The sequence below is a fragment of the Pelophylax lessonae genome, assembly GCF_965119305.1.
Source record: "Pelophylax lessonae genome assembly, chromosome: 2".
NCBI lineage: Eukaryota > Metazoa > Chordata > Amphibia > Anura > Ranidae > Pelophylax > Pelophylax lessonae.
Genome location: NC_138769.1, coordinates 328,712,137 through 328,856,315, shown reverse-complemented (window position 1 = coordinate 328,856,315; position 144,179 = coordinate 328,712,137). Strand labels below are relative to the sequence as shown.

Sequence of the window (144,179 nt, the reverse complement as noted above, 5' to 3'; positions counted from 1 at the left end):
ACCACATTCCCGCCATCATTCTGCTATAGGGCGGGCGGGATGTGGTTAAACAGAATAAGCTGTCCTGCAGATGTAGCAGCTAAAGGGTTGAGACAAGCCATTTACCACTGATAGGGATGTTTACAATGATAAGCTTTTATTTATATACAGTATGTAAAACCTTTATCCGAAAAGGAACAAAACTGTTGTTGTAACTGCTTAAAAATTGTTAGCTGGAGTTGTGCTTTGATTTATTAGTGGGGTTAATTTACTAAAACTGGAGAGTGCAAAGTCGGTTGCAGCTCTGCATAGAAACCAATCAGTTTCCAGGTTTTTTTTTTTTTTTTTTTTCTTTTCAAGGCTTAAAAGAGAAGTATAGCCATAACTGGTTTAAATGTACTGCTCCTATGGATCATAGGAGTGCAGTTCGTTTTGAATTCCTGTGACCAGTTTTTAGCAGAGAGCAGGCTGAATTCTGCTCTCAGCTGACGTCACAGAAGTCAGTCCAGGCTCCAAGTCATGACGACTATGGAGTTGGGATCCGCCAGATCCTTGGACTGACACCCAGCTCAACCTCTCAGCGAGTCCCTGAGAGGCTGAGTTGGCCACTTCACCCCCTCCACAGCCCAGTGCCCCAGTGAGTGAGGAGGGGGCAGAGCAGAGATCTGCTGACTGACAGTCAGCAGTAGTGATGGACGAACATCGGCTGGGGCGGTTCGCGAACGCCAGCCGCAAATTTTCTCAAAAGTCCGCGAACCGCGAGTTCGCGGCGGGCCCATTGACTTTAATGGGAGGCGAACTTTAAAAACCTTTAGGTCATATTTGCAGCCACAAAAGACGTACTAGCTGTGCACAAATAGTCCCAGCACATGCACAATGTCATAACAGAAGTATTGCAATTGAAAAAGTTGCCCTAATTTTTTTTATCAAGCGATTTCTGTGCGACTGCAGCCGATATCTAACTGTCCCTAAAGCAACCACAGGATACCTGGCCCTCATGTTAAAGAGACTGTAATAGAACCTAAAATGACATTGGAGCATTTTAAATGACTTTTGTGGACATTGACAAAGCTATTTCTGTGCGACTGCAGCCGATATCTAACTGCCCCTACAGCAACCGCAGGATACCTGGCCCTCATGTTAAAGAGACTGTAATAGACCCTAAAACGACGTTGGAGCATTTTAAATGACTTTTGTGGACATTGACAAACCGATTTCTGTGCGACTGCAGCCAATCTCTAACTGCCCCTACAGCAACCACAGGATACCTCTCCCTAAGCTCAAAAGATACTAAACCTATACCGAAATACCAGCCCTGAGAAGGACTTTTGTGGACATTGACAGAGCGATTTGTGACTGCAGCCGATCTCTAACTGCCCCTAAAGCAACCACAGGATACCTGTGCCTAACCTGAAAAGAGACTGTAGAAGGCATATACCGAAATACCAGCCCTGGAAAGGACTTTTGTGGATCTTCACAACGCTATATGTGTCTAGCAAACTCTCCCTGATGAGCACAGCAGACCTCTCCCTACACAGAAAACGTAATGTGAAATGGCCGCCAGGTCAGGTCTATTTATAGTGTAGGGGGACTGTCCATGTGCTGGAATATTTTAATTGGCTGTCCCATTCCACCTGACGGCTGTGTCATGGGTCAAAGTTCTCCCCAATGTAAACAAATATGGCCGCCGCGAATGACGCCATGTGTCCGAAAATTTGGTGGGTATCGAACAAGCAAAGTTCGCCGCGAACCGACCGCCGGGCGAACCGCAAGGCCATCTCTAGTCAGCAGCTCTCTGCTTGGGGAGCTGTGAGAACCGAGCGTTCGGCGGTGTTCAATCACTTGGTTCTCAGTGTAGAGGCGCCGGAGAACCGATGCTGCATCCACCTAGGTACATACAGTATAAATCTAAAAAAACACTAAGTCATATTTTTCTTTTAATTGATCAAGCTGACATTAGCAGCTGATTGGCTACTATGCACATCTGCACCAGATTTTGAACTCTCTAGTTTTAGTAAATCAACCCGTGTGTGTCCATATCTGCTAGTGTATCTAACACTGTCCTCCCACCCAGACTGACAATGCTGCTGTCCAAAGCTGTCTCTATTGCTCCTTAATTCAGAATGGGGACACCCTAATACAGGATGTTCGTTATTGGCCAGATCACCAGGTGAAAACAGGGGGGAAAGCCTAAAAAAAAAAAAAAAAATATATGAATACAGCCACTACATCTAATGGTTGGTAAGCTGCAGTATATTACATTCTTGGTTTTGGGTTTAATAACGCTTAAAAATTTGTATTCATTCCCAGACTGGAGCTGAAGGATTATTTAAAAAAAAATGTGTTTTGTAAATGTTTGCTAAATCTGAAGCCAAATTAGATGTTATTTCATGCAATCAATATGGGATATCTGAGCTCCAGCTAAAATGTTAGTGAAATCTTTCATGAAATTTCTGCCCTCTAGTGCTTCTTAAGAATAAAGCACTTGCAATTTCCTTAGACATAACTATATCATTTAACATGAAAAACAGTGAAGGATTAATGGTGTCAAGAAAAGTCAACAGGGAACTTGAATACAATTTGAATACAAAATTGAGAACAATTTGAAAGTAATAGTTGTCTAGCTTTACACCTTCTTTGTCAGTGATCTGCTTAAAGTACGCAAATCTAAAAAGCCAAAGTCAGAACTCTTCATATGCATACTTATTCCAGGCCATAGCTCCCAACTGTCCCTGATTTTGGGACAAAGTCCCTCTGTCCCTCTTTCTGGTTTGAGCTATATAGGTGTATATAATATGCACTTTTTATCTTTCGAAAAGTGTTTCCAAGTGCTAAACCTTTCATCCAATTTCTAAGTTGCACCCACCCTTTTTCAATTCCGTTAGCCAGTATAAAGGAATACTAGTGGTTAAAAAAAAAAAATAGCACTTGTGGGTTTAGCCAATATTTTTTTATTTTTTAAATTCTCCTTTAAGGAGGGCGTTGCAGGGTGTGTGTCCTATGCCTACATACTTTTTTTTAATGTAATAGATCTCATGCAGCAAAACGCATGAATTTTGCTAGATGAAAACAGATAAGTGTGAAAAGGCCTGTAAACAGGATTGTCAAAATGACATTCAGATAACTAGCACATATGAGATACAAAGGTCAATAATGGTAACTGACAAATTTTTCTCAAGGCAGGTTTACGTTTAAGCTTAGACTTCACATAATAATTATATATTGTCTAATGAGAATGTAGTAGGTAAGAAGAGTTGATTTCAAATTAGAAAAAAAAGGCTAACTTTAACTGTTCTTAAAAATGTCCTTTTCCCATTCTCCTTCTCCTACCTATCCTGAATAACCTGTATAATAAAGATCTGTGCACTTACTAATTTTTAACTTCGCTCCAGTCCAGTCATGTGGTCCTGCAGCTACGGCTCCCCTGTGTCAGTGAGCGGCTGCTGCAGGGAAGAGGGAGTGCCAACAATGGATGCACCATGGGATGCTGTGGGTGATTTCAAGACTCCGGGAACACGGAATCATTGCAGAGTGCTCCCTTACACATTGAAGCTGGAGCTGCTGAATCACATGACCGGACCAGAACAGATTTAAAACTAGGTACGGCTCCATGCACACTTCAAGCTAAAAACGCTGGATAAAAAAAAGCTGATATTTAGCATTGTTTAGCAGTGTGTAAGCAATGATTAGGAGCGTTAGCATTAGGGAGCAGGGCCACCGGTGTCCTTAAAAACAGGCAAATAGTTGGCTGTTAAGGAGCAGGCCAGGAAACCAGCCCTTGCGTCCCTAACAACGAATGACTCATCACTGAATTTACTGAATGTAAACAAAAGCATTGCAGGCAATAAAAAATAGTGTGGGGGGTCCTCCCCAAATTCATATCAGACCCTTAGGTCTGGTGTGGATTTTGAGGTAAACCCTATGCCAAAATGTAAAAAGAAAAAATGGTGTGCCCCCCCCCCCCCCAATCCATACCAGACCATTATCTGAGCATGCAGCCTAGAAGACCAGGCCACGTGCCCTCAACATGGGGGGTGCTGTGGGGTAGGGGATCTCCCTTCCAAAGCACCTTGTCTCCATGTTGATGAGGACAAGGGTCTCTTCCCTGCAACCCTGGCCCGGTGGTTATGGGAGTGTGTGGGGTGACATAAGAATTTGGAAGCCCCCTTTAACGAGGGGGATCCAAGATCCCGCCCCCCATGTGAATGAATAAGTAATGGATGAGCGAGTTTGGGGTGGAGGAACTTGACTGACCTGACCTCAACCTGATAGAACACCTTAGGAATGAATTAGATCAGAGGCTGTGAGAGTCAGGCCTTCTCATCCACAACAGTGCCTGACCTCACAAATGCGCTTCTGGAAGAATGGTCAAACATTCCCATAGACACACTCCTAAACTTTTAGACAGCCTTCCCAGGAGAGTTAAAGCGGTTATAGCTGTAAAGGGTGGGCCAACTCAATATTGGACCCTACGGACTAAGACTAGGATGCCATTAAATTCATGTGCATGTAAAGGCAGATATCCGGATACTTTTTTACAATATGGTGCATATCTCTTGTTCTTTTTATCTAATTTCATTGGTAACTTAAGGAATTTAATAATCATATATTCTAGCCATACCTCTGGGTGAGAAACATGGACATCAGTAAAAGTACTAATATGAAGACTGGTGAGGTCGACTATCTCTCCAGTATCATTATGCCCCGTACACACGTGCAGATTATCTGAAGACTTTTGTCTTCAGATTTACCTTTTCTATGTAGTGCAAGGGCCTGCCGGATTGCATACAAATTGAAAGTGTTTAGGTTTGACCTCATATTATATGGTTTTGGTAAGTCTACAGACAAAAGTCTTCAGATAATCTGTACGTGTGTACGGGGCATAAGTCAGCTACAGCATCCAGCAGCTCTATTGGGTATCTATGGATCACCCCATGTCCCCCCCCCCTTCTTGTCATGCATTAATATAAAACTCTCAACCACCAAACAAAAGCTGGTCATACGTTAAAATAATTTGGTTAGAAAATTCTCATTTTAAGAGCCTTCATTAAATTTTCCTATTTGCTAGTGGGGTCAAACTGATGTTTATTTTATATGGCAGTGACAAGACAACTCGGAACAGGGCAGGTTGGAAAATAACACATTTCTAACAGTGTATGTGGTTTTCATTTGTCAAAGTCCATTCGTTCCAAAAATGGAATGTTAAAAAGAAAAAACATGTTAAAGTACTTTTGAAGTTATTGAATGTACTATTTAAAATTTTCATAAAAACATTTTGCAGGAACATTTAATTCGGACTTCTTCTAGTTTATGGTCAACTCAAGCCCCCCTCATCCCAAAGCATGACAAATAATTAATGTGAATGGCTATGTAAAATAAATAGAGAGATCTGGCAAGTGAATGTGAATGAGCTGTGAACAAGAATAGAGATAAGAGCCATCTGGTCTACCTTTTAATGGAAAAAGTTGCATTTCTTGCGATGTTGGTTAGAAATAAATGACTTGAAAATGCTTCAAGTCTATCAATATACACTGCCCGAAAAAAATTAAAGAAACACTTTTAATGAGAGTATGGCATCAAGTCAATTAAACTCCTGGGATATTGATCTGGTCAGTTAGGTAGCAGAGGGGGTTGTTAATCAGTTTCAGCTGCTTTGCTGTTAATGAAATTTAACAACAGGTGCATGAGATGGGCAACAATGAGACCTCTAAAATAGAAATGTTTTTTACAGGTGGAGGCCAATGGCATTTTTTTCCCTACTCATCCTTTCTGACTGTTTTTCATTAGGCTAAGGTCAGTGTCACTACTGGTAGCATGAGGCGATTCTTGGACCCTATAGAGGTTGCACAGGTAGTCCAAATTCTCCAGGATGGCACATTGATACGTGCCATTGCCTTAAGATTTGCTGTGTCTCCCAGCACAGTCTCAAGAGCATTCCAGGAGACAGGCAGTTAAGGCCCGTACACACGATAAGAAAATCGAAAGGGATATTTCGTCCGACGAATGATCTGCCGATTTTCGGATTGTTAGTATAGTGCTTTTGACAGCCGACTCCGACTTTTTGGCCGAAAACATCCTGATGTGGCTATATATGTTTTGTCTTACATCAACACAACGTCAGATTTTCGTGTAGTCTGTACAGAATTCGTCAGACAAAAATCTAAAATTGGAACACGCATGATCGGAAGCAAATAACGACCCGGAAGAATTTGTGCACGAAAAATAGCCATTGTATCAAGAAAGAACTTTTGTCTCGCGACAGGCAAATTCATCTTTGAGATGCAGTGCACATGCTCCTCTTGGTTAATGTGAGAAGAATGAAGCTGCTGCTGATAATTGTATATTTTTTAATTAAAGAGGCATGTGTTCTGTTATGATGTTAATGATTTGGCTATTATGCATGTTGCATGTTGTTTATTTATAAAGTTAACTCCACACCATTATCAATGGATTATTAATGGAAAATATCTAACTATTTATGTGTCCCTTTAATATTTATTTCATACACGTATAATACATATATTGCTGCCTACTCCAAAGATGCTATATTCTTTAAAAAAAAGATAGGCAAGTATTGTAGGAACCATTTTATTTAGTTTTAAAATAAATTTATACAAAAATAACCATAGAGATCTTCTCATTCAAAAATATATTGGTGTAACCAAAAGTGCATTCAGTGCTCAAATAACCAAAATAAACATAATAATCTGGAACATAAAAAACACATCATAAATTAAATTCATTTATAAATGTGCATAGTGGTAATCTTGAGACCATGCTGGTTGGTGGGGATCAGGTGCATATTGCCACTGACTGCCATGCTGCTGTGGTGGCGCTGGTGGAGGTGGTGGTTGGTAGTCCGAAAGGTGTGTGTGTCCGTGGATTTCGCCTCGGACAACTTTGTTTAGCACCTGTAGTAGGAGGACCTCAGCCATTTGGCATTGCTCCTCTGATATAAGGTGCAATTTATTGGCAGTTAGAAAGCCAAAAGAATCTGCCTCATCTGGCTTTCTTTGGAGGGCCATAGAGGCCTGGCTTAAGAGAGAAGCAGTGGCCTTCTCCAAGTTTTTTGTTTCTTTCCTTCTTTTTTCTGGAGGTTGTGTTGGTATTGGCTGCTCTGACGCTAAGCTTCCACTTGGCTTCTCCACATTGACACTTTCCTGTGTTGGAAATTTGTACATTATTATAATGTTATAGTGTATAAAAAATTTCACGTTTGTTCGAGTATTTTCACAAAATAACAGACTTTACATTAAGGCTAAATTATTTCCTTGATAATATTTGTTTAGCATCATTATATTTTTTGGAGACAACATATTCTTAAATGCTATACCTGTGTCAAGATTGGCTCCTCTACATCTTCCTCCTGGGTTTCAGCACATGGGCCCTCTGCAGAAGTAGAAGGCAGAGTAGAAAGCGATGGTCTGGGTTCAGACTGCTCAGTCAGGAAGCGCAGGCTCTCAAAGTACCCGAGCCTTGGTACATATATATCCTCTGCAGCTGCTTCTGATTTTTCTGAATCTTTGATTTTATTCAGCTACCTTTTGAAAGTGCTGCGCAGATTAGAAATTTTATTTCTGACATAATTTATGTCTGCATTGGGGCAGAAGCTTTTACATAAATCTGCCAGTTTTTGTAAAGCAGCATTCCTTTTTTGTTTATTGGAGTAGTCTTTACTTTTAACTCTCCACAAACATGGCATCTGCCTGTATTCATCAATGAAATGTGGCAAAAAATCTGGTGACATGAACTTGTCAGCCATGATACCTGCAAGACACAACACGAGACAAAACATAGTGAAAGTTCATGTTGCTTTCCCATAAGCTGGGCCCAATATAAGCTGTATAGGCCACAAAACACCCATGCTCTAATATAAAGTTGTACCTTTGTTTGCTGAGAAGTTTCGTGCTTTGCCGATCGATTGTCCTCCTGTCACAGATCTTTCCGATGGCGAATCGTCGAACGATCTTGAGGTCTTTAAACACTGCGCATGAGTCAACTCCGCCTCCAGTGGCGCAATGACGCAGGGGTGTGGACGTGCCGAATATTAAGCTGCATGCGACACACAGACACGTGAGTTGGCGGAAGAATCGTGGAGGAGATGGCAGAATCGGGGAGTTGCAGTCATGGTCGCAGTGGTTGGTCTGAGAAAAAACAAAAGCCACACCTATGAGCAAGGGTGAGAAGGTTGAGATGGTGGCCATACTTGAGAAAAACGGCTATGATGGCAAGCTGGAGAATTATGAAAGGCCCAACTCCAGAAAAGACCGAATTCTAGAGAAGGTAATTTCATCTCTAAAGAATATTTATGGTGTGGATCGATCCAAGGACCAAATCAGGAAAAGATGGTCAGATCTCAAGCATTGGGAACAAGAGCAGCTAGGTCACATCCATCATATCCTAAAAAGAAGTAAGCAATAGTTGTGTCTTAACAATATGTATTGTGTATATTTGGTGTATGTTATTTAGAAATGTATATATACTAATTTATATAAAAACTTTTGTTAATTTTCAAATTTGTCATGTATTTAAACTTCAAAAACATGAAGCAAAATATAAACTATATATGCATATTATTATTTAAAATTCATATTTGTTCCATATTGTATTTTTCACCTTAAAATAGGAAAAAAAGAGAAAAATGAAACGCAAACAAAGACAACAGATGAGGAGAAGGGAATCTACCATGCCTGGTCCATCCACATTCGAGGAAAATAATAATGACATGGTCCCTGATGACATGACACATTCCAAACAAACAGGTAATTGGTCCCTTTGCTCCCTAAATCATTAATGCCCCGACTTTTTAGGAGGGAACCATGTGCATTTCAGAAAATTTTTAGTGAAAAGAGCTGTAAAGCAGTGCACCATGGCATTGCTAACTTGCCCCCTGTCAAATTTATGACGTGCCACTTTTTTATGATGTTTCTGTAGAAAATGATCAACCACATGCCAGAGGGAACACTATTGAGGAAAGCAATGTGCCATGTAGTCCAGAGTGCAGCATGGTGGAGTCAAGTGTTGGACAAATAAGCTTACCACCACAGCAACTTCAAGGTTGGTAGCCAAATAATGCAAAGAAATGGGAGCCAGAAACAGATGTGAGTTTGGGGTGATTTTTTACCTTCTATTGTTGTATTTCAGAGAAAATGGACATTCAAGATGTACCCGAAGTTCACACATTAGAGCCATGGGATCTGTCACCTGCAGCTGCATCAGATCTGGAATTATTTGCTCAAAGATTCCCTGACATGACTCAGAGTGAGGGCCAAAAAGATACCCAAACAGAAGAAAGTCTTAGGGAGCCAAGAAAGTATTATTCTAATGTTGGTTATTGTGTATTGCCATTTTTGTTGATTTGATTTAAAGCTTAAAAGGAACTACCTGTTTGCTACATTAGCAAGGTTTGAAACCATACAATGCTGATGTACATAGTATAAAGTGCATTACCATGGGGGAGGAAGAGGTGTAAGGAGCTGTTTGTGTGAACAGGTCAAATTATTTAGGAGCCACAGACACCAGTGCAAAGAGAACAGAATGTTTGCACTGTGTACTTTCATAGTAGTATAGGTGTCATAAGGGGAAGAAGGGTTAAACACAGCAATGCACAGGGTAGGTACTAAGTATTAATTAGTTTCTGATGAACTTGACAAAACCAAAAATATTTCTGACCTCAGCCACTTGCTTGTCATTACTTTTTTTTTTGTCTTATTAACAGGTCATGTTATTCACAGTTGTACAATTGCCAGGATGACTGTTGCTGTGTTGCAGTGTTGCTCCGAACTTGAAAAAATCAAGGAGGCTACTACTGCTTTACAGTGCAAAATGCGTGACTTTGTGGACCTGCTGACTAAATTCTGTTACTTGAATTGTATTATGTTTTATTTTTACATTTTGGATTAATGTTGTGTTTTCACACTTTTTAAAAAAAATTTCAGGGGTATTGTTTGTCCCCAAATCGTTGAGGTGCAAGAGGTGTCCAAATATTTCCAAAATTTTTCAACAGGGCTCCTCTGCATATGACTATTTTTGTTTAGTCAAAAATAAGAGTTTAAGAACTGTTTGGCGTCAAATTTTGATACATGCCTACTGAACGAAGTTCCCACAAATTCTAAGGAAGCTAGATGTTCTCACCCAAGAGAGTCTGGTGTTAAAGCACTTTATAACAGCCTAACCCTAACCCTGTGAATGTGTTTTAATAAAAAATGTTTTTATACAACAATGTGTGTTATAATATTTCTTTGCCTAAGAACTGTCATCTTCAAAAGTTGCCAAATTTAAGTTGACAAACCTGCTCTTTGTACATGTCGTGCGCTCATGCAAATTGTAGCTTGCCCAGTGGCATCAGGAGGGGGGGGGGGCTAGAGGATATGGATTGGGGGGTGCTTTCGGAGGAGATAGGACTTTCTGGGGAAGGGGATCATCACCTCTCCCAAAGCACCCCCCAATACATATCCGCTTCACACCAGAAAACACACCCCCTTTAGATGCAATGGCCAAGGGTGTACACATGCCTCAGTAGGAATTATTCACCCTGTCACACTTAACAGGTGTAGCATCTGCCAAGTATGCCCCATTCAAGTGAGGAGCAGGCGCTCTGCAACCTTGTGCAGTACAGCAGCCAATGGGGTAAAGGAGGTAGTGAGGAGGCGTTTATCACCTGCCCAGGCCTAAAGCTGTGTAAGGAGCCTCAAAATTTATGATGGCTGCCCTGTTCACATAGTTTTAGGTAATTACAGCAGTTTAGTTTGTGTGTATAATTACCAGCCTGGCTGAATGAGTGTTTCTTCTTGCCCCGTGCCCATCTAACAAGTGATATTCACTAGTACACTGAGTGCACAATGATATCTGTAGACATGGGCATCCGCAGAACTTTTTTCAGGGGGGGCATCATTTTAAGGTCAGACGTGCTCCGCCCCTTTTTGACAATGTCATGAAGGGGAGGGGCTTAGTCATTATCAAATAAAGCGCAGGCATGCAAAGGTTTAAGAAACCTGATGCAAAAGCTTAATAGAAGGATCAATCTGCCATTGTCTGATTAGCAATTTCTAATCTTTTTTTTTGGTTTACACTATTGAATGCACCACATTATTTATACACACATGATCAAGGCACTACAACTGAATTATAAAAAAAGACACATGTAGAATCTGCATTTGGTGTTAACACATGACAAATAAAATATATGATAAATGTATTTATTTTGAAATGTATTAACCTTAAAATATTAAAATAAATAACAGTAAGTACAGTGCCTTGCGAAGTATTCGGCCCCCTAATTTTTTTTGAAGAATCAACAACAAGTGGGACACAATCATAAAGTGCAACTAAATTTATTGGATATTTCAAATTTTGTTAACAAATAAAAAACTGAAAAATTGGGCGTGCAAAATTATTCAGCCCCTTTACTTTCAGTGCAGAAAACTCTTTCCAGAAGTTCAGTGAGAATCTCTGAATGATTCAATGTTGACCTAAATGACTAATGATGATAAATAGAATTCACTTGTGTGTAATCAAGTCTCTGTATAAATGCACCTGCACTGTGATAGTCTCAGAGGTCCGTTTAAAGCGCAGAGAGCATCATGAAGAACAAGGAACACACCAGGCAGGTCCGAGATACTGTTGTGGAGAAGTTTAAAGCTGGATTTGGATACAAAAAGATTTCCCAAGCTTTAAACATCCCAAGGAGCACTGTGCAAGCGATAATATTGAAATGGAAGGAGTATCAGACCACTGTAAATCTACGAAGACCTGGCCGTCCCTCTAAACTTTCAGCTCATACAAGGAGAAGACTGATCAGAGATGCAGCCAAGGGGCCCATGATCACTGCAGAGATCTACAGCTGAGGTGGGAGACTCTGTCCATAGGACAACAATCAGTCGTATACTGCACAAATCTGGCCTTTATGGAAGAGTGGCAAGAAGAAAGCCATTTCTTAAAGATATTCATAAAAAGTGTTGTTTAAAGTTTGCCACAAGCCACCTGGGAGACACACCAAACATGTGGAAGAAGGTGCTCTGGTCAGATGAAACCAAATTCAAACTTTTTGGCAACAATGCAAAACGTTATGTTTGGCGTAAAAGCAACACAGCTCATCACCCTGAACACACCATCCCCACTGTCAAACATGGTGGTGGCAGCATCATGGTTTGGGCCTGCTTTTCTTCAGCAGGGACAGGGAAGATGGTTAAAATTGATGGGAAGATGGATAGAGCCAAATACAGGACCATTCTGGAAGAAAACCTGATGGAGTCTGCAAAAGACCTGAGACTGGGACGGAGATTTGTCTTCCAACAAGACAATGATCCAAAACATAAAGCAAAATCTACAATGGAATGGTTCACAAATAAACATATCCAGGTGTTAGAATGGCCAAGTCAAAGTCCAGACATTCGTTCCACTTCATGATTGTGTCCCACTTGTTGATTCTTCACAAAAAATTACAGTTTTATATCTTTACGTTTTGAAGCCTGAAATGTGGCAAAAGGTTGCAAAGTTCAAGGGGCCCGAATACTTTCGCAAGGCACTGTATATTAAATACTTAAATATTACTTAAATATTTATATAACTGTTCTCATCCAATTTGGAAAAAAAACTAACTGTATGGGGGATGGGCTTGTAAAATGAACATGGCGATCTGTGATCCTATATAGAAGAATCACAGGCGCTCTGTGTTCATTTCAGGGAGAACAACGGTCTGCTGTGTTTACAATGGATGACGTCCTCCTCTCTCAGTGGGGAGCGGTCGTGGGTGGCCGGCGACACTCGGACCAGCCAGTCCCGTTGATCGGCATCCCCACTGTCTAGTGGGGGTGGGTGCGTGCCTCTGGTGTATAAGGGTCCTTTCACATGAGGTGTGCGCCCAGCAGATTCCATTTTGCTCAGCGGGGATCGATCCGCCGATCCCCGCTGAGCAGGAGGCGGATGACAGCTCCATCTCCGCTTTGCAGAGACAGAGCTGTCAGAGTCCTGCTCTCCTCTATGGGAGATTGGATAAAAATGGACCGCCTGTCCGTTTTCATCCGATTCGATCCTATTGGTAAATACAGCTGGTACTACTTGTCGTCCTCCAGGCTGTCTAGATAGATCTACTCATTATAACAGTATATAACAGCAGTAGATGTAGTATTTATGTAGAGAAATTAGAGATCTGTGACTCTATGGGTTCAGCAAACAGGATCCCAGGCGCAGCTGGTACTTGTAGTCCCCCCAGGCTGTATAGATCTATTCACTATAATATTAGATGTCATATGTCTGTTTTACAATTAGAGATTAGTGACTCCATAAGCAAAGCAGACAGGAGGACCCCAGGTGCAGTTGGTACTTGTATTGCACAGGCTGTACAGATCTGCTCAGCCTCATCATGGTATTATATAAGAGCAGTAGATGTCTAATGTCTTATGTGTGCAGTACAAAGGGAGATCTGGGGCTCTATAGGCTGAGCAGACAGGATCCCTGGTGCTTGCAGCTGGTAGCCTGGTACCTGTAGTCCTCCAGGGCTCAGGCCCCAGGCTGTAAAGATCTGCTCAGCTCACTCACTATAATATTATATAATAGGCAGCACTGCAGGCCAGCAATAGATCATGTAGTAGTATGTCACAACATGGATGGATGTCTGTATTTATCATTGATTGTTGCAGGCAGCTGGTACCTGTAGTCCTCCAGGGCCCAGGCTGTAAAGATCTGCTCAGCTCACTCATTAAGCACTATATATATTATATTTAACAGGCAGCAGGCCAGCAATGTACATCTTAGTAATAATGTCACTCTCACATGGATGGATGTCAGCAGTAGTATGACAGTATTTAAATGTAATTGATTGTCAGTGACAAGAAGACTCACTTTCACTTACTCTCTCTCTCTGTCTTCACCGCTCAGGTGGTCACTGGTCACACACGTCGACTTGTGGGTGTCAGACTTTCTGAGACTGTCAGGTCACTCACAGGCACAGCAGGTCACACAGGTCACAGCAGGTGAGGTGACTCTCACTCCGATTCCCGGCCACAGCCTCTCCCGCCTCCTCTCCAGTCACGCACGCTGACGCTGATGCTCCTCTATCCTCCACGGGCCGCAGCTCCGCCCCTTGCTGAGCTGACTGACATCAGCCAGCAGGGAATCCCCGGCCCTCCCCCTGCAGCTGTCGGAAGGGCAGCAGAGGACCGAGGCCAAGGACGGAGAGAGGAGGGAGCCAGAGCCGGCGGGCGGGCAGATCAGCGCTGCGCTCGTGCGCTGCTAAGGCAAAAAGAATTGTGATATGCAGGATTCCAGGGGGGGGGGGGGCACTCGCCCTCCCTTGCCCCCCCTTGCGGACGCCCATGTCTGTAGACTGAGCGAAAGAGGCAAAATTTCTGCAGTACCCAAATACACTATTATGAAAGTATATTGTTATATAACACCCCGCTTCAAATCCACTATAATATGCTTTCTATATTAGAAAGTATATTATAAGTGTATTACACCCCTATATACTGCACACCAAACAATAGTACACCTATACCAGTCCTTAAAAGGACTTTTGTGGACCTATTAGCTAGCGATTTGTGTCACTAACACTCTGTCCCTGCTCCACACAGCAAACCTCTCCCTACACTGACAAAAGGCAGAATGTAAAATGGCAGCCAGATCAGGTCTATTTATAAGGTAGGGGGTATGTCCATGTGCTGACATGTCTGAATTGGCTGTCCTGTACCACCTGATGGATGTGTCATGGGTTAAAGTTCTTCACAATGTAAAAGAATATGGCAGTCGCGAACATCGCCATATGTTCGGCGAATCGCGAACGAGCAAAGTTTACTGCGAACCGACCGCCGGGCGAACCGCAAGGCCATCTCTAGTGTAATGGTCTGGGGCTGCATGAGTGCTGTCGGCACTGGGGAGCTACAGTTCATTGAGGGAGCCATGAATGCCAACATGTACTGTGACATACCAAAGCAGAGCATGATCCCCTCACTTTGGAGACTGGACCGCAGGGCAGTATTCCAACTTGATAACGACCCCAAACACACCTCCAAGACGACCACTGCCTTGTTATAGAAGCTGAGGGTAAAGGTGATGGACTGGCCAAGCATGTCTCCAGACCTAAACCCTATTGACCATCTGTGGGGCATTCTCAAACGGAAGGTAGAGAAGCGCAAGATCCCGGTGATGTCATCATGGAGGAGTGGAAGAGGACTCCAGTGGCAACCTGTGAAGCTCTGGTGAACTCCATGCCCAAGAGGGTTAAGGCAGTGCTAGAAAATAATGGTGGCCACACAAAATTTTGGCACTTTGGGCCCAATTACGACATTTTTAATTAAGGGTGTACTCACTTATGTTGCCAGCGGTTTAGAAATGAATGGCTGTGTGTTGAGTTATTTAAGGAGACAGCAAATTTACACTGTTATACAAGCTGTACACTCACTACTTTACATTGTAGCAAAGTGTAATTTCTTCAGTGTTGTCACATGAAAAGTTATAATAAATTATTTACAAAAATGTGAGGGGTGTACTTACTTTAGTGAGATACTGTATATATATATATATATATATATATATATATATAAGAGAAAAAGTCCACAGGGATTGCTGCACAATTCTTTCTTTATTGGAAAAATATCCAAAGTACATACCAGTACAATATATCATAGTATTTCAATCGTAACGTTTCGGACTCAAAGGTTAACGTCCTTCCTCATACAGAAATACATCTAAATCTCTATAGAAGTACAAAAGCTTATATATGTTCAAGCATCAATTAAGAATCCACGAGCCGTCAATCATTGATTAATTCACACAGTGGTCTCCAATGTATCATTAAGAGGACTGAGACAAAGTTACAAAACACAGATCCTTCCCTATATGCAATTAGTCATATCCAGTGTTATCCTAATGATAAAGGAATAAAAAATATTTGTCAATAAAAAAGACTTTACAAGAAACATATATTTCAATCAATGAAATAACACAATCAATTATATGTTGCGGTGTTGAATATAGCTGTCACTGTTGAAGGTGTAGAACTCATAATTAGACTAAACGGTCCCTTCAAAAAGATGCCATTTACAAAAATAAATATAAGTCAAGTTCAGAATTTAACCCCTTCGGTTGTAAGGTATCCAAAAAATGGATCCACTGGACTTCACGTTTCCTAAGTTGTAGTTCACGATTTCCTCCCCTTCTGTTTCTAGGTATATTATCAATGACCATAAATCTCAATTGGGACACTGAGTGTCCTTTTTCCAAAAAGTGTCTCGCTAATGGTAACTGAACTAATTTGTCTTTTATTGAGTATTTATGTCGGGCAATGCGATCTTTAACTTTTTGAATAGTTTCACCAATATAGTATAAGCCACAAGGGCATTTAATGATGTATATAACATATGAAGACTGACAAGTAAAATGATCCTTGATTTTTATATCATATCCCTTGTGTGGATGTGTAAAGTTTTTTCCTTTTATCATTGAATTGCACTGAATGCAGCTCAGGCATGGATAAGAGCCTGTATTTTTTGGTCCTAAAAATGTTATCATAGGACTGGGATCAACATACTGGTCAGTCTTCACTAACCTATCACGTAAAGTTCTGCCTTTTCTATATGATGGTAGTGGGGGTGTGTGAAATTCCGGAATATTGGGATAATTTTCACCCGCTATCGACCAGTGTCTCTTAACGATTTTTTGTATATCGATAGAGAATGGGTGAAATTGTGACACAAAGGGATCCTCCTTTGAGAACTTTGTGAGTTTGTGAGTGTCACTACCTGTTTCTGTTCTTTGTTAATTATTTCAGAGGGATATCCTCTTTCTGTCAGTTTCTCACCCATTTCCTTTAATCTGATTGCACAAGTTTGTGGGTTAGTTACTATTCTTTTAACTCGTGTAAATTGGCTTCTAGGGATATATTTGAAAACCCCAGTTGGATGAAAACTATTGTAATGCAAAAGTTGATTTTTTACAGTTGGCTTAGTATATAAGTCAATAATAATACATGTGTCTTCAAGGGTTAACATTGTATCTAAGAATGGGATCCTTTCAGAACTATAGGTCATGCTAAACTCGAACCCAGGTATCAAATGATTAATGTAGTCATTGAACAGCGGAAGGGAACCAATGTCGCCACCCCATACTGCAAACACATCATCCACAAATCTGAACCAGCACTTACAGTGCTTCATAAACTGTATATTATTATAAATAAAGGAAGTCTCTACCATATCCATGAATGTGTTAGCGTATGGGGGTGCGACATTAGAACCCATCGCTGCCCCTCTAAGTTGCATATAATGTTGTTCTTTAAACAAAAATACATTTTCTTCCAATACCACCTTCAACAGATCCAGCAAAAACAAAACCTGATCATCATTGTATAAACCCGAATGTTTTAACAAACGGTAACATACCTCAATCCCCAATTCATGTGGAATGATGGTAAATAAACTGCCTACGTCCCATGTCACTAGGAGGGAGTCTGGCACAGCATTAACCCCACGTATCTTAAACAAAAAATCACTAGTATCACGAATATATGATCTAGTCTTCGTAAGTAATTTGTCCAAATATTTTGCCAGGGGTGTTGTGACAGACTCCATCCCAGAGACAATGGGACGTCCAGGTGGATTCAAAAGATCCTTGTGAATCTTCGGTAATACGTATATTACCGGAGTAACTGGATATTCATTGATCAAATAGTTTTGTGTATCATTGTCAATAATATCTGCTTGGACAGCCGATGCTAAAATCTTTTTTCTCTTACGTCCTCCGACAGTCGCCGCCTCTTCATATTCGTCACATATGGGGTATTAGACTTTGCTCCGAAGGAGTAGCTAGGCAACAGAATATGTTAACATTAAAGCTTTTAACATATCCCACCCTCAAGGGGTGGTCCCCTCAGTCAATACCCTCCTACTTCCTGCAACCATATCTCAGTTTCAATGTCTAGCTTGTCAGGAGTGGCTGGCTCTTTCTGTGCTGGGGCTTTGTGCCCCAGACTCTTTCTTCTTTTTTGATTTTTTGTTTGAGTTTTCTCTCTACCTTTACTTAGCTGTTCTTTTTGTCAGCATTAGTTAGTTCTTCGGATGAAGAGGATCATGCAGGCTGGGTCTCGGGCTGATCCCCCTGGTCGCAGGTCGTGGGTCAGTGGCTTCCCAGCCTGCCATCGAGCGTTCAGCCAGGTAACGCTCCTGGCACAGTGAACGACCCATCCCTGTTCGGTGCAGGGATGATTGGTGAGGTGGCTACCTCACTGGACGCTGTGCGGTTTCTTAACCCCCATTTTGTGCGTCTTGTATGCGACTCTCCCTGCCTCATGTGCAGCGGCTTGTTCGCCTGTGCGGGTCCCCCACGCCATTGTGAGGTAAGTGTATCTATGTGGGGACCTGTCTGTCTGGGGGGGTGTCAGTCTGGGACTGTGTAACCTGCCTCTGTTCTCACTGTTTGTCTCCCTATCTCTCGGCTGCATGCTGTGGGCTGCAAGGGGGGGGGGGGGAGCTGTGTGACACTATGTGTGTCAGCTTTGTCAGTGGGAGAAGCTGTGTGCTGTGGGGCATGTTTTGTGGCATGTTTGGGCACTATACAGCGATCGCTGCGGCGATCTACCATGTTTTTTTATATATGGCTATATGTGTGCATTACTGTACTGTGGAGCGGCGGTTTCGGCGCCAAACAGCGCCATTTTGCCTACACTCGCTCCGGCCGCATGTTCTACATGCATGGCGGCCATTTTCTTGTAGCCTCCCATAGGCTTTAATAGAGCACCCTGGTCCCATCACTTCCTCTTCTCCTGGGTACACCGATCGAGGCAGCAGCAGCGGCGTGGGTCTCCTCAGGTTATATCCTTCTTATCCATTGCCTGTGTCAGTTTTATTGTCCCTGTGGGGGTCTCATTGTGCTTGTGTGTGGTGCGGTGGGCTGCGCTCGCCGTGCTTGTTAAAGGGGCAGTTACCCTTTATTATCCGGCATTTGATATTGGGGCAATGGATTCTCAGGAGGGCAAATTTCCTACCGCCTTGGTGGAAAGCCACGGGACCGCTGTTTCCCCCCCAGGGGGGGATTTAGCCACTATTGTGGCTGGCCTTGCTGCTCAGGTGCAGATGCTGGTGGCTGCTCAATCTACTAAGAGACCCAGAGTTTCTCTTTCCTCTGATTCTGAGGGTGAAGGTGATGGGGCTGTTATGGCGGGGGCCTCCTTTTCGGGGTCCCGCTCCTCCCTGGATCTAGTGGGGTCCGAGGTGGAGGCTGAAGTTGAAGGGGTTGATAATTCTCCCCCTGGCTCACCTGAAGAGCTTGCAATCATGGATGAATTGATTGCTTCCATAAAACAAACGCTGCGTTTGCAGGATGAAGTGTGTCCCCCCGCTGCCTTGGCGGCTTATGGGACGCAGAGAAAACGCAGGACGCCGCAGGTTTTTCCCTGCAATGATGATTTTCAGCGCGCTGTTAAGGAACAATGGCGCAATCTACGCAAACCTTTTGCTGTACCAAGTAGGTTCAAGCTGCGTTATCCTTTCTCGCCTTCCACTGATGAAAGGTGGTGTGTGCCACCCCCAGTGGATCACGCAATTGCGGTTTTAAACAAATCCACTGCGATTCCTGCAGAGGATTCCCCTGTGTTCCGTGATGCCACGGATAGGAGGTTGGAGTCTCTTGCCCGTCATACTTATTCGGTTACGGGTTCTATGCTTAAGGCTCTGTTTGCCTCTCTCATGGCGGCCCAGGCTGTCGCAAGTTGGATGCAGATGCTTAGGCGCGTCCTAGTGGCCGATTCGGCCTCGCCGGCGACCCTGGATATGGTGGATCAAATCCACCAGGGTGTCATGTATCTGTGTGATGCGGACTTGGACCTAGTCCCGTTGGCTGCACGTGTGCACAGCGTGGCGGTGTTGTCTCGCCGCCTGGTTTGGTTGAAATGTTGGTCGGTGGACCAATTTTCACGTAAGACCTTAGCCAATCTGCCTTGAGATGGGTCTCGCCTTTTTGGGGAGTCCTTGGATGTGTTGATTAAGGGGATCACCGGAGGTAAGAGCACTCTCTTGCCCCATTTCCCCAAGGCTAAGGGGGCTTCTGGGAAGAAGCATGCTAATTTTCGGCCCCCTCAGGGGTCCTTTCGTGCCTTTCGGTCGCACTACAAGGGCAAACCGTTCAAAGGTCAAGGCTCTCAGAAGAAGCCCTGGTCTGGGAAACAGAAGTCTGGTCAATCCGGATCCGCAGCCCATAACAGTGTGGCCTGAAGGGGCGCCCTCACCCAGTTTTGGGGTGGGGGGACGCTTGCTCGGTTTTCTTCAACCCTGGTTGGCCCGCGTGCGGGACAGATGGGTTCAGGAGATCGTTCGATCTGGTTACAAGATCGAGTTTCTCTCTCGGCCGGAGAGCAGATTTTTTCCCTCAAATCTTCAACTGTCTCCAGAGCGTTTACGGGACCTGCACCTGGCGGTGCGGGACCTGAGGGCTCAGGGAGTGGTGGTTCCGGTGCCTCATCGGGACAGATTTTGGGGGTTTTATTCCAATCTGTTCACCGTGCCCAGGAAGGAGGGCAAGGTTCGTCCAATTCTGGACTTGAAGGCTCTGAACCGCTCTGTGCGGGTTCGCAAGTTCCGCATGGAATCCCTGCGGTCGGTGGTGGCTGCCCTGGTTCCGGGGGAATTCATGGCCTCCATCGATTTGAAGGATGCGTATCTTCACATCCCCATTTTCGAGGGTCACCAGAGGTACCTTCGATTCGCCATTGCGGAGGATCACTACCAGTTCGTGGCGTTGCCTTTTGGTCTCGCCTCGGCTCCGCGGGTCTTCACCAAGGTGCTTGCACCGGTTCTGGCATTATTGAGGGCCCAGGGCATTTCTGTCCTGGGGTATCTGGACGACATTCTGGTTCGGTCTGCGACCAGCCAGGGTCTGGAGAAGGACCTGTCTGTCACGATGCAAACTCTGCAGGAGTTTGGTTGGACGATAAATTTTCCAAAGTCGACACTGAGTCCGTCGGTTCGTCTTCCCTACCTGGGAATGATCCTGGACTCGGTGCAGGCGAAGGTCTTCCTGCCGGAAGACAAACTCAGAACTCTTCAGGAGGAAGTCAGGTCCCTCAGGGACGTTCCGCACTCGTCTCTGCGGACGTGCATGAGATGTCTGGGATTGATGGTCTCGGCCTTCGAGGCGATTCCCTTCGCCCAGTTTCACACGCGGGGTCTCCAAGCGGAGATCCTGTCCATGTGGGACGGGCGACCTCAATCTCTGGATCTTCAAATCTCGTTGAGTCATCGCACCAGAAGAGACCTTCTGTGGTGGCTCCAGTCCCCGATGGTGTCTGGGGGCAAGTCGTTTCGTCCTATCTCGTGGACGGTAATCAGCACGGATGCCAGCCTGTCGGGCTGGGGTGGTGTTCTGGGCGTTCTGTCCGCCCAGGGGACTTGGTCGGAGGGGGAGTCCTCCCTTCCAATCAACATTCTGGAATTGCGTGCGATAAATCTCTGTCTTCATCGCTGGACGGACCGGCTGCAGGGTTGCCCGGTTCGGGTGCAGACGGACAATGCCACGGCGGTGGCCTACATCAACCACCAAGGGGGCACCAGGAGTGCCCGAGCGGCTCGAGAAGTGGCCGACATTCTGTCTTGGGCCGAGACTCATGTCCCGGCGATAACGGCGGTTCACATTCCAGGGGTGGAGAACTGGCAGGCGGACTATCTGAGTCGCCAGACCCTGGATCAGGGGGAATGGTCTCTCCACCCGGCTGTCTTCCAGATGTTGTGCGCGAAGTGGGGTCTTCCAGATGTGGACCTGTTCGCGTCTCGTCTCAACAACAAGGTGAGAAGGTTCGTGGCAAGGACGCGCGACCCTCCGGCAGACGCGTCGGACGCGTTAGTGGCCCCGTGGCATCAGTACAAGCTGATGTACGCGTTTCCACCGATTCAGTTGCTGTCCAGGTTCCTTCGCAGGTTACACTCGGAACGCAGCACGGTGATTCTTGTGGCACCGGACTGGCCTCGCCGGTCCTGGTACGCAGACCTCGTGAATCTGGCGGTCGACGCCCCGTGGCGTCTGCCTCTTCGAGACGATCTCCTGTCTCAAGGGCCGATATACCATATGACGGCCTGGCTGTTGAGACCGAGGTCCTGAAGGAGAAGGGTCTCTCCCCAGAGGTCGTTCATACCTTGATCAACGCGAGGAAGTCTTCCTCGGGGAAGGTTTATTACCGTACTTGGAAGGCCTATTTTGCCTGGTGTGAGTCCAGGGGGTTTTCACCCCGCACGTACTCGGTTTCCCGAGTGCTGTCCTTCCTTCAAACGGGTGTCGATCAGCGTTTGGCGCTGGCTACGATAAAGGGTCAGGTGTCTGCGCTGGCCGTTCTGTTTCAACGTCCCGTGGCTTCCAACTCCTTGGTTGGCACTTTCGTTCAGGGAGTGCGGCATCTGGTTCCTCCTAGGAGGGATCCTCTGCCCCCTTGGGACTTGAATCTCGTTCTATCTGTGTTACAACGTGCTCCTTTTGAACAGATCAGGGAGATCTCGTTGTCTATGTTGTCCAAAAAGGTCGCCTTTTTGGTTGCGATCACTTCGGCTCGCAGAGTGTCGGAGCTGGCGGCTTTGTCCTGCAAGTCTCCGTATCTGGTTGTTCGTTTGGATAAGGTGGTCTTGCGACCTAATCCTTCTTTTCTTCCGAAGCGAGTTTCGGAATTCCATCTTAATGAAGATATTGTCTTGCCTTCGCTGTGCGCGAAGCCTAAACATCCAAAGGAGGTGAGACTACATTCTTTGGATGTTGTTCGGGCGATAAGGGTTTACCTTAAATCGACTGAGTCTTTTCGAAAGACGGACTTGTTTGTTCTTCCAGAGGGTCCTCGGAAGGGCATGGCGGCGTCGGCCTCTACCATCGCCAAATGGATCAGGCAGACCATTGAACAGGCCTATGTTTAACAGGGGAAGGTTCCCCCTGTGCCTGTGAAGGCGCACTCTACTAGATCTCTGAGTACGTCTTGGGCCTGTCGTCATGGGGCTTCTGTAGCCCAGGTGTGTAAGGCGGCGACCTGGTCGACCGTGCACACTTTCACAAAATTCTACAAAGTAGATGTTCAGGCATCGGCGGATGCTTCCTTTGGCCGCAAGGTTCTTAGTGCGGAAATTCCCTAGGGTCCCTTGTTGGGGACCTCTGGCTGTTGGGATAAGTTTTTTATCCCCTGGTTATTTGTCTTTTCCTGGGTTGTTGCTCCTGTTGAGCAATTGTTTTTCCTGTAGCCCAGCTGGTTTCCTTCCTTTGGTAAGGTTCCTTTCTTTGCTGCAGAGACTGCGTTGCCTTTCGGCGCGGATGCGTTTCCCACCCCTCATGTTTGCACTGCTTTGGGACGTCCCCATATGTGACAAATATGAAGAGGCGGCGACTGTCGGAGGACGTAAGAGAAAAAGGAATTTTTGTAAAATCTTACCTGTAAAATTCCTTTCTCTGAGTCCTCCGACAGTCGCCGCCCCCGCCCCTCTTTTGGGGTTTGGTTGTATACTCTACTGCTATTCCACTGAAACTGAGATATGGTTGCAGGAAGTAGGAGGGTATTGACTGAGGGGACCACCCCTTGAGGGTGGGATATGTTAAAAGCTTTAATGTTAACATATTCTGTTGCCTAGCTACTCCTTCGGAGCAAAGTCTAATACCCCACATGTGACGAATATGAAGAGGCGGCGACTGTCGGAGGACTCAGAGAAAGGAATTTTACAGGTAAGATTTTACAAAAATTCAGTTATATTCTAGTTTGTACGCCAAAGACAGGACTAATGTCTAACAATTTGTAGGTTTCCCTATTCGATAATTGTCTCTTTATCTCAGCCTCGTATTTACAAGTATCCATCACAACAATTGCTCCACCCTTGTCAGCCGGCTTGATTGTTATATCTTGCCGGACTGACAAGGATGAGAGTGCATCCATTTCAAGTTTAGACAAATTCTTTGCAATAAACTCTTTTTTGCCACCATCCTTCAAAAATGAACCAATATCCTGATCAACCTTATTAATAAATACTTCCACCGCTGCACACGAAGTGGGTGGAGTCATTTTACTTTTAACATACAGGTTCAAATTTTTGACTGACAGTGGCCCTGGCTGTGCAGTTTTAATATCAGGTTTTATTGAATAATATGCTTTTAAGCGCAATTGTCGATAAAAATGATATAAGTCTTGTCTCAATTTGAACGTGTCCATCTTTTCTTTAGGACAAAAACCTAAACCCTTATTCAAAACATCTAATTCAGGTTTAGACAAAGGGACAGATGAAATATTATATACCACATCATTCTTTATCTCCTGGATCGAGTTCTTGGTCTCATTGGTGCATCGTGAGGTCTTTGATCTCCGATATTGTTTACCCCCCCTCCTCCTGGTTGTTGGCCTGTGGCTGTGGCTAAAAAAGTCGAATTTGATACCTGGGCTGAAGATCCAGTAGAGGCAATGGAGGAAGAGGAGGTAGAATATTGTTGCTTCCGTTGTCCCCTCTTGAACGATTTGTTTCGCTGAAAGTTCATATCTGTCCAATTATAAACTCGATTGTTCATATAATCCTCTCGGTCACGCTCCAATTTGGATCGTTTGCGTATCTCAATTGTTTTCCTGAATGTAGCAGTTTTTCCATCATATCTTTCTTTCACTTTTTGAAAATCCTCTTGTCAGGTGAGATCACTTAGTTGTTTCTCCATCTCATCAATTTGTTGTGCTAAGGATGCAAGTTCTTCTTGCAAAAACTGTACTGTTAGTGTCATGACGTCAAATGAACACTTATTAACGATCTGTGTGAACTTGGTTCTAAAGTCCATGTTCTGAGAAAATAAAGTGGGGACCAGACGAACTCTAAGACCTCTAGGAATGAATTGGAGTTTAATATTCAGCCAGTGTTACCTCATGTAGCTCCATGGACACGGCTCTTTGATGTAACTTCTCCAATTTCCGCTCCAACTGAACAGTTGAGGTCTGTGTTAGAAAGTCTCTCTGGCCCGAAGTAGCAGTAAAGATCCGTGTAGCATCGGCCTCAGTGTAGGAGAAGGATCCGCTTGTAGCCATTAAGGATGATCGAACTTTTGAAAAGTTCGGTTCGGCCAGAACATCCGAACTTCCCGAAAGTTCGGCCCGGATTTCAGAACCCCATTGAAATCAATGGGACCCGAACTTCGGTAATCAAAAAACACCATTTTGAAGCCCCAAAACCCAATAAATGCCCCTAAAAAGTGCCTAGGGTTCTGGGTCATGTCCCATTAACTATTAATCACACAAAAAAAAGTTCTTAAAAATTGTCATTTTTGATAAAAAAGCCAATTATTGAAAAATTAAAAAAAAAAATAAGAGATTTTTTGATTTTTACTTTGGATTTAGTATCTGGGGGGTCTAAAAGGTGTGCATGTGAAGTTTCAGCTCTGTAGCATGTCCAGAACCATGAAAAAAAAAAAGATAATTTTTCAGTAGAACAGGAATGTGGTTCGGGAGCCTCCTTTAACTTTAACACCTATATGATCTTTTTTTCTGGTTCTGGACATGCTACAGAGCTGAAACTTCACAGGTACACCTTTTAGACCCCCCAGACACAAAATCACACAAAAAAAGTTCTTAAAAATTGTCATTTTTGATAAAAAAGCCAATTATTGAAAAATTAAAAAAGAAAAAAAAGCGATTTTTTGATTTTTACTTTGGATTTAGTATCTGGGGGGTCTAAAAGGTGTGCATGTGAAGTTTCAGCTCTGTAGCATGTCCAGAACCATGAAAAAAAAAAAGATAATTTTTCAGTAGAACAGGAATGTGGTTCGGGAGCCTCCTTTAACTTTAACACCTATATGATCTTTTTTTCTGGTTCTGGACATGCTACAGAGCTGAAACTTCACAGGTACACCTTTTAGACCCCCCAGACACAAAATCACACAAAAAAAGTTCTTAAAAATTGTCATTTTTGATAAAAAAAGCCAATTATTGAAAAATAAAAAAATAAATAAAAAAAAAAGAGATTTTTTTGATTTTTACTTTGGATTTAGTATCTGGGGGGTCTAAAAAGTGTACATGTGAAGTTTCAGCTCTGTAGCATGTTCAGAACCCCCCAAAAATTATCATTTTCTTATAATTTTTATTAGAACAGGAATACGGCTTCTCTAAGGCGCTTTTCCTTGCATTTATCGGGCATTTTTGGAGGCAGGCATGACTTTTTTTGAATTTAGTGTTTGGGGGGTCTAAAACGTGTACCCGTGAAGTTTCAGCTCTGTAGCATGTCCAGAACCAGAAAAAAGATCATTTTTCAGTAGAGCAGGGATGGTGGGACCCCTCTTTTACACTTATATGATCTTTGTTTTGGGGTTCTGGACATGCTACAGAGCTGAAACTTCACAGGTACACCTTTTAGACCCCCCAGACACAAAATCACACAACAAAGGTTCTTAAAAATTGTCATTTTTGATAAAAAAGCCAATTATTGAAAAAAAAAAAAATAAATAAAAGAAAAAAAAAAAAAAGAGAATTTTTGATTTTTACTTTGGATTTCAGATCTGGGGGGTCTAAAAAGTGTACATGTGAAGTTTCAGCTCTGTAGCATGTCCAGAACCATAAAAAAAAGATTGTTTGTATTAGAAAACTTTAAGCACAGGAATATGGCTTCTCTGCTGTAACACCTTGCCGGTTTAATAAAAGGCATTTTTTTGGGTTCTTTGCAGTCAGGAAAAACATCTGAACTTTTGTATAGTGGTACTGTGCACAAGTTCTGATGTTTTGCCTGCCTCCAAAACCCCCCAAAAAATGCCAGCAAAAACACACCTGGGCATTTTTTTTTTTTTGACGCTAGCTTTTTTTTGGCATTTTTTGGGGTTCTTTTGAGGCAGGCAAAACATCTGAACTTGTGTATAGTGGTATATATACACACATACATATATTTATATACACACCTAGACATATATAAGTGTGATAGTAGCAGAAATATATTACTGTAAATGATTTCATTAGCGCAAGCATATATTTCTGCTACTATCACACCTATATATGTCTAGGTGTGTATATAAATATATGTATGTGTGTATATATACCACTATACAGAGGTTCAGATGTTTTGCCTGCCTCAAAAGAACCCCAAAAAATGCCCAAAAAAACATTGGCGTCAAAAAAAAAATGCCCAGGTGTGTTTTTGCTGGCATTTTTTGGGGGGTTTTGGAGGCAGGCAAAACATTAGAACTTGTGCACAGTACCACTATACACAAGTTCAGATGTTTCTCCTGACTGCAAAGAACCCAAAAAAATGCCTTCTATTAAACCGGCAAGGTGTTACAGCAGAGAAGCCATATTCCTGTGCTTAAAGTTTTCTAATACAAACAATCTTTTTTTTTATGGTTCTGGACATGCTACAGAGCTGAAACTTCACATGTATAACTTTTTAGACCCCCCCAGATCTGAAATCCAAAGTAAAAATCAAAAAATCTATTTTTTTTTTTTTATTTAATTTTTTTTAATTTTTCAATAATTGGCTTTTTTATCAAAAATGACAATTTTTAAGAACCTTTGTTGTGTGATTTTGTGTCTGGGGGGTCTAAAAGGTGTACCTGTGAAGTTTCAGCTCTGTAGCATGTCCAGAACCCCAAAAAAAAGATCATATAAGTGTAAAAGAGGGGTCCCACCATCCCTGCTCTACTGAAAAATGATCTTTTTTCTGGTTCTGGACATGCTACAGAGCTGAAACTTCACAGGTACACGTTTTAGACCCCCCAGACACTAAATCCAAAAAAAGTCATGCCTGCCTCCAAAAATGCCCGATAAATGCAAGAAAAAGCGCCGTAGAGAAGCTGTATTCCTGTTCTAATAAAAATTATAAGAAAATGCTAATTTTTGGGGGGTTCTGGACATGCTACAGAGCTGAAACTTCACATGTACACTTTTTAGACCCCCCAGATACTAAATCAATCCAAATCCAAAAATCTCTTTTTTTTTTTTTTTTTTTTTTTTAAATTTTCAATAATTGGCTTTTTTATCAAAAATGACAATTTTTAAGAACCTTTGTTGTGTGATTTTGTGTCTGGGGGGTCTAAAAGGTGTACCTGTGAAGTTTCAGCTCTGTAGCATGTCCAGAACCAGAAAAAAAAAGGATTGTTTGTATTAGAAAACTTTGAGCACAGGAATAAGGCTTCGCTGCTGTAACACCTTGCCGGTTTCAAAGCAGGCATTTTTTTGGGTTCTTTGCAGTCAGAAAAACCATCTGAACTTGTGTATAGTGGTACTGTGCACAAGTTCAGATGTTTTGCCTGCCTCCAAAACCCCCCAAAAAATGCCAGCAAAAACCCACCTGGGCATTTTTTTTTTGACGCTAGCGTTTTTTTTGGCATTTTTTGGGGTTCTTTTGAGGCAGGCAAAACATCTGAACATGTGTATAGGGGGTATATATAGGCATATATGTCTGAATATATACCCCTAGACATATATAGGTGTGATAGTAGCAGAAATATATTACTGTAAATGATTTCATTAGCGCAAGCATTTATTTCTGCTACTATATACGTCTAGGGGTATATATTCAGACATATATGTCTATATATACCCCCTATACACATGTTCAGATGTCATGTCTGACATCAAACATGTCCTCAAAAAAGCACTTGCAGTGGCAGCCCCTGCAGCATAAAAAATGCTTGCTGGTGAGAAGCCATAATCCTGTCCCGAAGCAACTCAGAGAAATGATCATTTCTCTATAGCGGTCACCCTGCTATGGAAGGGTTTTGTCACCCTGCCATAGCAGTCACTGCCAGTTAACCCTACACTACACTACGGTCCCCTGACACTTAACACTTTCCCTACAGAAACTAAATTTTTGAAGCTAACTTAAGTGTAAAGGAGCACTCTAACTACACTAGATATCCCTTTCCTCACACTAAAAATAGCTAAATGACACTTTTAAGGTAAAATTAACAGAACTGCTTCCACTCTCTTCCATGTCCAGTATAACAATGCTGGGAATATGGCGGGGGCGATCTTATATACTGGGGGGCGTATTCACTAATGATTGGTCTAGGGACCCCCTAGTCACTCAAATCACATTCCTAGCATTCTCCTGCCCCCTCAATTGGCTTTTGCTAATGGTTCTGGTCCAATCACAGGCTTTTAAAGCCCATTTCCTGAAGCATTGCATTTTGGGCGGTTCTGGTTGCCGAATTCCGAACTTTTTGGGCAAAAAGTTCTAAATTCGGCCGAACCTGGAACACCCAATGTTCGGGCCGAACCGATGGTGGACCCGAACCGTTCGATCATCCCTAGTAGCCATATCTCTTCGTGGATTCAATACACACGACCTCAACAAACCACTGCTGTTGTGCTGCTCACCTACCTTTTGAATATATATATATATATATATATATATATATATATATATATATATATATATATATATATATATATTGTGACGGATCACCCTGTCCCTGGATTGTAAACCCCTTTGTTTCATTCTCCTATGAGTTCGGGACATTGCCTTCTATTTCATTTCATGTTCACTTTATTCATCTACCCAACAAACAACTGAACAGTCAGACTCATAGCAGATGCTAATATCATCAGCTCAACCACCTGTCTTCCACACATCATTGAATATGCTGATTTACCCACCTGTTATCTACAATGGGTTCTGGGTTTACACTTATGATAATGTGTATTGTATTTCATGAGCTCAAGGATGGCCGTCTGCGAGTTAATTGGCTCAGGTGGATTGAATCATTGTCATGTTAGTTGCTGAGTGGAAATAGAATACTGTTTGTATTGGTTATTACGTAGATATGTTAAGTAATTTTCTGTATACAATTCCATCTGCATATGATAATGTAATCAGACTAACCTGACCTGATAGTGTATATATTGTTTGTGAGTGGATTCAATAAAGAATTCCTGCTTACCCTCAACATAGAGTCTCTTCTCATGTTTGTGGGGGATGGCTATACTAGCTCTCTTTCTCTATGTTTGGATCGCTAAATCACTAGCTCTTATAAGAGCGGTTCATGCTTTACTCTAAAGCAGGGGTCCTCAAACTATGGCTGCAGGTAAGTGCACTGGCTGGTCTCTCTGCATTGAAAGGGGTACAGCCCGCTGGTCTCTCTGCATTGAAAGGGGCACGGCCCCTGGTCTCTCTGCATTGAAGGGGGCACGCTGTGGTCTCTCTGCATTGAAGGGGGGCACGGTGCGCTGGTCTCCCTGCATTGAAGGGGGCACGCTGGTCTCTCTGCATTGAAGGGGGCATGCTGGTCTCTCTGCATTGAATGGGGGCATGCTGATCTCTCTGCATTGAAAGGGGGCACACTGGTCTCTCTGCATTGAAAGGGGGCACGCTGGTCACTCTGCATTGAAAGGGGGGCATGCTAGTCTCTTTGCATTGAAGGGGGCACGCTGATCTCTCTGCATTAAAAGGGGGCACGCTGGTCTCTCTGCATTGAAAAGGGGGCACGCTGGTCACTCTGCATTGAAAGGGGTACACGTTGATCACTCTGCATTGAAAGGGGGCACGCTGGTCTCTCTGCATTGAAAGGGGGCACGCTGGCCACTCTGCATTGAAAGGGGGGCACGCTGGTCTCTCTGCATTGAAAGGGGGCACGCTGGTCACTCTGCATTGAAAGGGGGGCACGCTGGTCTCTCTGCATTGAAAGGGGGCACGCTGATCTCTCTGCATTGAAAGGGGGCACGCTGGTCTCTCTGCATTGAAAGGGGGCATGCTGGTCACTCTGCATTGAAAGGGGGCATGCTGGTCACTCTGCATTGAAAGGGGGCACGCTGGTCATTCTTCATTGAAAGGGGGCACGCTGGTCACTCTGCATTGAAGGGGGCCCGCTGTGGTCACTCTGCATTGAAAGGGGGCATGCTGTGGTCACTCTGCATTGAAGGGGGCAAACTGTGGTCACTCTGCATTGAAGGGGGCACGCTGTGGTCACTCTGCATTGAAGGGGGCACGCTGCGGTCACTCTGCATTGAAAGGGGGCAAGTTGCGGTGACTCTGCATTGATGGGGGCACGCTGCGGTCACTCTGCATTGAAAGGGGGCACGCTGCGGTCACTCTGCATTGAAGGGGGCACGCTGCGGTCACTCTGCATTGAAAGGGGGCAAGCTGCGGTGACTCTGCATTGATGGGGGCACGCTGCGGTCACTCTGCATTGAAAGGGGGCACGCTGCGGTCACTCTGCATTAATGGGGGCACGCTGCGGTCACTCTGCATTAATGGGGGCACGCTGTGGTCACTCTGCATTGATGGGGGCACGCTGTGGTCACTCTGCATTGAAGGGGGCACACTATATCTTGATTACTGAAGGCCCCTTTCACACTTTTGTGACCTCAAAGTCACGCAATTTTTTACAGTGTTTTTTGCCGCAAAGCAATGCCTATTAAATTTTTCTGTTTGCGCCCCCCAAAAATTTTGAGCACCAGCCGCCATTATATAAATAAAACAATAAAAAATATGCGCATTGGAATTCGTTCATATTTTTTTTCAAACTATAGTCCGGCACCCAACAGTGTCTGAGGGACCGTGAACTGGCCCCCTGTTTAAAAAGTTTGAGGACCCCTGCTGTACAGCATCCCTCCCACTAGGGGGAAGAGAACATCTCTGGTGGCAAAGTCCCTCTTTCCATCAGGGCGGCTGCTACACTTTATATATATATATATATATAGTATATATTTCAGTTTTGATTTAATTGAAAACAGTTTAGTTCAGTAAGTACCACAGTTATGTTTCTTTTTAGAGGCAGAATACCAAGCTCCTCAATTTTTCATTTTTCCATCCTCTGCTATTACAAGTAATTGCATAAAAATCCCCAAGGTTGAATTATAGCAGTGGGAGTCTCAGAGGTTCCTTACTGCAGTTGTTTGTGTAAATAATATTTCATCCAAACCCTAGCTAACAGTTTTCTTTGTTTACTTGAAGATATTGCTGGAGAGACTAGGGGCTCAGATAATTAAACTAACATATTAAGTTGATTGTGCTATTTTAGGCATTATCATCCATGTCCATGCTAAAAGAAAATGTGTTTTTGGCCTCCTATTAAAAGATATTTCTTAGCCATTAAAATGTTGTATGCATGATCAATCAAATGTATGCCATGCTGAAAAATACACGATAATGCACAGGGTTCTGGCAGTAAAATACTTGATAGGATCTGAAATTGTTCTGTTTGGAAAAACAAATCATTGTGATCATTTTGAGCATTGCTATCATTGCCGGTTTATCAAGGGAATGCTGTACATTTTCAGACTGTCTGCAGAACTGATCTACATACGTGTCTTGTACACCTAATCCTGGGCAAAAGTGTATCTAAACCCTAAAATAAAAATGTAATATATGGTCACTTACCAGATCTCAGATGATGCGGCTTCATTAGCATTAGTTTAATAATGGGATTTTTGACTTACCGTAAAATCCATTTCTCTGATGCTCATTGACGGATACAGCTCCTGATTCTTCTTAACCATCGGGTTATACTGCCCCCTACAGGAGTAGGACACTAGGCAGGAAAAAGCTTGACTACGTCTATGGGCAGTCCCAGGGGGTATACACCCACTCTCAGCTATAGGCAGTCAGTTTTTTTTTTCTGCCTAGGAGTAAAGACCTAGCTCCTGGCTTAGATCACTGATCCTGGCAATTCTTTTTCTTTTTAAATGGAGTTTTTTTCCTATCTTTGGAATTTTGTTCCTGTGAGAATCTACAATCAATTACCGGACTTGGCGGGAGTTTTGTTACAAGCAGTGTCAGAAGAAAGCCAGCTCCACAGAGGGGTGGGTACGGTGTTCGTCAATGAACATCTGAGAAATGGATTTTACAGTAAGTCAAAGATCCAATTTTCTCTTTTGTTCATTGACAGACACAGCTCCTGATTCTTCCTAACCATTGGGATATCCCAAAGTAGTGTTAAAGATAAGGGAGTGGAAAAAAAGCAGAATATTCCCAAAGCTAACCATAGCCGACCAGATAACATGGAGCTCAACCATAAACAACTGGATAAATAAAGTGTGAGAATGGGTGCACTGTTGGGATGGCTACTATCCACACCACAACACAAGTACTCAAGAGCTTGCAAAAAGAAATAAAAAAAGAAAAGGATAGTGTGCTATTCAGATGTGTGATGAAGCTAAAATAATAATATGATAAACCAAGAAGTGTGATAGAAAAAAAACAATATGATAAACCTTCAAAATATATAAATAAATCACAAGCAAGTAAAAATCAAATGCTGAATAAATATAAAGCACAAATATATAAAAAAAAAAAAAATCTTCCCAATTGCAGTGAATTTCTAAACATGCAAAACGATGCCAAAAAGTGCAAAAAAAAAAAACAAATTTAAAAATGAAAGTCCAGAGATAAAAAATATATATAATATTGAAAGGCCAAAAAGGAAAGTTCAAGAAAAAGGTCTGTGAAAAGTTCATCCACTCATCGATAGAGGTGAGAGCACCAGATTATCCTAACAATTAGAGTCAATGCTTGAGACAAACTGTGATAAAATTCCTCTCGGTGGGGAGACTTCGCCTCTCAGCGTATTTTCCCCAGATATACAAATAAAAAATAAAGAGCATATAGTGTAATATTGTCAAGAAAAGTAAATTATCTTTAAGATAAGGGACATAGAAGGTTCATCAATCAGTGCAGTGCATATGAACCAACATGCTGTGACGTGCAATTATGCAAGTGAAGTGATATCAGGTGAAAAAAACAATAACACCTCTGTAAAAAAACAAACAAAAAAAAAAAATATTGGTGAATTATCTTCCACCAAAGTGTGTGGCTAAAATGGGCGCTCACCTTCACTATAAAAAGACAAAGTCTTTAGGTATCCTATGATATCTCCTTGGACTGTCTTCATATAGCAATCAGCTCAATGTATAAAAGAAAGAAGAAAGGTCCAAATTAAAGTATCAATCAAAGACTTTATTTCCTTAAAAACACTTACATCATGGTAAGGGGTAACCTTCTGGTGCATTGTTCCCCTGTCAGGTCAGTAGGTAAATTGCAGTTCAAGTTTCCAATAACAGCCAGTACTCTCACCACGACTACTACTCACAAGATGCAGCCGACGCTTCTGATCTCTACCCTCGCCGGGGGAGACAGCTTGTGGGTGATGACGGACTGCGTGTAGGAATGCTTCACGTCACTAGCTCCTCCTACGCGTTACGTCACAGACACGTGACATCCTCAGGGTTTACTTTTCTTGACAATATTACACTATATGCTCTTTATTTTTTATTTATATATTTAATTTTTACTTGCTTGTTATTTATATAATTTGAAGGTTTATCATATTGTTTTTTTCTATCACACTTCTTGGTTTATCATATTATTATTTTAGCTTCATCACACATCTGAATAGCGCACTACCCTTTGCTTTTACATAAACAACTGGAGCTCATCTGAAAAAAAAAAAAACGGAATGATGATGGAATCCCAGAAGACACTAAGCGCCCTTGTGTAGTGCTCCTTGACAGGGAAAGGAGGAACCTAACCCCTGATGAAATAGGCCTGAACCACCGTCTGTCTAATCCATCTGGAAATGGTCACAGAAGAATGGACAACCCTTTGTGAGGTGCGTCCGTGAGCACAAAGAGAGTCTGACTTCCTAAAAGACTCCATAGTTGCCAGGTGCACCCTAATTGCCCAGACCACATCCTAAACATGCAAGGCAATTTTCTTCAGATGTTTTGCCTTGGACATAAAAGGCAACACAATGTCTTCATTCAAAAGACAGTCAGAGACCACCTTTGGAAGGGATGATGGACAGGGGCGAAGCACCACCTTATCCTTGTGAATCACCAATAAGGTGAACGACAGGATAACGCCGTCAGTTCCGACACCCTGCGCGCAGAGGTGATAACTACCAAAAAAGGCCACCATCGGGGGCAGCGCAAGCAGGGAAACCTCCCGAATATTTTCAAAGAAAGGCTTCTGTAGAGCTGAAAGCAGCACATTAAGATCCCAGGGAGGCAACGGAGCCCACACTGAAGGAACCAAATGACGGACACCCTGAAGAAAGGTACGCACCAAGGAGTGGGAGGCCAAAGGTTGTTGGAAAAAGACCGCCAAAGTCGATACCTGGCCCAATTTCTGTTCAACCCCACATTGAAGGAAGGTTAGGATCCGATCCAGTGAGAAGGAGCGAGGATGAACCCCAAGAGACTCACACCACGCAAAGTACGTCTTCCACGTACGATGGTAGATCTTCCAGGAAAGTGATTTCCTAGCTTTTAACAACGTAGGAATCACCAACTCAGACAAACCTCCATCCTTCAGCAACTGGCGTTCAACAGCTAAGCCGTCAAAGCCAGCAACTGTAAAGCAGTATGGAAGATTGGTCCTAGGGACAGCAGATCCTCGCTGAGAGGAAGTCCCCAAGGAGCATCGGCGACCAGCCGTACCCGATCAAGGTACCAAGACCGGCGAAGTCAGTCTGGGTGGAATCCCATCTACTTTCATCCTGCACAGGAGTCGTGGCAGAAATTTGAGAGGGCTGAAACTAATCAGTCAGCCCACCTTACAATGCCAGCTACTTACTGAGCCGCCAGAACACTACTTGTGCCCCCTTGGTGATTGACATAGACTACGGCTGTGGCATTGTCCAAATGAATTTGTACTGGACACCCCTGAAGACGAATTGTCCAATGAGCCAGACAAAAGCTGATCACTTGGATTTCCAGAACATTAATTGGCAATCTGGACTGAGCACCCCCTGAACACATCTGTGCTGATTACGCCTCCCCACCCGGACAGGCTGGAATCTGTGGTGACAACCGTCCAGTACAGGGAGAAAGGATTTTCCCTGTCAAAGTGCCAGAGAATGAAGCCACCTCTAGAGACCGTGGATCCTTGTCCCATTTCACAAGATTCTCTTTAGCAGAGATCTTGTGTGGAACTGTGCAAACAGACCGCCACGAGGGTGGACACCATCAGGCCTAGCAACCACATGCAAGCTCAGAGGGGTGACCGTCTGCTAAACAATAGAAGCATAACTGCCTCCTGGAATGTCTAGAGTTTTTCCAGAGGAAGAAATATGCTGGCCGAGGCTTAGGCGGAGTCCAGAGTCAGACCCAAATAGTCCAGTTCTAGTGGACAGAACCAAAGCAGACTCCTGAAGGTTCAGAATCCAACTGAACTCCCTCAGAGCAATCTCCAGTTCTCTATCGGAGCAGTCGGAGACTCCGCTCGCAGAAGAAAATCGTCCATGTACTGCAGTATCCCCTGCTGATTCAAACAATGCCAGCACCAGGGCCAACGCTTTTGTGAAGACCCGAGGAGCGGAGGCGAGACCAAAGTTCCACGCCACTAACCGATAATATTCCTCACCCACAGCAAAACGGAGGAAGTGTTGGTGACCGGCACATATTAGAATGTGCAGGTAGGCGTCCTTGATGTAGATAGCAGCGAGAAAAAAATCCCCCTGACCTAAGGACGCCACTAACGTGTGAATGGACTCCACGTGGAACTACTGTACTCACACAAGCAGTTTAGCACCTTGAGGTCCAGAATTGGACGTACCTTGCCTTTCCTTCCTGGGAATTGTAAAGAGGTTTGAGTAAAAACCCCTGAAAACGTTCCGAAATCAGAACCGGAACAATCACCCCTTGAAGGAACAAGTCTTGCACTTCCCCAAAGAGACCCGTAAGTGATCTGGGAACAAGTGCAGATTGGAAGGGAAGAACCTTACCGGAGGATAAGACCTAACTCGATCTTGTAGCCTGACTGAACAACACCTGTCCTATAGCAGGGAGGTCCATGGATCGCGAAACCAGCGAAGGCTTCCCCTCACCCCAGATATGGGTGAGGGCACCCCTTTATACAGGGGCAGCCTTGTTTGCAGGTCTGAAAGAGCCTGCTCATGGCTTGCCAGACCTGATCCTCTTGGAACCTCTGTTGGAGGCCCTTACTTTTGATCCCTTGTCTTGAGACCCTGAGGGATGAAAAAACCTGAGGAGAATGGCCCACGTCTATGATGGGGCTCCTTGTCATTGGTAGGCTGCGGAAGAAGAGTACTCTTCCCCCTGTGAGACCCTTAATGATGTCATCCAAGATAGCTCCAAACAGCCAATCCCCTACAAGGGGGAGATCAGATAAGACATTCTTAGAAGTCTGGTCGGCAGACCAGTATTAAAGCCAGATAATACGCCGAAGGACCACTGCTGATACAGACAGCCTAGATATCAAAAGAGCCGCATCCAAAAGAGGCATCACAGATAAACTGTAGCCCCTGGACCAACTAATCTGCCAGCTCCGCATGACAGGGGGAAGCTGTTTCCTCTCCAGGTCCCGACGTAAAATTTTAGCCCACTCAGACCTTGCTACACCAGGGCAATAGTAAATTTTGAAATATTGGCCTAAGTGCCGAACCAGCCACAGCAAACATATGGCGGTCCAGAGCCTCCGCCCTCCCATCAGCTAGATATTTAAAGGCCAGGGACTCCTCAACCAGAATGAAAGTATCTTTATTGAACCTGGAAAACTGACGAGTCCACTACAGGTGGGAACGTCTACCTTTAATGAAGGTAATCCTCATAAGGACACAGCAAGCAAAAAGCGCTTAGGAACCACTGCGTTTTGGACAATTCCACTGTTTTGTGACAATGTTATCAAAGTAATCGGAAAAGGGAACACCCTTGCTGCTTTGGAGGGCCTGTAAGTGCCAAAAGGGACCGGCACCTCCGATGCAGAATCAGCCGCAACCTCCATTTTTAAAGTGTCACGCACTGACACAAACAGTCCCTCCACCAGCACCTTTTTATGTGCGGCTAGAGGAGCAGAGGAATCATCCTTACTATCTGAGCACTCAGTGTGCGCATACGCAGACCCAGTAGGGTCGCTATATATGAAGCTCACCTGGAGAACATAACAATCAGGAGAGGCCGCCAACTGTGATCCCGCAAAGGGTATACTGACCAAGGGGCCACGAATGGGCCGCCTACTGGACCCCCCAAAAAAGCAAGGGGGTCATCCTCTGAGCCCTCCATACAGTAGTGGGCATAATAGGAAATAGCCCCCTAAAAGGGGGACGCCTGCCATGATGCGGACGCGCAGGCAGGGTACCCTGATGGTCCCGCAGCGCTAAAAGGGGCAAGTGCTTCACACAATAATGGTGGCAAGGCTGTCATTAAAAAATGAAGCGCCCCCACAGCGCCACCCCTTCCAAGGGAGGTGCCAAGCTGATTTAGGTCTAGCTTTAGGTCTAGCAGGCCGCTAGACCTAAAATTTTTGTGGAGGCCCAGCCGCAAGTGTACGGATCCCAGCCCGGCAGATGCCCAAAGGAAGAGTGGGGGCTTCAGCTAAATGCACTGGAGCCGACCCCCCAAGGGAGGCGCCCAACCTGGACGCATTGCCTTGTAGGCCGCAAGCTGTGGCCTAAATTTTTGTGGGCGCCCAGCTGTTTGGATGCGAACCCCAGCGGAGCTGGCCACCCAGGGGTAGCGGAGGGGAGGGCGGATGCCCAATTGGGAGGCAATGGCTTCAGCCACCCTCACAGGGGCCGCCTCATGTGGTTTCCGACTAGTAGGCCACAAAGCTGCGGCCCAAATTTTTGGCCGGATCCGGCCGTGTGAGGCGTGTACCCGCAGATGCTAAACTATCCGTTCCCCCAGCCCAAAAACTGCCACAGGGAGCTCAGAGGACATCCCTGCCCCAGTCACCAACCCCCAGGGTTGCAGGGAACCCTGCTCAACACCCCGTTGCGCACCAGGAAAAACCCGGTCAGCAGCAACTCCAACCAGCTCCCCTTAAGAGCATGTGGCAACAGCCAGCTCCTAACCTCACCCAGGGAGGGGGGGCCCGAAAGACCCATAGTGACCACCAAAATTTTAGAGGGACTGAGGGAAACCCGTGGGTCCCACCGTCCCAGGGAGGTGCCCACGTCCACCCCAAAACCCTCCAGGAGTAGAGGGGGGACAGCTACTTACAATACCAGGTACAGGGTGAGCACCGCTCCAGATAGACCACTGCTTCATCGTAATGTGGGTGCTGTCGGCCACGAGAAACACTGCGATTTAGGCGGAGGCCAGGTCGTATGCATCTTTGCAAGACGTTGGAATCGCAGGCCAGCCCTTGTCCGGTTTGCACGCGCTTGCTGGCTAGACTGGGGGGGCCCTCTGGATCTAGATTATCCAGTCCATCGCCCAAGTCCAGCAATTGATTGTAGATTCTCAAAGGAACAAAATACCAAAGATAGGAAAAAAACTCCATTTAAAAAGAAAAAAAAAAAAAAATCGCCAGGACCAGCGATCCCAGCCAGGAGCTAGGTCCTTACTCCTGACTAGGCAGAAAAAAAAAACTGACTGCCTATAGCAGAGAGTGGGTGTATACCCCCTGAGACTGCCCATAGACGTAGCCAAGCTTTTTCCTGCCTAGTGTCCTACTCCTGTAAGGGGCAGTATAACCCAATGATTAAGAAGGATCAGGAGTTGTGTTCGTCAATGAACGAAAGACAATGGCTTTTTTCTATTATTAATTTCACCTAGTTTCACTGTAACAAACTACACTTCCTGTCCCTGGTTGGCTACGCTTACTCCTCCACTGTATCTATGGTGGAAGCCATGGTTAGCACTCAGGCTGGACTTCAAACATGTCTACCCTAGTTCATCCCTATTATATGGGGGTGGGGGGACATCAAGGGAATAGTCATTTACAAGACAATTTGTACTTTCCATTACGCTAACAGGAAGTGATGAGGATAGTGCATTACTGCCAAGATGAACAGGTATTTCTGTTTTTACCAAAAATGTTCTAAACCTGAAAAATGAAAACGTACACAGCCATCTTTAGGCTGTATTCACACCCTAGCATTGCCTTTCAGTATTTTTTGTGCATTTTCTTGTCAGTTTTTGTACAGCATTTTTAAAGCAGTTTTGAGCTTTGCCATTTTTAATATAATCTTTTCATCATTTGTTACTATATTTTTGAGCTTTTTCAACCGCTTTGAGTTATTAATATTTATTTACTATCTATTATTAATATTATTTTCAGGGTTTTTGTAAGGGCTAGGGGTTAATTTATGTATTCATTTATTATTATTGTTATCCATTTGACCTATTATTATTTATATTATGTATTTATTGTTAGCATTTAATTTAATTATCATTTATTTTATTTATTATTACTTTTTTTATTTAATTACTGCATTTGAGCAAAAAGATGCTCAAAAACGTGCAACAAAATGCACAAATCGTGCATTGAAATGCATTTCTATGGGGGAATGCATCAACATGCCCAAATTGACTTATAAAAGAAGTTCCAAAACTCATTGAGCTTTTGGTGGCCTCAGGCGACTTGGAGTGGAGATGTAAACCATCTCCAAAGAGAAAAATAGATTTTTTTTTTCCCTCCTCCAGCATTTTGGAGCTTTGGGCTACAAAATGCTCAAATGTGAATAAAGCCTTAGGACTGGTAAGCTGCACATTACTTTTTTGTTCTTTAATCTAATATACAAATTCTGACACTTACTAACAGTACACAAAGCTGGTTTTACTTGTTCTACCCTCCTATTGGTCGAGTTCCACGATGGATAACTGCATCGGGCAATAGTTTTTTTTTTTTTTTTTAAGCCTTCATCTTTTACTTTTGTTTTAAATTTGGAAACCATGATACTTATTTTAAAATCTTCAATAAATGCCATAAAAATACAATTTACATGAAATAACTGGTACCAACTAAAAACAAAGGCATAATCATGTGTTGTTCATGTGTCAGTCTTTCCCAGATTTTTTTCTGACTGGCAGGAAAGAGAACAAATATATTTACTGAATTGGTCAACATGGGAAGATGACAGAATGTAAGGCAGAAATCGGGGTTCCTAACAGAATATGAGAAATGACAAATTTTAGAAAAAAAAAAAAAAAAAAACAACACCCAGCACTGTCTCACCAGCAACCATCTTAGCTAATCTTAATTTTCATTCATAATGCTTGACCATGCATGAAATTCCCTTTTCAGTTTGATACTACTATTGTTGGCTGTCTGTGGCTAAGCACGTACATTCCCGCCAAATACTGTAAGCAGGAAGCCTAGTAAAGTGACTATTATCTGTCCCAAATGCATTTTAAAAATGCTAAGTTGATGTTTCACACTTCAAAGATTTAGGCTCCATTCACACCTTTTGCTTTTGTGTGGAGCATTTTTGGAGCGGCACTATTCATTTGCATGGACCTCCCTCTGCTTTAGAAAACGCTCCAAAGAAGGTTATGTACCAAATCGTGGCACAGAGCCAGAAGCGTTTGGCGTTGGGATTTGTGCTGCTATTTTAGAGCGCTTTGTCGCTCGACAATCGTGGCAAAATCGCACCGTGTTTGGGGTACCACTAAGAAATGATGGCATCGCAAATGGGTCCTGCGTTTTGCTGTGATTCTGGAATCGTGGGCAGAATCGTGGCGATTCAAATCTCCTAGGTGTGAACAGAGCCTTAGAGGTAACTTAAGGGTTATAAAGATGACTGCCTAACCAACCCAATCCACAAATAAATATGGTAAACATCATAAGATGATGTGATGTGCAAAACTTGATACAGGTCTCTTTGTGAATCACAAAAAAAAAGAGAAGATGTCAAATGTCCAGAAAAAATATATTCATAGACATACATATATACACATCAATATTACAAATGTTACAAATATAAAAGTGACCTGTCACTTTATTTTTATACAAGCTGCATTGTTCGGCTTGTTATCAGAACTATTACCATTACATGAAATAGAGCAGTTTCTGTTTTCACATGGTAAACAGTCACCATCCCAGTATTTGAGAAATATAAATTATATTATCAATATTAGACTAGGCAGAAATTAAAAAGCTTCTTTTTGCCATCACAGCCCATCCATTAGCGCTAGAAGATCATCTCCTTTGCTGGTAATCTGTACCAATGTCTCCTCGGATTGAAACTCTCCCATAATGCGAGAAAGCTCTTTATTTCTCTCCTGATCCTGAAAAGGTAAATGGAAAATTTGTTTAACACCAAAATTACAACTATAAAAGCATTCTATCTCTTAAAAGTGACCTAAAATTCTTTGCTTACTGTGGCTATACAATTACTTTTTTATTCAAACCTTCTCCAGCACAGTTATAAAGTATGTTTGTGTGCTTTATAAATGTAATTTACTTAAGGCTCTAAAAGCAGGGCTCCCCCATCATGGACTCTAAGGGAAACTCTGACGGGGGCCCTGATGGAAGGGGCGGCTCTGACGGGGGCCCTGAGGTAAGGAACGGCTCTGATGGGGGCCCTGAGGTAGGGGGCAGATCTGGCAGGGGCCCTGAGGTAGGGGGCAGATCTGGCGGGGGCCCTGAGGTAGGGGGGCAGATCTGGCAGGGGTCCTGAGGTAGGGGGCAGATCTGGCAGGGGGATCCTGGTGTAAAGGGCGACTCTGACGGAGACACTGATGTAAGAGGATTCCCTCACGAGGACTTTGAGGTGAGGGATGACTCTGATGGGGGCCCTGAGGTTAGGGGCAGCTGTGGCAGGGGCCCTGAGGTGAAAGGCAGCTCTGGCGGGAGCCTGAGGTAATAGGTTGCTCTCACGAGTACCCTGAGTTGAGGGGTGCCTCTGACAGGGGACTCTGGTGTAAAAAGTGACGGGGCCCTGAGGTAAAAGGCTGCTCTCACTACGACTCTGAGGTGAAGGGTGACTCTGACAGAGACCCTGAGGTAAGGGGTTTCTCTGGCGGTGGCTCTGAGGTAGGGGGCGGCTCTGGCGGGGGCCCCAATGTAAGGGGCAGCTCTTGCGGGGGCCCTGAGGTGAGGTGCGGCTTTGACGGGGGCCCTGAGGTGAGGGGCGGCTCTGGTGGGGGCCCTGAGTTAAAGGGCGGCTCTGGTGGGGGCACCAAGGAGAGGGGTGGCTCTGGCGGGGGCCCCAAGGTGAGGGGCAGCTCTGGCGGGGGCCCCAAGGTGAGGGTCTGCTCTCAAGAGGACTCTGAGGTGAGGGGGGGACTCCGACAGGGGACCCTGATTTAAGGGGGGGGGGGGTTTCAGTGATGTCCTGTGGTATACAAAGTAAGGGTACCGTGGTCCTTTATCAATAACCTCCTATGAACCATTAAATACTCATAACGTAGCAGGGCCAAACTCTCTTTTATCATAAAGAAAAAAGTAGTTGGTCACATGGATAAGATATATTTTTTACTGCTTTAATATTGGTTGAAACATAACTGAACAACTTGGAGAAAATATTGCTTACATTTAGAAAACATGTAATTTGTTATAGTCCCTGTAGCTTTCTTTTGGGGAGCCTGGAGAAACTTGGGAATACTCAAGAGTTCACAAGAGGCAACACAATACAATAGCTCCATCACTGTTAACTCTTCACTTACTTCACTGGCTTCAATGTTGATCACTTTGTAAGACAGCTCCTCTGGTCTCGTCAGTGCTGCTTGCCTTTTTACATGTCAAAAGAAAGATGTAACAGCTGAATAACAGTCACATTACCCTATAACATACTTGTTACTGTCAGAAAGTTTATATCTTTCTAAAAATTATTCTTATATAAAAGGTTAATAATCCTAAAATCACAAATATATATAAACTGCATTTTGTATGCAGCATTACATCAATCAAGGCCTAGCCATTGTTTAGTACAGGGGTCTTAAATCTATGGCCCTCCAGTTGTTCAGGAACTAAAATTCCCATCATGCCCTAGTAATGTCTGTGAATGTCAGAGTTTTACAATGCCTCATGGATTTTGTAGTTCACCAACAGCCGGAGGGCCGTAGTTTGAGGATCCCTGGTCTAGTACATAAGCAATTTTTAGTAATTCTTTGTTCTCACTTTGTATGGCACTGCACTTATTTTTGTGCCTGCTTTTCACTCAGGATTGTAGAATGTGGGTCTTCGGGCCTGCCCTGATGTCTAAGGGGTGGATGTGTGGGCATCAGGTTCCTTCCTACCCTTCCTTGGTGGGACCCTCTTTGGCAGAGCCCCCCGCTTATTACTCGTTTGGTAGTCTTAAGCTGATCATCCGAAGCGGGGTCTGCTGGGCCTTTTGGTTAGGTGAACCTGAGTGTGCCTTCAGAGAACTTGTGCCCTGGGGGCCAGGGAGGGGTCCTTCCTCTTTGGAAGGGGACCATTGACATAGCCTAGTGCACTTTTGTGTGTACCTTCACATGCACTTTTTTCGTTCATTTTGGTGTTTTGTTTTTTGCACACAGCACTGCGGGCTTCAAAAAAAGCTCACACCACAATATTCATGCCTGTTATGATGTCCTGAAACAGTTTTCTCCTGATATTTTAGGACATTAAGAGGAATAATCTCCCACTTACTCCTCTTCTTCATCATTGGTGAAAAGGTTTAAACGGAAGATGTGGTCAGCACTGGAGGGCTTCTTCAGTTCCATACCACCCATTAGCTGTGCCAGGAGGTTTAACTCCTCTTTTGCCAAAGGATTTGGTGCAATATTCTCCTATTAAATAAAAAAATAAAAATATAAATATAATATAAAAAAAATAAACACACACACACACAACAGTTAGTTTTATTATACAGAAGCCTTACATTATCTGTGGAGGCTCTAAAGATTATTCCCTTTTCTGCTGTAGTCTAGTCTCAAGTAAATAGTGTTTCCAGTGGATCAGTTCCCAGTTCGGATCTAACTATCTCTGGTACACCGATTTTATTCTTTTGGAAAATTTTGAAAATAAAACAGGTTCTGATAACTGAAGAAAAATTTAAAAAAAGCTTTGGCAATGCTCTACATTTTCTTTGTCTTAAAGTCAAACTAATGCTGGCCATATACTAGCCGAAAAATCTTTCGAAGATCTGTCATTTGGTCCGATCGTTCGTTTTTCGTCCAGTCAATGGGCACAAATAGAAAATTGTTTTTAACTTTTCAGAGCCGAAAAATCGAAGGAACAGTTTGGAAAATTCTGCCGAATGAACGAACGATAAATGGAAAGGTTAATGTGCTTCTTGGCCGAACTGTTTGCACTAGGCATATGTGACTAACTGAATGAAAAAGGTCCATTGAACGATTTATCGTTTGAAATTCGGTCATTACATGATGGTACGATCGTCTGATCTCACGGCCGATTTTTCGTTTTTCGAAAATGAGTTTCGAATGATTTTTCGGCTAGTGTATGGCCAGCTTAAATCTACATTTTTTAAAACTGCGAGCAGACAGCTATTGATTTCAGAAGAGGCATGCTGTGTCTCCTCTAAAATAACATAAACTTATCTTCCTGCACGTAATCTTCTACTGAATGCACACAGAGCTGCGCACATGTAGCTCATTATGCATTCCCAGCACACTTCAACTGTGCCAGCATGACTGACTCCCGTGCACATGTGCAGAAAGAGGTCATTCCTTGCCAGCTAACCAGGAGGCCGAAAAACCAGCACTTGGGGAAAGAGGACTAGTGGCTGGCGTGGGATGTAACCGTTGTATCACTCGAAGGTTTCGGCGTGTATCCTGCAGGGTTTAGTTCTGCTTAAAAATAAAGCTTTATGCTTAACCATACTGTTCAGCTACAGCACAGTGCAAAAACATATTTTTTTTTCAACTTATGAGTGCCAATTCAACCCTCTTTATTCTCAGCTGAAGAAAAATCAAAAAACATGTTTTCAAATTACCTTAAGCCTCTATTTTTTAGATATTTTGGATTGTAAAAGCCAGTTCACAATAATTATTGTATAGGTTATCAATCCTTAAAATACCATGATCGTCAGGCTGGCAATATGTGCGAGTTTTGGGGAGGGGTGTATTGAAAAAAGCAGGAAAACAATTTGTCTTATCTAAAAAGAATACAAATTATCATCATTACACTTTTTTATTATATAACATTTTTTTAATAGGCAACGTAGAACTAAATGGCAAAACTTTTTTTTTCAATTTGAAAGGGAGTGCTATTACCCCTGTAAGGTTTATTTTTGCCATCTGTGCCCCATTGGGGAGATTTACCTTTACTTCCTGTCCCATAGCCAAATACTAATTGAGAGGAAATCCCTGCAAAATAAGGGAATTCCTTGGGGACCCCCAGGTCATCAGAATTAGTGTCACTATTGGAAGATTTCCCCTCGATTACTTTTCTGGGGACAACCAAAAATGTAAGATTTGTTTTACTTTCAATGATAATGGTAACAGGACATATAGAGTATGAATCTCTATAATGGGTCTACAGACCACAATAAAAACTGACAAGGAATCTAATCTATCTTCCCTCTATCCAAAACTAAAAAAAAAAAAAAAAAAAAAAAAGTTGCCTTTGCTTATACTTTAAATACTAAAAAAGAATTCCATACCCAAACTTTTCAAATGGTATTCAAATAACTTTAATCAATTTTAGTGAATTGAGTAAAATTTAGTGGCTTGGTCAGGTTATTCCTTGATGTGGGTTCTTTCTTTCTCCAGCTGGTTGGCCTTACCTTTGTGTGTGAAGCTGAACTTTTCAATGTCCCGGACATGTGAGTCTCCACAGAACGGCTTACACTGTACCTGTTAACATAGTCCACATTTAAGTACACTCCTTTGTAAGTAAGACCAATACTGTCTTCCTACAGTATTGCTTTCATGGCAGTTTAAACATTTAATGCAAGTTATTCAAATGCTTATTCTGCATAGTATAGGCTGAAATGTACCACTAAAAGTGCATCAAATGCTATGCACCGACTACAGAGCTCTCATGTCAGTAGTAACCTCTAAGCAGAAGCTGTGGCCAATCTTCCTTGAACAATACTGTATTGCAGATATTGTTTCATCTTTACCTAACTGGATATTTCAAAACTGCAAACTAGTTAACTAATGATGCTCATTAAAGATTACAGCAATATAACGGACTTTCTTTTGTGAAACCAAAGTGTCCTGTCTAAGGTAACTTATCCTTACCAACTGCCTTGAATGAGCATTTTGAGAGTTGCAATAGGGTTAGTGATGTTGAGCATAATTGGTGGACGTTTCCTTTTGTCACCACATTCTGGTCTAAAGTTTTTGAACTCATACATTTCACTCCATGTAAAGCAGGCCATAGATTATGCAATTTTCTTTCCTCGATTCTCTCCCTTGGTGCTTTTGTGTTCGGCCAGCGGGGAGCCTTCCCCACTGGCAGAATACAATCACATGCAGAAAAAAAAAAAAAAAAAAAACGACATGCTGGTAGTACTGAATATAATCAATGGATTTAGTACAACCAGCCTGCCCATAAATGGATCAAATTTCAGCTAGTCCCTTCTAAACCAGCCGAGATTTGATCTATAAATGGCCAGCTTAAGAATACTGTGCAACCAATAGATAGCTCTCCCACGTGATAAGACCGTTGCGCTATTTAAACAGCAACAGAAATTGGCCACATGAATCTTTTCTAGCCACAAAACAAACTATAGCCTCAGTATGGAAATCACAATCCCTCCCCTTACATGAAGTCAAAACCTGTCTCTTTGTGTTTTTATGGATTATTGAAAAGGTATCCAGCATTCTGTAAGATCCTCATGGCAAATTTTCTAAGATTTGGGCCCCTTGGGTTACTTATGAACTTACTTCCATGGTTCCAGAAACACTTCCAAAGCTTTAGCTTCCTTTAACCACTTCAGCCCCGCCCACCGTACATTTACTGCGGCACTCAGCCACTGCTGGACAAAGCGACGTAGCCCTACGTCGCTCGCTCCCACGCGCCCCTGGCCCCGCTGATGGTCTGATTGGGTTCAGAACAGATCAGTCATCAGGTCAAGGCCAATGATTTTTGGCCTGGACCTGTTGATCTGTCCTGCCAATCAGAAACGTACCTGTGTAATGTAAATATTGGCACAGAAATGAACCGCTCTCTCCTCCAAAAATCCTTTTTGGATTCATCGAGAGGAGAGAGAGGCTCAAAACCGTGAGTACTGCACCAAGCACCCACCCACACACACACACGTAGATAGGCACATTTAACCCCCGATCACCTCCCAGTTAACCCCTACACCCCTTGTCACATCACACACTGTATACAGTATATAGTATATGTATTAGTGTGACTTGGTTTAGCGCTTGCGACCGTTCCTTTTAGGCTTAGGATATCCGCCACCCCCCCATAAAGATTTAACCCCCTGAAACCCCCCTGATCACCCCCAGTTAACCCCTTTCCCCCTGTCACATTGCACACTATATACAGGTAATATAGTGGTTTTCTGTATTACTGTGATAGTGTGATTGTGACTTCAGTTAGCGCTAGCGAGTTCATTTCTGTCCCAAGTAGGTTTAGGGTCCCTGCCACCCCCCCAATAAAGATTTCACCCCCTGATCACCCCCAGTTAACCCCTACACCCCCTGTCACATTGAACACTATAGACAGTATATACCATTTGCCTATATTTCTGTATTAGTGTGGCTTGTGACTTGGTTTAGCGCTTGCGACCGTTACTTTTAAGCTTAGGATACCCGCCACCCCCCCAATAAAGATTTAACCCCCTGATCACCCCCAGTTAACACCTGCATTGCCCTGTCACAGTGTCACTTTTATAGTGTACAGTTTTTTTCTGATCACTGTCACAGGTGACATTAGTTAGCGTCAGTTTAGGACAGCGCAGATCCCCGGCGCATAGTTAGAAATATTAGTTAACCCCTTGATTACCACATACACACATATTACTATTGTAGTGTTTGAACAGATCAATATCTGATCTGATCAGAACTATACTAGCGTCCCCATAGTTTAGTGTTCCCAAAACGCGGTGTTTGCACCATCAGCACTGATTCCTGCCAGCACCTGCGTTTAGCCCCTCCGCCCACCCCACCCCACCCCACCCAGGCAAGTGCAGTAATCCATTGATTACTGTCACTTCCAAAAAACCCAAAACACACAAAACCGCTGTGTTAGCAGAGTCAGGCCTGATCCCTGCTAGCACTAGCAGTTTTTTTTTTGGTAGCGGTTGAAATAGTCCTTGACTACCAGGTGCTTTTTTACCTGTGAGTCACAGTACTGTACCTGTAAATTTATTTGCTAAATTGACCAAATGGTGGTACAGTAGTGCAGAGGCCTACAGTATACTGACCATGTCAGATGAGAGTGATGGGGAAGCCTCACTGGCAGAATCAGGGTCAGTATACGAACCTGAAGAGAGCAGTGGCTCCCTGGCAGATAGCTCAGACGACGGATGGGTCCCTGTTAAGATCAGGCATACCCGACCCCATTCTGGAGTTGCTAATGGAATGAAGGAATTGCAGGGTGCTCGTATGGAGCAGAGTGTTGGTACTAGTGCCGCTCAACCTTCTGGTGAACTTGCAAGCACCAGCGGCCTAGTACACCCTGGACCTAGAACAACCAGCACTTCAGTATCACTTGGTGATGTGGAGAGTCCCATAAGTGCAGTTCAAGCTGGTGCGGTGGCTAGCACAAGTAGTGGCCCGCAGCCACAGCAAATTCTAAGACAGGCCCGTAGAGCCCATAGTGCCCTCCCTGATGCGCTGGCATATCCTAATTGGCAGCTCACTGATACTACAGCGCCTGTACTCCCCCCCCCCCCCCCCCCCCATTCACTGCCCAACCTGGAATCCACGTGGAAACAGCCAATTTTACTCCCCTGAATTTTTTTGAGCTATTTATCACGGAAGATCTTTTCAGATCTATTGTGGACCAAAGCAATTTATATGCTGGTTAATTAATCGCCACCAACCCAAATTCGCCCCTTACCAGACCATTCGGCTGGAAACCTATAACGGTTTCCAAGTTTAAAACCTTTCTGGGCCTTTCTTTCAACATGGGCATAACCAAAAAGAGTGAGTTGTGGTTATATTGGTCCACTAACCCAATTCACCATTTGCGCGTGTTCTCTGCTTCCATGTCTAGGGCGAGATACAAGCAAATTCTGCGGTTCATGCACTTCAAAGACAATGAAATCTGTCGTCCTCGGGGAGACCATGAATATGACCGGCTCCACAAAATGCGGCCCCTCGTAAACCACTTCAATCAGCGGTTTGCAGCCTTGTTGTCTGCGTTGATGAGTCCCTGATTAAGTTTACTGGCCGCCTTGCTATGAAGCAGTATCTCCCAAGCAAGCGTGCCAGATACAGGGTCAAGCTGTATAAGCTGTGTGACAAGGCCGCAGGCTATACAGTTAGTTTCCGGGTTTACGAGGTAAAAGATAGCACTGTGGAGCCCCCCAACTGCCCAGACTACATAGGGAGCAGCGGCAAGATAGTTTGGGACTTGGTGTCACCCTTATTCGGAAAGGGGTACCATTTGTACGTGGACAATTTTTATACAAGAGTGTCACTTTTTAGTCACTTGCTAGAATTACAAATTGGCGCATGTTGCACCGTGCGACCTAATCGCCGGGGCTTCCCCCAACGGCTTGTAAATTCCCATCTTAGTCGGGGGGGGGGGGGGGGGGGAAGAGCCTGCTTGAAAACGGACAAATTGCTTGCAGTGAAGTGGAGGGATACACGGAATGTTTTCATTCTGTCCTCCCTTCACGCAGACACGACGGTCCAAATTACTACTGCAACTGGTGTTTTGGAAAAACCCCTCTGTGTTCACGAATATAACCTTAATATGGGAGGGGTGGACCTTAACGACCAGCTTTTGGCGCCGTACTTAGTTGCCTGTAAAGCCAGACAAAGTGTCTGTTTATTTATTCCAATTGGCTATGCTGAACGCCTTTGTGCTATACAAAGCGTTAGGATGAGCTGGATCCTTCCGAGAATTCCAGGAAAAGATCATCGGAGCCTACCTGTACCCAGGAGGTGCTCCTGCCCAACTTCCCCTACCAGATGCAGTGAGCCGGCTGCATGAGAGGCATTTTCGTCATGTCCTCCCGAATACCCCTACCCAAAGACACCCCCAAAGAAGATGTTGTGTCTGTAGCAGGCGCGGATTTAGGCGTGACACCAGCTATTATTGTCCCTTCTGTCCTGACCAACCTGGTCTCTGCATCGGGGAATGTTTCCAACGCTACCACACTAGTGGAGTATTAGCATAGGGTACAGCACGACACAGTTCAGGGCACACTAACACAGGGTCTCGAAAGATGTTCGATGGCTATTGACATTTCGAGAGACCCTAACCTGGAATGTTGCAGTTGAGAGAAAAAAAAAAATACAAAAAACATTACAAAAAAAATATAAAATAAAAAAGCCAAAAATAGTTGTCGTTTGAGTTATTTTTCTGTTCTTACACTGCTCTTCTACTTCTACTCTTCCTACTGTACTTTTACTGTACTTTGTTATTGTTTTTCATTCTATTGTTAACCAGTTTGCCTTGCAGGTACACTCGTCAGCTGCCACACTGATTTTATATATTCTGACACAAACAGCGTTTGCGCTCAGCATATATGGAAATCTCTGATGGCAGCGCTGTAGGAGGTGATTTCCATTAGGTATACATGGAATTTTGTCATGTATACCCATCATTAGAAAGTGGGTTTGAATGTTTTGGGCGGCTAATGGTGGGTGTACTACACAATTTTCTTGCGAAGATGTCTGTTAGGTTCTCTTTTTTTCATTGAGCCCACAGGCTGCATGAAAAAAAACAAAAAACACACTATATGCCAAACAAGGACCAGCAATGTACTGGTACATTGCTGGACTTTGAGTGGTTATACCGGGATGATGCCTGCAGATTTAGGCATCATCTTGGTATCGTTTTTTACAGCCAGCGGTCGGCTTACATGTAAAAGCGATTCTAGCAGATAATTAGCCGCTAGACTGCTTTTACAAGCAGTGGGAGGGGACTCCCTCCCACTGCCTTCTGCGGTTTTTCTCGGGCTCTCCTGTCCCACCGGATAATCCGAGAGTGAAGTCGGTGGTTCAATTATCTAACCATAGAGCTGAATGGAGACGAGAATGGCTCCAATCATCTCTACAGCCTAAGATACCGGAAGCTACGAGCATTTCATGGCTTCTGTTTCACCAGAAATAAACAGAGCCATTGGTTAATTGGGAAAGCATCTTATCACACCAATCTTGGTGTGGTTAGGTGTGTTAAGGTCAGAGGAGAGATCTAGAGTCTAAAAGACGCTAATTTAAAAAAAAAAAAAAAAAAAAAAAAGAGTACCTATCACTACAGATTGCTATCATAGGGGATATTTAAATTCACTATAACAATAAAAATGATTAAAAAAAAAAAAAGAAAAGAAAGCAAAGGTGTCAAAATAACATAAAAAAAAAAAAAAATCAAGCCCCCCACTAGCGTTGGTCTAGTGTCATATGTAAACCGCAATTGCAGCATGTATGTGAGGTATCACCGCGAACGCCAGGTCGAGGGCAGTAATTCTTGCAGCAGACCTCCTCTGTAAGTCTAAAGTGGTAACATGTAAAGACTTTTAAAGGCTTTTAAAAATATATGTAGTTGTTGCCGCTGCACAGGCGTTCGCAATTTTTAAAGCATGTCATGTTTGGTATCTATGTACTTGGCATAAGATCATCTTTTACATTTTACCAAACAATTTGGAATTATATAGTGTATTTGTGCATTAAATTAAAATGTTTTTTTTTTTTCGCAGAAATTTTGGAAAAAATTGTTTTTTGGGGTCCCGTACACAGCTAGGCTCCCAAAAAGTCTCACACATGTGGTATCCCTGTACTCAGAGAAGCAGCAGAATGTATTTTGGGGTGTCATTCCACATATACCCATGGCATGTGTGAGAAATGTATCTTTTAGTGACAACTTTGTGTTAAAAAAAATAAAAAATAAAAAAAATGTAATTTCCCCAAAACTTGTGGCAAAATATAAAATATTCCATGGACTCACCATGCCTCTCAGCAAATAGCTTGGAGTGTCTACTTTCCAAAATGGGGTAATTGGGGGGGGGGGTTATGCTATCTTGAAATTTCAGGGCCTCCGAAACTGTGATAGGTAGTGAGGAGTGAAATCAAAAATTTACGCCATTAGAAAACCTGAAGGTGGTGATTGGTTTTCGGGGTCCGGTACACAGCTAGGCTCCCAAAAAGTCTCACACATGTGGTATCCCTGTACTCAGGAGAAGCAGCAGAATATATTTTGGGGTGTAATTACACATATACCCATGGCATGCGTGAGCAATATATAATTTCAATGACAACTTGTGTCATTTTTCAAACACCTGTGACAAAACAATTAAATATTCAATGAGCTCAACATGCCTCTCAGGACATTCCTTAGGATGTCTACTTTCCAAAAAGTGGTAATTTGGGGGGGGGGGGGGTGTACTGCCCTGCCATTTTAGCACTTCATGAAATGAGATAGGCTTTCAGAAAGTAAAAGCTGCATAAATTCCAGTATTTACACCATAGTTTGTAGACGCTATAACTTTTGCGCAAACCAATAAAAATACGTTTACTGAGATTTTTATTTTGTCAAAGACATGTAGCTAAATACATTTTGGCCAAAATATATGACAAAAATTGAGTATATTGGATATTTTTTAAAAGACCATGTTGAAAATGCAATTTTTTCTCAAAATTTTCGCTCTTTTTTTATTAATATCGCAAAAAATAAAAAGTGCAGAGGTGATCAATTACCACCAAAAGAAAGCTCTGTTTGTGGAGACAAAAAGGACATCAATTTAGTTTGGGTACAGCATTGCCTGACCGCGCAATTGTCAGTTAAATTCACGCAGTGCCAAGTTAAAAAAAGGGGCCTGGTCATTAAGCAGCCACATCCTCCAGGGCTAAAGTGGTTAAAGCCTAAATTAAATTTAAAAAAAATAATATCAGCACATGGGTCTATACTTTAAATGAATCTGACGTGTCCCTGGTGCTGCTGGCTCTGCATTCCTTGAAATCTTCTTTCTCCAATGCCCCCCTAACCCATCTGTCATAATCTTTCAGTGCAGTTGGGGTTAATAGAGCTGATAGAGCTGTGACCAGAACTTAATAAAAGTGCCTAACTATGCCCACCCTTTCCACCCACCTCCTCTATTCATTGAAGTCTTGTTATAGCCTCTATTAATGAAATGTGATCTATGAATGGAGGGAGTGGACCTTACAATGTCAGGCAATGCATTTAGGAAATACCCTGGAGCTCTACTGTAAACATTACTTAGGTGGTTGCAGTATATGTTGAACATCCGGTAGACAGGGATCTACTACACCAGGGCTTGACAAATTTTCCTGAAATCTAGGAGCCAGCTAAAAAAGTTAGGAGCCAGTTTTTTTTTTTTAAACTAACAACCAAGCTTTATTTAAAAAAACGGATACTAAATTTACACATAAATACGACTAGAACCCCACTCTCCTCTAGCGCAATTGGATGAAAACAGACTGTCTGTCTCTTTCATCCGATGCCATCTGATCAGATCCACGGGATGGATAGAAAATAGAACCACCATCCATCTGCTTTTGGCGGACAGGATCAGATGGCGGCAGATTACTGCTCCATAGAGGAGAATGAAGGGTCCGATCAGGTCTGCCTGAAAAACTGACAGGCGGACCTGATCAGACAGCTCGTGTGAAAGGGGCCTTCGGCTGTGGCATGGCGATGAGGAAAAAAAATAAAAATAAAAAAAAATATTATATATATATATATATATATATATATATTTTTTTTTTAATAATAATAATTGGAAAAAATAATATATATTTTTTTATTTTTTTTAATAATAAAAAAAAAGAAAAAAATATTTAGTTTTTACATTTAAAAAATAAATTAAATTAATAATAAATAACCACACTCCCTGTCAAAGGTAACTAACTGGACAGGGAGATGGTAATGCATTGTGAACAAACAGGCAGTGGAAACAGTAATTACAACAGTCATTACTGCCGGCCACCACAAGAGGGCACCAGTTCCCCATTGGAAGCCTCTCATCTCAAGTAGGCCGAAAAGCCGGGGCCTCAATTTTCGGACGGCCCGGAAGTCCGTGCACTCCGTGCGTGGAAGTCCGTGCAAAAATCACAGGACACCTTCTGCAGGGCACCCCAGGCGCCAGGTCGCTAATTCTAGTCGCAAATGCGACCTGGCGCCCGGGTTTTGTCGAGGCCTGTACTACACAGATTCTTTTTTTTAGATGTAATACTGTGCAACTCAGAGTCACCACTACCCTACAACTAATCAGATATTTTTTGCCCACAAGAATAAATTAGACACACTATACAATGGAGTAAAACGAATACAGCAAATAAGAATATTGCCCTGGGACTTTAAATGAGGAGAACCACTTGATATAGGGTAAATATATGTTCAAATTTATTTAAAGATAAGGAAAATCATCATACATAGAGTACATATACATGTGCGAAAACGATCAGTAGTGATTACATGATAATATACATGCATAAAAATTGCAATTATATTGATACATGATGATATCCGTTCCCCTTCTATCCCTATATTCATGTCCTTGCTGTACAGGCATACCCCATTTTACATACACTCACTTTACGTATACTTGCGAGTACAGACACAGCTTGGTCAACTTGACATGGCACTGCTTCCTGTCTAACATTGGCGTCTATGGGAAATCTTGGTCAGCTTGACATGGCACTGCTCCTAAACCATAAGTGACAGGGACAGCAAACCTAGAGAGAACTGAGAGGACTACAACATATCCTATTTTGTGGCTGGCCAACTTGCCTATGTAATCTACCGTGTCAGTCCTGAGTCCCCTTAATGTGCTCCCCAAGTTTGGTGTGCTTGTCACTTATGGTTTGGGAGCAGTGCCAAAACCTGAAAAAACAGAATAAAACATAAAGTGCAACAAAAAGTCATAAACTTCATCCCTCTCTATTCTTCGAAATAACGATTGTATCGCAAGGCTTGGGTAACGCAGGAAAGCGCGTTCCTATAGCCTAGTAAAGTAGTGTAGTTACCTCCTATAGCCTAGTAATGTAGTGTAGTTACCAATATTAGTATTGTAACTAGTTAAAAATTAAAAAAGTAATGTAGTTACTGTAATCCGTTACTTTGTAACTCGTTACCCCCAACACTGTTTGTAACATACATATGTCACACTCACCCTCCACTTATTCCCCAGTGGATTGTCTCTGATCCTGCACCTTCAGGTCCCGGACCAGAATTGCCTTGCCGCCACCAGATGGGAGTGTCGCCTTATAAGTATGGGTCTCCCAACAGGGCCCCTTTAGTTTTAATATCTCATTGGCCATTGTAATGTATATTTTCAAATTTACATTCTATATTTTTTAGATATGTCTATGCACATCTACATCTGAGGAAGTGAGCAGTGGCTTACGAAACGCATTGAGTTAGAAAGATGCTTTTATATCATCAAGTATCAAAATAATTCCAATTTTTAAGCATGTATATTATCATGTATTTACTACTGATCGGTTTGGCAGATGTATGATGATTTTCCTTACGTTTAAATAAATTTGAACATATATTTACCCTATATCAAGTGACCACCTGTGTTCACCTCAATTAAAGTCCTAGAGCAATATTCTGTTTCCCTGTATATGCATATTTAGGGATGGAGGTGTGTCACTGGCAGCACCGGACCTTTTTAATTGTTGTATGAAGTAAAACTAAACACAAGATGTATTATATGGTCTACAACAGATGAAAAGAGTGGGTCCGTGCTGTGTGTGTATGTGTATGTGTGGGGGGGGGGGGGTCTGGTCTGCCAAATTTTGTAATACAGATGATCAAACACTCACATATTGGTCCCCAGCTTAAGTACTCGGTCACCAAACAGATCATAGGAGCCTTCTCGAAGAGGGCTGACATAATTCCCACCATTCTGGAACTCCACTCTCTTCACCTCTTCCCCTTTAAAACTGAAAATCCTAAAAAAGGAGAAAATACCTTTATAAAACACATTACAAACCATTTAACTGCAGAACATACCACTTCATAGGCTCATCATATTATTCCATACAGTTTTATTGTAAAAAATATTATATTTAAAAATTTAAAGAATTCCAGACATGGTATATTTTATACAATTACATTGTTTCAGCCCTAACCAATGTAACTATGTATATACCATACTTGTCCAAGTGGCTTGACAGTTATGACATCACGCAGGCCTGTTTGCCGGTGTTCGCGGCTCTGATTCCACATGAGCCGTCAGCTTGCTTTATCTTTCACTCTTTCATAATACAAGTTGCCCAAAGGTACTTTTTATAACTTTTAAATAAATTGGAAAGTTTAAATGGGCTTCACTATGTCAGCTTCTTCTATCTCTCTGACATTTATATGTTCCTGCTGTTGAGTGCCATCCATTTCCATGTTGATGCTGGCTTCCTGATCCCCATTACAAGCCTATTTGACCATTATAATCTATGGTCCAACACATTCGGTAAGGAGGCGTATGCTGAGTGTTTTTGCTTGGTGTTGGACCTCATCGATCAACTTGCTGCAGGCTGCACTTTTGGATATTGAATGTGATTTAAATTGTAAAGGACTGATTGCACTTTATATGAATTGATTTCTCACTTGTTTACAGTCTCACTTTTGCATCACAAAAGTGGACCCAAGAGTGGAACTTCCGCTGTAAATACTCCTAACCCCCTGACATGCCACATTAGGCATTGTCATATTTTTTTTTGGGGGGGGGGGGGGGGAAGAAAGCGGGTAACTAGATTTGACAGGTACCTGCTTCCACTTCCGCTCGGGCAGCCTAGTCTGAAATTCTCCTCTCCCCCTCCCTCCCCGCAATATTCTGGGACACATCAGAGGGCGTAGATAATTGCCTGGCCATTCACGACATGCAGCTTGACTCGCGCATACGCAGTGCGCACCCGACTGTAAAGCCGCAAGCTGTCACATCCGGGGGCCAACACTAGAGACGCCGGGCAGGGAGCGAGGCTTTGGGCAGCCACATCGCTGGATCGTAGGACAGGTGAGTGTGTGTTTATTAAGGCTCCGTTCACATGTAGGCGTTTTGGGGGAGTTTTTCTGCTCTAGGATCAGCTCTCAAAACGCCCAACAAGACAAATCCTATTCATTTCAATGGCCCCTGTTCACATCTGAGCGTTTTGAAGATGTGAGCAAAACGCCCAACGCTCAAAAAAGTACATGAGCTTCTTTTTGGGCAGATTACAGGCGTTTTCCATTGGTCTCTATTCAATCTAAAAACGCCTGCCCAAAAATCGCGGTAAAAATCACATAAAAACGCTACGCTCAGGTGTGAATGTAGCCTAAAAGTCAGCAGCTACACGTTTTTATGTTGCTGACTTTTAATAAACACAAAAACTAGTGGAATTCTGCTTAAAGAGGAAGTAAACCCTCCTCAGGAAGTTGTACCTATAGGTAAGCCTATGATAAGGCTTACCTATAGGTACTGTAAATATCTCCTAAACTTGCACCGTTTAGGAGATATTTACCTTTAATGGAGCCAGTGACGTCACTGGCGCATGCGCTCTGAAGGAACGGCTGATCGTGCCGTTCCTTCAGAGCCCCGTGCCGTGACCGTCGGCTCCCGCGCGCGTGCGCGGGAGTGACGTCACCGCGGCTCCGGCCAATCAGATGGCCGGATGCTGCGATCCCGGAAGACGGGCGACATGTCATGTCGCCCGTCATACAGGTAAGAGAGCGGCACGGCGGGGGCTCGTTCTAAGGTAAGTATTTCATAATGAGCTAGTATGCGATGCATACTAGCTCATTATGTCTTTCTATTGCAGGTTGTAAAAAAAAAAAAATTTTTTAAAACGAGTTTACAACCTCTTTAAAGACATGCCTGCAGTTCCTAAAATAACCACTAGATGGGGGCCCTATACCTGCATAGATCATCAGAGCCATATAGTGCCACTGGTCATGCTGAAGCATTTCTCTACAAAAGTAACACTTAACGCAGGCATTAAACCTAACAATGATGAAAAAATCCTTCTCCTGTGCCCAAAGGGTAAAAGTGCACAAAACGTGAATGCAGCCATCTCCAATAGGGTGTCAAAAACTGAAAAAAAACAAAACACAAAAACAATAGAAAAGTTGCACCTTAACTGAAAAACAATTCTCCAACTGAAAATTTGTCATTCCGTCTCACCAGCATAAAAAACATGGTATATCAAAACTGGCTTGGGGGCTTTATTCCCATAAACTGTGAACTGTTCCTCTCAGAGTCAGTGTATGTACTCCACAGTAGATAAAGGGGAGGAATGCAAAGTTCTAGGGTCCGCTCGCTCCAAGACTCTAAAAAAGAACTCCGGATCCCGCATTAGGTGTAGTAAAAGAGGATTTAGGCAAGCTGCATCAAAATAGGGAAAATTTCTGACTTTAAGCATAACATGGGGCTTGAGGTATAGCTCCGTCGCAAGTCAACACCCCTCCTCCAACAGCCATCAAAAGGAGGGTCCCAACAGTAATAGAGGAATATAGCTGCAAAGTGCATGAGAATCAAGCAAGGGTATCAAGCCACTCAGAGGCATCTGACTGATTCTCAAAGAATTTCACAGATCCCATGCCATATGTGATACTCTCCTCCCTCAGCTGTTTCCTGACATCCACAAATGATCTTCGACGCCTCTGAAGCTCAGGAGAGAAATCCGGGGAGAAATGCAGGGTGGTATTTTCATATTTTAGCTGCGGTTGTTTCCTTGCTTCAGCTAGTATAAGGTCTTGATTGCGATAATTAAGGAATCGCGCCAGGAACGGTCTGGGTGGTGCTCCCTGCGGCCTAGGCCCCATCAGCACCCTGTGTGCATGTTCCACTATGTGTGCAGAGGATATATGGGTCAGATTAAGGATGCCCTTGAAAAAAAACCCTCTGCAAAAACAGCAGAATTAGCCCCCTCAGAGCTCTCCGGGAGGCCAACCACTCTCACATTATTCCTGTTTTCAGCATCCTCTTTCTCTGTGTTTCGTAGCTCAGAGAGGTTGTGCCTAGAGCCTCTGCCGCTGAAACCCTCCATCTAAATTTGTCCATGTCTTATCTGATCAGGCTGCACTCAATAGCCAGACTGTTGATCCTGCACATCAGGGTAGTTTTACTAGCCTCTATAGCACGGGTGTCAAACACAAGGCCCGCGGACCGAATGCGCCCCCCCAGGCCATTTCATGTGGCCCTCGCACCTCTCATGCAGCTGTGGCAGCCCCCTTGTCTCTGCCCCCACCTTTTCTCTGTAGTCGGCAGGAGAGAGGACAGAACTCCTTTGCCAGATCCTGCAGTACTCTGTGCAGCTGCAGAAAGGGTCGTCTTTGCCCCCCCTCCTCCTCAGCAGTCCACATCAAAAAGGAGGGCAGAACTTGTCTCTGCCTCCACTGGTCTCAGCATTCAGCAGACTCTGGAAGCTGACTCCAGCCCTTTTCTGGCTCTCCTCCAGACCCTGCACTTCTTCCCAGATCCACCCTCTGGTAAGGGGGTGCATTGTGATGTAAGGGTGTAAGGGGCATGGGGTGCTCTGGACATCTAATATTACAGATATAACCGGCCCTTTGAGGGAAACCATAATGCTGATGTGGCCCACGATGGAAGTGGAGTTTGACACCCCTGCTCTATAGCATTCAGGATGTCCACAGTGGAGGAGTCACTCTCCTGGGGTCCGGAAACTGTAGGCTGTGAGGGCTCTCCCATGTCAGATGCCATATCCAGAAACAGCCTCCGCAGATTCACTAACTGCCTCTGCCTGGTCAGCCTCAGGAGGGAGAGGCAATATGGCCTGCACACGTGTCTCTGCTGCTGAACTCTGAGGCCTAGGAGGCGGCTGTTTCTTGGCGGATCTCCCTTTGGATGGCATAAGATCAGGGGGAATTCCCTACCTGGTTATCAGCAGCCCACACAGTAGGATATCGCTCAGGAGTAAAGGATGGATCCGAATACTGTGGCAGGGAAGCTGGAGCTCTCACTGAGACGTCTGCTCCCTTCAATATCCAGACATGCCCCCCCCTTGCACTTGGCACATTATTTATGTTTTATCTTTTAGTGCTGCTTATCTTATATTTATTTACATACTTGTTCAATGCCCCTTAAAATTACTAAAGTAGGCACCGCTACTCCAATGATCTTCTCCTACTTCCATGTTCCTTGCTGAGCAGCTGACCTGATGCTTTGTAATCACAGTAGGTTGCCGACTCGGCATAGGCACCATTCGAAGAATGCTTTGCATTGTTTGAATGCATGCAAATTGTTCTCTGACTGGAACAGGTGGGGAGCGTGATGTCACTGCCCTGCCTATCCACCTTGTTCAATCAGAGAGTGCTTTACATTCATTTAGAAACTGCAAAGCATTCTCTGAATGGCGCCTGTGGCGAGCAGATGACCTCCTGTGTTCAGAATGCGGCTGGCCGCTTAGCAAAGGATGCGGAAGCAAGTGTGAGTAACAGTGTTGACTTAAGTGATTTCTGGGCTTCCAGGGCCACGGGTCAGTTATGGTATATACAGTTACACTGGTCCAGGCTGAAGCAATGTAACTATGTAAAAAAATATACCATACCTGGAATTCTTCTTTAACAGTTACGATTCATTTCTAATAAGCTAGTATAATATTTACTGTACCCATAAAAACAAATGTTTACAGTAACCTCTGTAAAGTCTGTAAATCTATTTTTAATGAGTATAGTTTGTTCTTCTAGAATACTCCTGCTGGTTTTCTGTATAACTACAGCAAAATATTGTATAAGTATAATACAATGCATAAAACATGGAGGAAATTAAAAAAGGAAGGGTTACTTATAGCAGCTCAAATGTTAGCTTTTATTTTGCTAACCAGCACTGAACAACATGCTTTCCTTTGGTTCAAATTTTTCATCAAGAAGAACTGTTAAAATCACAAATATTGTGTTCACACTTCTCTGCCCTGGTGCATTGCATTAAGGCACACACGTTACCATGCGTTGTGTTAAAGCAGTCCATTCAAATAAATAAGCTGCCAACGCCCTGAAGTGGGCAAAAAATGGCTGGTGCGAATTGGCCCTAATGTGTATGAAAACTCAATGCTAAAGCCATACCATCAGAATTAGCAGCAGCATTGTCAGCCTGCCACATGATCTCCTTCAGTTGGTCATTAGGCTGCCTATCAGGTCTATCAGATAGGAAGCCAAACAATAACTTAAAGGAACACACACATCGCTGCCACACACACGGCTGATAATGTTGTTGCTAATTGTGATGTAGCGCTGCCAGCCTGCAAGTCAGTCACTGGTTGGATCTCCAAGTAAGAATCTATGCAACAAATTTGCAAAAAACCCTATTTGTTCAAGAAAACTGCAAACAGTGGGGCACAATGCCACACATACTGAAAAATAGATTTAGAGTTTACATACACTTTAATGAACATCTATAGGTTAATGGATTCACATATACAGTATATTTGTATAAAACAGAAAAAGTTTCACTTTTATTTGGAGCTACTAATTTTTAATACCACCTTTTAATCATGCATCAAAATTAAAGCCAGCGAAAAATCACCTTTCACCCACCTAATAAGACCTGGAACTTCAGTCCCCCAAGGAACAGGGCCAGACGTTGGCAGCACAAAACGCCCATTTGAGTTTTGGACTTTATCTTTTAAGAAAATAGAAACCTAGGGAACAAATCTTAGTCATTTAGCAAAGAAGATATTGAACTTTGTTAGCAAGTATTAAGGAAACTAGTAAAAAAAACTTAGCATTTCCTGGTCACATGTAAAAGCACAAGGGTCCATGTTGCCCAAGTCAAGTCAGATCCTTTCTTTTTGTTTTCCCCTTGGTTTTTTATGGATTCAAGAAAATTTCAGCTTAAATCTGACTGGTTTCTAAAAGCAACACTGACATCTTAAAGCGGAGTTCCACCCATTTTTAATAGGTTGGAATACATAGATCTTTGTAATCCCCTTTAAAATGGCTTTTACCAATGGAAACTTTTTTTTTTTTTTTTTGCTAGTAAATACCTTAATTTTGGCTTTATTCCTCCTCTCCTCACTTCCTGGTCCAATCGGCGATGACGTCATTCGGCGATCCGCAGTGTCTGCTGGGATGTATTCTACTTGCAGTAGCTGTATCTGTACTGAGCCGTGCCTGCCCCGCCTCCGCCCCGCCTCCTCTCATTGAATTGCATTGTATGAATGTATTAAGGCTGTTCTCTGCCCAGCCTCCGCCCCGCCTCCTCTCAATACAACTCAATGAGAGGAGGCGGGGCGGAGGCTGGGCAGAGAACAGCCTTAATACATTCATACAATGCAATTCAATGAGAGGAGGCGGGGCGGAGGCGGGGCAGGCACGGCTCAGTACAGATACAGCGACTGCAAGTAGAATACATCCCAGCAGACACTGCGGATCGCCGAATGACGTCATCGCCGATCGGACCAGGAAGTGAGGAGAGGAGGAATAAAGCCAAAATTAAGGTATTTACTAGCAAAAAAAAAAAAAAAAAAGTTTCCATTGGTAAAAGCCATTTTAAAGGGGATTACAAAGATCTAAAGTTCCAAAAATGGGTGGAACTCCACTTTAAATATCTAAGGTATATTTGAAAACTGCACTAGGTACCCATGGAAACAATTCTTATGTTACTTATTCTTTTACTAAAGCTGAGAGAAAATGCCTACCAATCTGCAGAGGTCATTATCATCCTGTCTCTCTGACTTAGCCAATCAGAAGAAGCTTTGTATTCACTGATTGAATACATCGCTCCCTCTGAATGGCTGAGCCCCAAGCTGTAGACTCTCCTGTGTTCCGAGTATGAGACAAGAAGTCTCTGCTCGCGCCTGGAAAACAGTGTGGTATGCTGTATATAGCCGCAGCTATATACAGTTTATACTGCACATCCAGCCACCTCACAGGTAAGCGAGGTGCATAGTTCATTTGGGCCAGCTTAACCCAAACAAACTATGTAAAATGTGTGAAAAGCTGAAGTTCTTCTTTAAGGCTGAACTCCAGCCTTACTTTCCATCTTGCTCCTCTCTTGTACTAAAATTGCTTAATCTAAATTTTAATGCATACTGTGAGTTTCTCAGTGTGCTAAAAGCTGCAGCAAGTTAAATAGGGCCCGCTTCAATTCCTGGCTGGAGGGTGTCCAGCATCATCTAGCCTGACTATGCCTGACCCGCTCAACATCACATGTGGACATGACCCAGGGCAGTCTGCATGCAAATACGGCATGCCTAGGACTGCCCACCCCTCCAGGCTAACACCCACCGATCAAGGCATTTTGATGTCTGCATAAAGCCTGGTACACACTACTAGAATTTTTTTCGTTCAACCCAGCAGGGCTGAATGTAAAAATAACTGACAGCTCAGAAGCAGCTGCTGTACTAACTATGCAATGTTAGTACAACGATCGCCCCTGCTGTGATACTGTGTTTGGACACCCCCCCCGCCAGAACACTCTGGTCAGCACCCTCAGCCATTGGCTGAAAGCGCTGATTGGGAGCCAATCGGTAGACCTTTTTCGGCTTCTGTTGGACCGGCTGCAGTACACACGGGCCGAATGTCGGCCTGTGTCTATTGAATCAGCCGATGCCACCCGACATTCAGCCTGTGTGTACTAGGCTTAACTCTTCTCAAGAGGCAGCCCACTGCCTGCATTGGGGCTGAGATTTCTTAAGAGAAGTACTGGGGTAAGGTGCTGTGATGTTTTCAGGAAGCTATGAATGGCACCCTGCCAGCCTTTCCCACCAGTCATGATATGCCTGCGTTGCTTAAAAAAAGTACATAGATCAGGACTAAATATAGGAAATATGTCACATCATATAAATATACAAAAAAAAAGCAGAAGAAACCTCACCCTAATGTGCATATCCTGGAAGAAGATAAGCAAAGTTTGCCTGATCAGTTGAAACTCACCAGCAGGTAGACAGTTGTACATCTATGGGAATAATGACACATACAAACTTTAAGCACCACAAATAAAATATATTTACGACTTCTTATACAGATGTTTAAAAAGCATGCATATACAACATAAAAGTTTCTAAACAATAAACTGTTGGCCCGGGGGAAAAAGACACAAACTAGGAATGTGGTAAGAAAGTACTACCTATGCCAGGGGTGTCAGACTCAATTTCATTGCGGTATTATGGTCGACCTCAGAGGGCCAGGTCTATCTGTAGCCCACCACCATCAGAAATCAAGAGCCTCCCCTCTTACATCACAGTACATCCCCTTTACCATGTGCTGCTGCTGGGAATAAGCTGGAAGCAGAGCTTGGAAGCAGCAAATACAGGGTCTGGAGTAGGGATGGAGTCAGCTGAATGCTGAGACCAGTGGAGGCAGAGAGGAGGGGGTGCTGCAGCTGTACAGAGAGGTGCAGGATCTGTAGGAGGAGTTGTGTCCTCCTCTCTGCTGCCAACTGCAGTTGGGGGGGGGTGGTCCTCTCTGCAGCTGCAAAGGGAAGCACAGGATCTGGTAAAGGAGTTCTGTTCTCTCTGCTGCCAACTGCAGTTGGGGGGGGGGGGTCTTGTCTGCAGCTGCAAAGGGAAGCACAGGATCTGGCAGAGGAGTTCTGTTCTCTTTGCTGCCGTCTGCTGAGGCACTATGGGGGCAGAGATGAGGGAGATACAGCAGCTGCAGGAGGGGTGCAAGGGCCAAATGAAATGGCTTGGAGGGCCGGATTCGGCCCGTGGGCCTTGTGTTTGACACCTGTGACCTATGCTAATGTGTTCTCACTGACAAGAGATAGCAATACTACTTGTCCTGTATGTGTGCTGTGTTCAGAAATCTTTTTGCACTGTCATGACACATTTATAGCATGAAAGAGAGGCTTTGAAGAACTGGTCATATTTTACAACTGGCATTTCAAGTCTGCCAAGCATCAGTTCAGCTGCAACAGTCCTTGGTTGCCTTTACGGAGCAATGCAAGGACGCCAACACGTGTGAGTGTGATACAACTTCATAAAACATGTCATTAGCCACTCTCTCTTCAGGTTTACAAACTCAACACTTTCATACATTAAGTTCCCACATTACAATTTTGCTGACTGGACTTTCAACACAAGCATTCTCCACATATTGTCTATATTTATAAATCCCCTTCTTACATCAATCAACTGCCGGAAGGTTTCATCCACTTGGTTCAGAATACTTGGAGAATCCCGGATAAAGTCTTTGATAGCGTCCATGTGATTAAAGGTAACTAATAAGATATCCTTGGGGCGAGGACACAACAGAACTTGGTACTTGAAGGCCATAGTCATCAAGTCATAGAGCTGCACTCATTAAAAAAAAAAGAACATTAGATCTAATGTTAGATGTAATAGAAATCTAAAGTTTGAACATTATCTTATTAAAAAAAATAAAAATAATAGCACACTACACAGCAGCACACAGCATAAAAATGTAAAGGTAAAAGTAAATTATGATAACTGTGGAAATATTGATAGTCTTACTTTCCAATATGGCTTGAGCACTAATAACCCAACTATAAAAACAATGTATTAATTTAATAAAGAGGAAACATAATGGAGGCACATTAAAATTGTTGTGTAAAAAATACTTTGTATATGTATTCTGACTTCTTGTATAAAATAAAGGAGAAATTTCACTTCCTTTATATACTATCTTGCAATACACATCTACCCACCACTGTTCTGATGGTAATATGTATAGTAATGATCTACTGCTGGTGAACAAATTACATTGTTTGGACCCATTTTCTATTCAAAGCATAAAAAAAAGAAAAAGAAAATTATGCCTATATACTAAAAAAACAATTCATGGGAAAATGTACATACTGCAGATTGCTGATGCTGACTTTTTAAAATTATTAGTTCCCTGTTTGTCATATTTATCTTTCGTCTTCAACGCTTCCTGAATTACAAAACCCGAGCCTTCACCCTCCCATTAAAGGTCATTTAACTTCTTTCTTAGGTCTTGTTTTCACTTGCTGCCTATTGCTATCTCTAAGCTTGGGAACCTGGGTTGCTGCTTTACAGCGACAAAGCATAGCAGTAATCAATCAAAAATCTCTCTCTTTCTCGCAGACCTACTTGTCAGAGGAAAAAAAGATGTGCATGGGTGAGAAGCAGGACCCAACTCTGCAATGCAATCATGTGACATGATGATGGTCATAAGTCTCACGATAAGGGAACATATATTAATACAGCTGCATCTCAGATCAACAGTTTGCATGTGCGTTTTGCATGCAAATATGTTATCCTTAACCTTTCGACCTGTTTTGCGACCAAAGTGACAGATTTGGTTTGGCATGATCATGTGGCCCAGCAGAAGCTGTCTGCCTGTTCTCTGCTGTACTGCAACTGTAGACACTTAGCCTGCGGTCACACCAGGTACAATGACTTAGAACCCCCAAACATTATATATTTTTTTTTTTAGCAGAGACCCTACAGAATAAAATGGAGATTTTTACAATACATGTCGCACCGTATTTGCGCAGCTGCGTTACATATCCACATTTTTTTGGAAAAAATACACTTTTTTGAATTAAAAATAAAGAAAACAGTAAAGTTAGCTCAAGTTTTTTTCTATAATGTGAAAAATAATGTTACGCCGAGTAAATATATACCCAACATGTCATGCTTCTAAACCGCGCACGCTCGTGGAATGGTGACAAACATTGGTACTTAAAAATCTTCATAGGCAACGCTTCAAAAATTTCTACAGGTTATCAGTTTAGAGTTCTAGAGGACGTCTAGAGCTGGAATGTTTGCTCTCGCTGTAACAATCACGGGGATACCTCACATGTGTGGTTTCAACACAGTTTACATATGTGGGCGCAACTTGTATATGCGTTCGCTTCTGCGTACGAGCTCGGCGGAACGGGGCACTATAAATTTTTTTTTTCCTTATTGACTTTAACTTCTATTTTTACACTGTCCCTTTGAAAAAAAATTTTTTTTGATCACTTTTATTTCTATTACAAGGAATGTAAACATCCCTTGTAATGGAAATAAGTAGGGTCCTCTTTAAAGTGAGATCTGGGGTCAAAAAGACCTCAGATCCCACATCTACATATAGATCTATATGTCATTTTTTTTCCAGCATGAAAAAAATGGGCCCTTTACGGCCGTTGGGAGAAAGCAATGTATGATGTCGCTCTGGTCCCCAAAGGCCATCGAGTCGAGTGTGGGCCATCTTGCTCTCACTCGACCTCCTGCCTGGGACATGGATGGACTGGAAAGCAGCGGGAGGGGGACATTTCCCGCCGCCCATAAAAGTGATGCGCTGCTGGGACCACTTTTATGTAAAGGGGACTGCCTGCCCTATAAGAAAATACCCATATAGCTGCCAAAACCGCGGTATTTAACTTCAAAATACCGGCGTAAAACTGCGGTGGGCGGTCTGGAAGTGGTTAAAGTGGTGCTACTTCAGCACTACTTCTATGAGATTTGTAACAATTTAATACAACTTCAGTACTACTTCAGTGAGCGGTGCTGTTCATGTCACATTGAAGAACAGTGATGTTATGACCAAAATAATAAAAACAGTTTAATGGGATCCTAAAACCATATAGTTACCCAATCACTATTGGGAATGGTGCTTCCTGGTAATATTGTTACCATTCGGTCAATTAAGACCGGGAGCTTCAGCAACTAAAAGTATTATCAAAACAGAGAATCAGGGTTCCACAAGGGTAGAACCCCTGAAGGAAAGTTGCAATTAAAGCTCAACACCGGAATTTATGCAAAACACACTTTATTGAAAACCAGGCTGACAAAACAATTCCAGCCGCTAAAAAATATACATTGGCCAAAAAAGACCCCCTGTGACACTCAGTGTTAACAAAAATAAACTCAGTCACTCACAACACCACACGTAAAAATAGGCCCCATTCATCCAAACTTGCATACCACATATAAACTTGTTTCCTTAAACCTCATTAAGTGAAGTGCACTATGTAATAGATAGGATTTCACAGTTCAAAAAAGCCCAGATAACACTGCCATATATCAAAAAATTAGGGGAAAAAGGAAATGTTCAAAGCCATATAACTGTTCTGGCACAGAGTTGTCAGACCTCCGAGTTTAAGTCCTTATAAGGGCATTGATGGATACGGAGTTACATAATAGTTGAGGTTGAATAAAGACTATAGTCCATCCAGTTCAACCTTTGTAGGTGTGTTTGGCTGTAATCATCTCACATAGCCCTGAATGTTCTGATCCTTGAGATGTACGTCCAAGAGTCTTTTTAAAAATAGCCATACTCCCCACAGTTACTACCACTTGTGGTAGAGAATTCCACAATCTTGTAGCCCTAACTGTAAAAACCCCCTGCCCAGCCTAAGGTTAAATCTCTTCTCCTCTAATCGCATTGTATGGCCACGTGTCCAGGGGACTTCCGGGTTCTCCTTCCGGTTTCCGGATGCCGTAACCAGGGACGAGGAAGCGGGGACAGCGTGTGACTGTGGCAGCTGCCTACGATCTACTACGGCTGCCACACCACATTCCATCCTACTGTTAAACTTGGTGTCCCAGAGTTGAGCTTAGCTCTTTGAAAGGCTTGATAGTCATCTAATATGGGGGACAGCAATCCATTAGCTCCTTGAGGAATTCCCAGGAGGCCGGACCAAGTCTGTCTGATCAAAATAATGATACAGACTAAGCTGTGAGCTCCCAAAACTGCATACCTACACTGTGAATACCCCCATTTCTAAATTATGACCTTAGCCCGGATATGACGAGAGGATTACTGTCAGCTATGCCTTCTTCCCTGGTTGCATTACATGTGATGGAAAGCTTTGATACTTTATGATTTTGCCATTCAGCAATATAATTGAATTTCCCTGGCAAGGGAGCATGAACTTAATATCCATAAATGCCCTTATAAGGCCTTAAACCCAGAGGTCTGACAACTCTGTGCCAGAACAGTTATATGGCTTTGAACATTTCCTTTTTCCCTCATTTTTTGATATATGGCAGTGTTATCTGGTCTTGTTTGAACTGTGAAATTCTATCTATTACATAGTGCACTTCACTTTATGAGGTTTAAGGAAACAAGTTTATATGTGGTATGCAAGTTTGGATGAATGGGGCCTATTTTTACGTGCGGTGTTGTGAGTGACTGAGTTTATTTTTGTAAACACTAAGTGTCACAGGGGGTCTTTTTTGCCCGCTGTATATTTTTTAGTGGCTGGAATTGTTTTGTCAGCCTAGTTTTCAATAAAGTGTGTTTTGCATAAATTCCAGTGTTGAGCTTTAATTGCAACTTTCCTTCAGGGGTTCGACCGTTTGTGCTGAAGTCCTGAAAAAGAAATTCATGAACTACCTCTCAAATGACACTACTTGAAATCGTATCTATTAGGTCACTGCCAAAGAAACACATTAGATGCTAATTCAGGTATGATTTGTAAATTGCATGCCATACCTGAAGTCATACTGGTGTGACCGAGGGCTTAGGATTGTTCACACCATATGTACATGACAACTGATAAAAACCGAGGGGAAAACTGTGCAGATTTCACTTGCACAGACAGGAGTTTACACATCAGTTTGCATGCAGGTTTTATTTTGCACGTTGACATCAGTTTTCACGCGCGTCAGTCCGTTCACACCACACCAATGGTAATGACACGTCAGTTTTTTTCCTGTGCAGAAAAACTGCATATACGTTGCAGATTCCTGCGCAGAAAAAATCCACACGCGATACCAGCGTTGTGGTGTGAACAGGGCACATAGGGAACAATTTTTTTTCTTTTTGTGCCTTTGCAGAATGCGTGTAGAAAAACTGATGTCTCTGCACCATGGTGTGAACAAACCCTTATTTGGCCCTTCAACTTCAGAATTGTTGCAGGACTTAAAAGTGCTAAGGTGCGTTTTTTAAGTACGCACCTATATGCTAATTTTCCAAGCAGAGAATTACACAAAATGCACAAAAAGTAAATTCTTCCATAAATGGTGTTAAAAAATAATAAGCAACAGAGTAATAATAGCAAACAAAAAGTCAGTTCTCTTATGGTGCTTTTCCACTGCATGGAACCGAACAGTTCGGCTCGCTTTTGTGCTTTTCCACTGCTGGTACCGCATGGTACGGTGTAGGAACGGTTCGGTACGGTACGGCGGCGCTTTTCCACTACATGGAACCGAACGGTACAGCTCTCTAAAACAGTACCACCTCATTTGTGGTTCCAAGAGGTACCATACCGGTACCATATCCCACAATCCTTTGCATGCAGCTGACTGTCTGTCACTACTAGCCACTGATTGGTCAGAGAATCGTTGTTATCCCATCCACCTACTTTAGTACTACTTTAGTGGAAAAGCAAACCATATCATACCGTACCGAACCGTTCCAACACCGTACCATGCGGTACCATGCAGTGGAAAACCAAACAGGGCCAAGCAGGGCCAAGTAGAGCCGAGCCCGTACTTGCAGTGGAAAAGTGCCATTAGGGTCCTTTCAAAGGGGCTTTCCGCCCGGTGGACTCCGTTTCGCTCAGCGGGGATTGATCCACCAATCCCAGCTGAGCAGGGGGATGACAGCTCAGTTTCTGCTTACTTTGCAGAGACAGACCTGTCAGATCCCTGCTCCCTTCTATGGGAGATCGGATGAAAATGGACCGCCTGTCCGTTTTCATCTGATCCTATCCGATCCTTCAGACGGATGGAAAATAGGGTTTCCATCCATCTGGATTTCACTAACAGAATCGGATCAGATAGCAGCGGGTGTGAACGGAGATGTCATCGCTGACATCCGTTGCCCCATAGAGGTGCATAGAGCATCTGATTAGGTCCACCTGAAAAACTGACAGGCGGACCTGATCGGAAAGCTTGTGTGAAAGGGGCCTTACATATGCCCCACAGAGTGCATGCAATAAAACCATCTGTTTTAATTCGTCTATTTTTCCGCGGACTAGGTGAATTGAGTGCTTGAGATTTTTGTATTGCACAGACTGCAAGGGAAGGATGAAGCTTGTGTTTTGAAGAAGTCATCCATGCTGCAAAATATGCAAATGTATTCCTCAGTAGAAGGTCTTAAAGTGTAATCATGCCTAAACTGGTATTTTTATTTTTTTAAACACATCAATTTAGTGTAATTGGTGACCAAAGTACCTTGTCCATACTGGCTTGGTTAAGCCTCATGATAGAAGCATGGGCCAAGCGATCAAAAACTGTCCTGAGGGCTTTCTTGGAGTACAGCTCTTGCGGTTTAAATAGTTCTTCCATGAACTTCTTGTTAAACATAGTCGTGATAATATCATTCATAACTGTAAGAGAAATGGTGTTCAATCATAAGAATAAGAAAAGAAAAACAGAATCATCAATCTATCTAATTGATTGATTATATAAAGCTGATTAAAGAGCACCAGTTAAGAAAACATGCTGCAAAGAAAATGGGAAAGTACTGCCCTACCATTGTTTTCAAATATGAAAGCTTTGGGGTGTTTTAGAAAAGTCCCGTCTTCCATTTTAATAAAAGCATGACCCCCCCCCCCCCCAAACAGTTCTAACCCCACCAGCACCTCATTAAGGCCCCCTTTTTCTGCATATGGCCATTGGAAAGAGGTAAAGTGGTGGATGAGTTTAGAGTTAGTTACACTGATGATATGGGATACTCAATAACCCATTACATCCTCCACAACCTATTCTTGTTGTAATGCTGTGATCAATGTAAAACAGCACAGAGACACAGAAGTCGAAAAGTTCTAAACCATAATAAAATTTAAATCATACATAGATCTTTAGCACTGGAAGAACCAAGTACTGTACCTCCATGAGTACACTCCTTCACAGCCTTTGTTTAGTTAACTAAAGATGCACTTTAAGTAAATAGCAAAGCACTGCGTTTGCATTCAATCAACAGCTAATTTTCTACTTACCAACCCTGCCACGGCAAATTTTGGGACAAAACTGACAGTGATCTGTAACTCACCTATACAAAAAAAAAAAAAAAACTGCCCAACATCATTTGTGATAAAAATGCTTTACCCCAATGGTTGCTGGACAGGCCTGTAAAATCAGGGCAAAGCTAGCAGGCTTGCAACATTACTATAAAATAGGCACATTGGATATACTCATTTTTCTACAAGGTACCCACGCACCAGCAAATCCTGAGCTCACTTCTTCATACTACATTAGGCTGCCTAAAGGAAACCAGCCTAGTGATAAGTATACACAGCCTGGAAAAGAGCCCATAGCTTAGTCTAGTTGTCAGACTATGGTCCACTCCTGATTCAACAAGCAGCAATTGCAGTTTAAGGCACGTTAACTGGCACCTGAGGAATGACTGAATAAGAGACCCTTTAGGCTCCTTTCACACACTCCGTCCGTTGGACGGAGTCCGTTTTTCTCAGCGGGGGATCGAGCTGCCGATCCCCCGCTGAGCAGCAGGAGGACAGCTGTGTCTCCGCGCTGTGTGCGGAGACACAGCTGACAGTTCCCCATGCATCTCTATGGGGGAAATCGGATGTCAACGGACCGTCAGTCCGTTCTCACCCGATCCCATCCGATCCGATCCGCTGGACGGATGGAAAATAGGGTTTCCATCCGTCCAGATTTGACGGATCGGATCGGGTCGGATGTCAGCGGACATGTCTCCGCTGACATCCGATGCCCCATAGGAATGCATGGGGGGACCGTTCAGATCCGCCAAAAAAATGGACAGGCGGATCTGAACGGTCCGCCTGTGTGAAAGGGGCCTTAGCATATCCTAAAGCAGCGGTCACTAAATGGCGGCCCGCGGTCCATTGGCGGCCCGCGCGATGCTTCCGCCTGGACCGCCACCTGTATTCTGCCCCCTCCTCACTGCGGCTCCCGGCTCACTTGCAGCCGGTGTCCTGTCAGGCCGCGAGCCGCGAGTAGGGGCGTGACGTCACGCGCGCGCCCTGCCCCCTGCTCCTGACTGATAGACATTGCGGTGTCCTGTCGGGCCGCGATTAGGGGCGTGACGTCACTCGCGCGTCCCGCCCCCTGCTCCTGACTGCGGCTTCCTCTAAGCAGGGCAGCGAGCTAGGGTGTGACACTATGTGCACGCCCCGCCCCCCTGTTCGCGGCTTTTGGACAGCTCCTGGCTCCAGGTATGTGGAGCACATTTTTAGAGGGGAATATCTGCATTTAAAAAAAAACCTCTCAAGCTTTAACAAGTGTGCAGACAAGTGGCATATTTTGTTGTGCTCATTAGAGTGCCCCATAAAAGAAACAAAATATGCCCATCAGAGTACTCCCTTGACATAAAATGTGCCCCATATTTTATGCTAAGGGACAAGCTGATGGGCATATTTTATGTTAAGGGGCACGTTAATGGGCATAGTTTATGTTAAGGGGCACGCTAATGGGCATATTTTATGTTGAGCGCAACGCTGATTTACACGTTTTGTTTTGCCCATCAGAATGCCCCCTAACATAAAATGTGCCCATCAGAGTGCACCTTATTTTATGTTAATGGTCACGCTGATGGGAATATTTTATGTTAAGGGGCACTCTGATGTGCATATTTATGCTGTGGTACACACTGATGGGCATATTTTATGTTAAGGGGCACTCTGATGGACATATTTATGCTATGGGGAACTCTAATGGGCATATTTTATGTTAAGAGCAACGCTGATTTACACGTTTTCTTTTGCCCATCAGCGATCCCACCATCATAAAATATGCCCATCAGGGTGCCCCCTAACATAAAATGTGCCCATCAGCATGACCCTTAACATAAAATATGCCCATCAGCGTGCCCCTTATTTTATGTTAAGGGTCACGCTGATGGGCAAATGTTATGCTAAGGGGCACGCTGATGGGCATATTTTATGTTAAGGGTCACGCTGGTGGGCACATTTTGTTCTGCCCATCAGAGTGCCCCTAACATAAAATGTGTCCATCAGCGTGACCCTTAACATAAAATATGCCCATCAGCGTGCCCCTTATTTTATGTTAAGGGTCACGCTGATGGGCAAATGTTATGCTAAGGGGCACGCTGATGGGCATATTTTATGTTAAGGGTCACGCTGGTGGGCACATTTTGTTCTGCCCATCAGAGTGCCCCTAACATAAAATGTGCCCATCAGCTTGCCCCTTATTTTATGTTAAGGGTCATGCTGATGGGCATATTTTATGTTAAGGGGCATGCTGATGTGCATATTTATGCTGTAGTACACACTGATGGGCATATTTTATGTTAAGGGGCATGCTGATGTGCATATTTATGCTGTAGTACACACTGATGGGCATATTTTATGTTAAGGGGCATGCTGATGTGCATATTTATGCTGTGGTACACTCTGATGGACATATTTATGCTATGGGGCACACTGATGGGCATTTTTTATGTTAAGGGGCACTCTAATAGGCATATTTTATGTTAAGAGCAACGCTGATTTACACGTTTTGTTTTGCCCATCAGCGTGCCCCCTAACAAAATGTGCCCATCAGAGTGCCCCCTAACATAAAATGTGCCCATCAGCGTGCCCCCTAACATAAAATGTGCCCATCAGAGTGCCCCCTAACATAAAATGTGCCCATCAGCGTGCCCCTTATTTTATGTTAAGGGTCACGCTGATGGGCAAATTTTATGCTAAGGGTCACGCTCTCGGACACATTTTATGTTAAGGGGCACTCAAATGGGCATATTTTATGTTAAGAACAACGCTGATGAACACGTTTTGTTTTGCCCATCTTTCTGAGTCATAGCACAGACTTCAGATCCGGACCTCGGCCCAAAGAAAATTTTAGCGACCGGACCTCCTTGAATTTTAATTCATTACCCCTGTCCTAAAGCGTCACTAAACCCACATCATAAAAACCTATCAATTAATGGTATGTTACATGTTGTTCATACTCTGAGAGTCACTAGGAGATTTGTTTTCTGTATTCTGCAAAAAAAACCTGGTTGATCCTGCTTTTCTCTGTCTCTCCTTATGTATAGGTCTTCAATGCAGCTAGGGATTTTGCAGAGCAGTGTTGGCAGCTCTGCACATGCTCAGTTTTCAGTGAGTTTCTATGCTGAGAATTTCCTCCCCATCACATCTGAGCAGCCCATGTGACTATAGAGTCACACATGTGGGCATATACAGTTCCTTGAGAAGGCATTTCATACCCTGTAATTTATTGGGATTTTATCTGATAGACCAACACAAAGTGGCACATAATTGTGAAGTAGAAGGAAAATGATAAATGTTTTTTACATTTTTTTACAAATAAATATCTGAAAAGTGTGGCGTGCATTTGTATTCAGCCCCCTTTACTCTGATACCCCTAACTAAAATCTAGTGGAACCAACTGCCTTCAGAAGTCACCTAATTAATAAATAGAGTCCACCTATCTGTAATTTAATCTCAGTATAAATACAGCTGTTCTGTGAAGCCCTCAGAGGTTTGTTAGCGAACCTTCGTAAACAAACAGCATCATAAAGGCCAAGGAACACATCAGACAGGTCAGGAATAAAGTTGTGGAAAAGTTTAAAGCAGGATAAAACAGGCCATACACAATGTGAATTTCGTACGATTTATTGTGCGATAAACGCAAGTGGCACTCGTGTACATCATGCGAGTGTACCATCAATGTGATCCGAAAATCGTACGACCAAACCCTAGTTTCTTGTGCCAGTATAGGAAGTAATGCAATGTTGTCTTGACCTTTTAAGCACACCTCCACTTGGCACTCCCCCTACAGTGAAAAATCGGGCTGCCGCATTTGCGAACAGAACAATCATTCGTTACAGCCTTTCAGCAGAGTTTGCTGTAACCTATAATATTTGATGTATTACGTTTTTTCTGACGAACACTCGTTCATGTTGTTATTCTTTTTATTTTCCTTCCGGATTGATCTTTTCTGAATCATGCGCAGTGGTGTGTTGTTCTGTGGAATCCCACGACTCAACCACTAATGATATGAAATTTGGACAATTTTCTCAGAAAAACCCAACATGTTGGATATGTGAATTTTTGCTGTAGTACGAAAATCGCATGTTGCACATACTACACTAACGATACGAAAATCGTTCGAATTCACTGGCAAATATGATTTTCGGACGAAATTCGGATCGTGTATGGCCTGCTTTAGGTTAAAAAAAAAAAATATCCCAAGCTTTGAACCTCTCACGGAGCACTCTTCAATCCATCATCCGAAAATAGAAAGAGTATGGCACAACTGCAAACCTACCAAGACATGGTCGTCCACCTAAACTGACAGGCTGGGCAAGGAGAGCATTAATCAGAGATGCAGCCATGAGGCCCATGGTAAGGCTCCGTGTACACGGGACGTTGTTAAAAGTCCCTTTGAATGCTGGAATTTTTAGGACGTTTGAAACGTCCGTTCGGTCGCGTTTGTACCCGCGTTTAGCGGCGTTTGCGTTTAGAAGCGTTCCTAGAGGTCAAAAAATGGATTTTTGTAAAAATCTTACCGTAAAATCCTTTTCTCTTAGCTCATTGACAGACGTAGTCCTCGGTGATACACCACCTTCGGGTTATGTTGCCTCCACAGGAGCAGGACTAGACAGGAAATTAAAAAGCTCTGGCCACACCCCAGGGGCAGTCCCAGAGGGTATATCCTCTCTCTCTCTGCCTCAGCAAATCAGTTATGTGAAAAAGCAGTCTTTAGAGATTTTAACCCAACTCAAAAAAACAGAGGGGCGGGGACTACGTCTGTCAATGAGCTAAGAGAAAAGGATTTTACGGTAAGATTTTACAAAAATCCATTTTTCTCTAGCGCTCATTGACAGACGTAGTCCTCGGTGATACACCACCTTCGGGACGTCCCAGAGCAGTATCACAACTGAGGGGTGGGAAAATGGAAATCAAATCCCAATCTAGAAGGCCCAACCGGTGCCAACTAGAAGTTTACAATGCTCATCCTTAATGATGAGACTCAACAAAAAAAGAGAAAACAATTTTTTTTTTTTTTTTCAAACAGAAAAAAACCCTCGAGGTAGACCACCGGTCTCCTCAAATTGCGGCCTGCAAAACCTTGCGGCCAAATGAGGCATCCGCCGATGCCGTCACATCAATTTTATAGAATTTTGTAAAGGTATGTACTGACGACCAGGTGGCCGCCTTACATACCTGGACCACTGACGCCTGATGGCGAAAGGCCCAGGAAGTACTGAGCGCTCGAGTGGAGTGCGCCCTAACAGGGAACGGAGGACTCTGACCCTTAATAGAATAAGCCTGTACCACCGTTTGTCTAATCCATTTGGCAATGGTCGCGGCAGATGCAGGCAAACCCTTTCTGGGGCCATCCGTGATCACAAAAAGTGAATCCGTCTTACGGAATGATTCCGTAGCTTTCAGGTATACCCTGATTGCCCGAACCACATCTAAGGAATGCAACGCATGTTCCCGATGATGCTTGGGCTGAGGACACAAGGAAGGTAGTACAATATCTTCATTCAGATGAAAATCTGAAACCACCTTGGGAAGAAAAGATGGCTTAGGATGAAGTACTACCTTATCCCTATGAATCACTAGGTATGGGGACTGGCATGATAATGCAGCCAGTTCTGACACCCTGCGAGCAGAAGTAATAGCCACCAAGAAGGCCACTTTCTGGGATAAAGTAAGCAAGGGAATCTCCCTGATGTTTTCAAAAGGAGGTTTCTGTAGAACCGACAAAACCAAATTAAGATCCCAAGGCGGTAAGGGCGCGCGGACTGGAGGAGCCAGGTGCCGCACCCCCTGGGTGAAATTCCGCACCAAGGATTTGGTAGCTAAAGGCTTCTGAAAGAAGATTGCTAATGCTGAAACTTGACCCTTGATGGTGCTCAAGGCTAGCTTCTGCTCAACCCCTTGTTGCAAAAAGGCCAATATTCGAGACACCGAATAGGTACGTGGAGGAAATCCTAAAGATTCGCACCACGCAATATAAGTTTTCCATGTGTGATAATAGACTTTGCTGGAAGTCGCTTTCCTTGCTTTAATAAGGGTAGGAATGACTGAAGCTGACAAACCTCTGTCCTTCAGTACTTGGGTCTCAATGGCCAGGCCATTAAACCCAGCGACTGTAAAGCATGATGGTAAATTGGTCCTTGAGACCACAGACACTCCCTGAGACGAAGTTCCCACGGAACGTCTACGACTAACATGTCCAAGTCGGCCAGGCCGGCTTGAGGAGGCCAGCCTAGAATTTCTAGGACCACTGGCGCTGATTGGATCTGAACCAGGCGTCCCTAGAGGTATCTGGCCCCGACCATCCGAGAAAGTCTGGTCGTTTTCTGTTCCCACACATTTATCAGATACCTGATAGTTATCAGGAAAGGTGATCTTTTCTGGTTGAACCTCAGGGACCGAAGTCACCCGACTAGAGGCTACTTGGCCTATCTGGTCAACCAGATCCGATTCCTGTGAGGTATCGGGACTAATCTTAGGAAAAGGTAAAGGAAAAGATCTATTCAGGGAACGGTAATTACCGCTTCCTGTAGTACTTAAATGTTGGAAGGGAAGAATCGCACCGGTAGTAGTGGTTGATGCTCGATCTAATGTCCTGAATACCGGTGAAAACGTCCCCCCACCCTGAAACCGGGTGGGGGCGCACCTTCAGGCTGTGTACTCCTTTGCTTCGGGTTTGGCTGGGTTGGTCCTTTGCTTGTCCGACCAGCCCTTCTTGAACCCTCCTGGAGGAGTCTTGCCTTTCCCGCTAGTACCAGCCGGGCGCCCTTTATGGGCGGTAAAGAAAGGTCCTCGCTTGTTGCGAGGTCCCTTAGCTTTAGCAGCCTGTGGCAAAAAAGTGCTCTTGCCCCCAGTGGCATCCTTAATGATTTCATCTAGGTTGGCCCCAAATAGACGATTCCCCTGAAAGGGGAGATTTGTCAAGGTCTTCTTGGAACCTAGGTCAGCTGACCAGCATTTTAACCACAGCACACGTCTGAGGATCACCGCTGTCTTAGATGCATGCCCTAATAAGGGAGTAGTGTCCAAGGCTGCGTCACAGATAAACTGTAGCCCTTGTATAATCTGTTCCATCAAATCAGATGTCTCCTGGGGAATATCTTTTCCCCTAAGATCTTGGCGTACCATTTTCGCCCATTCCGTAAGTGTCTGGGAAACTAGACCAATAACAATTACTGGTCTAAAAGCTGACCCTATCAGAGAGAAGATGGTGCGGGACTCTGCTTCCATCTTTCGATCCACCGGATCCTTAAAGGACGAAGTGTCCTCCACTGGAATAACCGTGGCTTTATTCAGCCTGGAAATAGGCGGATCCACGACTGGTGGTACCGTCCATTTCTTAATGATGGATTCCTCAAACGGATAGCGTCTAGCAATACGCTTGGAAATAGTAAAGGTACGTTTAGAATGCTCCCATTCTCCTTTAATCTGATTACCGAAACATTTAGGTACAGGAAAAACCTTCATCGTCTTGATGGGCTTATTAGTACCAAAAGGAATCTCTGTTTCAGTTGCCTCTGCCGGTAAAGCCTCAAGTTTTAAGGTTTCCTGCACTGCTACAACTAGTGCGTCCACCAATGCTTCTTCCTGAATAATAGCAGGAGAAGAAGCGTCCTCCTCACTGTCTGAGGGGGCTTTACCTGGGATAACAGCCCTTGCAGAGGAACCTGCAACTGCCGTGACCACCTCTGAATCTGAGTCAGAGGTGTCAGATGGTATAGGGGTAGGCGGGGGTCGCTTCCTTGACCCCCGTCCCTGACAGGCCGCCTCCACCCGAGCCACCATAGACTCCAAAATTGCTGTAAATGACTCTATACTCTGTGCACCGGCGGGTCCCGTGGCCCCCTCGAGGGAAACAGGTGGGGGAATATGTGTGGCAGGGTCCATGATAACTCCAGTTACTTCCTGGATAATATAATTCAAAAATAAAACTTTTCTCTTTTTTTTTTTTTTTCGACCCCCAGCGCCACAAAAGCCCCTTAGTGTTACCTGCTAGGGATCCCTATCGATCGAGAGAGAGAGAGAGAGAGATAGACCCCCAGGCTCACCACTTGATGCTCAGAGTTTAACTGCAACAGGTTACAGCGCTGTCTTAACAAACAGGAAGTCTTTTGGCTGGCTGCCCAGGAAGAAAGGAGGCGGCTCCGCCCCTCTGTACGCCTTCCGGCGCCTCCCCCAAGCTCCACGAGGTGTTTGGATCACCTCAAACATGGCCGCCCCCATGCTGGAGACACGAGGCTACGCCAAAATGGCGGCTCGTGCGATCCAGCAAAAAAATGGCGGCGGCCCGTACTGAATAGCGGTGTGCTGCAGGGCACACAACACTCTCACTGCATGGGGATATGGCGTGGTTGGCGGTACCGGCCCTGGCGGACCGCATGGCCGTTCGGGAGGCCTGCTAATAGCTGGAGATCTGATTAGGAAGGCAGTCTACATGTCCGTGGCTTCTGACTGGTAGGTAGCTTATTCTTAACCCATAAGATTCCCAGAATGCCACAGATTACATCTTTAAAACATGTATACAATTAGATTGTTAGCTCCCAAACCAAGCCTCCTGGCTTTTTGCACACATAAAATCACACTCAAAGTAGGAGGATCTGTGTCATGTTGTAGGATAGAAAGGGACTCTATCTTACCATACAGAGAGGGGCCCGCGTTCACCACAAAACCCGTCAGGGGGAAAGGGGGAACATACTACTCACCATACCGGAACCAGGCGGACACCAACTCCTGACAGTACCCCTCTCCACCGGGGCGGGAGGGCTGTCGACCGATACGGACGCAGTGACTCATGGTCTTTGGCGTTTCAGCGAGACGTTTAACTCGCGTGGACAGTCCTTTAATGGGACTTTGTCGCGGCCGACCCAGCGCGGAGCTATGGCCTGCACGCGCTCGTAGGCTGAACTGGGGTGACCACCGGATCTCAACATCCCGCCCGTCGCCCAGTTCAGCTTTCTTGCTTGAAGATCTCACAGGAACACTGGAGAAAAAAGCTGTCTAAAAAAATCCTTTAAGAAAAAATTCTTGCCAGGACCTAAGATCCCAGCAAGGTATCTAGGTCCTTACTCCTAACTAGACAGAAAATAACTGATTTGCTGAGGCAGAGAGAGAGAGAGGATATACCCTCTGGGACTGCCCCTGGGGTGTGGCCAGAGCTTTTTAATTTCCTGTCTAGTCCTGCTCCTGTGGAGGCAACATAACCCGAAGGTGGTGTATCACCGAGGACTACGTCTGTCAATGAGCGCTAGAGAAAAAATGATTCCCCTTTAAAATGGAAAAACGCGAACGCTAAACGCGGGTCATCGCGTTCGGACGCGTTCAGACGAGTTTGTGCGTTTGAAACGCCGGGAAACACACGTTCGAACGCAAATAATTGCGTTCTAAAAACAGTCTCTGAACGCAACTGCCTGCAAATGACTGTAAACGACCCTGTGTACATGGACAGATAAGATAAAATGTAGATGGGTTCAGGGGCTTCTGAAAAAAACGCCCAACTGCTCCTAAACGGCCATTTCCAGCGTCCAGTGTACATGGAGCCTTACTCTGGAGGAGCTGCAGAGATCCACAGCTCAGGTGGAAGAATCTGTCCACAGGACAACTATTAGTCCTGCACTCCACAAATCTGCCTTTATAGAAGAGTGGAAAGAAGAAAGCCATAGTTGAAAGAAAGCCATAAGAAGTCCCATTTGCGAGAAGCCATGTGGGGGATACAGCAAACATGCGGAAGAAGGTGCTCTGGTCAGATAAGACCAAAAGTGAACTTTTTGGCCTAAAAGCAAAACGCTATGTGTTTCAGAAAACTTACAGTGCACATCACCCTGAACACACCATCACCACCGTGAAACATGGTGGTGGCAGCATCATGTTGTGGGGATGCCTTTCTTCAGCAGGAACAGGGAAGCTGGTCAGATTTGATGAGAAGATGGTTGGCGCCAAATACAGGGCAATCTTAGAAGAAAAGCTTTTAGGAGTCTGCAAAAGACTAGAGACTGGGGCGGAGGTTCACCTTCCAGCAGGACAATGACCCTAAATATACAGCCAGAGCTACAATAGAATGGTTTAGATCAAAGCATATTCATGTGTTAGAATGGCCCAGTCCTAAATCCAATTGAGAATCTGTGGCAAGACTTGGAAATTGCTGTTCACAGACGCTCTCCATCCAGTCTGACAAAGCTTGAGCTATTTTGCAAAGAATGGGCAAAAATGTCACTCTCTAGATGTGCAAAGCTGGCAGAGACATATCCAAAAAAGACTTGCAGCTGTAATTGCAGCGAAAAGTAATTCTACAAAGAATTGACTTAGGGGGGCTGAATACAAATGCACCCTACACATTTTTTAGATATTTAGTTGTAAAAAAAATTTGAAAACCATTTATCATTTTCTTTCCACTTCACAATTATGTGCCAATTTGAGTTGGTCTATCACATAAAATCCTAATGAAATACATTTACATATTTGATTGTAACATAACAAAATTTCAAGGGGTATGAATACTTTTTGAAGGCACTGTACACAGTCGTAAATGACACTCCACTCTCTCCTTCCTCCTCCATCACCTCTAACTAGCTAAACACAATGAGGTGGGATATTACATGTATATTGATGGAGGCTTCACCTCCCTCTTATTCTAAGACACAGGGTGGGGGGCCTGTGACTTGCAGAAATCCACCCACAGCATTTTCTTGCCAAACAATACTAAATATTTGATTTCAAATATTTTATTTATATATATATATATATATATATATATATATTTGTATGATAATTTATTACAGTTTATTGATATTAATTATTTTTACTCTGTATTCCAAAGGCTGTTTTTTTTTTTTTTTGAACATGTGACCAACAGTAGGGGACTAGAAGCTCCTCCTACCTTTGTTTCCCTGCAGACAGGCTGGGAAAGAGCTGGTTGATGTGACAGTTAATTGATTAGGAAAAAGGTACCTAGATGTATTTATTAATTAAAATAATTACAGTGCCATCATCCACATACAGTAATAAAAGTGACAATGTGAATAAAACAGTGTGTGTTTAGTATCACTTTAAGCACATTTAAGATGCCTTAAGTGGTCCTGCAGCTTGATGAATCAGGGCTTATGCATCTACTGAATCTTAATAGAGCACACCGTATATGAGGAAGGGGGCGCATTCATTGTTAACAATTTCACCAATGACCAACCCGGTTTTACTCATCCTGCACCATTGCAATTTCATTACAATACCATTTGCTGTGATTTTGGTACAAGGCATTGTCATAATGAAGAATTGGAACTGGCCATATATTTCCAATACAACTAATAGACTCCATGCGCACTAGTGTTTTTTAAGCTCCTAGAAGCTAAATAATGTTATCCTATGTGTCCATGAACACTACTTTAGGCAATTAGGGGCCAATTCACTAACATTTACTGCATGTGATACACAATAACGTGACTATTTTGCATAAATGATCACATGCGGTAAAAAAAAAAAAAAAATTCCAATTCACAAAAAAAAAAAAAAAAACATTATGTGGTATTTACCACAAAATGAAAAATGTGGCGGGAAATATTGTTTGAAAACCATGCGGTAAGCTCTTAGAAATAGGAGAGTAAAAAAACATGCAATAATTATCACCAGGGTTTTGCTGGCGGTATCACATGCGGGATTTGTCAAAAAACAGTGTGGGGGTCCCCCCCAATAGCTGGTTGCTAAGGAGCGGGCCTGGGAAGCCGGCTGCCGAGTCCTTAACAACAGATGACTCATCAGCTGTCAGCATGTATCCCGATGCTAAAATGTAACAACAACATGCCGGCAATTAAAAATTATGAAAAATACAGCATGGGTTTCCCACACCAAAAAAAAAAAAAAAATCATATTAGACTCTTATCTGAGCATGCCCCCCACCCCCCAAAGCACCTTGTCCCCCTGTTGATGGGCAATGAAGAGAGATAACACTGCTCATGCTAGTCAAAGTCCACGATTCAAAATGGGTGCTGAACCTCGGCTCGCCACCAGGAGAAGCATGAAAGAAGAAAATAGTCACACGCCATACTAGGTAGTGAACAAGCACATAGCAGTCCTGTGAAATGCGTCTACTGTCCTACCTTGCTGTACCTTGTACCACTTATGTGAATAAAGAACTTTTCTTCATTGGATTCCGTGGTGGTGTACGACCATTTTCTTCTTTCACCCCTGTTGATGGGGACAAGGGCCTCATCCCCACAACCTTGGCCGGCGGTTGTGGGGGTCGGTGGGCAGGGGAGTTTTCAGAATCTGGAAGCTCCCTTTAACAAGGGGCCCCCAGATCCTGGCTCCCACCTATGTGAATGAGTATGGGGTACATTGTACCCCTACCCATTCACCAGAAAAGTATCAAATAGTAAAAAAAAAAAAAGACAGTTTGACAATTCCTTTATTAAAAAAAAACAACAAAAAAAAAAAAACACAGGGTTCCCTCTGATCTAGATCCATTGTCAATCAAGATGCCGACACCACTGCTGGACCCCCTCCACTAAGGCATAACACTGAATGCCTGGCTTGCCTTTGACAGTTCTTATATAGGTAAGAGATGCAACCCCCAGGCGACGCCACCTGGAGATGTCACAGACTGGTGCATGCTGGGTCGGTGATGCCACAAGGGGGTGGTGCCACCAGGTGACAATGCCAAATGGCTCCGCTCCTTACCTATATATGAACTGTCACACGGCAGCGCAGGAAGATTATGGGAGCGTTCGTCGGGAGGAGAGCTTTTTTTTTTTCTTTTTATGGGTTTGCGGTGCGGCGGGCTTAATGATTGACAATGTATCTACATCGGGGGGGGGGGGGCACTGTTCTTTTATTTTTAATAAAGGAATTGTCAAAAACGGTCTGTGCTTTTATTACTTAGCATTCCTTTTGACACCGCCCCCAAAGCACCCACCCCCCCACCCACCCATGTTGGGGGCATGTGGCCTGGTATGGTTGAGGAGGGGGGGTGCTCGCTCACTTTCCTGATCTCCCGGGCTGCAATTGTTCTTAACATTTTGGCATGGGGTTCCCCTTCAAATCCATACCAGCCTTGAAGAGCCGGGTATGCATGTGGGGGGGGGGGGGGGGTCTACGCTGTCTTTTTTTTTTTACATAATTTTTAATTGACTGCATTTTTTTTTTTTTTTTACATTCAGCTGTCAGTGGGTTCTGATGAGCCATCCGTTGTCAAAGACATGGTTCCTGGAACACTCCTTAGCAACCAGCTCAATACAATAATTTAGCGTATTAAATAATTTGGTAATTACCGCTTAACTGAACAAATGCCGTATTCGGTATTTAACGCAAAAAATTCTCAGTGAATTGCACTTTCAAAACTGATTTACCGCATTTTTTTGGCCCTTTATTTAACTCTTAGTGAATTGACCACTTAATGTTTTTTGAGCTTCAAATTCTAGGAGCAGAATTTTTTTTTTAGCTTTTTGGAGAGTTTTCCAGCAGAAAAAAAGACGCTGAACTCTCCTAAACACTGTTAACCGCTCCTAAGCAGCGGGTTCCCTGCTGACAGCTAAATGTCAACTAAAAAATTGCTGGCAAAAGGTATAAAAGTGCACGGCACACAATGTTGGGGTCCTTTCACATGGGCTTTCCACCCGGAGGACTCAATTTTGCTCAGCGGGGATCGATCCGCCGAGAAGGCGGACGACAGGCCCGTTTCCGCCTACTTTGCAGCGACGGAGCTGTCAGATCCCCACTCTCCTCTGTGAGATCAGATGAAAACAGGCCGCCTGTCCGTTTTCATCTGATCCTAACCAGTTCGATCCTCCAGACTGATGAAAAATAGGGTTTTTCCATCGGTTTGGATTTCACAGACAGCATCGGATCAGATAGCAGCGGGTGTCAGCGGACATGTTCTTACTGACATCCGCTGCCCCATAGGGGTGCATGGAGCATTCGATCAGGTCCGCTTGAAAAACTGACAGATGGACCTGATCGGAAAGCCCGTGTGAAAGGGGCCTAACTACATGGTGGGTTCAAAAGAAATTGGCATATTTCCTGTTAAATTGATGCTCTACAAAGGCCTTGAAAGGAAGGAAGATGAATGTCTGGCTAGAATTCCACACTATTACTATCCGTATGTATTGTTCGTTTTCTATCAATTCTAATTTAACAGCAAAATGTTGGAATGTAATATGAAGAAATTATATCATTCTCTGCCCTACTCAACTAGAAACCTAGCCAAACTGGCCACTAAGCATTTACTGAGCACAGCACTTTGAGCAAAAAGGTATAAGCAACAAGTCAGCAGGAAATAAATGAAAGTGGAGTCATTTTGTTTAGGAGTGCCCCCTACCTCGCTGTCTTTCCTGATCTGTCCATTCATCTATGCAGGAGTAGGTCAGAAAAGAGAAAGTGGCAAATGAAAACGTGGAGTTGGAAAATATAGGCTCATTTTACAATCATGTGAAAAAGTAAGTACATCCCATGGAAATGGTTGGCCTTTTAAACATATTTCAACATTAGATCTTGATAGTGCCTACAGAAAAGGTGATATACCTAAAATTGATATGGTGTATTTATTTTCAGACTATTGATATGTTTGGTGGCATCATGTGAAGATTAAAGATCTCTCTTTATGAGCCTAGCAATGGATTTAAAAAGAATGCCAAATGATTTGAAATCTATTATTCTACTGTAAGGAAAGTAATCTACAAGTGGAGCCATACAATTTTTGAATACTGAGCAATCTAGCAAATTCAACCCAAGAGTTCACTCTGATGCTAAATGATAAAAGAAGGCTCCAACAACCACAACATTTTATAACAGGGTTTTCTGGTAGCTCTTGGAAAAGTTGGGGTCCAAGTGCATATAGATTCAATCAGAACAAGATTGCATCAATTCAGCATGCATGGGAGGTGTTTTAGACTCGATTCACACTAGCGCGACTTGTCAGGCGACTTGTCAGCCTGACAAGTCGCGCTCCCTCGCGGTCCATTGACTGCTACAGGACCCGTTCTTATAGGAGCGACACAAGTCGCTCCGACTTAGAAAAAGGGTCCTGTACTACTTCGGGGCGACCTTAGAGCGACTTGCATAGACTTCCATTATTTGACGTCAATGCAAGTCGCTCCGAAGTCGTGGTGCATGGGAATGCACAAGTCGCCCCCGAAGTAGTAAGGAGTCGTGCCGCTCCAGTGTGAATCGACTCTAAGGAAAAAGCCAAAGGAAACATTAAAGTAAGATTACAGTTTCCATAAACAAAGACCAGGCCTTCTGGAACAAAGTGCTGAAGAGTGATCAATCAAAGAGTTGTTTGGCCACAGTAACATGACGTGTTTAGAAGGCAAAGGTTTCCACGCTAGGATATAAACTGATAGTATATGGAAAATGAGAGAAAAGGCTGCAGCCCATCTCTTATCTATAATCCAATAGGATATATAGTATAGTAGGGTAATATGGAAGAGGTAAATGGCGCTGCCTGAAAGTATCTAATCTATGATTATATCAAATAAGGTAAAGGAGATCAAATCCAATGTGCAATCATAAAGAATATCCAATAAATAATAAATAGCAATAATTAACTGTGTTAAAAATGGGAGGAATCGGATCCGTGGAATCTAGCAATAATAGATCACAATATAATAGGCTGGAAGATATACCAGTTTGCCAGATCTAAGATTCTATCACATAAATATATGATAATTAGAATCAAAGTCAATGCTAACATAATAAATATATAAATGAAAATAGGAGGAATCGGATCCGGTAATTCTTGCAATAATGAATCACAATATAGTAGACTAAAATCTGTACAAATGCATCAAGGCAATACATAAATATAAAGTGCTGAAATGTGTAGTGGGTGACTGTAAATAATTCAAATAGGGTGACTGTAAATAATTCAAATATTAGTGTGCCATATAACACAAGGTGCTGGAGTGGTAAATGGACTAATGTGCAGATCCCAAAATGGTCAATATATAAATAAAGTGATGAAGTGCTGGTAATTCCAGTGGTAAAAATATGTACCAACAGGAAAAGTGGAATTACATATTACAAATAGTTTGGTGCTAGATGTTAACACAGAGTAAAATCAATACAATAGTGTAAATGATGACCAAAAAAAAAAAACCACATAAAGTGTCTAGTGCTGATAAAATATTGCGACTGAAAAGGTAAAATCGCATAAGATGCACAGTCCTATCATTCGAGTAGCACAAAAAAAAGGTGATCCAGTGCTGAAAATCAGTCCCAAAAGGATGTATAATCAGGTGACTAAAGGTGCTGCAGACCACTTCAAGGGTCTCCATGTGTGGTTAGTGTGATGGGACAGGTGCTCCCCTCACTCCCAGGACTGCACTTACCAGAAATTGTAACCCCTGCAGGGGTAACAAGCCTATAATCCTAGCTTGATCTGGTAATCAAGGGCCCACGATATCCTATACTCTGGTTCCTTTTGGTAGCATAGCCATTTACATTCAAGGGGGTTCCGGTGTATATATGAGGAAAAAAAACTAGTATAGTGTAGTACCGTTTTAAAATCAATACTTTTTATTAGTGAAAAGGTACTCACAAGCAAAGTAGATAAGAGAGCAGTAAGGCAAGTATCTTAGTCCGGGTACGCTGTAGCGGTAAGGCTGTTCCGGAACGCAGTGCCCTCCATGCCCCGGAAGTGCATTCCACGTGGGCAGGAAGTGACGTGGTGACGCTCTACGCGTTTCGTCAGAATGGCATCTTCAGGAGTCTCCGCTACGCTACCAAGAGGAACCAAAGTATAGGATATTGTGGGCCCTTGAGTACCAGATCCAGCTAGGATTACAGGCTTGTCACCCCTGCAGGGGTTACAATTTCTGGTAAGTGCGGTCCTGGGAGTGAGAGAAGCACCTGTCCCGTCACACTGACCACACGTGGAGACCCTTGAAGTGGTCTGCGACTCGAATGATTGGACTGTTCATCTTATGCGATTTTTCCTTTTCAGTCGCAATATTTTATCAGCACTAGTCACTTTGTGGTTTTTTTTTTGGTCATCATTTACACAATTGTATTGATTTTACTTTGTGTTAACACCTAGCACTAAACTATTTGTAAAGTTTAATTCGTATATTAACTATTCCACATTTCCTGTTGGTACATATTTTCCCCACTGGAATTACCAGCACTTTATCACTTTATTTATATATTGACCATTTTGGGATCTCGTTTACCACTCCAGCACCTTGAGTTATATGGCACACTAATATTTGAATTATTTACAGTCACCCTCTACACATGTCACTTTCAGCACTTTATTTTTTGCCTTGATGAATTTGTACAGATTTTAGTCTACTATATTGTGATTCATTATTGCTAGAATTACCGGATCCGATTCCTCCTATTTTTATTCATTATCAATTTATTATGATAGCATTGACTTTGATTCTAATTATCGTATATTTATGCGATAGAATCTTAGATCTGGCAAACTGGTATATCTTCCAGCCTATTATATTGTGATCTATTATTGCTAGATTCACCAGATCCGATTCCTCCTCCCATTTTTAATACATTTAATTATTGCTATTTATTATTTATTGGATATTCTTTATGATTGCACATTGGATTTGATCTCCTTTACCTTATTTGATATAACCATAGATTAGATGCTTTCAGGCAGCGCCATTTACCTCTTCCATATTACCCAACATGACGTGTTTACTGCAGACCGCAGACAGTCTTTCAGGAGAAGAACCGAATACAACTGTGAAGCATGGCGGTGGAAATGTTTATGGTTGTTTTGCTGCTTCAGGACCTGAGCAGCTTGCAGTCATCAAGTAAACTATGCATTCTGCATCCTATGAAAGTATACTTGATGAAAATGAGGGGCCATCTGTCCAAAAGTATAAGTTAAAGTGGGAATGAATCTTTCAAACACAATATTGACCTGAAGCACACTAGAAAGTCCATCAAGGGATGGCTCAAAAAGAAGAAATAAAGGAGTATGCCCTAGTCAAAGCCCTGATTTGATTCCCAATTACATTTTGTAGCAGGATAAGGAAATTGGCATTTCAAGCAAGGAAACCCACAAACCTCTCGCAACTGAAGGGATTTTGCAGGGAGAAGTGGTCAACATTTCACTAAGTCAATGTCAGAGAATGTTGGGCAGTTATACGAAAAGGGGCCATACCAGCTTTTGAAGCCAAGGTTGTACTTACTTTTTCCACAGTAAAGCATTGCATCTATTGATAATTTTGTTGAACACATGATTAAAAAGGCAAATTTTTCAATGGGAAAAATACCAGACTTTCTCTGAAAAGTGACAGTGTCATGCATGTGACCTCCTGTGTTCAACATGGAAAACAGAAGTCACTGAAGCTTTATCCTGAAGATCATGCTCTCAATGTATGTAGTGAGGACTACTACAACAATATTCACTATACCCACTGGCCATCCGAATATTAGATCTAGATACTTTCATGAAGCCAACTGCACCAATGCAAGTATAAAAGATCATTTCTAAAGTCCTGCTTTGGATTTTTCCCCCAAAGTTCAGCTTTAAAAGCTGTATGAAACCCAAAAAGGTATTATATTGCAGCTTACCAAATCTTGAATTAGGTGTCTGCATTAGTTTTTATTTTTTTTTCTTCATTTTCACCAGGGCATTCGGTGAGCAACACAATTCCTGTTTTAGGGTGTATCCACTCTAGACGGAGGAGCAACAGAGAAGCCTTTCGAAAGCAGTGTTGAGAGTCTGGGGAGCGGGTATATGTTATATCTACTGGCAGATTTAGACGGACTTCACTAAAAATTTAAAGACAAACCAGCTCACATTTTTTAAGCAGCCACAGAAACAGTTCTTTTTTTCTTTTGGGATAAAGGATTTACATAAATAAATAAAAGCTGACTTTAACCACTTAACCCCCGGAAGATTTTACCCCCTTCCTGACCAGGGCCTATTTTGCGATTCGGCACTGCGTGACTTTAACGGACAATTGCGCGGTCGTGCGACGCTGTACCTAAACGGATTTGTCGTCCTTTTTTTCCCACAAACAGAGTTTCTTTTGGTGGTGTTTGATCACCTGTGCGATTTTTTGATCATGCGCTATAAACAAAAAAAGAGCGTCGATTTGCAAAAATAACAATATTTTTCACATTTTTTTATATGAAATTCCCCAACAAAATGTAAAAATCAAAATTTTTTAACATTTTTGGCCAATTTGTTTTATGCTACATATGTTTGGTAAAAAAAAAAAAAAAAAAAAAAAAAAAAAAAAAAAAAAATCGCAAAAAGTGTATTTTGATTGGTTTACGCAAAAGTTATCGCGTTTACTAACAAAGGGAAAGATTTTTGTCATTTTTTTTAACGCGTAATGGCGGCGATCTGCGATTTTTTTGCGGTACTGCGACATTGCAGTGGACAGATCGGACCCTTGACTGACATTTTTGACACTTTTGGGGTTACCAGTGACATTTCTACAGTAATCAGTGCTATAAATATGCACTGTTACTGTAAAATTACACTGGCAGTGAAGGGGTTAACTTTTTTTGAGAGGGAGGGGCTATGTGTGTCCCTAGGGGCATGATTCTAACTGTGATTGGCTGTGGCTTGAGGTGTAGGAACAGTGATCAACGGTCCTACATAGTAAAACCATATGATCACTATTTCTACACAGGGGAGAATGACATCAGCCGCCTGCCTTTCTCCCTCTCCACCGACGATCGCGAGTGGAGAGGGAGAAAGCTGGCCAGCAGAGGGAAGCATAAAGTGCTCTAGAATTGCCTGGTAGAGGGCTGCACTGACTTTGGACTTAATAAAACAGTGGACCAACACCAGCAGATGACATGGCTCCCCAAACCATCACTGATTGTGGAAACTTCACACTGGACCTCATGCCAACCTTGATTTTCAAATGAAATGTTATTTACTTTCATTGGAAAAGAGGACTTTGGACCACTGAGCAACAGTCCAGTCTTTTTTCTCCGTAGCCCAGGTAAGACGCTTCTGACATTATCTTTGGTTCAGGAGCGGTTTGTCCCAAGGAATGCGACAGTTGTAGCCCATGTCCTGGATATATGTGTGTGGTGGCTCTTGAAGCACTGACACCAGCCATAGTCCACTCCTTGTGAACCTCCCCCAAATGGCCTTTTCTTCACAATCCTCTCGAGGCTGCAGTTATCCCTGTTGCTTGTGCACATTTTTCTACCACAGATTTTCCTTCCACTCAACTTTCTATTAATATGCTTGGATACAGCACTCTGAACAGTCAGGTTGTTTAGCAATGATCTTTTGTGACTTACCCTCCTTATGGAGGGTGTCAATGACTGTCTTCTGGACACCTGTCAAGTCAGCAGTATTCCCCATGATTGTGTATCCTACTGAACCAGGCTGAGAGACCATTTAAAGGCTCAGGAAACCTTTACATGTGTTTAGGGTTAATTCAATGATTAGAGTATGACACCAAGAGTCTACAATATTGAACTTTTTCACAATATTCTAATTTTCTGAGATACTGAATTTTGGGTTTTCACTAGCTGCAAGCCATAATCATCAAAATTAAAAGAAAGAAATCATTGAAATGCATTGCTTTTTGAATTGAATTAATGAAATAAGTTGACTTTTTGATAATATTCTGTTTTTTGGGATGCACCTGTATGTAGTTCACTGGCCTGCCTGACTAGATACAAATTGATGATATAGATCCGGTAGATCCTCCAAACAATATTGGATCAGTAAATCTTAAGTCGATTGTACAAAGTTTGCATGGTGAGATTGTAATGTGTATGGCGACCATAAGGTCCACCACTATCGCCAAGACAGACGTAGGCTCAAAGTATTGCATTAGATGTGATGACAATGAGGGAAGGTCCATTGTTGGAGCATGGGAGAGCACAGTTTGCCAGGGGCTCGGTTGACCAGGTAAGTAAAAGTGATCTTGCCGCCCTCTAGACTAAATTAGCAGGGACTCAGGGACTTTAAGATTCTCCAGGGTCAGCTTTAAGCTGGCTGTACACTGTTAGAATTTTTACCAAAAGGAATTCAAAGAATTGGTGGAAACTAACAGCCAATGGGACCACCAGGTTAAAAAAGTTGTTCACTTATCTGACATTTTTAAAAGAGGCAGGCTAATAATTGTTGTCCAAACAATTTTAGGAACTGTTCCGGTATTCTAACAGCTAGAACCCAGGGCTGTCAGAATACAGTGGCCCAGCAGGAGTGATTCCTTCATTCATGGATGAGTCCATTTTTCTTTCATTCAATCAGCAGGTTGAATTAACAAAAAAAAATACGTGATTTCCCCATCAACACACTGAAGGTGGATGGGGGGGAATCCTCAAGCTGAGCTATTGTATTCTGACAATGGGGAACCTTCCCCAGCTTCAGAATACACTGATCACTTTTGAAGGCTATGTCCTCAAGCACTGATCTAATGGGGAAAATCCATAAGGGTAGTTGAACAGGAGTCGATTGGTCGATTGACTAATGCACAACCACAGTGACCATATACAGTGGAAATAAAAAGTCTACACACCCCGGTTAAAATGTCAGGTTTCTGTGATGTTAAAAAATTAAACAAAGATAAATCATTTCAGAACTTCTTCCACCTTTAGTGTGACCTATATACTGTACAACTCAGTTGAAAAACAAACTGAAATCTTTTGGAGGGGGGGGGGGGGTAAAAATAAAAACTAAAATGATGTGGTTGCATAGGTGTGCACATCCTCTTATAACTGCTGCAGAAATATCTGGCAAGTAATGGCTGTGTGGTACATGTGACAACAATCTCCCGTTTATCTGGGCTATTGGGTAGAGTGGCAAGACGGAAGCCTTTTCTTATGAAGAAAAACATCCAAGCCCGGCTGCATTTTGCAAAAACACATCTGAAGTTTCCCAAAAGCATGTGAGAAAATATGTTATGGTCCGATGAAACCGAGGTTGAACTTTTTGACCATAATTCCAAAAACAACACTGCACATTACCAATAGAACACCATACACACTGTAAAGCATGGTGGTGGCAGCATCATGCTTTGGGGCGGTTTTTCTTTAGCTGGAACAGGGGCCTTAGTCAAGGTAGAGGGCATTATAAACCGTTCCAAATACCAGTTAATATTGGCACAAAACCTTCAGGCTTCTGCTAGAAAGCTGAACATGAAGAGGAACTTAATCTTTTAGCATTAAAAATGACCCAAAGCATACATCCAAATCAACAAAGGAATGGCTTCACCAGAAGAAGATTACATTTTTGGAATGGCCAAGCCAGAGCCCAGACCTGAATCCGATTGAAAATATGTGGGGTGATCTGAAGAGGGCTGTGTGCAGGAGATGCACTCGTATTCTGACAGATTTGGAGTGTTTTTGCAAAGAGTGGGCAAATATTGCCAAGTCAAGGTGTGCCATACTGATAGACTCATACCCAAAAAGACTGAGTGCTGTAATAAAATTAGTTTAAGAGTGTGCACACTTATGCATCCATATTATTTTATTTTTTTTATTTTTACTTCCCTCCACCTAAAAGATTTTAGTTTGTTGTTCAACTGAGTTGTACAGTTTCTAGGTCACATTAAGTCTCCATTCACACTGGTACGACTTGTCAGGCGACTTGGTCAGCCTGACAAGTCACGCACCGTCGCGTCCCATAGTGTAGTACAGGACCCGTTCTAATAGGAGCGACACAAGTCGCTCCGACTTAGAAAAAGGGTCCTGTACTACTTCGGGGCGACTTGCATAGACATTCATTTTATGAAGTCCGTGCAAGTCGCGCTGCACGCGACTTCACAGGTCGCCCCCTAAGTCGGAGCGACGTAGTGTGAGCCGTGCCTAAAGGTGGAAAAATGTCTGAAATGATTTATCCCTGCTGAACTGGCTAAATATAAATCCATGTAGGGCCGGCTTTATTGTGGATAAAGAAATTTGCTAGGTTTCCTTCATTCCAAGCGCTGGCTTAGTGTTGGGTCACTCTAGTCCCTGATCCCTATATAGTCATTGACATTTGGCAGCATTTTAGCCAGCAAGGGTGAACTGGCTTAGTGTTTCTATGGCCAGGGACAGATGTGTAGATGTGCTGGGGTGTCATGGGCTCTTAGGCACAGAGTACTTGCGTAAATGTACCCCAATGAACTCAAATGCCTTGTTAGAGCAGCTTTTTAAAGTGGAAATTCATCCTAACACTAAAATCTTTAAATCTTCCAGTATCCATGATCTAAAACGAATCTATCTAACCCTGTAAAGAAGAAATCGCTATACATACCTTTTCTGAGGCTGCTCCAGTCTGGTCCTACGCTGAGCTATCAGCAACGGCTTCTCTGTGTAAGTCAGTGCAGGGGAGGCAGCTGACAATGGAAGCCCCAATTCCCGGCCGTTGTTGGATGTGCCTGCACACAGCATCCGTCGCTGGAGACCAGATCGGAGAAGCTTCAAAAAAGGTATGTATAGTGATTTCTTCTTTACAGGGCTAGATAGGTTAGTGTTAGATCATGGATGCCTGTAGATTTTAGTGTTAGGGTGGACTTCCACTTTAAAGCGGAGTCCCCCCCCCCCTCCAAAAATTAAAAGTCAGCAGCTACACATACTGTAGCTGCTAACTTTTAATATTAGGACACTTACCTGTCCTGGACTCCAGCAATGTCGGCACACCAGCCGATGTTTCCATCAGCTGTCAGTGCTGCCGCCATTGCCGGTAAGGGAATCCTGGCAGTAAAGCCTTGCGGCTTCACGGGTGGATCCCTACTGCGCATGCGCGAAGCACGCTGCGCATTCGGATTGGCTCGGCGGCGGGGGAAGGAGGAGGGGGCCAAACCTCAGAGGGAAGATGCCGACTCCTGGAAGTGGGGAAGGGTACCTGTCATAAACAGGTACCCATTCCCCCCTCCCCCCGAAAGGTGCCAAATGTGGCACCGGAGGGGGGGGGGGGGCAAATGAGTGGAAGTTCCACTTTTGGGTGGAACTCCGCTTTAAGAAAAAAAAATGTTTATGCTGATAATTGTTTCCATGCTATCAGATGTGATGTGGCTGTGCTGGTCCTGCTGCCCCATACTTATGGATTCCCAGGGTTCAATCACCTAGGGGCTCCTTGCTGGAAGGCCATGGCACACACCCTGAGTATGGGTGAAGAGGAGCAGCCATATTAGCAACCACTCACCTTTCTTGGCTTTGTCTGGAGAGATGTTCTGGGCTCGGAGGCGTTGATCCAGGATGTAGAGCATCTCTCCACCAAGATTGATGAAGAGCAATGGAAGGGTGCGGAGAGACATGGCTGGGATGATGAACGAGACAGGCACAGATGTTAATGGCCGATAGGGATCCGCCGATCGGGGCTTCTTCTCGCTGAGAACGCAGGCCCTGCTCTCCCTTACAGAGGCCCCAGACGCCGCCGCACGGTTACTAAGATACCGGCTCTACCAATCACAGCGCCCTGCTAAGACGGCTTAAAGGGGCGGTACTGTACGCCGACTTAAAGAGCGGAGCCGTGTGTAACTGATATGCTCATACATGCCTGCACCGTGTATGGAGCCTTATATATAACGCTAAATCATTCAGCACACCTTCTGCTGACTTATTTATACAGCTTTACATGTATAAAGAGTGATTTATACATCTTTACGTGTATATAGAGTGATTTATACATCTTTACGTGTATACAGAGTGATTTATACATCTTTACGTGTATATAGAGTGATTTATACATCTTTACGTGTATACAGAGTGATTTATACATCTTTACGTGTATATAGAGTGATTTATACATCTTTACGTGTATACAGTGTGATTTATACATCTTTACGTGTATACAGAGTGATTTATATATCTTTACGTCTATACAGAGTGATTTATACATCTTTACGTGTATATAGAGTGATTTATACATCTTTACGTGTATACAGTGTGATTTATACATCTTTACATGTATACAGAGTGATTTATACATCTTTACGTGTATACAGAGTGATTTATACATCTTTACGTGTATATAGAGTGATTTATACATCTTTACGTGTATACAGAGTGATTTATACATCTTTACGTGTATACAGAGTGATTTATACATCTTTACGTGTATATAGAGTGATTTATACATCTTTACGTGTATACAGAGTAATTTATACATCTTTACGTGTATACAGAGTGATTTATACATCTTTACGTGTATACAGAGAGATATATTTACATCTTTACATGTATACAGAGTGATTTATACATCTTTACGTGTATACAGAGTGATTTATACATCTTTATGTGTATACAGAGTGATTTATACATCTTTACGTGTATATAGAGTGATTTATACATCTTTACGTGTATACAGTGTGATTTATACATCTTTACGTGTATACAGAGAGATATATTTACATCTTTACATGTATACAGAGTGATTTATACATCTTTACGTGTATACAGAGTGATATATACATCTTTACGTGTATACAGTGTGATTTATACATCTTTACGTGTATATAGAGTGATTTATACATCTTTACGTGTATACAGTGTGATTTATACATCTTTACGTGTATATAGAGTGATTTATACATCTTTACGTGTATACAGTGTGATTTATACATCTTTACGTGTATACAGAGTGATTTATACATCTTTACGTGTATATAGAGTGATTTATACATCTTTACGTGTATACAGTGTGATTTATACATCTTTACGTGTATACAGTGTGATTTATACATCTTTACGTGTATACAGAGTGATTTATACATCTTTACGTGTATACAGTGTGATTTATACATCTTTACGTGTATACAGAGTGATTTATACATCTTTACGTGTATATAGAGTGATTTATACATCTTTACGTGTATACAGTGTGATTTATACATCTTTACGTGTATACAGAGTAATTTATACATCTTTACGTGTATATAGAGTGATTTATACATCTTTACGTGTATACAGTGTGATTTATACATCTTTACATGTATACAGAGTGATTTATACATCTTTACGTGTATACAGAGTGATTTATACATCTTTACGTGTATACAGAGTGATTTATATATCTTTACGTCTATACAGAGTGATTTATACATCTTTACGTGTATATAGAGTGATTTATACATCTTTACGTGTATACAGAGTGATTTATACATCTTTACGTGTATACAGAGTGATTTATACATCTTTACGTGTATATAGAGTGATTTATACATCTTTACGTGTATACAGAGTAATTTATACATCTTTACGTGTATACAGAGTGATTTATACATCTTTACGTGTATACAGTGTGATTTATACATCTTTACGTGTATACAGAGAGATATATTTACATCTTTACATGTATACAGAGTGATTTATACATCTTTACGTGTATACAGAGTGATTTATACATCTTTACGTGTATACAGAGTGATTTATACATCTTTACGTGTATATAGAGTGATTTATACATCTTTATGTGTATACAGTGTGATTTATACATCTTTACGTGTATACAGAGAGATATATTTACATCTTTACATGTATACAGAGTGATTTATACATCTTTACGTGTATACAGAGTGATTTATACATCTTTACGTGTATACAGAGTGATTTATACATCTTTACTTGTATACAGTGTGATTTATACATCTTTACGTGTATACAGAGTGATTTATACATCTTTACGTGTATACAGAGTGATTTATACATCTTTACGTGTATACGGTGTGATTTAAACATCTTTACGTGTATACAGAGTGATTTATACATCTTATGTGTATACAGTGTGATTTATACATCTTTACGTGTATACAGAGTGATTTATACAGCTTTACGTGTATATAGAGTAATTTATACATCTTTACGTGTATACAGAGTGATTTATACATCTTTACGTGTATACAGTGTGATTTATACATCTTTACGTGTATACAGAGTGATTTATACATCTTTACGTGTATACAGAGTGATTTATACATCTTTACGTGTATATAGAGTGATTTATACATCTTTACGTGTATACAGAGTGATTTATACATCTTTACGTGTATACAGAGTGATTTATACATCTTTACGTGTATACAGTGTGATTTATACATCTTTACGTGTATACAGAGAGATATATTTACATCTTTACATGTATACAGAGTGATTTATACATCTTTACGTGTATACAGAGTGATTTATACATCTTTACGTGTATACAGTGTGATTTATACATCTTTACGTGTATACAGAGAGATATATTTACATCTTTACATGTATACAGAGTAATTTATACATCTTTACGTGTATACAGAGTGATTTATACATCTTTACTTGTATACAGTGTGATTTATACATCTTTACGTGTATACAGAGTGATTTATACATCTTTACGTGTATACAGAGTGATTTATACATCTTTACGTGTATACAGTGTGATTTATACATCTTTACATGTATACAGAGTGATTTATACATCTTTACGTGTATACAGAGTGATTTATACATCTTTACGTGTATACAGTGTGATTTATACATCTTTAAGTGTATACAGAGAGATATATTTACATCTTTACATGTATACAGAGTGATTTATACATCTTTACATGTATACAGAGTGATTTATACATCTTTACGTGTATATAGAGTGATTTATACATCTTTACGTGTATACAGTGTGATTTATACATCTTTACGTGTATACAGAGTAATTTATACATCTTTACGTGTATATAGAGTGATTTATACATCTTTACGTGTATACAGTGTGATTTATACATCTTTACATGTATACAGAGTGATTTATACATCTTTACGTGTATATAGAATGATTTATACATCTTTACGTGTATACAGAGTGATTTATACATCTTTACGTGTATACAGAGTGATTTATACATCTTTACGTGTATATAGAGTGATTTATACATCTTTACGTGTATACAGAGTGATTTATACATCTTTACGTGTATACAGAGTGATTTATACATCTTTACGTGTATATAGAGTGATTTATACATCTTTACGTGTATACAGTGTGATTTATACATCTTTACGTGTATATAGAGTGATTTATACATCTTTACGTGTATACAGTGTGATTTATACATCTTTACGTGTATACAGAGTGATTTATACATCTTTACGTGTATATAGAGTGATTTATACATCTTTACGTGTATACAGTGTGATTTATACATCTTTACGTGTATACAGTGTGATTTATACATCTTTACGTGTATACAGAGTGATTTATACATCTTTACGTGTATACAGTGTGATTTATACATCTTTACGTGTATACAGAGTGATTTATACATCTTTACGTGTATATAGAGTGATTTATACATCTTTACGTGTATACAGTGTGATTTATACATCTTTACGTGTATACAGAGTAATTTATACATCTTTACGTGTATATAGAGTGATTTATACATCTTTACGTGTATACAGTGTGATTTATACATCTTTACATGTATACAGAGTGATTTATACATCTTTACGTGTATACAGAGTGATTTATACATCTTTACGTGTATACAGAGTGATTTATATATCTTTACGTCTATACAGAGTGATTTATACATCTTTACGTGTATATAGAGTGATTTATACATCTTTACGTGTATACAGAGTGATTTATACATCTTTACGTGTATACAGAGTGATTTATACATCTTTACGTGTATACAGAGTAATTTATACATCTTTACGTGTATACAGAGTGATTTATACATCTTTACGTGTATACAGAGTGATTTATACATCTTTACGTGTATACAGTGTGATTTATACATCTTTACGTGTATACAGAGTGATTTATACATCTTTACGTGTATACAGTGTGATTTATACATCTTTACGTGTATACAGAGAGATATATTTACATCTTTACATGTATACAGAGTGATTTATACATCTTTACGTGTATACAGAGTGATTTATACATCTTTACGTGTATACAGTGTGATTTATACATCTTTACGTGTATACAGAGAGATATATTTACATCTTTACATGTATACAGAGTGATTTATACATCTTTACGTGTATACAGAGTGATTTATACATCTTTACGTGTATACAGAGTGATTTATACATCTTTACTTGTATACAGTGTGATTTATACATCTTTACGTGTATACAGAGTGATTTATACATCTTTACGTGTATACAGAGTGATTTATACATCTTTACGTGTATACAGTGTGATTTATACATCTTTACATGTATACAGAGTGATTTATACATCTTTACGTGTATACAGAGTGATTTATACATCTTTACGTGTATACAGTGTGATTTATACATCTTTAAGTGTATACAGAGAGATATATTTACATCTTTACATGTATACAGAGTGATTTATACATCTTTACATGTATACAGAGTGATTTATACATCTTTACGTGTATATAGAGTGATTTATACATCTTTACGTGTATACAGTGTGATTTATACATCTTTACGTGTATACAGAGTAATTTATACATCTTTACGTGTATATAGAGTGATTTATACATCTTTACGTGTATACAGTGTGATTTATACATCTTTACATGTATACAGAGTGATTTATACATCTTTACGTGTATATAGAGTGATTTATACATCTTTACGTGTATACAGAGTGATTTATACATCTTTACGTGTATACAGAGTGATTTATACATCTTTACGTGTATATAGAGTGATTTATACATCTTTACGTGTATACAGTGTGATTTATACATCTTTACGTGTATATAGAGTGATTTATACATCTTTACGTGTATATAGAGTGATTTATACATCTTTACGTGTATACAGAGTGATTTATACATCTTTACGTGTATACAGAGTGATTTATACATCTTTACGTGTATACAGTGTGATTTATACATCTTTACGTGTATACAGAGAGATATATTTACATCTTTACATGTATACAGAGTGATTTATACATCTTTACGTGTATACAGAGTGATTTATACATCTTTACGTGTATATAGAGTGATTTATACATCTTTACGTGTATACAGTGTGATTTATACATCTTTACGTGTATACAGAGAGATATATTTACATCTTTACATGTATACAGAGTGATTTATACATCTTTACGTGTATACAGAGTGATTTATACATCTTTACGTGTATACAGAGTGATTTATACATCTTTACTTGTATACAGTGTGATTTATACATCTTTACGTGTATACAGAGTGATTTATACATCTTTACGTGTATACAGAGTGATTTATACATCTTTACGTGTATACAGTGTGATTTATACATCTTTACGTGTATACAGAGTGATTTATACATCTTATGTGTATACAGTGTGATTTATACATCTTTACGTGTATACAGAGTGATTTATACAGCTTTACGTGTATATAGAGTGATTTATACATCTTTACGTGTATACAGTGTGATTTATACATCTTTACGTGTATACAGAGTAATTTATACATCTTTACGTGTATACAGAGTGATTTATACATCTTTACGTGTATACAGAGTGATTTATACATCTTTACGTGTATATAGAGTGATTTATACATCTTTACGTGTATACAGAGTGATTTATACATCTTTACGTGTATACAGAGTGATTTATACATCTTTACGTGTATACAGAGAGATATATTTACATCTTTACATGTATACAGAGTGATTTATACATCTTTACGTGTATACAGAGTGATTTATACATCTTTACGTGTATACAGAGTGATTTATACATCTTTACGTGTATACAGAGTGATTTATACATCTTTACTTGTATACAGTGTGATTTATACATCTTTACGTGTATACAGAGTGATTTATACATCTTTACGTGTATACAGAGTGATTTATACATCTTTACGTGTATACAGTGTGATTTATACATCTTTACGTGTATACAGAGTGATTTATACATCTTATGTGTATACAGTGTGATTTATACATCTTTACGTGTATACAGAGTGATTTATACATCTTTACGTGTATACAGAGTGATTTATACAGCTTTACGTGTATATAGAGTGATTTATACATCTTTACGTGTATACAGTGTGATTTATACATCTTTACGTGTATACAGAGTAATTTATACATCTTTACGTGTATACAGAGTGATTTATACATCTTTACGTGTATACAGAGTGATTTATACATCTTTACGTGTATATAGAGTGATTTATACATCTTTACGTGTATACAGAGTGATTTATACATCTTTACGTGTATACAGAGTGATTTATACATCTTTACGTGTATACAGTGTGATTTATACATCTTTACGTGTATACAGAGAGATATATTTACATCTTTACATGTATACAGAGTGATTTATACATCTTTACGTGTATACAGAGTGATTTATACATCTTTACTTGTATACAGTGTGATTTATACATCTTTACGTGTATACAGAGTGATTTATACATCTTTACGTGTATACAGAGGGATTTATACATCTTTACGTGTATACAGTGTGATTTATACATCTTTACGTGTATACAGAGTGATTTATACATCTTATGTGTATACAGTGTGATTTATACATCTTTACGTGTATACAGAGTGATTTATACAGCTTTACGTGTATACAGAGTGATTTATACATCTTTACGTGTATACAGAGTGATTTATACATCTTTACATGTTTACAGAGTGATTTATACATCTTTACGTGTATATAGAGTGATTTATACATCTTTACGTGTATACAGAGTGATTTATACATTTTTACATGTATACAGAGTGATTTATACATCTTTACGTGTATACAGAGTGATTTATATATCTTTACGTCTATACAGAGTGATTTATATATCTTTACGTGTATACAGAGTGATTTATACATCTTTACGTGTATACAGAGTGATTTATACATCTACGTGTAAACAGAGTGATTTATACATCTTTATGTGTATACAGAGTGATTTATACATCTGTAGCAGGATTCCCAGCCATTTTGCTGGATGTGGGTCTGCCAGGGTTACCGCTAGCAACAACAGCACATTTAAGCATGTTCTCCAAGTGTGAGCACTGAGACAGGAAACAGTCCAGCATCTTTGGGTTTTGTATTTATTTAGGAACTTGGATGGGAGAAGGGAATGAGTGGGATACTACTCTGGCTTAACTATTCACAATGTAATGGGACAATCTGAGAAAAATACCTCTTGACGCCGGCAGAATGCCGGTCAACACCAGTTGGCGCTTGTTAACGCTGACTTGCTGTCTGTTAACACTTAACTGACTGACACTCCCCGGTGACACAAAGTCCTTTGTACTGCCCCCCCTTAGCCCTTCTGGCTGAGGTATAAATGATATTGCTGCGCTAAGTGGATATAAATCACTAAATAACAAATAATCGCTTTGTGAAAAATAATAACAGATAATGTGACCATATGCTATCAAATAATAAAATAATAAATAATGTGTTAAATCAGAAAGTCTGTGATACTGAAAATTCCCAATGCACAGTGCATATAAAGTGACACAATAATAACTGTGATAAGATAAGTCCCAATACACAGTGCAAATCAAGTGACACAATAATACTGTATGAAAAAAATCTTCATCTGTGAGTGTGATCAAAGTGCTGCATGCTTCACTCCAAGTGATCCAAGTGTCAATTGTAAGGTTAGCAGCTCACCTCAAAGTAAGGCTCATGAGAGCCAAAATGCGCATTGGATAAATAACAGTCGCCTGGTAAGCCCCCCTGTCACCGTCTCCAGACAATCATTCAGAGTGTATATGGCATCCGGTGAAAAGATAAGAAGGAGATCTAGTGCTCTCTGTCTCAGTAAAGGCTATTTATTAAATATAATGAAATCGCACTTACACGATACAGCACTTAAGCAGTGCAAGCTTTCTTAGCATTCAAACACTTCCTGCTACCTCCGGGATCGACGTGATGACGTGCAGGCTCCTCCCCCGTACGCGTTGCGTCATAGACTTCGTCAGCGGGGTGGAGCCTATCGTCAACGGCGATCCTATATACTGCTATTGCGGCCGTCATCCCGCCCCACTGCTGGCATGGAGACGGCACCGCCCGGCGCCATTGCAGGGATCTGCCAGCACCGTTTGCGAGAAGACTGACCCGCCCTGTCTGTAATAAGAGAGGACTCCCAATCGGTATCCATACACCGATCGATCCTCCGATCTTAAACTTTCTTTTAGAAATTTCTTTCTTTGGGAGCCTGCTCGCATCTCGCCCCCGGAGGTTCTGCATAGGTGTTAATACAATCAATGTCAGTACAACTCTAATTCAATTCTTTAGTGCTATATAAACAGAATAAAAACAGTTATACTTTAATGTTTACATACCAATATGACATCAAACTAAATAAATAAAATATTTGTATACCAATATGACATCAAACTACATAAATTGGACTATTATTAATCAATAGCCTGTTATAACCAAATGATTAAAACCACTATTTCAAAAGAGGTATTCCGGAATAAAGCGAGGTGGATCCGAATAAATAATCCCATTTTACTCTCAACCTAAATAAATAATAATCCCTTTTTACTCTCAACCTAAATAATTAATAATAGAATTATTAATACTAAAAACTATGTTAAAAATTTAAAAAATAAAAATATTTTAAAATTATTAATATATTTAAATTTATTTTAAATCATATTAAAATTGATAATTAAAATAACCAAGGATTATTAAAAGTTATTAAAAAGTATTTAAAAATATTTTAAAATATTAAAATATTTAAAATTATTCACAGCAATTCTATTAAATGGGTACACACTTAATAAAATTCATAAAGGGAAATATATAGGACAGGGGGATAATAAATTACACCATTAATCAGGAAAATAAATAGGACGAAGGGAAATCATTTATCACTAATAAAACAATTTAGGTCGAACTCAACGTTCAAACCTCTAGGTACAAGGACCTTGGTCTCATAAATCCAATAAGACTCTCGTTTACTTAATTGCCTAATGAAATTTCCACCCCTCCAGTGTCTTACCACCCGTTCGATCCCCCAGAACTTGAGGGATCTAGGGTCGCGATTATGAACCAATCGAAAGTGTTTTGATACATTGTGGTTGATGGAGCCTTTTTTTAATGTTTTTTTACATGTTCCCCCATCCTAACACTTAGACATCTGGAGGTGCGCCCTATGTATTGAAGACCGCATCCACATTCTAACATGTAGACAACTTCTACGGTGCTACATGTTATCGGGTCTTTAATGGGATATTTCTTATTCGTGCTATTGGACTTGAATTCTTTTTTCTTCTTCTGATTATTCACTGCATGTCTACATGCGGGACATCTCCCACATGCATGAAAGCCGGTTATAAATGAAAAAAGTCCCTCCTTCTTCTGTATGGGTGGATCTATCGCACCTGGTGCGATCATATCTTTCAAAATTGGGGCCTTTCTATACACAAATTTCGGTCTTTCTGGCAGTACTGGTCCAACTATCCTATCTTTTCTCAAGATATCCCAATGTTTCCTCACAATCTTCTCCACTTGTTTATATTGCACATTGTAGTCTAAAATAATCCTGAATTCTTCCTTGGTTGAATTTTCTCTCCTCTCACCATTAGTTCTTCCTATTAGGGCATTTCTATCCATTTGTTGGACTTGTACTCTGGCTGTTTGTAGCTGAAGATATACAAACAGCCAGAGTACAAGTCCAACTAGCTGAAGATATACAAACAGCCAGAGTACAAGTCCAACAAAGCTGAAGATATACAAACAGTCAGAGTGCATGGTCCCTCCGGCACCTCGCACAAGCAGGGTCAACCGGAAGTCCCAGTGTGTGTAATCTATGAGGGGTGTAATATACCCTCAGTGTTATGCACAATTGGGTCAGTCTTTGTGTGACATTTAGTGAGCAAGTACCTACTGTTTGGAAAGCCTCCTCCTATTTTTCAGCATCCATTGAACCTATATCTCTCCCATTTTTCCATCACTCTCAGTGGGTGCTGTTTCTAGTGTATTTGCAATAGCCTTGTATAGCATTGTAAAATGAACCCCTTAGATGCTCTAGTGCCTCTTACCAATTCAAAGATTGGAGTCGGGGACATTACCCATTCAGAAGAGTTACTTTGGGCCTTGACCGTGCGCCGCAACTGTACATTAAAAAATGCCTAGATAATTGTAAGTTATATTTAGCTTGTAATTCAGAAAATGTCAGCAGTTTCCTATTTTGAAAAATGTGCTTGAGGTGCGTCACCCCATACTCTCTTCTCTTGGCCCCTGACTGTCACTTAGCAATCTCCAGATATGTATCGTTTAGCCAAATAGGGCTGAACTCGGGGTGTAGCCCTGCGCCCCCTGTAAATATTTGGTTTTATTCCAACCTTTTGGAAAAGGTTATATGTTGGGTGAGTTTTATGTGGTTTTCCAAAAGCTCATGCCTCCAATGCCAGGGGCACAGGGCCTCTGCGGATTGTATGCCTCATTATCCCCAGGGATGAACTGACCTCTGTGCTATCTATTGTATCCTCCGTACCCATTGTCCCTATCAGGTGTTGTAATTTTTCTGCCAAGTAGTACAGCCATGGGTTGGGTAGAGCAAGCCCTCCCTCATCTTTGGGCCTCTGCAAATGTTCTAATTTAATTCTGAGAGTCCCACTTTTCCAGATCAGAGTGCGAAAAATAGAGTTAATTATTCTATTTTTAAAGGAATTACCATAGGGGAATTGTGTAACATGTATAGTAGTTGCGGCATGAGCACCATTTTTATCAAATTCACCCTACCCGCCACCGATAAGTACAGAGAGTTCCATGTCTTGATCCGGTCTCTGATGAACATCTGAAGGAGAGGAGTGATGTTCAATCCACAGAAATCTTTAATAAAGGGGGACACCCAGATATTTAAATTGAGGAGCAATGGGAATAGGGCATGAGGGTGTTACAGGTTAAGTCTCGTCCCCATCTAACAACATTAATGTGGACCTTGACCAGTTTATAAAGAGACCTGAGAATTTCCCAAATTCCACTATCGTGCCCATGGCTGCCCTAAGGGAGGCCTTCGTGTCACCCAACATAAGTAAAGTGTCATCAGCATATAGCATAACCTTTTCATGTATATTCCCATATCAAAACCCCTCTATACAGCACCCTTATCGCTAGAGCGAAAAGAAGAGGTGACAAAGGGCAACCCTGCCTAGTCCCCCACCCCAGCTCGAAGTAGTGTGATATTTTGCCAAAGGTCCAAATTGCAGCCTTTGGTTTAGCGTGTCATGCCTTGGCTGGGATTCTATCTGGTGTCCTGCTGTGTTCTGGGTCATCTCCCTGCTGCCTAGGCCACGTGAGGATTCCTATTCTGAGCAAGCTTCTCTTATCAGCTACCTTTTGGTATTTGAAGCTTCCTTCACCCAGTGGCCAGCTGTTGTCAGTTACCTAATCCTACTACCCATAAATACCCTCTTCCACTTCCTACTGGTGCCTGAGTATAGCTTTTGCTTCTTGTTTGTCTGCTGTGTATGTTCTGTTCTCATTGCTGACCTTGGCTTACCTTGACCTCTCTTCGGATTACCCCCTTGGACTGTAATGGCTCTGGCTATCGACCTCGGCTTGCTCTTGACCTCTCTTCGGATCACCCCTTTGGACTTACCGGCTCTGGCTATCGAACTTGGCTTGCTCTAGACTACTCTTCTGGACTTGGGGTCTGGCTCCTAACCGTGAGTCATTTTCTTATTTTTTGTTCCCTAAGTCTGCTGGTTGCACTTTCATTTGGGGTCCCAATATTTCGGCTGCGGGACCCTGTCCGCTCCTCCATCTGATACCGTGATAACAAGACTACTGGTCAGGAAACCGGAGGAGCGATTGCGGTCTCTGGCAGGCCTAACATAGCGTAGAGAAGTCATACCCACGATATATATACTGAGCCGAACCCAAATTTCTTCATTACCTCCCACAAGTATTCCCAATCTACGCTATCAAATGCCTTAGCGGCGTCTAATGATAGTAATGCCCTATGACCCATGTTGTCCGTCTGGGATTGCATATTCAGAAATAACCTCCGAATACAGTGGATTTTTGGGCATAAAGCCAGCTTGATCAGAATGTAAGGACATAATTACACTATTCAGTCTTATTGCTAATGCCTTTGCTAGGATTTTCACATTACACTGCAATAGCGATACAGGCCTATACAGCTCAGGGTCGACCGGGTCCTTACCCGGCTTTAGTAATAAAACCACATTCGCTTTGTACATAGAGTGGTGCATCCAGCTTCTGCCTTAGTGTCAGTTAGAGTAAGAAAAGGAATGTGTAGTAGGTACTGTCCCAGATCCCCCCGGCAAATAGAAGGCTGTCCGCAGATAGAGGGTCTCGTAAAAATTTGCCAATTCCCTCATGATCTCCTCAGGCATAGTCACCAAGAAACCTGTTTGGGACTTAATCGTCCCTATGGTGGGTGAACGTTGGTGGGAGGAAGCTATCTGCGCCAACAGGCATCCGGTTTTCTCCACCTCCTCAAATAACGCCTGTTTGGAAAAGAACCTTTCCTTCTCGGCCGACGAGGTGAGCAGGTGCTCGTAAACAGACTGAGCCATCCGGCCAAGCCTCCCTATACAAGTCAGAAGGATCTGATATGTATTGTTGTTCCAGGTCCCGCACTCTAGACTCAACCTCAACTAACCAGTGCAGTGGAGGACCTTTTCACCTTGGACATTTCAGCTATCAACAATCCCCTTAGGTACGCCTTAAAAGCCTCCCAGTGAAGTACACCAGAGCCAGATGGATCCTGGAATTAATGGAACTCTCGTATATATGCATTTCTTTTTTTTTTTCCATAAACAAATTTTTATTTTGTTAAAAGCAAGATGTAACAAAAAATGAACAATATATGCATTTCTATGCTGTCAGGGGAGTCAAATCGTTTCAACCAGAATGCATTAAATTTCCACGGGGCTTTACATTTTATGGGGTCACCGTTAAGTGAATGACCAGGGGAGAGTGGTCGGACACACTACGAGGCCTATAAATCACGTCATCAACATATGGAAGCAAGGATGGGGTACTCACTCCAAGATCTATTCCGGACAGGGTACCGTAAGTCTTAGAGAAGCAAGAGAATTGCTTAATCATAGGATTCCTAATTCTCCAGATATCCACCCAGCCAACCTCCCGTGCCAACGCAGTCAAGGGAGTACCCCTGGAAGGCAAGACACGGGGAGCTGGGTGTCTGTCCAAAGAGGGATCCATGCAACAGTTGAAGTCCCCAACCACCAGCAGTGGGACGTCTGGCCTCGCACCCTGATATGTGACAAGAAGCTGGAGCAAGAAAACGGTAGTGGGAGATACACACTAGCCAAAATACATTGTAAATGACCAATACGGCAATAGATAAAAACATGAAAAGATTAGAAAGTGCGCTAGTAGAAATTATTGTGCTGCAACCAAAGATCCAATATTGGAATTAAAGTGATAGTGAAAAAAGTTTGGTGCACTACAAAAAAGATATACAAATGTAAATCAACATATACATGTGTAATATAATATAAAATTAATTATATAAAATTGGGAAACAACCAATTCATGTGACGTGTAGAAACCAATGTGATAAAATGTCCACAATCAGGTGTTTAAATGACAAAAGTCCAATTCAAACTTCAAACAAATAAGTGTCCAAAAGATGTGAAATGGTGAAGAAAAATGAAGTGATATTTCGGCAAGGGATGTGACAGTTTCCCACCACCTTTCCAGATTTACTTCTCCCAGAAATATATTTAAAAGGGCATAAATAGCAATCATTCCAGATAGAGCTCCTTATATCACCACGGGTGAGGGTATATGTGAAACACCTCCACCTTGATCATACCACAATAGCCTCTTACCAGATGGTAGATATGGAGAGCTTTGAGTATATATCCTCTAGTTGTCTTGTGTTGACAGTGGTGCAGAAGGGCTCCTGGCATGTAAGCTCAATTCAACATCCAAAATGCATCCACATAGGTAACAAGAAATGAAGCCGAACATAGTGCATTATCCCCAAACCATGATTTTATTTAAGGTAAATACACTTACATTTGGTAGAGTATACAAATGCCTCTGGATGTCGCTGTCCACGGCTGTCTGCAGTCCAGACCGCGGTATAGTGTATGACAGCGCGGCTCCTCCTTGCTCTTTCTCCCATTTGGGCTTCCACGGAGATGGGAGGGGAGTCCGCGCCGTCATCTCTGCCCTTTTATTTTGTAAAACCTTGTCACTTCTGGTGTCATCTCGGGCTCAAACAGGAAATGACGTCACTCACATAGCCGCTATTCACAACTTATTTCAATAGTAAGGAAGCTTAAAAAACACTTAAAAATACAGATATATTTGCGCCAGAAGTTGCATGTTTGTCCTCATTAATGCCAATATTGTTTTTGATCAATATTCATAATATGAATTATGTATTATTTTCTGGCACCGGAAGTGTTTTAAATTGAGGAGGGTTCTGTAGTACCAAATATATATTATAATGTCCTCTTGGGCTACATATTTGGGATTACAATTATTTCATGCTGGTATTAAATTTCCTGCATGATTACACAAATTACAAAGAATATTTATTAACACATGTTAAAATATAAAATAATTAAATTATGATAAAAACACTTTATATATAATAAAATATATTAAATGCATATTAAATATTCTATTTATTAAAATATCTGTATAAAATGCAATTAAATATTCAAAAAATATTTAAAATACATAAGTTTATGAACAACCTTAACTGTAACAACTGGGGGATCAGGTCCACTTACCAGTACAGTAACTCTTCTATAAACTATTTGGATTTGGTGATAAGCAGAAGAGGTTCCAGGTTGATAACAAAAACCTACTTCAAACCAACTGATAAAAATGGGTTTATCCCTATAGACAGTTGTCACCATCCATCTTGGTTAAAGGCTATACCTAAAAGCCAATTCAAAAGAATTAGAAGAAACTGCACTGAAGATTCTGACTTCCAGAGGCAAGCACAGATTCTAAAAGAAAGATTTGTGGAAAAGGGGTATAATGCCCTAACCCTGGAAGAAGAGATAAAAACTGTTGGAAAACATAAACAAAATGAAATGATCATCCTAAAAGAAAAAAGAATACCTGATCAAACACAAACGAGATACGAATATGCTTTTACCACTAAATTCTCCAGTCACTATAAGTGGATGAACCATTTATTCAGGAAACACTGGGGAATCCTACAAGGGGACAAAATTCTAGGACCTGTGATACCTGAAAACCCCAAATGATATATCGCAAAGCTGAAAACTTGAAAGAAATGATTGCCAAGAATCCCACGGAAAAACCCATACAACCTGAGATGTTCCCAAATATGAAAGGGTTTTTTCCTTGTAGGGAGTGCAAAATTTGTAAGGAGGCAAAGACTATTAAAACCAACAAGTTTAGGTCCTCAAATACTGGAAAAGAGTATCCGATTAGAGATTTTATCTCATGCCATACAAAAGGGGTAATTTATTTACTTACCTGCAGTTGTGACAAACAGTATATTGGCAGGACCATCAGGACAGCAAGTATTAGAATTGGTGAACATCTAACAAATATTCGTAAGGGCTTTCAAGGACACAGCTTGTCCAAACATTATGCGTTGTGCCAACAAAGAAACCCACAAGATTTGAAAATTACCGTTATAGAAAAATATGTCCCACACTGGCGTGGAAGCAATCTGAAAAGATCCATATCAAAAAGAGAGACATATTGGATCTACGAAATGAAATGCTTCTGACCCCTAGGTCATAACATTGAGTGGGACATAAACTCATACATTAACAACTGTTAAAGTAAATATACAGTATATCTTCCTTTCTTTTTCTCCTTCTCTCCTCCATTCATATGTAATCCATCTTAGATTAATAAAGGAATAATTTTTTAAATTGATCATTTCCAGTGGAATGAAAACCATATCCCAAATACCCCAATATATGAGCAGGGGAAGGAATATTGCATTTTCAAGTAAGAATCAATATAGTTTGCTTTACAAACCCATATTGGTATATTCTTCCACTGAAAACCAAATAATTCCTTTAAAATCTTTTTAAAAATCTTTTTAAACATTTTTAAATTTAAATATTTTTAAATATTTTAAATATTTTTTGAATACCGTATGTAATTGCATTTTATACAGATATTTTAATAAATAGAATATTTAATATGCATTTAATATATTTTTATTATATATAAAGTGTTTTTATCATAATTTAATTATTTTATATTTTAACGTGTGTTAATAAATATTCTATGTAATTTGTGTAACCATGCAGGAAATTTAATACCAGCATGAAATAATTGTAATCCCAAATATGTAGCCCAAGCGGACATTATAATATATGTTTGGTACTACAAAACCCTCCTCAATCTAAAACACTTCCGGTGCCAGAAAATAATACATAATTCATATTATGAATATTGATCAAAAACAATATTGGCATTAATTAGGACAAACATGCAACTTTCGGCGCAAATATTTCTGTATTTTTAGATGTTTTTTAAGCTTCCTTACTATTGAAATAAGTTGTGAATAGCGGCGATGTGAGTGACGTCATTTCCTGTTTGAGCCCTAGATGACCCCGGAAGTGACAAGGTTTTACAAAACAAAAGGGCAGAGATGACGGCGCGGACTCCACTCCTATCTCCGTGGAAGCCCAATAGGGAGAAACGCCGCGTCAGAGCAAGGAGGAGCCACGCCGTCATACACTATACTGCGGTCTAGACTGCAGACAGCCGTGAACAGCGACACCCAGAGGCTTTTGTATACTCTACCAAATGTAAGTGTATTTACCTTAATTAAAATCATGGTTTGGGAATAATGCACTATGTTCGGCTTCATTTCTTGTTCCCTATGTGGATGCATTTTGGATGTTGAATTGAGCTTACATGCCAGGAGCCCTTCTGCACCACTGTCAACACAAGACAACTAGAGGATATATACTCAAAGCTCTCCATATCTACCATCTGGTAAGAGGCTACTGTGGTATAATCAAGGTGGAGGTGTTTCAAATATACCCTACCCGTGGTGATATAAGGAGCTCTATCTGGAATGATTGCTATTTATGCCCTTTTTAATATATTTCTGGTAAGATGTAAATCTGGAAAGGTGGTGGGAAACTGTCACATCCCTTGCTGAAATATCACTTCATTTTTCGTCACCATTTCACATCTTTTGGACACTTATTTGTTTGAAGTTTGAATTGGACTTTTGTCATTAAAACACCTGATTGTGGACATTTTATAACATTGGTTTCCACATGAATTGGTTGTTTCCCAATTTTGTATAATTAATTTTATATTATATCACACATGTATATGTTGATTTACATTTGTATATCTTTTTTGTAGTGCACCAAACTTTTTTCACTAATAGATAAAAACATATCGGCCCTCCTTGCCAATTTCACTATCAAACTCCTGAAAGTCCAGAGCATTATGAACGAAAACACTGACACCTCTGGAAAAGGAAGTATGCATTGAATGATAAGCCTTACCCACCCATCTATAATTCAGGCAACCCAGCGTATCTGACGTAAGGTGAGTTTACTGAAGACAAATAATGTCAGGCTGCAGTTTTCTAATACACATGAATACTGTGAGGGATTAGCTCAGTGGCGGGTGTGGATGACCCCTTTGGGGGTGCGTTTACACAAGGAGATAGCCAAGAAGTGGTTGCAAACAACAGTGTGGTTTATTCATGCAAGATCTCTTCACACAAGTGCAAGCTCCAAAAACAGCATAATTCAAAATAAACATACATAAAATAAATCCTTGCCACTGTGGGCGGCTACCTTCACACACTGGAACCTATCTAATGAAGTCTGTCCCCAACCTACTGTTAGGCAGACTTGGCTGATCACACAGCAGACTCTCAATAGTCCATGTTTTATCTCTTCACATTGAACATGTCCCTTTTCCTCTTCACATTGAACACAGTTCATCTATTTCTTCCCACATAGAAATAGTTCAAGACCTCACCTTGAGTAGCCTTCGGTCTTACATAATTTCCCCTTCACCCAGGAAATGTCCATTGGTTTCTTTTCACCTAGAAACGATCCAAGACCTCACTTCGAATAGTCTTCACATTGGTTACCCTCCTCAGCTTCACATCGCTTCAGGGGGTCTTCTCCCATGCTCACCAGCTTGTCGGGAGGCACTCATCTGTCTGTCCTCCTCTCCCAGCCCACACGGCGACAGGAGGCAGCAGTCCTTCTCCCATGCCCACACGGCGTCGGGAGGCACACGTATGTCTGTCCTCCTCTCCCAGCCCACACGGCGACAGGAGGCAGCAATCCATTAGACTTCCTTTGGACAAATTATAGAGGCCTTCATTTCCTCATTCTGAACAGCTGAAGGCCTTTCAACTTCCTTAGACAGTTCTGGCTACCTCTGCAGCCGACACCCTATAGTAATTGGTGATTTGTCTAACCCAGGTGGAAGTGTAGCTCCTGTCTGTGACTACATTCACAGATTTACCTGACTTCCTGTCACATACCCCCCCTCTTGTTTCAACCCTAGGGTTGCGACACAGTTTTCCAGGCACGCATGTGTCAGGCACTTCTCTTGACTCTCACTGATAAGCCTCCTAGTATCCTCAAGCTTCCGGATGAAACTGTTTCTGTCATCTTCATTGACAGATTTCTCATAAATGCCACACAGTTTGTCTCTCATCTCATATACACATTCTTCAACTGCATTTTTGGCATCATTTTGCTCCTTCTCGTTTCTGTCATCTTCATTGACAGATTTCTCATAAATGTCAGACAGCTTGTCCCTCATAACCGTCTGTCCAATCCACCATGGAGGACCGTGATCCATAGGCAACTCAATTGGGCTAGTCTTAATGTCTTCAACATTCTTGAGCCGCCTCTCTCTGCAATCCATAAATGTTTTCCACAAAACTTTGAGAACCTCTGCTTCACTAAGCTTTGTTCCCAGTAGGGAATCTTGACGTCCCTCTGTGACTTGAGTTGCCTCTCCATACAGCTGTACACAATCATTGACTCTTTGTTTCTTGAGCTTAGCTTGCTCTAAGATGCTGTGCAGAGGGCCTTCCATTTGCCACAACAGGCTGTCACACATTTCTTCAAAGTGACCCTTGTTCATTTTTCCAACGACATCATTAACTTTCCTTCCACCAACATATGGGTCAAAGGCAACAACACAGTTGAACCCAGCAATTTGGGTGGTATCCATTATAGACCTCCTCTCTGCATCAGTGAAGAAGCATGGAACTGCAACACATTCTTTTACAGGTTTCTTCAATGCACTTTCTGCTGAACTATTTGACCGCTCAAGGTCACCTAGTTCCTTTTCTCTATCTGAATTCCACATGGAATGCATCTTAAGATCACGATCAAACTTCTGCCACCTGTCTTTCACCAGTTCCATTTTGGAAATATTCCCTGAAAGGCACTTGAAATTCATTTGCTTCACGTTTTCATCAACAGCCTTAGTTTTCTCCACTAGGTGGCGTTTGCTTTTTTCTCCCAGATTTATATCACTTGCTTTAGTTTTCTCCGCTTTAGTTTTCTCCACTAGGTTTTCAGCCTGTACTGAGAAATCATCACATTTTTTACACAACTCCTTTGTTTGCTGAAGTTCTAATGATACATTTTCCAATGCTTGAAGTTTTTGAAGGAACGGTTTATTCCAAAGGGGTGATTCAAGCCACATGTCATCACATTTCTGAGGCTCACTCAGGATAGACCCCAAAACACTGATCCTTTTAAAAACTGCATCAGGCACACTATCCCCTCTTTGGGACAGATCCTCTGTTGCCTGTAATTCCTCTTCCAGTTCCTGCAACGGAATCTTCATCTCTTCTACTTGCTGTTCTAAGGCTCGCTTAGACTTTTCTAGCTCCTGAACGCTTTTCTCCACATCATCCTTGGAGCTGACCAAATTTTCCATTTCTGTACACAGCTGTTGGTTAACTCTTTCTAGTTCAACCTTACACTCTAGAGCTTACTCCAAGGAGCGAGCCAAGAACAGGGCTTTGCTCTCGTTATCACGCGCCTCCGTTTTTGCACGGTCACGTTCTTCTGCATATTTTGCAGACACAGTCTTCTCCTCACCAAGCATCTGATCAAACTTCTTTTTCACATCTTCAACACACTCTAATGAACCAACGCTTTCTTCCATGCGTTTTTTCATATCCGCTATCTGAGCTTGCAATGTTGCGACTTGCTCTGATAGGTTTTTCTTTGCTTCCTCCTCCTCTTTTAATTGTTCCAGGAATCCATTTTTCTCATCTTCCCTTTGTTTGAGCTTTGTGCTAAAACTCAGCCTTTGACACCTCTCTTCCTGTAAGAGTTCCTGCGTGTCTTGCAGCTGCGATTCCAGGATAGAAAAATCTTCCGCAATTTCTCTAGATTTGCTGTCTGCTTGAGAAAGCTGATTTGTAACATTGTCCAGCTCAACCTGCAGTCGGTTTGCCTTCTCTGACAGCTTAGCACACACTCAGTCACCTTCTGACACCTTGACTTGCGATTCCTGCAGCTGTGCCTCTATTTTTTTTCTCTTGTGTTCCGAATCTCCTTTTCCCTGCATAAGAGCCTTCATCTCATTGGCTAGTTTCTGGGAATGAGACTGTAATTCTGCCACACAGGCTTCTTTCTCCTTTAGCTGCTGCTGGAAACGTTGGGCTTCATCTTTCCAACTTTCACAGTCTGCATGTAATTCATCTACCACATTGCTCAAAGTGGTGAGCTCGTACACAGTACTCAGTAATTTTTCCTCTCTCTCACTTTTCTCCTTGTCGCTGAGAGACAATGTCGTTTTCAGAGCGACATTCTGTTCCTGCGACTCCTGCAGGTCTATTTTTGTAGCTTCAAAAGACTGAAGACGTTTTTCCAGCTGATTACGCAACTCCAACATTTCACACATACTTTGCTTCTGCAAAGTCTGAATTTCAATTTCCTTCTCCATGAGGATGGTATCTTTCTCCATTATAGTCTCTCTGCGTTTGTGCAACTCGGAAAAAAGAAGAGCAGTGGATTCTTCCCACTGGAACACCTGAGCCTGCACGTTTCTATGCTCCATCCTAAGCAACTCCAGGGCTTGTTCCTTTTCTTCCATTTTCCGTTTCAAGGCATCCATCTCAGCCCTGCACACATACTCGGTTTCCTCCAAACCGATGGCCTCCATTGGCTGCTGGCGTTTCTGTTTCCAGCCTGCCATGCTCTCTTGGTGATCCTTTTGTTGAGCTGCAAAGCTCCGCTGTTTCAGCATCTCCCCCATTTTGGGTTTACTTTTCATCTGAGAACCTTGCGTCTCCATAGCAGTTTCATCAGTGTTGCTAGGGACAACAACCTTCCTCTTTAGTAGACTCTCTTTAGGCATGGATGGGGCTCGTTCAGACGGTAACATCCCCTCCATCCATAGAATCCAGTCTCTCACTTCATCCATCCTTGCATTTTTCAGGCGTCTCGATCGCCCCATCTTTAATAACTCCACAAACAAAATTTTCACAGTCCAGCAAAAAATTTTCAGACCACTGTCTCTTTAACACATGTAGTTTTTCTCTCTCTTGCAAGATCTCTTTTCCTGCGCACACAGTTTGTGCAGTCCCTTGCACCAGACACAACAAAGTTCATCAAAAAATTTTGAGACCGCTGTCTCTTTAAAACACGTTTTTTTTTCTTTCAGGATCTTCTCTCCTGCACACATAGATTGTGCAATCTTGTGCACCAGACAAAGTTCATCAAACATATGCACTTCTTTGCAGGGATCTCTGCTTCTGCCCACTGCATACCTCCACCATATGTGAGGGATTAGCTCGGTGGCGGGTGTGGATGACCCCTTTGGGGGTGCGTTTACACAAGGAGATAGCCAAGAAGTGGTTGCAAACAACAGTGTGGTTTATTCATGCAAGATCTCTTCACACAAGTGCAAGCTCCAAAAACAGCATAATTCAAAATAAACATAAATAAAATAAATCCTTGCCACTGTGGGCAGCTACCTTCACACACTGGAACCTATCTAATGAAGTCTGTCCCCAACCTACTGTTGGGCAGACTTGGCTGATCACACAGCAGACTCTCAATAGTCCATGTTTTATCTCTTCACATTGAACATGTCCCTTTTCCTCTTCACATTGAACACAGTTCATCTATTTCTTCCCACATAGAAATAGTTCAAGACCTCACCTTGAGTAGCCTTCGGTCTTACATAATTTCCCCTTCACCCAGGAAATGTCCATTGGTTTCTTTTCACCTAGAAACGATCCAAGACCTCACTTCGAATAGTCTTCACATTGGTTACCCTCCTCAGCTTCACATCGCTTCAGGGGGTCTTCTCCCATGCTCACCAGCTTGTCGGGAGGCACTCATCTGTCTGTCCTCCTCTCCCAGCCCACACGGCGACAGGAGGCAGCAGTCCTTCTCCCATGCCCACACTGCGTCGGGAGGCACACGTATGTCTGTCCTCCTCTCCCAGCCCAAACGGCGACAGGAGGCAGCAATCCATTAGACTTCCTTTGGACAAATTATAGAGGCCTTCATTTCCTCATTCTGAACAGCTGAAGGCCTTTCAACTTCCTTAGACAGTTCTGGCTACCTCTGCAGCCGACACCCTTTAGTAATTGGTGATTTGTCCAACCCAGGTGGAAGTGTAGCTCCTGTCTGTGACTACATTCACAGATTTACCTGACTTCCTGTCACAATACCATAGTTCGTTTCAGAGGAGAGTGAAGACCCCTAATGTTCCACGAAATTATTGGAACCTTCGCCATAAGAATATATAAGGCAGCAGATAAAAACCCGATTCCAAAAAAGTTAGGACACTGTACAAATTGTGAATAAAAACTGAATACAATCATGTGGAAGTTTCAAATTTCAATATTTTATTCAGAATACAACATAGATGACATATCAAATGTTTAAACTGAGAAAATGTATAATTTTAAGGGAAAAATAAGTTGATTTTAAATTTCATGGCATCAACACATCTCAAAAAAGTTGGGACAAGGCCACGTTTACCACTGTGTGGCATCCCCTCCTCTTTTTATAACATTCTGCAAACGTCTGGGGACTGAGGAGACGAGTTGCTCAAGTTTAGGAATAGGAATGTTGTCCCATTCTTGTCTAATACAGGCTTCTAGTTGCTCAACTGTCTTAGGTCTTCTTTGTCACATCTTCTTCTTTATGATGCGCCAAATATTTTCCATGGGTGAAAGATCTGGACTGCAGGCTGGCCATTTCAGTACCCAGGACCTTCTTCTACGCAGCCATGATGTTGTAATTGATGCAGGTCTTCCCTGACAGAGACAACATCTGGATGGGAGCATATGTTGTTCTAGAATATGGATATACCTTTCAGCATTGATGGTGCCTTTCCAGATGTGTAAGCTGCCCATGCCACATGCACTCATGAAACCCCATACCATCAGAGATGCAGGATTCTGAACTGAGTGCTGATAACAACTCGGGTTGTCCTTGTCCTCTTTAGTCCGAATGACATGGCGTCCCAGTTTTCCAAAAAGAACTTCAAATTTTGATTCATCTGACCACAGAACAGTTTTCCACTTTGCCACAGTCCATTTTAAACGAACCTTGGCCCAGAGAAAACGCATGCGCTTCTGGATCATGTTTAGATATGGCTTCTTTTTTGGCCTATAGAGTTCTAGTCGGCAACGGCGAATGGCACGGTGAATTGTGTTCACCGACAATGTTTTCTGGAAGTATTCCTGAGCCCATTATGTGATTTCCATTACAGTAGCATTCCTGTATGTGATACAGTGCCGTCTAAGGGCCCGAAGATCACAAGCATCCAGTATGGTTTTCCGGCCTTGACCCTTACGCACAGATATTGTTCCAGATTCTCTGAATCTTTGGATGATATTATACACTGAAGATGATGATAACTTCAAACTCTTTGCAATTTTTCTCTGAGAAACTCCTTTCTGATATTGCTCCTCTATTTTTCGCCACAGCATGGGGGGAATTGGTGATCCTCTGCCCATCTTGACTTCTGAGAGACACTGCCACTTTGAGAGGCTCTTTTCATACCCAATCATGTTGCCAATTGACCTAATAAGTTGCAAATTGGTCCTCCAGCTGTTCCTTATATGTACATTTAACTTTTCCGGCCTCTTATTGCTACATGTCCCAACTTTTTTGGAATGTGTAGCTCTCATGAAATCCAAAATGAGCCAATATTTGGCATGACATTTCAAAATGTCTCACTTTCAACATTTGATGTTATCTATATTATATTGTGAATAAAATATAAGTTTATGAGATTTATAAATTAGTCCGTTCTTTTTTTACCCACAATTTGTACAGTGTCCCAACTTTTTTTGGAATTGGGTTTGTACATTGGGGGGCACCTGGACACCTCCACCAGTCATACTCCCCATGGACTGTAAAGTAGGCAACAGTTCTGAACAGAAGACAATGGCGGCAAGATGCATGTAGGCAGGGATACAACTAGCTGACAATGGTGAAGTGCAACTGTGAGGCGCAACTGCGCCACTACTAAGTCCAATATTGGAATAGGTAAACTTTTGCAAAATATGAGCAGTATTTGGAACCTGTAACACATGAACAGCCCTGCTTAAAGTGGGAGAGACTGCCAACAGGGCATCTCTAAAGTATTGATTAGTGTCTAAACTCACATGAGCCATCAACAGATGATGTGCATTTAACCAACAGTAGAAAACCTTCCTGAGTAGCTCACCTCTTTTCTTGCAATATATTGTCCCCCAGCCAGAGAACTGTAAAACCTTACTAGGATAAGAGCATGAACCACTGATGATAGGTAGTAATAGTTCAATATGCCATTAAAATCAAAGATCGCAGGTCAGTTTCCCACTTCTTTACCTACACGCCAAAGGATTTGTTTACTCCAGTCGAGCCAAGTTGCTGCGTCACTTGGCCCCTGGCTGTGACCCTAAGCTTCGCAGGGTACAGAATAGGATACGGCAGCTGCAGGATTCTCAAATGTCTCAGTAAATTTAGCTCTACGCCTTTGGACCTCTGCAGAGAAGTCCAGATAAAAGGATTCATTGGCACCATTATATTGGACAGTACCCCTCTGACGCGCCTTCTCTTAGTACCTCTTTGTGGTCCCTGTAGTGTAGAATTCTTGCCAGCATAGACCTGGGGTGGGCCTCGTGGAGGAGTGGGGCGAGGTGGTACTCTGTGGGCCCTCTCCACTGCAAAAAGGGATGAGAAGGCCTCGCTACCAAATACCTCCATGAGCCATTTCTCTACAAATACAGTGGGATCTCTCCCTTCAGCCCTCTTAGGTAGGCCCACTATGCGCACGTTATTTCTCCGGAGGCGGTTTTCCATATCCTCAGCGCTATCATGGGCCTCCTTTGCCAACTGGTGTCCTGAGAAATAGTGGGTAGCTGGTCTCAATGTCACTGACTCGACTTCATACCGCAGTAGTTCTCTCCGGGATCTTCTGTAAATCCTGGTGCAATAGGGATACATCTTCCCTTAGTCACCCAAACTGATGCTTTAATATAATAATGGATGCGGTGCAGTTATTTAAAGCCTTCAGGATATCTGCAAGTGTCCGCTGATCCGGTTCTGTCCCCTCACTATCCTGGATGGATGAGGACTGTGTTTCCATAGGCAGGGAGTCAAAGCCATGTGTGGCTATGGGGGTCTGATCACTTTCCCCCATCTCTGTGTCAGAGGATCTCCTGAGACCTCCATCCAGTCTGTCTCCTGGGTCCCCGACAGCCTCTGGGTAAAATAAGGCATGTCCCGGGGGGATACTTACCCTGGCTCCTCTGGGATTTCTGCTGCTTCATGCCAGCCTCCTTCCCTCTCTCCTTCTCCGTGCCATGCAGAGTCCCCTTCAGCAAGGCCGCACCAGCACCATCCTGGCCTTCGGCACCCGGCCCTTCTCCTTGCCCTTTCCGTGTCATCCCTCGGGTTCGGAGGGCCAGCGGGGTGTCCACTGTGATGTCCGAGGTTATGTCTGGCAATGTGGACCGGATTAGAGCCGGTTTGCAGGCTGGGGGAGGATCGGTAAAAGGATCAGTTGCAGAAGCTGTGAGAAATGCGTCCTCTCACATGCCGGACTTAGCCACGCCCCACAGTCCCTGCACTACTTTGGTCTGACTTCGATGCGGCTTGAGGTCCCTAGACCTCAAGATTACGCAGTCATTGCTTCAAGTCGTGCATCTTTCAGGTCGTACAAGTGTGAAAGGGGCTTTATAAATAGTTACATGTATAGTGTGGTTGTATATGTATATAGAGTGATTTATACAGCTTTACATACAGTATGCAGACATACAGTATGCAGCCATGGCCAAACATTTTGAGAATGACAAAAATATTCATTTTCACACAGTCTGCTGCCTCAGTTTTTATGATGACAGTTTGCAAATACTCCAGAATGTTATAAAGAGTGATCAGATGAATTGCAATTAGTTGCAAAGTCCCTCTTTGCCATGAAAATGAACTTAATCCCATGAAAAACATTTCCACTGCATTTGTGAAGAAGGCTTCAGGGCGCAACAGAAAGTCCAGAAAGCGCCAGGACTGTCTCCTACAGTTGATTCAGCTGCAGGATCGGAGCATTACCAGTGCAGAGCTTGCTCTGCACACACAGTGAGGAGAAGACTTTTGGAGGGTGGCCTGGTGTCAAGGAGGGCAGCAAAGAGGCCACTTTTCTCCAGGAAAAAAATCAGGGACAGACTGATATTCTGCAAAAGGTACAGGGACTGGACTACTAAGGACTGGGGTAAAGTCATTTTCTCTGATGAATCCCCTTTTTGATTGTTTGTGCCATCCAGAAAAAAAACTTGTCCGGAGAAGAAAAGGTGAGCGCTACCATCAGTCCTATGTTATGCCAACAGTAAAGCATTCTGACACCATTCATATGTGGGGTTGCTTCTCAGCCAAGGAAGTGGGCTCACTCATAATTTTGCCTAAGAACACAGCCATGAATAAAGAATGGTACAAAATATCCTTAGAGAGCAACTTCTCCCAACCATTCAAGAACACTTTGGTGAAGAACAATGCCTTTTCCAGGTATCCATCCCACATGAGACACTTCTGTCAGCATGACCTAAAGCAACACAGGAAAGGATTCAGCAAGTCGTCTTCACCACGTCTAGATGCCCAAATGCATTGAGTTGCTGCCATGTGATTGGCTGATTAGCAATTTGTGTTACCAAGCAATTGAACAGGTGTAACTAATAAATTGGATGGCGGCGATGCACGGTGGTCATTAAGGGCTGGCCCCGGGTGTCCTCAATAGTGTATCTGGCAATATCATTTCCTTTCAAGCATCTGTGTTCGTGCTTCAAGAGGAATTTTTTTGGGCTAACTCCTACTTGGTCATCTGATCTGGGAGATTACAGGCTTATTATTATCATCATATGGTAAGCAGGATCACTCACTGTTGTTGGATACTGCACTTTGTGGTGTAACATTTTGGATTTGCTTTTCAACGGATCTTGGGACTCTTTGGACTCTTTATAGATTATTCATTCAGTACACATTTATTTATATATTTATTCAGTGTCACTGATCTAATTTACATATATACTGTGAAATTTACCATTGCAGCTATTTATATTTACACAGGTATTTTTTATCAATTTCAATTTTGATTTTATTCACTTAGGCTACGTTCACATGTGGGCGTAGCGGATCGCGGGCAGAATCACCGCGATTCTGCCCGCAATCCGGAAATCATTGCAAATCTCGGGACGCCTGTGCGATGCCCGTGATTTGCAATGGCACCCCAAATGCTGTGCGAGGTTGCCGTGATTTCCGCCTGACGAATCGCGGTAACATCGCGCAAACAGAATCGCGGGACGCATGATGCACAAAAGAAGAAATTGTACCTTTTTTGGGCGTCATGCGTCCCACGATTCTGTTTGCGCGATGTTACTGCGGTTCGGCAGGCGGAAAACGCGCCAACATCGCACAGTGCTTGGGGTGCCATTGCAAATCACGCGATCCGCTACCCCCACATGTGAACGTAGCCTTAGTGCAGCTTGTTTTGTTTATTTAATTGTCAATAAAAGCCCTTGACACTTATAAAATGCTTGAAATTCTACTTCAGTATACCATATTAACAAATATAATACTTTGTATACAAAGTGCTGCGCAGTATGCAAAAAATATATTAATAAAGGTGAAATCTGTGTTGTGTATATATTTGAATAAATTATATAAATATATTTTAATTAAATAAATTAAATCTATAAATGTATAGTTAATTAGTGTTGATAACACAAGCAAAATACCAGATAATATAAATTCGTGCAATTGGTGCTAAATCTCTAATGCAAATATGGAAACAAATGTAGAAAGTACCTTCCAAAAGTTGATAATCAGACAGTCCCAATCACCAGTGATAAATTATGATACATAAATAAAAATATTGGCTTGCCAGGTGCGTCACCTCTACTCTTGTGACCCCCCCCCCCAATGGGTGGGTGCACACCTCACTATGTGTGAGTTACATACAATTTATAAAAAGTAATCAGAAATATTTATTTATATACAATGTTACATTGTATATAAATAAATATTTCTGATTACTTTTTATAAATTGTATGTAACTCACTTGCCCGTAAAAGTCCCACCCCACTTCTTGGCCCGAGGCACCAAGCAATTTCCCCCATCTTAGATACATAGGGACGGAGGCAAAAAACTACTGCTCTGCTACAGGATCAAAACAAACCCCACCTCACTATGTGTGACCTTGCAATTAAGCTTGGTCAAGATATGCAGATAGACCCTCACAGGGTTGTGCTGTAAAGTCTCCTTTATTCCTTGTTCGAACCAGGCTCCCAGTATTAGATATATACCGTTAGCTGTTCTCTCGTATAGGAGAAAAAACAAACATCCATAGTGCAGATATCTTCTGATAAAAACTACTTTATTTAACCACTTCAATACAGGGCACTTTCACCCCTTTTCTGCCCAGGCCAATTTTCAGCTTTTAGCGCTGTTGCATCTTGAATGAAAATTGCGCGGACATGCAACACTCTACCTAAACCAAATTTGTGTGATTTTTTTTCCCACAAATAGAGATTTCTTTTTTCTGTCATCAGACCCAGAATCCTCATAATCTGTCTCCTGGAACACAGAGGGCGAGAACAGACATCTTTCACCGCCGAGACCACCTTTTCCACCTTTTCCTCTGGGAGAAAAAGTTTCTTCACCCTGGAATCTATCTGGTACTCCATATAGACTTGAACCTGTGCTGGTTCCATTGAAGATTTTTCCACATTTATAAGCCACCCTAACGTCTGTAGGACTGAAATTACTCTTTGGGTGTCTGCCGTGGCCTGCTTCGCTGATCTTGCAAAGATCAACATATCGTCCAGATATGGGATCAAATTTAGGCCCTGAAGATGAAGATAGCCTACTGTTTCTGCCAAGATCTTCGTAAAGATCCTTGGACTGGCTGCCAAGCCGAAAGGAAGGGCTCTGAACTGCCAATGTGCAGTCCCTCCTTCCGTCACTACTGCGAATCTGAGGAATGCCTGATGTTCCGGATAAATTGGGACATGAAGGTAGGCATCCCTTAGATCCAGTGTAGTCATAAATATGTTTTTTAACAGATTTTTTCTGACTGCATAAATGTTCTCCATAGAGAACTTATTGTATATTAGAAATTTGTTTAACTTTATGACTAGACGAAATTTCCCTGAGGGTTTTGGCACCACAAATATGTGGGAGTAAAAGCTCTGGAATACCTGACTTAATGGTACAGGTGTAGTTACCCTCTGTCCCGCTAACTCTTGAATACCTTCTAGCAGTGCTTCCTTTTTTTGTCTTTCTTTTGAGGGATATGTCATCGTTATTTCTGTCACCGGCCGAGAGGAAAACTCCAATCGGTATCCTTCCCGAAAGATTTGGAGAATGTAGGGGCTGGTTGAGATGTTTTGCCATTGGGGAACGAAATGGGCTAACCTGCCCCCTACCCTGACGCTGGCGTCACTTGGTCTCCTTGGCGTTGGGTCCAGGTTTGAGGAACAGCAAGTTAGCTCTTTGCTTCCCCCTTGCCAGACCCCCTCTCTTGGCTTGTCCCCTAAAGGGCCTTTGTTGGTTTCTGTCTTGGAAGTTCCAAAAGGAATACCTCCCCAACTTGTCCTTCCTCTTAGTGGGGAATTTTTTCCCCTTCTCTGAAGGATCTGGATAAAACATCATCCAGCCCAGAACCAAACAAAAAGGACCCTTCAAAAGGCAAAGCACAAAGTCTTAGCTTGGAAGATACATCTCCTTCCCACGCTTTAACCCAAACTGCCCTCCTAGCAGAATTCACAAGAGCTGCTGTTCTTGCAGAGGCTATTACCAACTCTACCGATCTGAGTCTGCTAAATAAGACACCGCTTTCCCAATCACAGATAGGGAATCTAGTATGTCTTGTGATCCCTCCATTGTTGAGATATGTTTTGACAGTTCCTTGATTCCAGAAATCTGCATTTCTGGCCATACAGGTATCTGCTAGAGCCGTAGTCATATTATAGGAGTTAGAAAACCAAGCCTTTTTTAATAAGGATTCGATTTTACGATCCATGACATCTTTAATGTGACCAGCGTTTTCAAAGGACAAATCTGATCTTTTTGATAGAGGGACCTTCTCATTAAGGTAACCGACTACCTGGCATGTTTGGCGACCTGTAAGCTCCTTGTCAAAGGACATAGATAGGGAGGAACCACCCAGAGGCCGTCCGTACAGGGCCGGTGCAAGGATTTTTGACACCCTAGGCGAAATCTAATTTTGCCGACCCCCTCCCCTTGGCTGTGCCCCTGACTGCACCCCATTTCCCCTGCCCATGTACACGGTGTAGGTGGCAGGGGTCAGGAGTGTGTAATGCACAGAATGCAGGGGAGTGCAGGGTTGCGGGGTGTGCGCTACATAAAGAGTGCAGGGTTGCAGGGTGCGCTACGTACTGCATGCAGGGTTGAGGGGTGCGCTAGGTACTGAGTGCAGGGTTGAGGGGTTTGCGCTAAGTATTGAGTGCAGGGTTTTGGGGTACGCTAGGTACTGCGTGCAGGGTTGCGGGGTGCGAGGAGGGAAGTGAGAGAGACCCCTGCACTGTCTGCAGCCCCTGTCTGTAGGAAGGTGTATGTGACACAGACAGTACAGTACCTTCCATACCAGCAGTGGGCAGGTCCCATTCTCATAGCTTGGTGAGGACAGGTCGTGGAGCTGCTTCTTCCAGGGGATCCGTTTGCAGGCAGATGCAGCTGTCTCTGGCTGCCTGCACTTCCCGCCCACCCTCATTCTTTGGCCCCCAGCCTCCTTCTTCGGCCCCCTGCAGCCTGTCCATCGGTCCTGGGAGGTCCCGCTCTCGCTGCTCTTCCTCCCCGCTGCCGCTGCATCCTGGAGCTGGGTGGAGTCTGAACTGCTATTGGCTACTCCCGTTAGGTTAGAGGAAAAGAAAACCTATCATCTTTCTCTGCCACGCTGCACGGCTTTAAACACTAGGAGAACACACTGTGGAAGGATTCTATCCTTTCATGTGTCCTCACACCGATCTATGTGGGCGGCTTCATTGCTGGAATAGTTTTATTAAGGGCCATATAAGAGGCTACAACATGGCGCCCTCAGCACTTCATTCTCTAGTAGCCGCTTAGAAACGCCGAAGATTTCCGATGCTGGAGCCTGCTCAGCCGCCTGACTCACTCAGCTCAAAAGTGTCCAGGCGGGCGCCGGCACAGCACAGCATGAGGGGCGCCGCCTGCACCCACCGGTCCATACTGATTCCGGGACCAGGTGCAGCAGGCAGGATGCTGGCGCCCTCTGCTGAGTTGCGCCCTAGGCGACTGCCTGGGTCGCCTTATAGGTAGTGCCGGCCCTGCGTCCATACCTGCCTTACAGGGGTACCTATCAGACACACACTTGCCTTCAGGTCAAGAAAAAAACAAATGTTCCGAAGTAGGTTGGAAACACAACTGAACTGAAGATTAATGTACGGGTGGGACCTTTTTAACAGCTGCAAATTAGTTGTGTTTCCTGTAGGGTGGAGCCACAATCTCTCATATGTAGGCCATCCTGGAAGGGTGAAATGAGAAATAGTAAATTCCACTCACATGCTGTGGGTGCTGAAGTGCACCAATCTCTTCATGCAGGATAAAATCAAATACCATAGGATGACAGATGGCCGAGCATATATCTATTGCAGTACGATCCGATGCAGCGTATCAGCCACTGTGATTAACCCTTGATCACCGACACTTGCCTGGCCCCTCCCCTACCCGTGATGACACAAGGGCCTTCCTTCCAGCATGATTAGCTGAAACATTATGACCACCAACATGATCGGCCACAATATTATGACCACCCCATGATAAGCCAAAACATTATCACCACCTCCATTATCAGCTGAAATATTATATCAGCCAAAACATTATAACCAGCCCATAATCGGCCACAATATTATGACCACCTCATGATCAGCCAAAACATTATGACCACCACCATGATTAGCCGAAACATTATAACCACTACCATGATCAGCCACAATATTATAACCACCCCGTAATCAGTCAAAACAATATGACTATCACCATGATCAGCCAAAACATTATGACCACACCATGATCAGCCAAAACATTATGACCACAACTTGATCAGCCAAAACATTATGACCACACCATGATCAGCCAAAACATTATGACCACAACTTGATCAGCCAAAACATTATGACCACAACTTGATCAGCCAAAACATTATGACCACAACTTGATCAGCCAAAACATTATGACCACCACCATGATCAGCCAAAACATTATAACCAGCCCATGATTGGCCATAATAGTATGACCACCTCATGATCAGCCAAAACATTATGACCACCTCATGATCAGCCAAAACATTATGACCACCACCATGATTAGCCGAAACATTATAACCACTACCATGATCAGCCACAATATTATAACCACCCCGTGATCAGTCAAAACAATATGACTATCACCATGATCAGCCAAAACATTATGACCACACCATGATCAGCCAAAACATTATGACCACACCATGATCAGCCAAAACATTATGACCACAACTTGATCAGCCAAAACATTATGACCACAACTTGATCAGCCAAAACATTATGATCACCACCATGATCAGCCAAAACATTATAACCAGCCCATGATTGGCCATAATAGTATGACCACCTCATGATCAGCCAAAACATTATGACCACAACATGATCAGCCAAAACATTATGACCACAACATGATCAGCCAAAACATTATGACCACAACATGATCAGCCAAAACATTATTATGACCACAACATGATCAGCCAAAACATTATGACTACAACTTGATCAGCCAGAACATTATGACTAGAGATCGACCGATTATCGGCAACACGGATATATCGAGAGCCGATTTGCACTTTCCCCGATATATTGGAATCGGCTTCTGGATTACCGATATTGCCGTGACGTCATCGTGTATGTTGCGCGCACACGTTCTGCCTTCTAACACCCCCTCCCATGCCTGCGCAGCCCATACCTGACGTAATTTCACTGAGCGCTGCACACGTTCTCTGCCTTAAGACAGCCTACCACGCCTCAGACAGCCTCGTGTGTGTGCAGCCAACTGCAGTCCCGTCAGCCATCTAACCCACAACAGGCCAGGGTGAGTGACACCAACCAGGCACCGACACAACAGGGTGACCCCAAGCCAGCCACCCACCACAGTGTTATAGCAAGCCAGCCAAGCCACCAACAACAGGGTGACACCAAGCCAGCCACCCGGCCACCACAGTGTTCCAGCAAGCAAGCCAGTCACCCACAACAGGGTGCCAACAAGCAAGCCACCCACACTGCCAGGCGTCAGCCACCAACCCACAACAGGGTGCCAGCAAGCCACACACACTGCCAGGCATCAGCCATCAACCCACAACAGGGTGCCAGCAAGCAAACCACACTGCCAGGCGTCAGCCACCAACCCACAACAGGGTGCCAGCAAGCAGACCACCCACACAGCCAGGCATCAGCCACCAACACACAACAGGGTGCCAGCAACTTCAGCAAGCCCTTTTTTAAATCTTTTTTGTGTCTTTCAAATTGAAATGGAGATGGATGAGGAGAGAAAAAGTAAAAGTGTGGTCTAGGACTATTTCTCGTCTCAACCTTCTCCAGGAAAAGCAGCAGTGTGCAACACATGTACAAACAACATAAGCATGGGATCAGTAACTGCAAAAAACAAAATACGTCAAATCTTTGGGCCCATCTAAGAGTCCTTCATATTGAATTATATCATGCAGCACATAAAAAACAAATTGAATATCAATGATTTTGAAATACCTCCTCCACTATCCCAGGCAACAATAACAGATATGTTTCTGCAAAAAAACATGTGTCACAGTCTAGATTCAGATGGAAGATCCCAACTGCTGGACAGAGTAATCACAGATATGATTGTCACTAAAAACAAGCCATTTACAATGGTGTCTGACTCAGGATTTAAGCAGTTGATGTCCATACTTGAGCCAAGCTACACACTGAAGAGTGAGAACTATTATCGAACAGAAATGCTGGGCAAAATTCACCAAAAGGTCATTAACAAAGTAAAGGCTCTGCTGCAACCAGAGAATGCTGACAACAAACTCTCATTCACGACTGACTGCTGGTCAGGACAGAGTCACTAATGATTCTTACATGCCACTTCATTGACAGCAGGTGGACTAAAAGGCAATTGTTGTTGGATACAAAAGTGATGCCACTCTGAGTACAGTACAGAAATGTTTCTAGGCATGCTTGAAGACTGGGCAATCAACAAAGACAGAATGATGCCTGTTCTACTTTGAGACAGTGGAGCAAGCCTGCGGAAAGGAATGATGAGGCTGCTTAATGATATGTCATACCTCAGTGTCATGGCACACAACACCCTCCAACTTTCAAATTCAAATGATGAAACCATCCAACTTTCAAATGATGGTCTGTCAGACCAAAGAGCTTTGATTGATATATGTTTTCAGAAGCATGAACAGATTAAAAATGTTGTGCTTGCAAGTCTTTTGGATCCTCATTACAAGAACAATGCTTTCTCTTCTTATGATGTATTGGCAAAGGCAAAACAATGGCTGACAGAAGATATTCAACAGGAGGTTCCTGCCGAAAAGACAAGTCCAGATCACTATTTTGATAATATGAAAGAGCAGCATGTAGCAAAAACAGAAAAATGCCCAAAAATACGTCAACGAACAGAAGAGAATCTTCTTCATCGTGGTGGAATTGATCAGGACATTTTCAGTGTTTTATTGGGGCCTCATGCGGAGGATTCAATTTCTTGTGAATCTGCAATAATGAGCCTGGATGATGAACTACATCTCTAAAGGAACCAGAAATTGACAGAAGAAGTGATCCTCTTCAGCAATGTTCCCTCTGCACTCTGCATTGATTGGGGGCAATGCTGTGGGCACTCTGCATTGATTGGGGGCAATACTGTGGGCACTCTGCATTGATTGGGGGCAATGCTGTGGGCACTCTGCATCGATTGGGGGCACGCTGGTCACTCTGCATTGATGTCCCCCCCCCCCAGCGGGCCACAGATAAATTATCAAATGTTGACCGGTCCGCGGCGATAAAAAGGTTGGGGAGCACTGCGCTCAGAAATTTTTTTATTTGCTCAGCACAGTAAAAAATTAGAGGGAACTTTGCTCTTCAGTGGTGGAAAGAAAATGAGGCACGCTACAAAAGACTTGCTTCCCATGCTAGAAGATACCTCTCTCTCTCTGCTCATCTGTCCTCCTCTACTCCTGAGCATGGTTATGAAGTGGCAGCATTGTATAAACAAAACAGAAGCCCTTTAAGTCCCGGTTCACATTTGTGCGATGCGGGAACGCTGCGAATATGCAGCGTGATCCCGCATCCGCACCCCTGGCAGTTTACTCTGCCATATGCGATACGCAGGGGGTGTCAATTAAAAGTTAACGACACCCCCAGGTGCGATCGCATATCGCAGTGCGATCTGCAAGTTCGCACAGAATCAGATCGCACTAGTGTGAACCACTATGCGATGCGATTCTGCAGCGGGTAAAAAAAAGGGTCAGATGCGTGTTTAGTGCGGATGCGGTGCGAATTCAGCCATACAAAGTGTATGGCTGAAATTTGCACCGCACATGAGATCGCATGTAATTTAGGAGCAGCGTGCTCCGAATTACATGTGATCTCCGTGATCGCACTAATGTGAACTGGAGCTAACAGGTAACCATGGAGTTGGACATGCTGAAATGTTGTGTTTTCTGCAGTACAATATTGTTTCCACTCAACTGGGAGTATTGAAAAGAGTAGTGTCCACTCAAATCCACTGTGTAGCTGTTGCCTAGCTTTTTTTGTAGCAGTTTTGCACTGACTGCAGTAAATCATTGCAGTGAGTGCACTCCTGCAGCAGTAGTCCAATGACTTCAGTCCAACTCCAATCCACTGTCTTGCTGTTGTCTAGCTTTTTTTCTAGCAGCTTTGCACTGACTGCATTCGTTGCAGTGAGTGCCCTACTGCAGAGGTGGGCCACCGACTCCAATCCAATCCAATCCACTGTGTAGCTGTTGTGTTGCCTAGCTTTTTTTCTACCAGTTTTGCACTGACTGCACTGCAGTAGTGATTTAAAATTATTGCAGTGAGTGAGTGTACTACTGCAGCAGTTTATTATGCATTAATGCTGTTATATTCTCCGTGTTGTGAGAGACACAGGACTCTGGTCTGGAACAACGGTTGTTTATTCAGGACTCTCTGTACACTCCAGCATGCATTACAGGACAGCTCTGTATATCAATAAATCTCTACATGTGTCTCCAAGATGGCCACTCTGCCCCTTGACCCTTGTCATCACTCCTGGGTGGAGCCAGCCTTAAAGTGACAGTACATGTGAAACCCTTCAGGTATAACAAATGCACAATCGGAATGATGTGAAACTAAATGTCCCTGCAATTGAAGTTTTACTATCAGTTCTCAAGCAGTTAAAGTGGAGTTCCACCCTAAAAGTAAACTCACCTCCATCTTCTCGCTCCGGGTCACCTGAAAAACAAATGGATAATCGCAATTTTTTTTTTTTTTACTTACCTGGTTTAGAAGAAAATATACTTACCTTACTTCCTCTTCCTCCCCTCGGCGGCCACGGCGATTCGTCACTTCCTGGCTTTGCAATGATTCCTGGGAGCTGAATGTCATCGCTCCCAGGAATCAATGCGCCTGCACCGGCCCCGACGTCAGTTCCGGTGCGGGCGCCGTCATACCTTGCTAAACAGCTTCTGGGCATGCCCAGAAGCTGTGCAGGGATGACGTTGCGGCACCGGAAGTGACGTCGGGCCGGTGCAGGCGCATTAATTCCTGGGAGCGATGACGTTCAGCTGCATTGTGGGACCGAAGAAGACGGAAGAGGACACAGAAGAGGATCGCGCTGGCTTCAAGCTGCCCACACCTGAGATGGCAGCGCTGGACAATACATTTTCAAGGTAAGTATTTCTTCTAAAAGGTAAGTGCGACCCGGGACAGATCAGAGGCTAGCCATTGTGGAATGCACTAGCCCTGACTGTCCCGGGGGTATTTTTATTAAAAAAAATGTCCCAGGGTGTAACTCCGCTTTAAGGTGTGAAGAACAAGCCCTTAATGTTAAAAATTTTAATAAATAAAGTTTTAGGTGTTCAGTAACAGTTTGTGTCGACATTTGTGTTTATTTTGCTAAATTTTAAATTTCCAAAAATATCGGCAACGAAAAACCGATATCTGTCGATCACTAATTACGACCACAACCTAATTAGCCAAAACATTATGACCACAACTTGATCAGCCCAAACATTATGACCACCACCATTATTAGCCAAAACATTATGACCACAACTTGATCAGCCCAAACATTATGACCACCACCATTATTAGCCAAAACATTATGACCACAACTTGATCAGCCAAAACATTATGACCACAACTTGATCAGCCAAAACATTATGACCACCACCATGATAAGCCAAAACATTATGACCACCTCCATTATCAGCTGAAATATTATGTCAGCCACATGATCAGTCCAAACATTATAGCCAGCCTATGATTGGCCACAATATTATGACCACCTCAATATCAGCCGAAACATTATGACTACAACATGATCAGCCAAAACATTATAACCACCACCATGATCAGCCACAATATTATGACCACCCCATAATAAGCCAAAACATTATAACCACCTCCATTATCAGCTGAAATATTATGTCAGCCACATGATCATTCCAAACATTATAACCAGCCCATGATCAGCCAAAACATTAAAACCAAAACTTCATCAACCAAAACATTATGACCACCACCATAATCAGCCAAAACATTATGACTACAACTTTATCAGCCAAAACATTATGACCACTATTTTATCAGCCAAAACATTATGATCAACACCATGATCAGCCAAAACATTATGACTACCACCATGATCAGCCAAAACATTATGATCACAACTTGATTAGCCAAAACATCACAATCAACACCAGTATCAGCTGAAATATTATGTCATCCACATAATCAGTCAAAACATTAAGACCAGCCTCATGATCAGCCAAAACATTATGACTACCACAGTAATCAGCCAAAACATTATGACTACCACCATGATCAGCCAAAACATTTTACCCGGCCAATTGATCGGAAACAATATTATGAACAGCCCAATATTAGCCCGAAACATTATGACCACAACACGATCAGCCAACATATTAGAACCACCATGATCAGCCACAATATTATGACCACCCCATGATAAGCCAAAACATCATCACCACCTCCATTATGAGCTGAAATATTATGTCAGCCACATGATCAGTCAAAACATTATAAACAGCCGATGATTGGCCACAATATTATGATCTGGTAATGAAGTAAGAAAAAATCAGCGCTAACCAAAATATGATGATTAAGATATTAAATAATAAATACGTGTTAAATAAATGAATGCATGAAACCAATGGCTGCTCACATTAAGTGCTTTCACATAACATAGTGGACAGTAAAATAAAGAAAAATGCGGCACCAAAGGAATAAGATAAATACCAATCAATACCAATAAATATATACCACTCTAAAGTGCAAATAATGTGATAATTCAATAAATAACAAAGTGTTGTAAAAAATATTCGGCCAGTAGATGGAGTGTCACAAAGGACAAAAGTGCATGTGCTGCAACACTGTGATAAGAATAATAACCAAGTGGTAAATAAATATATAAATAAATTAATTAATTATTTGCAAACTCCATAAAAAATATTCTGTGCAAAATGGTACAGTAGAGAAAGTGCACATGCTCAAATGATCGTGACAATCAGAATAATGGGTAACCTAGTGGTATTATAAAGAGGTCCAATAGATATTTATAATGATAAATTAATCCAAAAGTAAAATAATATGCAAAGTTCGTCTGCAATCTTCTGTGCAAATCAAGCAAACAAAAGTGCTGGTGCTCCAGTCCCCATCCCAGTGACTCAAGGTGCTGGTTAAATGTATATATACTAGCCAGTGCTCACCTCAAAGTCTGGCTAATGAGCCAGAACTCACTTTGTGCACTCTCAGGTGCTAATAGGGCATGGGCTGAACACCTCTCTAAGGGCTCTTTCACACGGAGCGGACCACATTGCGATCCGCTCCGGCACTTTTTTTTTTTTTTTTTTTCACGGAGCGGATGACACTTGTGTCATCCGCATCCGCTCCGTATGTCCGCATATCATTCCATCCATTTGCGGATGATATACGGACATAATGTATGTCTATGGGCATTGTGGATGTCAGTGGATGACACCGCTGACATTCGATTTTGCTTCCTTTTCGCTTTTTAAACGGAACAAAAATGGGGTTCTGTTCTGTTCCAAAAAACGGAACAGAACTGAAAGGATGAAAATCGGATGTCAGCTGTGTCATCCGCTGACATCCGCAATGCCATTGACATACATTATGTCCGTATATCATCCGCAAAAAAAATAGGATGATATACGTACATGAGGAACGCCCGTGTGAAAGGGCCCTAATTCCTTTCACAAAGCAGGGGATCTGCTGGGTAACACAGGATGTGGCCAGATCCACTGTGTTCACTCATACAGCAATCAGATATGTCGGGACATGAACTCCTCTTACTCCTCTCTCCCACGACAGGATGACACCATAGGAGGAAAGACACAGAATCTAGTGCTCTCTGTATAAACTGTTTTATTTAAGCACATAGAAATAACAATAGAACACTCACAGTTAGGGCCACTATCCAGTGCAGGCATACAGGCAGGGATGTGTGTAGATGTCGGCGTGTGTACAGGCTCCTCCCTCGGTACGCGTTACGTCGATACTTATTATTATTTATATTATTTTACCATATTATGATCACCTCATGATCAGCCAAAAAAGTATAACCACAACTTGATCAGCCAAAACATTATGACCACAAATGGATCAGCCAAACATTATGACCACCACCATAGTTAGCCGAAACATTATGGCCAGTCTCATGATCAGCCAAAACATTATGACCACAACTTGATCAGCCAAAACATTATGACCACCACCATGGTTAGCCGAAACTTTATGGCCAGTCTCATGATCAGCCAAAACATTATGACCACAACTAGATCAGCCAAAACATTATAACCAGCCCATGATTGGCCACAATATTATGAGCGCCCCAATATCAGACGAAACATTATGACCTCCGCCGTGATCAGTCAAAACATTACGACTATTACCACGATCAGCCAAAACATCATGACCAAAACATGATCAGCCAAAACATTATGACCACAACATGATCAGCCACAATATTATAACCACCTCCATTATCAGCTGAAATATTATGTCAGCCACACGATCAGTCCAAAGATTATAACCAGCCCATAATTGGCCACAATATTATGACCAGCCCATGATTGGCCAAAACATTATGACCACCGCCACGATCAGCCAAAAAATTATGGCCACCAACATGATCAGTCAAAACCTTAAAGCCAGCCTTATGTTCAGCCAAAACATTATGACCACCACCATGATCAGCCAAAACATTATGACCACAACTTGATCAGCCAAAACATTATGACCACCACCATGATCAGCTAAAACATTATGACTACCACCATGATCATCCAAAACGTTATGACTACTACCATGATCAGCCAAAAACCTTATCACCAGCCTCATGATCAGCCAAAACATTATGACCAAAACGTAATCAGCCAAAATATTATGACCACAACTTGATCAACCTATCCATTATGACCACCACCATGACCATCCAAAACATTATAACTACTACCATGATCAGCCAAAAAATTATGACCAGCCTCATGATCAGCCTAAACATTAGCACCACAACTTGATCAGCCGAAACATTATCACCACAACTTGATCAGCCAAAACATTATGTCCACCACCATGATCAGCCAAAACATTGACTACAACTTTATAAGCCAAAGCATTATGACCACAACTTAATCAGCCAAAGCATTATGACTAGTGTTGAGCGAACACGGACTGTATTATTCGTGTTCGTACCGAATAATTGGATTTTTGTTACCCGAACACGGACCCGAAAACTTTACTGTATGTTTGGGTTAAAAATCCGTGTTCGGTCATTTTATTTCCTGTTTTGTATGTAATGGCGCGCTTTTAATGATGGGCTTTCAACAGCTGGTGGGCTTTCGACAGTTTTTCAACTTGATCAGTCAAAACATTATGACCACAACTTAATCAGCCAAAACATTATGACCACCACCATGACCAGCCAAAGCATTATGACTACCACCATGATCATCCAAAACGTTATGACTACTACCATGATCAGCCAAAAACCTTATTTATCACTAGCCTCATGATCAGCCAAAACATTATGACCAAAACGTAATCAGCCAAAATATTATGACCACAACTTGATCAACCTATCCATTATGACCACCACCATGATCAGCCAAACCATTATGACCACAACTTTATCAGCCAAAACATTACAACCAAAACTTTTATCAGCCAAAACATTATGACTACCACCATGATCATCCAAAACATTATAACTACTACCATGATCAGCCAAAAAATTATGACCAGCCTCATGATCAGCCTAAACATTATCAACACAACTTGATCAGCCGAAACATTATGACCACCACCATGATCAGCCAAAACATTGACTACAATTTTATCAGCCAAAGCATTATGACCACAACTTAATTAGCCAAAGCATTTTGACTACAACTTGATCAGCCAAAACATTATGACCACGATAGGCCAAAACATTATGACCAGCCTCATGATCAGCCAAAACATCATGTCTACCACCATGATTAACCAAAACATTATGACTACAACTTTATTAGCCAAAACATTATGACCACCACCATGATCAGCCAAAACATTATGACCACCACCATGATCAGCCAAAACATTATGACCAGCCTCATGATCAGCCAAAACATCATGTCTACCACCATGATCACACAAAACATTATGACCACAACTTGATCAGCTGAAACATTATGACCACAACTTGATCAGTCAAAACATTATGACCACAACTTGATCAGCAAAAAAATTATGACCACCACCATAATCAGCCAAAGCATTATGACTACCACCATGTTCATCCAAAACGTTATGACTACTACCATGATCAGCCAAAAACCTTATCACCAGCCTCATGATCAGCCAAAACATTATGACCAAAACGTAATCAGCCAAAATATTATGACTACCACCATTATCAGCCAAAACATTATGAGCGCCACCATGATCATCCAAAACATTATAACTACTACCATGATCAGCCAAAAAATTATTACCAGCCTCATTATCAGCCTAAACATTATCACCACAACTTGATCAGCCGAAACATTATGACCACAACTTGATCAGCCAAAACATTATGTCCACCACCATGATCAACCAAAACATTGACTACAATTTTATCAGCCAAAGCATTATGACCACAACTTAATCAGCCAAAGCATTATGACTACAACTTGATCAGCCAAAACATTATGACCACCACCATGATCAGCCAAAACATTATGACCACCACCATGATCAGCCAAAACATTATGACCACAACTTGATCAGACAAAACATTATGACCACAACTTGATCAGACAAAACATTATGACCATAATAGGCCAAACATTATGACCAGCCTCATGATCAGCCAAAACATCATGTCTACCACCATGATTAGCTAAAACATTATGACCACAACTTAATCAGCCGAAGCATTACAACAACAACTTAATCAACCAAAACATTATAGCCATAACTTCATCAGCCAAACCATTATGACTACAACTTCATCAGCCAAACCATTATGACTACAACTTGATCAGCCAAAACATTATGACCACCACCATGATCAGCCAAAACATTATGACCACAAATTGATCAGACAAAACAGTATGTCCGCCACCATGATCAGACAAAACATTATGACTACAACTTTATTAGTCAAAACATTATGACCACCACCATGATCAGCCAAAACATTATGACCACCACCATGATCAGCCAAAACATAATGTCTACCACCATGATCAGCCAAAACATTATTACAACAACTTGATCAGCTAAAACATTATGACCACAAATTGATCAGCCAAAACATAACCACCATGATCAGCCAAAACATTATGACTACCACTATGATCAACCAAAACTTTATGACCTACCTCATGATTATCCAAAATATTATGACTACTACCATGATCACAGAAAACATTATGACCACAACTTGATCAGCCAAAACATTATGACCACAACTTGATCAGCCAAAACATTATGACCACCACCATGATCAGCCAAAACATTATTACCACCACCGTGATCAGCCAAAACATTATGACTACTACCATGATCAGCCAAAACATAATCACCACAACTTGATTAGCCAAAACATTATGACCACCACTATATTTAGCCAAAACATTATAACCACAGCTTGATCAGCCAAATCATTATGACCACAGCTTGATCAGTCAAAACATTATGACCACAACTTGATCAGCCAAAACATTATGACCACAACTTGGTCAGCCAAAACATTATGACCACAACTTGGTCAGCCAAAACATTATGACAACAACTTAATCAGCCAAAACATTATGACCACATCTTTATCAGCCAAAACATAACCACCATGATCAGCCAAAACATTATGACTACCACTATGAATCAACCAAAACTTTATGACCACCCTCATAATCATCCAAAATAATATGACTACAACCATGATCAGCCAAAACATAATGACTACTGCTATGATCAGTCAAAACATTATAACCACAACATAATCAACCGAAACATTATGACCACAACTTGATCAGCCAAAACATTTTGACTTACCACCATGATCAGCCAAAACATTATGACCACAACATAATCAGCCGAAATATTATGACCACACCTTGATCAGCCAAAACATTATGACTACCACTATGAATCAACCAAAACTTTATGACCACCCTCATAATCATCCAAAATAATATGACTACAACCATGATCAGCCAAAACATAATGACTACTGCTATGATCAGTCAAAACATTATAACCACAACATAATCAACCGAAACATTATGACCACAACTTGATCAGCCAAAACATTTTGACTTACCACCATGATCAGCCAAAACATTATGACCACAACATAATCAGCCGAAATATTATGACCACACCTTGATCAGCCAAAACATTATAACCACCACCAGGATCAGCCAAAACATAAGCACCATGATCCGCAAAAACATTATGACTACCACCGTGATCAGCCATAACATTACGACTACTACCATGATGAGTCAAAATATTATGACCACAACTTGATCAGCCAAAACATTATGACCACCACCATGATCAGCCAAAACATTATGACTACTAGCATTATCAGCCAAAACATGACTACTACCATGATCAGTCAAAACCTTATCGCCAGCCTTATGTTCAGCCAAAACATTATGACCACCACCATGATCAGCCAAAACATTATGACCACAACTTGATCAGCCAAAACATTATGACCACCACCATGATCAGCTAAAACATTATGACTACCACCATGATCATCCAAAACGTTATGACTACTACCATGATCAGCCAAAAACCTTATCACCAGCCTCATGATCAGCCAAAACATTATAACCAAAACGTAATCAGCCAAAATATTATGACCACAACTTGATCAACCTATCCATTCTGACCACCACCATGACCATCCAAAACATTATAACTACTACCATGATCAGCCAAAAAATTATGACCAGCCTCATGATCAGCCTAAACATTAGCACCACAACTTGATCAGCCAAAACATTATGTCCACCACCATGATCAGCCAAAACATTGACTACAACTTTATAAGCCAAAGCATTATGACCACAACTTAATCAGCCAAAGCATTATGACTAGTGTTGAGCGAACACGGACTGTATTATTTGTGTTCGTACCAAATAATTGGATTTTTGTTACCCGAACACGGACCCGAAAACTTTACTGTATGTTTGGGTTAAAAATCCGTGTTCGGTCATTTTATTTCCTGTTTTGTATGTAATGGCGCGCTTTTAATGGTGGGCTTTCAACAGCCAATCAACAAGCGTTTAACTGGTGTGCCTTAAGCCATCCCAGCCATGCCTACTAATGTATTAGTAGCTGTGATTGGCCATCTGAAGCATGTGACCATGTCTTTATAAGTTCGAGAGCCCCAGCGCGCTGCGTCATTCTGCTGTAGATTAGGGAGAGAGCACACATCATACGTGCTGGCTGCTGATTAGGGACAGACAGTGATTCTGTGAAAAATTGTGTCCGAAAAGAATGCAGGGACAGGTCGGAGTGCAGGCAGGGAGAGTTATTAGAGCATTTTAGGGCGAGGCTGGAGATTAGGCAGGGTCAGTCTTCTACATCGATTTTGCTGTGTGGGGCGTGGTGCAGTGAACGATCTTATTGAGCATATTAGGGACAGGCTGGAGATTAGGCAGGGTCAGTCTTCTACATCGATTTTGCTGTGTGGGGGGTGGTGCAGTGAACGATCTTATCGAGCATATTAGGGCCAGGCTGGAGAGATTAGGCAGGGACAGTATACATCGATTTTGCTGTGTGGGGGGTGGTGCAGTGAACAATCTTTTTGCCCTCACTTGAGCCCACTGAGGAGGATGGAGAAAAAAATATATTTGTATCAGTCATTTGTGTACAGCATTCATCTTAGATCTATTTTACTACAAGTTAAAAGGGTTTTTTTTTTCCCCCTTCATAGCCTTTTTGCTCCAGTGCTGAATGTGATAAGACACTGCTGTGTTCACATGTGCTATTGAGTGATTTTCAATTTTATACACTTTTTTCTATTCCACTATTCGGGTTAAAAAAAAATTAAATTGTGGCATAGTCTGTACTAATCTATTTAAAAATTAAAAACTTAAAGGGGAATTTTCTATTTTTTTCCCTTCATAGCCTGCTGCAGAGCTGATTGACATAAGACACTGCTGTGTTCACATGTGCTATTGAAAAATCACCAATTTTATATCATATTTTCTACTCCACTGTTCAATCTACACCCTTTGGGGTAAAAAGAATTAAATTGCGGCATAGTCAGTATCGGTACATGTGAGATACACCTTTCCAATTTTTGGGGCGCATCTTCCACCGCCGAGGATTGCAGGGTGCTTCAGTTTGCCTCCTGCCTGTTCCAAACTTCTCCTACTCCTCATCCTGCCTTTGGGGTACAAAAAATAGTAATCGGGGCCTAGTCTGGGTCTGTACGTGTGAGATAGATACACCTTTTGATAACATATTTTCTATTCTGCTATACAATCTACACCCTTGGAGTAAAAAGAATTAAATTGCGGCATAGTCTGTATCGGTACGCGTGAGATACACCTTTCCAATTTTTGGGGCGCATCTTCCACCGCCGAGGATTGCAGGGTGCTTCAGTTTGCCTCCTGCCTGTTCCAAACTTCTCCTACTCCTCATCCTGTCTTTAGGGTACAAAAAATAGTAATCAGGGCCTAGTCTGGGTCTGTATGTGTGAGATAGATACACCTTTCCAATTTTTGGGGC

At 42.4% G+C, this 144,179-nt stretch overlaps 1 protein-coding gene and 1 pseudogene across 2 annotated transcripts; both read right to left on the bottom strand.

Annotated features, from left to right (window-relative positions):
* Positions 1-41,306: 41,306 nt before the first annotated feature.
* OSCP1 (organic solute carrier partner 1) lies at positions 41,307-109,693 on the bottom strand. Its single transcript, XM_082244716.1, has 11 exons — positions 109,688-109,693; positions 96,437-96,611; positions 71,612-71,766; positions 65,645-65,812; positions 64,393-64,473; positions 62,112-62,215; positions 56,411-56,539; positions 46,273-46,342; positions 44,175-44,314; positions 43,229-43,292; positions 41,307-41,848 (listed from the first exon to the last, which is right to left on the bottom strand). The coding sequence occupies exons 2-11, from the start codon at positions 96,546-96,548 to the stop codon at positions 41,732-41,734; spliced, it is 1,140 nt and encodes a 379-aa protein (XP_082100842.1). The 5' UTR covers positions 96,549-96,611; positions 109,688-109,693; the 3' UTR covers positions 41,307-41,731.
* Positions 106,935-107,640, bottom strand: LOC309548103 (annotated as a pseudogene). The gene is made up of 2 exons: positions 107,510-107,640; positions 106,935-107,099 (listed from the first exon to the last, which is right to left on the bottom strand). The product of its transcript is annotated as an uncharacterized misc_RNA (transcript).
* Positions 109,694-144,179: the final 34,486 nt, after the last annotated feature.

What these genes read in the sequence shown, in the direction of transcription:
- OSCP1 (XM_082244716.1), bottom strand. Translation starts at nt 96,548, where the DNA reads ATGTCTCTCCGCACCCTTCCATTGCTCTTCATCAATCTTGGTGGAGAG. An exon ending in ACCAATGATGAAGAAGAGGA is followed by an intron (nt 43,293 to 44,174) that starts GTAAGTGGGAGA and finishes ACATGTAAAAAG; the next exon opens with GCAAGCAGCACTGACGAGAC. An exon ending in TCAACATTGAAGCCAGTGAA is followed by an intron (nt 41,849 to 43,228) that starts GTAAGTGAAGAG and finishes TTACCTTTTCAG; the next exon opens with GATCAGGAGAGAAATAAAGA.